Source organism: Rutidosis leptorrhynchoides, chromosome 4 (assembly GCF_046630445.1).
Source record: "Rutidosis leptorrhynchoides isolate AG116_Rl617_1_P2 chromosome 4, CSIRO_AGI_Rlap_v1, whole genome shotgun sequence".
Taxonomy (NCBI): domain Eukaryota; kingdom Viridiplantae; phylum Streptophyta; class Magnoliopsida; order Asterales; family Asteraceae; genus Rutidosis; species Rutidosis leptorrhynchoides.
In genome coordinates, this window is record NC_092336.1 from 231,767,253 (window position 1) to 231,911,431 (window position 144,179).

At 33.4% G+C, this 144,179-nt stretch overlaps 1 protein-coding gene and 1 pseudogene across 1 annotated transcript; one reads left to right on the forward strand and one right to left on the reverse strand.

The window, feature by feature from the left end:
* The first annotated feature begins 13,527 nt into the window (after positions 1-13,527).
* Positions 13,528-79,754, forward strand: LOC139843376 (2-alkenal reductase (NADP(+)-dependent)-like; annotated as a pseudogene).
* Positions 79,755-81,050: 1,296 nt separating this feature from the next.
* Positions 81,051-97,827, reverse strand: LOC139841469 (uncharacterized). Its single transcript, XM_071831686.1, has 4 exons — positions 96,883-97,827; positions 89,694-90,752; positions 81,712-82,596; positions 81,051-81,553 (listed from the first exon to the last, which is right to left on the reverse strand). The coding sequence occupies exons 1-4, from the start codon at positions 97,825-97,827 to the stop codon at positions 81,248-81,250; spliced, it is 3,195 nt and encodes a 1,064-aa protein (XP_071687787.1). The 3' UTR covers positions 81,051-81,247.
* Positions 97,828-144,179: the final 46,352 nt, after the last annotated feature.

The following is a 144,179-nucleotide window of genomic DNA, read 5'->3' on the forward strand; positions in this document are numbered from 1 at the left end:
ACTTACAAACCCGTTTCCTCCTCATAATCCAATTCAATTTATTATGTATCATCGGCCCAGCTATAAAAACGGCCCAACAGCAGATTTAACTGATTTCGGCCCAATAAAAGAGACGGGAACACGGCCCACTAACATGATTAAGTAGTCGTTCAATGAATTTGTGAGTGTGAGGTTTGTCTAGTAACAGAAACACATGCATCATCATATCAATTATGATAATCATCATCGAATTACATGTATCTTCTTCAATTTCATAAGTAATCATACGGCCCAATCAGGCATACCAGTCCAATCAGAAGATAAACGGCCTCGTCCAAGCATCCATCATCTCCTTTATTTCCTTCGTGACTGATTGGGTAGTATAGGAATTCAGCAAATAAATTTAGAATATAATAACTCCACTAGTGGATGCTTCTCTTTTATCTCTTTTTATATATATAGATATACTCGTAATACATGTGACCATATACATGATGACCATAGTTCTAATGAGTACCATATGGGTCATCAAAATATATAGATCAAGTTAGTTCATAATATTTATTTGTCTTTTCAAAACAGAAAAGAAATTATGGCAGGAGCAGTAATAAAGGTGACGAGTTCGAACAGAAAGGAAGATAAGAAAAGAAAAGGTGGTGGCTAGTAGTTTTATTGGGTGGGTCTCATTTATTATTGATGTGTGAGCATATGGTTTGATTCTACAATAGTAGGAAGCATAACAGCAGCTTATCAGTTTAACTAAAGGGTGTTCGAGTTAAAACAGAAAGAAAATTTCAAGAAGTGAGTATTGGTAATGATGGTGATTCGATGGTGATGGTTTAAATGGGTCTTGTGGATTCTTGGCTTGTACTAGGACAGGAGCAGCAACACAGATGCAGTAACAGCTGCAATTCATGATGGGAACAACGAAAAAAAAAAATTTAAAGTACCGCAGTTGGATTGTGGGTTAGTTTGTTAAGGGTTTAATGGTTTGGAAAATGGCGGTTTTAAAGTGGGTTTGAAGTGGGTTTTCGAGTGTGTGCCAAATTAAAAGCAGGGATAAATTTTCGTACAGTATATTACATCATCCATATATCGCCATCCATTCCATATGATCATATTCATAATGTAATTTACCAAAAAAGATAATGAACGTCAACTTTTGTGACCCATTATTGATCGGCCATGAAGTGTTACATTGTCAACTTAATTGATTATTAAAATGCCATTTAGTTTGAACATAACAGCTGGCACATAAAAAGGCAAAGTCCAATTCACCTTTTGAAATGTTTGAAATCTATAAAAGATATCTTGGTTTGTTTGCAAGTGGAGTTGTAGGATCCAAGAAAAATATATACACGTCCCTATCCTAGTTTTTTCATCATCATGGTACCTATTTTATGATCATTATCATCTTGTGTCATTATTATCACCATGGTGTCGAATAGGAAGAAACAGAAATAGATGGTGGTTTGATGGAAATCGTAAACATGGTTGAAGGTTGGTTGTAGGATGGTTGTGATGGTAGTTTGCTGTGGTAGTGACGATTGGGTGGTTTGAAGGAGATGACCAAATTAATACTCGAAATATAAGTTTCGTTGCCAAGTTCAAAGAATTGTAATTACTATAAAGTTTTGATGAAATGGTGAGATGTTTGTGTCGATATCAAAAGAATAAGATATGAAGTGGTGTCTTTTCTAATCTCTTTTTAGTACTTATATATAATAATAATAACAACAATTTATATTAATATACTAGTAATCATAAGAATATTATTAATGAATATGATGATAATAACTACAGAATTTATAACAACAATATTAATAAAAATAATAATACTAATTATAGTAATATAATACTAATATTAATAATAAATAATAATAATATTAATATTGAAAATCATACTATGACAATTTTATATATATCTATTTCATTTTTATATGTTGTATATTGAAAAGAATGTTGTTAATAATACTGATTTTAATATTAATATTACTATTGCTAATAATATTGAAAGTAATGATAATCATATTCTATCTTGTATCTAGATTTAATATATTACAATTTATTATTATTTTCCAATTATTCAATATATTGAATCTTTAGACTTTGCTTATCGTGTCAAAATACAATATCGTATCGAGAGTTTGGTTTAAAATTAGTCAAAATTTTCCGGGTCGTGACAATAATAATAATAATAATAATAATAATAATAATAATAATAATAATAATAATAATAATAATAATAATAATAATAATAATAATAATAATCATAATAATAATAATAATAATAATAATAATCATAATAATAATAATAATCATAATAATAATAATACATATATTAGTAATAATAGTAGTATTAATAATTATAATACTTGTAATAATAACAATAACAATAATTAATAATGATAATCGTAATAATAACCCTAAGATTCATCATACTTAATAATAATACTAACAATAATAATTATAATACCAATAATAACAATAATAAAAATAATATTAACAACAATAATAATAATAATAGTAATAATAATAATAATAATAATAATTTTTAAAAATTGAAAACTACCTCAAAAGATCTTCTAAATAGAAAATGACCCGAACCGGGCTCGAACCCGAGACCTCTCACTCACCCGTTAACACCCTTAACCAATGCTCCGTTTCTGTTTTTCTGAATTAAACTCGATGTTCATTGTATTTATTGTATTTCTGTTTCAATTTCACTTTCTTCTTCAGGAAACCCAATCGACCAAGAATTCAAATACCACAACAACATATTGAATTGATTTTAGAACTATCAGACTAAATAAAACATTTTTTATTCGTTGTTTTTAATTACCAGAACCAAGTTGAACCAAAATAAAAATAGAACCGCGACATAGCCCGTTAAATAACTCGAACATTGATTTTCAATTTTAGATTGTTTCAGAATATATTTAGAACGTAAATTAATTAGTAAATCGTTTATATAACCTTCAGGAGTCGACAAATGAACCTGAATTAAAACAGTTAACTCGAATTCATTCAATAAACAATTATTTGACTTTTTCAAATTAAACTTTGACCTTAAAATTAAAACCCAATTTAAAGAATTAAAAGTTCAAAGTTTGCAGAAAGATTGTTTATAGGATTCCTAACACAACTGTATTAATAGATTTTGAAATTTTAATCGATTTCAAGCTGTTGTTAATCACAGTCAAGAACACTATGAACTTCAAATCGAATTTTAAATTTAAGACAGTTTTAGATTGAAATTACAAAAAGAAATTGATAGTAAATGGTACCTAGAAGCTTTTTGAATCATCAATTGTTCCATAAACCTCGAAACAAAATTGAATTTCTCAATGAACAAATCCTTTGACTTTTAAAACCGGAACTTTGACTCGAAAATTCGTGATCGATAGAAAGAATTGGAATGTGAAATTTTGCAGATAGTTTCACTAGAGAATTCCTAACAAAACCGCATTTATAGATTTTGAAATATGATTCGAATTTGAGTTTTGACTAAAAAGTTCAAGAACAGAGGTACACGGTTCAGTTCTTTTGATTTTATGTTCCCATTACCGGAATGCAGTAGTAGATTATATAAAGGGTGAGTACACGATGGATACAGTAACAAGAATTGATTGCTGGTTGTCTGTAGTGATTATTGATATCGAATTGTTACAAGATTAGACAGGAAAATCGAATCACGACCAAGTATATAAAGCAGATGGGATAAAAACAATATCTGTTTCCTGTCATTGTACTTAAAATTAATTAATATTAAGAATTAATAATAATAATACTAATTAATAATAATAATAAGTAACAATAATAATAATGAAAATGATAATAATATTATTATTAATGATAATAATAATAGTAATACTAATTATAATAATATTAATATTAATAATGATAATAATAATATTAGTAATAATATTATGACAAATTAAATGTATCACTTTTCATATCTATATAATATATATTGAAATTAATAATATAACTTATACTGATATTAATATTAATATTAATATTAATATTAATATAATAATGAAAGTAATAATAATATTAGTATAGCAATTATTTTTAAACATGTAATTAAATTTAATATATTGTTATTACATATTATTAATCATGTAATATTTAATATATATATAATATATATAATAACATATATTGAACATTTAATAATTATACATTTATATATATTACAATAATATTATTTATGTATAGAATTCATATATATATATATATATATATATATATATATATATATATATATATATAATCATTTTAATAGTAACTTAATTATTCTATTTATTATTTTACGTTTTTAATTCTAATTGATTAAAGGGTATTTTATTAATTCAAAATATTATATATACACTTACATTTATATTTGTATATATACATATATTTACATATTTATTTACATGCAACTGTTCGTGAATCGTCTGTAATAGTCAAAGGTCAAATGAATCCATATAATAGTTCAAAAATTTGGTGACTCTTCTTTATAGATTTTGCTTATCGTGTCGAAACCATATAAAGATTAAGTTTAAATTCGTTCGGAATTTTCGGGTCGTCACAGTACCCACCCGTTAAAGAAATTTCGTCCCCGAAATTTGATCGAGATCGTCATGGCTAACAGTAATAATTTTTTCATGACGCATACGAGTTAGAAATTAGAGTTTTATCATTATTGATTAATATAGATAAAATGAATCGATTATGTGAAGCATACGAGTGAAGCTGTCAAAAAAAGAGTGAAATGAGGAAATAACGTTTCGTCATATCTTTTTACTTAGATATGGTTGATTTTCAGAATTCAAGGGATTTAGTGAAAATTTTCGTAATAAGGTTTGATTCTTTGGTAATTAAGGAAATTAGAATCTTCTTTGGTTAAATACGATGATCTGTTTCAATTGTTCTATCTGATATTCCATTATAAATTCACCCTCTTCATTTCCTTTATATTTTGGAGTTCCATCCTTTTGTTTTCTCTTCCCGACTTTAAGTCAAGCGAATAATGGTACAGAATTCATAGGTATGAAGTTTCGAATGAACATGATTAACGTTCTAAGAGAGAAATTGTAATAGCGCGATCTTGATTGGTTAAATTACCAGAATTCAAGAGAAAAGATAGAATTATCGAAGGAATATGTTCTTGATATGTTTATAGATTAGATTGAATCTAAGAGTCGTGTAACATGGTACATGATGATGTTATAGTCTGTGAATCATCTTGTTTCACTAGAAACTCAGCATGACTTACTGTAATATAATCACGTTGATCAAGTGTCATTATATTATACTAACTCATGCTTCAGTTCCCAACACTAAACCAGTTTCATTTCTGATGTAACACTGATATCGCGAAGAGATAAATGATTTCAGATAAGAATAGTTTTGAAAATATCTTCAGAACTATCGAGGATATTTATAATGAAAGATTCGATGATATCTTAGAATTCCTAATATCGATGGATGATGATGAAGATTTGTCCGTAAAAGTGTAGAATCGGGAGCAAGGTATTCATTAATGACTTCAGCAGATACTAAATCATTTGGATTCTTTGAAGGCAGGTTTAGTCTTTGTGATTTGTCTACAGCCTCCTTCATAGTTTCGTACAATTCACTTTTCGGTACTAAATTTTCTATTGAGCGTTTCCAACACTCCATTCTTTATCATCATACTTTTGACTGTTAAGGTCGTTTATAGTTTTTGCTGCTTCATCAGAAATTTTCAAAATTTGGAGTATTGATTCGTAGACTGGGTGCTTCTCAAAATTTCAGAATGGAAGATCATAATTCTAAGAGGTAAATGTTATACATATAATTGTTGATGTAGTCATGCTGCGAGTTTTCAAAGTACTGATTGTTGATTCCCGGTAATTGGTATGGCAGTTCTCGTTACAAGATGCGGATGAGTATATGATAGGGTTTTAATGAACAAATATAATGGTTTTTCGGAGAGATTTAAGTCAAAGGTCAATGAAGTTGCTGGTATGTTTACTGCTAATGTGGTAGAATATAAAAGGTTCCCCGGTAACAATAAAAGAGCACGCATATAAATATCAAGGTTATAATAAGGTTGTTTCGAATGAAAAGTCGAAGTTCACTTGCTGGAGCTATGATAAAACTGGCTATCTCGAACAGGAGTTGCAAAGTTATTTTCGGTAATAATAACGCTAAAGGAATTAGCACAGCTACGTGTTAAACGTTTACTTAGGTTCCGGCAGTTTTTCAGGTGCATAACTATATGCATAAATCTTTCCTTCCGTAGATGAAGTGCGGTTGGTGCATCCTATCGATTGAGGTGTTTTTAAGAATCATGAAAGGTTTGAACGCAGTTCGTAATCGTCAAGATATAAATGAGGTTTAAGGTGAAATCAAGTGGCAAACTTGAAGAAATGTTGAGTTTCATATGTTATAATCAATATTTTAATTCATTTTAATTGTCCAATATTAGTAGTCCACAAATAGCAGTCCATAGTTAGTAGTTCAATAACTCATATATAATTTAATATATAATATTCGAATTAATTAATACATATCGTGACCCATTGTATACACATCTTAGACTCGATCACAACTCAAAGTATATATATAATTTTAGAATCAACCTCAACCCTGTATAGCTAACTTGAGCATTACCGCATATAGAGTGTCTATGGTTACTCCAATTAATATATATAGATGACGTCGATATGATATGTCAAAACATTGTATACGTGTCCCGATTTATCCAACGATATTTAAAGTGCGTAAAATAAATAACATAAATTAAATGATGATAAATAAAATTGCGAGAATTAAAATTGCGATAAATAAAATGTAATAAGGAATTAACAGTTAGCTAGGAACAGTTAGCTAGGATTTTGTTAGCGTGGATTCTTAACAAAATTTCTCATAGTTAATTTGTTTGTTTCTAACAAATTTTATTTTTGTCCAATCTTTTCTTCATTATGTCACTTGTTGGATTCTGATAAGTCAAAATCCAAATATGAAATTGAACGAAAATGGTTATTCTACGGTGAACGGATACGTATATATGTGGATGTAAGTAGGATAGTAAATGACTGTTGAATCAGATTGAAAGAATGTACAGTGTAACTTATTAATGTGAAACTAAATATTCCTCGGGTATTACCTACCTGTTAAAATATTTTCACTATTAACAGTTTGTACAAAAGAACTTTTAATTACAATCTTTATGAAAATATATATACATATATATTTTATTCATATGTAATCATGGATTTAATGATTCAATATAATATTAATCTCATTTGATTTTCTATTAGAACTAGAATACATAATCTCTAAAACATTAGAGATTACATAATCGCCATGTAGAACGAAGATAAATGATGTAGAACGATATGTAGAACGAAAATTATGCTCGAGGTACAAATTGTGATGTTGAGGTGTGGGATGCGGATGTTGCTGTTGGTGGTGGTGATGGTACTATTGGTGTTGCTGATGGTGGTACTGTTGTTGCCGGTGCTGCTGCTAGTGCTTGTAACCTTTGCACCATATTCTCCAAGGCCACTACCCGAGCACGAAGCTCGTTGACTTCTTCTATTACACCGGAATGATTGTCGGTTCGGAAGATCGAATGAATAAGATCTAGAATTTGTGATAGTATATAATTGTGACGAGATACTCTGGAAATGAGAGAGAAAATGGTATTATGAACAGGTTCACTGATAAGTGCTTCAGGTTCTTCGCCAATAGGGGAATGTGGTGGATGGAAGGGATCGCCTTCTTCTTGTCTCCAATGATTAAGTAGACTACGAACCCATCCCCAATTCATCCAGAACTGATGATGGCTAATTGGTTGATCCATTCCGGTTACACTGTCTTCGGAGCTCGAGTCGAAATCCATAACGGAATAGCTCTCGGAATCTAAGGAATTTGAACTGGTTACGAGTTCCCTCTTGTACAGTTAAATAAAGGGTTTTTGATATGAAATGATTTTCGAATATCGAATGATATTCTAGTTACATAGAATACCTATCTGTAGTACAGAAGATCCCGTAAATTACGGAGGAAATTAAGGAAACGTGTCAAACAAGATCTAATGTGATGGGATATGAATTTGTCTGTACATCATCTATGCAATAATTGCAATAAGACATGTCGAGACTGAAAATGATAGGTAGATATTTTTCGATAAAGAATGATAAGCAAAAATTTTGACATGCAGACCAGGTTCAAGTCTAGACTTATTAATGTAACCTAACAACTACTAGGTCGAAGTCCAGACTCACTAATACATCCTAACAACTACTAGTTAGACACACTAATGCAAGACCTGTTTCGCTAAGACCACCGCTCTGATACCACATGAGACGACCTGTCCTAATCCATAAGGACGAATACAATAACATATGGTTACATTGCGAGGTATTTGACCTCTATATGATACATTTTACAAACATTGCATTCCTTTTTAAAAGACAAACTTTCATTTCATCGAAAGTTGATAGGCATGCATACTCTTTCATAATATATCCAAATCATAAATGGCTTAATAATAATCTTGTTGAACTCTATGACTCGAATGCAACGTCTTTTGAAATATGCCATGAATAACTCCAAGTAATATCTCTAAAATGAGCAAATGCACAGCGGAAGATTTCTTTCATACCTGAGAATAAACATGCTTAAAAGTGTCAACCAAAAGGTTGGTGAGTTCTTTAGTTTATCATAATCAATATTCATTTCCATCATTTTTATAGACCACAAGATACTCATATTTCGAAAACAATCTGTGCAGGTCTGCTCACTGCTGTAAAAATCATTCATACGAAATTAACACCTAGTAATCGACATTAAAAAAATGCATCTAGAATATCCCCCGCATACAGGCATTTCGCACGGCATGCAAAAAGCATACAAACAGGCCACTCTTTTAAATATGATGGTAGTGTACACCTCACAATCAGGTCATACCTTTTAAAGCTGGTGGTTGTGTACCAAAATCGAAGTACTAAAGCAGTTCAAATTATCTGACTGGGGCTTGTCAAGGCCCACAGATCTATCTTTAGGATTCACGTCAATTAGGGGGTCTGTTCCCTAATTCTTAGATTACCAGACTTAAAGGGGTGATATTCGGTGTACTCGTAACTCAATCGTAGAATATTTTTAAGTACTTGTGACTATTTCGTCAAACATTTATAAAAGTAGCGCATGTATTCTCAGTCCCAAAAATATATATTGTAAAAACATTTAAAAATGGAGCAAATGAAACTCGCGATACAATATTTTGTAGTAAAAATATTCATACGACGATACTGAACAATGCAAGGTTGGCCATGAATTCACGAACCTATATCATTTGTATATATATTAAAACATAAAATCGTAATCGAACAAATATATATTATTATTAGTGATATAATTTTTATATCAATAACTTATATATTTCATTATTTGATATTTTATATATTTTAATAAGTAAGATATTAATATAGTTTAATTACTTGTATTAATTATATTTTTATATAAATACCATTTGTTTGTTAAAACGGTATTTTAATAATACTAAGATAATATTTTAAATGATAACAATAATAATAATGATAGTACTAATATTAATAATAATGATAATAGTATTAATAATTCTATAAATGATAATATTAATGATAGTTTTTTTTATAATAAATCTCATAATAGTAATAATAACAGTAGTTTTTAATAAAATACATATATACATATATATACATACATATACATACATATATATATATATATATATATATATATATATATATATATATATATATATATATAATAATTTAATAGTAATGGTAATGAAAATAATAATTTTGATAATAATCCCTAATACTTAATAATAATAATGATAATTATGACAATCTTATTACTAGTGGTAATCTTAATAATAATACTTTTATTAATAATAATAATAATAATTCTATAATGATACTAATATTAATATTAATAAAAATAATAGTAACTTTTATTATTTTCATCATAATACTAATAATCCTAATAATAATAATAATAATAATAATAATAATAATAATAATAATAATAATAATAATAATAATAATAATAATAATAATAATAATAATAATAATAATAATAATCATAAATAATAATAATAATCATAATAATAATAATACATATATTAGTAATAATAGTAGTATTAATAATTATAATACTTCTAATAATAACAATAACAATAATTAATAATCATCATCATAATAATAACCCTAAGATTCATCATACTTAATAATAATACTAACAATAATGATGATACTAACAATAATAATTATAATACCAATAATAACAATAATAAAAATAATATTAACAATAATAATAATAATAATAGTAATAATAATAATAATAATTTTTAAAAATTGAAAACTACCTCAAAAGCTCTTCTAAAAAGAAAACATCCCGAAACCGGGCTTGAACCCGAGACCTCTCGCTCACCCGCTAACACCCTTAACCAATGCTCCGTTTCTGTTTTTCTGAATTAAACTCGATGTTCATTGTATTTATTGTATTTCTGTTTCAATTTCACTTTCTTCTTCTTCAGAAAACCCAATCGGCCAAGAATTCAAATACCACAACAACATATTGAATTGATTTTAGGACTATCAAACTAAACAAAACATTTTTTATTCGTTGTTTTTAATTACCAGAACCAAGATGAACCAAAATAAAAATAGAACCGTGACATAGCCCGTTAAATAACTCGAACATTGATTTTCAATTTTAGATTCTTTCAGAATATATTAACAATATAAATTAATTAGTAAATCGTTTATATAACCTTCAGGAATCGACAATTGAATCTGAATTAAAACAGTTAACTCGAATTCGTTCAATAAAAAATTATTTGACTTTTACAAATTAAACTTTGACCTTAAAATTAAAACCTAATTTAAAGAATTAAAAGTTCAAAGTTTGCAGAAAGATTGTCTATAGGATTCTTAACACAACTGTATTAATAGATTTTGAAAATTTAATCGATTTCAAGCTGTTGTTAATCACAGTCAAAAACATTATGAACTTCAAATCGAATTTTGAATTTAAGACAGTTTTAGATTGAAATTACAAAAAGAAATTGATAGTAAATTGTACCTAAGAGCTTTTTGAATCATCAATTGTTCCATAAACCTCGAAACAAAATCGAATTTCTCAATGAACAAATCCTTTGACTTTTAAAACCGAAACTTTAACTCGAAAATTCGTGATCGATAGAAAGAATTGGAGCGTGAAATTTTGCAGATAGTTTCATTAGAGGATTCCTAACAAAACCGCATTTATAGATTTTGAAATATGATTCGAATTTGAATTTTGACTAAAAAGTTCAAGAACAGAGGTACACGATTCAGTTTTTTGATTTTATGTTCCCATTAACGGAATGCAGTAGTAGATTATATAAAGGGTGAGTACACGATGGATACAGTAACAAGAATTAATTGCTGGTTGTCTGTAGTGATTATTGATATCGAACTGTAACAAGATCATACAAGAAAATCGAATCACGACCAAGTATATAAAGCAGATGGGATAAAAACAATTTCTGTTTCCTGTCATTATTCTTAAAATTAATTAATATTAAGAATTAATAATAATAATAATACTAATTAATAATAATAATAAAAATAATAATAATAATAATAATAAGTGACAATAATAATAATGAAAATGATAATAATATTATTATTAATGATAATAATAATAGTAATACTAATTATAATAATATTAATATTAATAATATTAGTAATAATATTATGAAAAATTAAATGTATCACTTTTCATATCTATATAATATATATTAAAATTAATAATATAACTAATACTGATATTAATATTAATATTAATATTAATATTAATATTAATATTAATATAATAATGAAAGTAATAATAATATTAGTATAACAATTTTTTTCGAACTTGTAATTAAATTTAATATATTGTTATTACATATTATTAATCATGTAATATTTAATATTTATATAATATATATAATAACATATATTGAACATTTAATACTTATACATTTATATACATTACAATAATATTATTTATGTACAGAATTCATATATATATATATATATATATATATATATATTATTTTACGTTTTTAATTCTAATTGATTAAAGGGTATTTTATTAATTCAAAATATTATATATACACTTACATTTATATTTGTATATATACATATATTTACATATTTATTTACACGCAACTGTTCGTAAATCGTCTGCAATAGTCAAAGGTCAAATGAATCCATATAATAGTTCAAAATTTTGGTGACTCTTCATTATAGATTTTGCTTATCGTGTCGAAACCATATAAAGATTAAGTTTAAATTTGTTCGGAAATTTTCAGGTCGTCACATCAAGTGGTATAAATATATGTAGAAAAGCATCGATTACGACCATCAAAAACAAAATTTGGGCTAAAAGTTAAAAAAAATGGCAGGGGGCAAAACCGAAGTTTCAAACTTCGGTTTAGCTGAAAAATCTGCAAAAACGAAGTTTGAAACTTCGGTTTAAGGAACAGGTGGCAATTCTTGTACACATGTCAGCCTGGTCACTGTGTATCTGCATAAAGGAACAAAACCGAAAGTTCAAACTTCGGTTTTACCAAATCCGAAGTTTGGAACTTTGGTTATACCATTTTTTTTTTTTAACAAATTTTGCTTTATTTCTATTTTTGCAACTAATACAAAAAAGAATTACTATTTTTTTTAAAAAAAATCGTTTATGAAGACATAAAATAATTTCACATTCTGTCTACAAACTCGCAGACTTAGAAATATGTTTCTTATTGTTGCAGACATGATTAAATTATTTCCCAAACATAAAAACAAACGGTGTTCATTATTCACTATTCAGACCTTTAGACCACATATCCTCAACACACATGGTTCGCAGATCTTACACCTTAATCCCTTCTCATACTTTGGAATTTTACTCCTATCAACCATCTTGTTTGAAATTCAGGCCGACTAAATACACGAGGTCTAAGCCACTCCCACATGAACTCGAACCAGGTTACCCTAAAGGGAAATATGTCTGGTCTGACGTAAAATGATTGAACCACAAATATTTCAAATATGAGATAACTGAAGTGTTGTAACACATGAACCACCCTATAATTGAGAGCTTGTCTTATATCTACTTTTGTTTTCTAATTGGGAGCTGCTCTTAAAGTATTAATAAACGCATGGTTGGTGCATAACTCGCATACCACTATTCAAATTCTACATATATAATTATAATTATTCCCTTTCAAAAATTCATTTGGGGTCAACTAAGATCTTTATTTTTCTGAATTCAGTGTCTGTAAGTCTAAGGGAGCAGTGAGCCAAACACATATCTTTAGGGGCTTTGATGCACCCGGCTCACTGTGCCTAGACGTTTAACAGATCAGATATGTAGTATTTCAGCTTATTCTCATGTACCAATTATCGTCTTACAGCCTATAGTTGGATATGGAGTAGCTAAAGTCCTTGATTCGGGCCATTCAAAATTCAAGAGTGATGACTTAGTCTGGGGAATTACATGATGGGAGGAATACAGCGTTATCACTAATCCCGAGACTTTATTCAAGATTCAACATACTGACGTGCCTCTTTCTTATTATACAGGAATCCTTGGTATGTTTCTTGTTTAGCATTATGCATGTAACATCCTATGTTATTTTACACATAAAAAGTCATGTGGGTCAACCTGATTTGTTTCCACCTTGACCTCCCACCCAACCCGCCCATTTTGCCACCTCTACCCTATATAAATTTTCTATTTTTGAATTCATTTTTAGGTATGCCTGGTATGACTGCATATGTTGGTTTCTATGAGATCTGTTCTCCACAGAAAGGAGAGTATGTGTTTGTGTCAGCGGCTTCAGGTGCAGTAGGTCAGCTCGTTGGGCAGTTTGCTAAATTAGCTGGATGTTACGTCATTGGGAGTGCTGGTACAAAAGAAAAGGTTAGCGTCTTTAAACGTTTATCATAGTTTCTAATCGTGTAATCGGTTGATGGAAATACCACTAATCATTATGTATTAACAAATTACCGGATAACTATGAGACACAGCTAATACTTTCAGGTCATAAATGTTTTTTTGATAATGTCCTAGACTTGAATATTAATGTTTTTCATTTGTTTCCATATTGTTGTTGTGTATGTGTATTTTATTACCCAAGGTTGATCTGTTGAAGACTAAATTTGGATTTGACGAGGCTTTTAACTACAAGGAAGAACAAGATTTAGATGCTGCTCTGAAAAGGTTAGCTTGAGAATTTACAAGCTTATTTATGTTAATCATAATATTAAGATCGGAGGGATAACCTTTTTTGGGGGACTTTCAATTTATGTGACCTGTTTCCATTTTTGCTACTTTTATTATTTTCTTTTACCCATTGGATCCAAAAGATGATGTTCTAAAACTATCCAAATCAAGGTTTCAAAAGACGTGAGACGGGGTCGAAACGTTCGGGTCCTAAAAAGGCCGAGACGTTCGAGACGGGGGTCGAGACAGACGTTGACCAAAGTTGACTATTAAATATATAAGTATATAAATGTATATGTGTGTACTTATTTTGAAGCCAAAAACTTTAATTAACTAATTTGTACCCATAATCGCTATCACCATTAATTTAATACAGAAAATTCAAACTAAAATACGATAAATTTGACCGATTTTACCGACTTTCTGACTTTTCCGAATTTTGACAGACTTTGACATGATTTTTTTCAACTTTGACCCGAATTTTGACCGTTGACTGTCATATTAGACGGTTTTCTTCGAGACGGGATGGACTAGTCACCAAACCGTCGCAACGGGCGTCGCAACGGCTCGAGACGGGGTGTTTTGCAACAGTGATCCAAATAGACTGATTGATAAGCAAATGGGTTGATATTTCCACCTTTAAATCAAAAGGAAATTTGTTAGTCAGATTTGTGTTGTTATGTCAGGTACTTTCCGGAAGGCATTGATATTTACTTTGAAAACGTTGGTGGGAAGATGTTGGAGGCGGCACTCTTGAATATGAGATTAAATGGTCGCATTTCAGCTTGCGGGATGATTGTTAGAGATAAGGGTTAGAAATTGATTGCCGGATTCGTTCTTGAATCGTGTATTCACTTTATCTATAAAGTATTTCGACCCTACGATTGCCTTGGTTGCACGAAATCTTTACAGGGATAAGACAAGAATGCAATCAGTGTTTTTGGCAACGAAATCACTGATCAAATTGTTAAAGAGTATGTGTGTATTTTCTGTTTGTTGATATGAAAGCAAAAACATATTCCTATATTTATAGGAAGCGAAAAGGTGCGAGTGAAAGTACGCAACCTTTCAACCAAAGGATGTAACCCTTTAACAAAAAGACGTAACTTTGCGTTCACACATAATGGAAAATTGTGGAATTTTAAACCTTTTCAATACCACAATTTCCATAACAGTATCAAGTTAACTCTTACGGGCGTGTACTCCACACTCTCCAAACCCGTTATAAGTATAACTTGAATACCTTTGCTTTCAAGTAAATCCCAATTAACTAAAATGATTGTTGATAATACTAAAATCACCAACAATTCCCCCTCCCTCCCCCCCCCCCCCCCCCATTTTAGTGTAATCCTTGATTTACTAAAATAATTAAACAAACAGAACAAACCAATGCATAAATGAAAGTGTTTCAGAAATTGAATTTTCACTTAGTATAATATTTACGAGAATTCGAGTATCAGGGTGTTTCAGAAATTGAACCCTTCCACTCATATGAAAACTATAAAATACTATACACATCAGTTTCTTACATATCCCTAAGACAATCTTGACACTATTATAAGCCATGTATCCCAATCCTTCAGTGAACGTATTGGCAGCTAAGTCCAAAGCTCCATTGAAGCGGCAAAACTTCATGTTCACATAGGTAGTTCTTTTACATCTTGCACCCGCATTTGCAATTTTTCAAAAGAACTATTAAGAAGATAAACTTCAACCTAACTCCACTTACGGGTCTAAACACATACTTTGGGTTCAGAATATTTATGTGTTTCAATCTTCAGAAAGTAAGCTTACCTCATTAAATTCAGCTCCCAGCGTTGTACTAGAAGGGAATTGGGCGTCTCACTTTAGAAGACTTAATGGATTTCAATCCCACATCATTAGCCAACTTATGCGCACTTAAGTCTCGGGCTAATTCCTTTCATCAAGTGATCCATTCAAATTTTGTTTGAACTCAACAAAATCTATAGATATCACTTCATTCGTGATCAACTCACGAAACACAATATGTCTAAGGAATAAGTGTCTAGACTTTTCCTTGTACATTTAACTACATGCCTTAGTCATAGAACATCCCATAACCACGGATCTCCATGAACTTTTAATCTTATTCATTATAACTTCAATCAATTTCCTTTTATAATCCTTTTAACCAAGGCTTTACCAATTTCTCATTATACCATAAGAAACTTGTGAGTTCTCAAATCAATTGATTGATTATTCATTACACATGTCCACTTTCAACAAGTTACCAATGTAAACCTATAATTGTTACACACTTGATAATGTATCATCATTATCCTTATGTACACAATTATTATCATTACATTGGATAGTGAGATTATTATTATAAACATACCTTAGTCAATCAACTTTTAGAATCAAGTAGTAATGAAAACAAGCTTATAATATCAATTGTAGCGACCCGACAAAATCGTCATTGACGGCGCCGTCTACTTAGGTCCCGTCACGTCGTCATAAGTCTTTAAAACAATGTTTGACCAAAGTATGTCGCATTTATTTCAGAAGTAAGGATGTTTCAAAGTTTACAAAGTAGTTCAACGACTAAACATATTACAACGTTTTAAGTACAATTGAAACATATGCGACACAATTTAAGTTAAGTCAAAAGACGCTCCATGTATGCATGTATACTCGACATCCAAGCAAGTATCAAAAAGAGTGCGGAAGCATGTAGCACATAGCATTCAAGGTCCCGAGAAAACATATAGAAAATTGTCAACGAAAACATTGGTGAAATCATAGGTTTAGCAAGTGAGTATGTAAGTTGAACCACAAGATTTATAACGTTGAAATAATAGTAAACCATTCTAAAATTTGTTATCACGAGCACCCAATTATCAAGGCTTAACTAACGTTACCCCATACACATAGTGTTAGAACCTACACTTATTCTCAAAAATATATTTCATCCTCATAACGATAGCGAACCGTCCGAATGAGGGTTTGTCAAACCCATATGGCCATACAACATAAGTTCTCGCTTACACCCGACATGTGTAACTAATGATAATCGAATTGAGACATTTTTGTTCTAACTCGTACGTAGAATGTTTGTTTTCGTACTTGTGTTCACTTGTAAAACAAAACCTGAAATGTCCCGTTCATATTGATTATAAACGTTCCATATTAATTGATTTCGTCGCGAGGTTTTGACCTCTATATGAGACGTTTTTCAAAGACTGCATTCATTTTTAAAACAACCATAACCTTTATTTTATCGATAAAGGTTTAAAAAGCATTACGTAGATTATCAAATAATGATAATCTAAAATATACCGTTTACACACGACCATTACATAATGGTTTACAATAAGAATATATTACATCAAAAATAAGTTTCTTAAATGCAGTTTTTACATAATATCATACAAGCATGGACTCCAAATCTTGTCCTTATTTTAGTATGCAACAGCGGAAGCTCTTAATAATCACCTGAGAATAAACATGCTTAAAACGTCAACAAAAATGTTGGTAAGTTATAGCTTTAACCTATATATTATCAAATCATAATAATAGACCACAAGATTTCATATTTCAATATACATCCCATACATAGAGATAAAATTCATTCATCTGGTGAACACCTGGTAACTGACATTAACAAGATGCATATAAGAATATCCCCTATCATTCCGGGAAATCCTTCGGACATGATATAAACGAATTCGAAGTACTAAAGCATCCGGTACTTTGGATGGGGTTCGTTAGGCCCAATAGATCTATCTTTAGGATTCGCGTCAATTAGTAGATCGGTTTACTAATTCTTAGGCTACCAAGCAAAATGGGTATATTCGGCTTCGATCATTCACCCATATAATGTAGTTTCATTTACTTGTGTCTATTTCGTAAAACATTTATAAAACTGCATGTATTCTCATCCCAAAATATTAGATTTTAAAAGTGGGACTATAACTCACTTTCACAGATTTTTACTTCGTCGAGAAGTAAGACTTGGCCACTGGTCGATTCACGAACCTATAACAAATATGTACATATATCAAAGTATGTTCAAAATATATTTACAACATTTTTAATACGTTTTAATATTTTAAGTTTATTAAGTCAACTGTCCTCGTTAGTAACCTACAACTAGTTGTCCACAATTTGTACAGAAATAAATCGATATATATTATCTTGAATCAATCCACGACCCAGTATATACACGTCTCAAGCTAGATCACAACTCAAAGTATATATATTTTTGGAATCAACATCAACCCTGTATGGCTAACTCCAACATTACTGCATATAGAGTGTCTATGGTTGTTCCAAATAATATATATACATGGGTCGATATGATATGTCAAAACATTTGCATACGTGTCTATGGTATCCCAAGATTACATAATATATTAGAATACATGTATAATACAATATAAGTTAGCTAGGATATGATTTTTATAGAATTGTTACAATATTTCCCGTAACTACAACAATCAAAAAATATCCAATCTTGTTTTACCCATAACTTCTTCGTTTTAAATCCGTTTTGAGTTAATCAAATTGCTATGGTTTCATATTGAACTCTATTTTATGAATCTAAACAGAAAAATTATAGGTTTATAGTCGAAAATATAAGTTACAAGTCATTTTTGTAAGAGGTAGTCATTTCGGTCGAAAGAACGACGTCTTGATGACCATTTTGAAAAACATACTTCCACTTTGAGTTTAACCATGATTTTTAGATATAGTTTCATGTTCATAAGAAAAATCATTTTACCAGAAGAAAAACTTTTAAATCAAAGTTTATCATAGTTTTTAATTAACTAACCCAAAACAGCCCGCGGTGTTACTACGACGGCGTATGCCCGGTTTTACGGTGTTTTTCGTGTTTTCAGGTTTTAAATCATTAAGTTAGCATATCATATAGATATATAACATGTGTTTAGTTAATTTTAAAAGTCAAGTTAGAAGGATTAACTTTTTTTTGCGAACGAGTTTAGAATTAACTAAACTATGTTCTAGTGATTTCAAGTTTAAACCTTCGAATAAGATAGCTTTATATGTATGAATCGAATGATGTTATGAACATCATTACTACCTCAAGTTTTGTGGATAAACCTACTAGAAAAGAGACAAATGGATCTAGCTTCAAAGGATCCTTGGATGGCTTGAAAGTTCTTGAAGCAGAATCATGACACGAAAACAAGTTCAAGTAAGATCATCACTCGAAATAAGATTGTTATAGTTATAGAAATTGAACCAAAGTTTGAATATGAGTATTACCTTGTATTAGAAAGATATCTTACTGTAAATAAGAAATATTTCTTGAGGTTGGATGTGTAACACCCGTGTTACATCCGTCCCACATCGGTTGGAGAGGGGAACGAAACATGCCTTATAAGGGTGTGGAGACCTTTCCTAGCATGACGCGTTTTGGGACCACAAGCGCAGCAGATCTCATGAGAACTCTGCAGTTAAGCATGCTCGGATGAGTGCACTACTAGGATGGGTGACCTCCTGGGAAAGTGTTCGTCGTCTTTGGTCGCCAAGAAAAATCCGTGCGCCTACGGGCAAAGCGGACAATATCATGCTACGGGGAACGTGTTACCTGGGATGTTGCAGATGGCATCAGAGCTGGTATAATTGTGTCCATGTGTGGCAGGTTAGTCGTAAAGGAGGTTCTCACAGTGTGACCTGTGGCGAAGCATTGGCTCTTACTCCTTGCAATCCCTTACGAGGGTTAGCAGTAGCCGAGAGGCAGGCCCTAAAATCAGTATCTGAGGTACACTCAATGGTCACCAGGCGGTTAGCTGGGAAGGCACTGGGTGGGACGGTAGTTGTCCCCAACTGTACTACAGATGGTATCAGAGCCAGACCCCGGACCAAACGTGTACAGCGAGGACGATGTGTCCCATTAGGGGGGAGGATTGTAACACCCGTGTTACATCCGTCCCACATCGGTTGGAGAGGGGAACGAAACATGCCTTATAAGGGTGTGGAGACCTTTCCTAGCATGATGCGTTTTGGGACCACAAGCGCAACAGATCTCATGAGAACTCTGCAGTTAAGCGTGCTCGAACGAGTGCACTACTAGGATGGGTGACCTCCTGGGAAAGTGTTCGTCGTCTTTGGTCGCCAAGAAAAATCCGTGCGCCTACGGGCAAAGCGGACAATATCATGCTACGGGGAACGTGTTACCTGGGATGTTACAGGATGATCAATTTACAAGATTGGAAGTAAGCTAGCAAACTTGGAAGTATTCTTGATTTTATGAAACTATAACTTATAGAATTTATGAAGAACACTTAGAACTTGAAGATAGAACTTGAGGGAGATCAATTAGATGAAGAAAATTGAAGAATTAAAGTGTTTGTAGGTGTTTTTGGTCGTTGGTATATGGATTAGATATAAAGGATGTGTAATTTTGTTTTCATGTAAATAAGTCATGAATGATTACTCATATTTTTGTAATTTTATGAGATATTTCATGCTAGTAGCCAAATGATGATTCCCACATGTGTTAGGTGACTCACATGGGCTGCTAAGAGCTGATCATTGGAGTGTATATACCAATAGTACATACATCTAAAAGCTGTGTATTGTACGAGTACGAATACGGGTGCATACGAGTAGAATTGTTGATGAAACTGAACGAGGATGTAATTGTAAGCATTTTTGTTAAATAGAAGTACTTTGATAAGTATCTTAAAGTCTTTCAAAAGTGTATAAATACATATTAAAACACTACATGTATATACATTTTAACTGAGTCGTTAAGTAATCGTTAGTCGTTACATGTAAGTGTTGTTTTGAAACCATTAGGTTAACGATCTTGTTAAATGTTGTTAACCCATTGTTTATTATATCAAATGAGATGTTAAATTATTATATTATCATGATATCATTATGTATTAATATATCTTAATATGATATATATATATATATATATATATATATATATATATATATATATATATATATATACATTAAATGTCGTTACAACGATAATCATTACATATATGTCTCGTTTCGAAATCATTAAGTTAGTAGTCTTGTTTTTACATATGTAGTTCATTGTTAATACACTTAATGACATGTTTACTTATCATTTATCATGATTAAACATAGTATATCAATATCTTAATATGATTCATATGTATTTAGTAAGACGTTGTTATAACGATAATCGTTATATATATATCGTTTCGAGTTTTTTAATTCAATAAACTCAATTTTATGTATATAACTCATTGTTAAAATACCTAATGAGATAATTACTTATCATAATATCATGTTAACTATATATATAATCATATATATGTCATCATATTATTTTTACAAGTTTTAACGTTCGTGAATCACCGATCAACTTGGGTGGTCAATTGTCTATATAAAACCTATTTCAATTAATCAAGTCTTAACATGTTTGATTGCTTAACATGTTGGAAACACTTAATCATGTAAATAACAATTTCATTTAATATATTTAAACATGGAAAAGTTCAGGTCACTACAAAACCTTTATGTTTTCTCATCCCAAATGTAAGTATAAAAGAGTAAAAATGGGACTATGATCTCACCTTGAGTACACGGGTAAATAGGTACTTCACAAAGTAAACGTGTGCAAGAACAAATGCTAGTCTTGACCTAAACAAATAGGTTGTATCAATATCAGTAAACTCAGTCGGTCAAAGTTGTTCAATTAGTCATATGGCTCGTTACGACTCGATTAATATAGCATGTCAGTCAAATTGTCAAGTTTCATGCAAGATATAAGTATAAACGCAAGTTAGAACAATTGCATAAGAGTTTGGTTAAGTTTGACTAAAAGTCAAACTTGGTAAAAGTCAAAGTCAAAGTCAACAGGGTCGGGTCGGATTTCTGACCATTACACATAAAAACGTAGTCATATATAAGCATGTTGGCAAAGTTTCATGTTAAACGGAGTTGCGAGTAAGCTGGAACGATATTGCAAAAATCAAAAATTGACTTTGGTCAGGGAGAATCTCGCGACCGCGAAGTGGCCTTTTTCAGCATCTGGTGACCACGAGCCCAAACTTCGCGATCGCGAAGTGCCCTTTTTCAGCAGCTGGTGGCTGCAAATTGTGATATGCACGAACCAAACTTCAAATAACCATAAATCATGAACCGTAAACATTTAGAACACGTATCTTATATCGTTGGAAAGGTAATTTAACGAGGAATACAACTAAGCACATTTAATCAAACAAAAACATCATTTAAAATAACCAAATTTCCGACGAATGATCATTTTACGCTCACCATTTAATGTTTCAAGCTCATAAATGCAAGTGACGATTTGGGAACTTAATACACACATATAATACGCCATTTCGTAGGTAATTATGTATAAAACACTACTAAACACTTATAAACAACATTGCAAAGCATTCAATGCATCAAAAGTTCATATTAAATCTATCAAAACCCTAACCAAGAATCACAAAATCAATAATCATGTTAATGTAAGGTTTTCATGTCATCCAACATACCAAATTATAATACCCTGCCAAATTACCATCTGACGGCGTGTTAATCCAGGTCCCACAGTTAACAGTTACGCCCTCTATATGAGACGTTTAAAGCAATTGCATTTAATTTTATTAAAAATTTAACTTTCAAAAGCATAAGTCAATAATCCCAAAATAGAAACACTGTTGTGATCGTAACCACAAGCCAACAGTATTTAAATAGTATAAAGGTTTTAAATGCGAAAGTAAATAATGTTCTTTAAAATCAAATGCTAACTCCACGGCCAGTCATGTAGCAAACACAGCGGAAGCCTACCTCTTAAGGACCTGAGAATAAAAACACGCAAAAACAGGTCAACAAATAATGTTGGTGAATCTACAGGTTTAAAAGTATAACAGTATCTGAAAAGCAGTTATCAGAAAAATAGTTTAATTTCCTTGACCACGAGATTTTACAAGTACAACACAAAGTCGTAAAACGTTTGCATAATATGAGCTCCTGAATACTAGCAATGACCAGAGTATAGAAGCCACTATACCTGCCTTACCTCGTAAAATGTTATACATTTGTTCAAATATATTTAATGTTCAAAGTAAATGCACCACAGTTTTTATAGTGGGTGAGGTTGTCAACCTAACGGATCCGTCCATCTAAATTGTGCTTACACCGATGGTATTAAAAGTATTCAAGCTAGAGGCTTTTTGAACAAACTCAATATGCATATATAGTACTCATGTCAATACAAAAGCATTTGAAAACGTAAGTATAACAGCGTGTATTCTCATCCCTGAAAACATGTAAAAAGCGGGACTGTAGACTCACCTTTGAATAAAGCTCGGATTGAAAAGTGGACAATTAACTTGTACGGTTTATAGCCGAGTAATGCAACCTAAGTATACGTATTTAGGTTGGTCAATATATGTATCTTAAATAAGTGTGGTTTCATAGTGTACGTTGTCTTATTGCTCGACTCGACGCGTTTAAAAGTAAAAGTCAAATATATCATGCAAGTCAAACAAAGTCAACCGAAGTCAAACCGAAAGTCAAACTTGGTCAATGTGGTCAACTAAAGTCAACATCAGTAGGTTCATGTTATATATTGGTCAACATGTCAAACCTAAGTCAAACAATACGTTTTAGGTCATGAATGATCATTTTCACAATTTCAGTTTATCGTTATGCACAAAGTTCATGAACACGTAGCATACTTAGCACATTATCTCATAGTACAAAATTCAAGTAAACATGAAAAACTCCAGATCATAAATATACTTAAAATCTATTCCAAAAAGTCCAAACAGGGACTCATACGACAATTAAAAGTCAGGAATCAGAAGGGATACATTTGGGGTTTGCCAAGTCAGTTTCTGACCGCGCACTGAATTCATTTTAGCTATAACCGGAAATAGGAACATGAAATTGATACAATACCAGTGTCCATAGTTCAAGGACAAGCCAAATTAACACATATAAAAAATCTAGCAACTTTTGTGTAGCCAATTTGTACAGTTTATTCGTGCAAGTTGAACATTCAGTTTTCAGCTCAACTCAGAATTTACATAAAGTATGGCTCTATTGTGCCCAATGCATAACATTTCAGAGATTGACATAAACTAACAATAAGTCACATATCATGTTAAGTTTTATTTTCCAGAAGCATACATGCTCATGAAATACACACAATCCACAGAGTACAAAACCGTGAGCAAGTTACAGATTCGATTCTCATTTAGTTAGTCACATTCGCACGCGATTATCCGAAGATCTAGATACAATTAGACTATGATATCCACATGAAAAGGGAAGTAATTTTTGTCTAAATTTCAAATATGCAAAGCTTTAATCACAGAAGTTAACACATTTTATCATACAAGGTTATTTTCATGCAAGTGTTGTATAAAACTACTTTTACACTAATTCATTCATAACTCGGGCTATACATAAGCAAACGACATGATATCCTAGTCTAAATTGAGTGTTTTTAAATTATATTTCCAGTGGTATAAGTTTTACATGCCAATTCGTTGTCTAACAATTACAGATTTCTGATCAAGCAACAAAAACACAACGATAATTCAAATTGACATAACTTAATCATACGGAAACGAAATCAAGCGAATCCAAAGCCTAAACTCAATAGATTTTCGCAAGGAATCTGATTATAATATAATAATTAACATTTGAAAAACTTAATTTTTCTGATCATGCAAAAACAAATTCGTTTTTAAACCCTAGCGCATCAAACAATCAAAATAACGATAACGATTAACACGTACGCGTATAGACTTGAGCAATTGACAACATAACTATGAAACTCTCATAAAAATCAGATTTTAAGAATTAGGGTTCTTGTAATTATACCTTAGATCGCTAAAAGAATTATACCAAAGCGTAGAGGAGATCGAGAATTGCAACGTTTGTTCTTGAGGTTTAATCAAAAAATTAAAATTGAGTGTGTGTGTGTGTGTGTGTGTGTGGGTGATGGTCGACGGCAGCAGTGGAGGGAGAGGGAGCCAAAAAAAGTCGACCAAAAATAAATGGGGAAGATTACACAGTTTAGGTTTATACATGCCCTTATATATTTAGCCCTAAAATCGATAAATACACTTAAGTCCCTCAACTAAACTAACATTTAACAAAATAAAGGGGAGAGGGGAGGGGGTCGGCCGAATGGCCCATGGGGATGACTCCCGGGCTCTCGTTTTGCAATTCCGTGTAATCGTGGTCCGTTTTAAGTGTCGTTTAGTCGTACCGAAGGCCCGGAACACTAACCCGATCGTTAAACGCAACCAATCGCTTAATTTGTTAAAAACCCAATAAATTAAATATTTTAAAAAGTTAATAATTAATAAAATTAATTATTAAAATAAACCCGAGCGTTTCGTTTCTCAAAAAGCTATTATCAAAATCGTATCGTTTTTATCGTATTTCATTATCCGAAATATTTATTTGAATTAATATCAACCCATATTAATTATTGTAACCCTCTGAAGATCAAGTATGCATTTATTACACATAAACACATAAAAGTTAAATAATCGCCGTTAAATAAACTAACGGAAGGTTAACGGCAGTAACGGAAAAATTAGGGTTGTTACATTACCCACCTGTTATTGAAAATTTCGTCCCGAAATTTTAGTGATCGTCTACTGAAGTAGTTTCCTCGGGAAACAATTGCGGATACTTCAGCCTCATCTGGTCTTCACACTCCCACGTGAACTCTGGTCCTCTTCTCGCGTTCCACCGAACTTTAGCGATAGGAATTCTACTTTGCTTCAACTGTTTGACCTCACGGCCCAAGATTTCAACAGGTTCCTCAATGAAATGAAGTTTGTCGTCGATACGTAGTTCCTCTAAAGGAATAATCAAATTATCATCGGCTAGGCACTTCTTTAGATTGGATACATGGAAAACGTCATGAATACCGCTGAGTGCTTGTCACAGTTCCAATCTGTAAGCTATCAGTCCAACTCTTTCAGTTATCTCAAACGGTCCAACATATCTAGGACTCAGTTTACCTCGTTTCCCAAATCGTACAACACCCTTCCAAGGTGATACCTTAAGCATAATCTTGTCACCAACTTGGAACTCTATGTCCTTCTGTCTAACATTGACGTAACTCTTTTGATGACTTCGAGGCATTCTCAGTCGTTCCTAAATCTGTAGAAATTTCTCAGTTGTCTCCTGAATAATCTCAGGGCCTGTCAATTGACTATCTCCCAATTCGCTCCAACAAATGGGAGATCTACACTTCCTTCCATACAACGCTTCGAAAGGTGCAGCTTTAATGCTCGCATGGTAGCTGTTATTGTATGAGAACTCAGCCAGTGGTAAATACTTATCCCATCCATTTCCGAAATCAATGACACACGCTCTCAACATGTCCTCAAAAGTCTGAATAGTTCGTTCGCTCTGGCCATCCGTCTGGGGTGATATGCTGTACTCATATCTAAACAGGTCCCCATTGCTTTCTGTAATGATTGCCAAAACCTGGAAGTAAATCTGCTATCGCGGTCGGATATAATAGATATAGGCACTCCATGCCTAGAGATTACTTCCTTAATGTAGATCTGAGCCAACTTCTCCATTTTATCAGTTTCCCCTTATCGGTAAGAAGTGTGCAGACTTAGTGAGACGATCCATGATAACCCAAATAGTATCGTGACCTCCCGCCGTTCTTGGCAGTTTCGTGATGAAGTCCATTGTAATACCTTCCCACTTCCACTTGGGAATCTCTGGTTGAGTTAATAATCCTGATGGCTTATGATGCTCAGCCTTGACTTTAGTGCAAGTCAAGCACTTCCTGACATAGGTAGCAATGTCAGCTTTCAAATTTGGCCACCAATAAAACGCCTTCAAATCTTGGTACATTTTATCTGATCCCGGATGAATTGAGTATCTCAACTTGTGTGCTTCCTCCAACACTAGTTCTCTCAATCCACCAAACTTTGGTACCCAAATTCGGTTAGCAAAGTACCGTGTTCCGTCCTCTTTGATGTCAAATTTCTTATTCATTCCTCTGAGAAATTCAACATCGACATTTTCTTGTTTCATGGCTTCTTGTTGTGCATCGCGAATTTGTGATGTGATATTTGTACGGACAACTATGTTAAGTGCTTTAACCCTAAGAGGCCTCTCTCGCTCCTTTCTGTTTAGGGCATCCGCCACAACATTCGCCTTACCCGGATGGTATTGAAGTTCGCAGTTATAATCATTAAGTAGTTCCATCCAATGTCGTTGTCTCATATTGAGCTGTTTCTGACCGAATATGTGTTGTAAACTCTTATGGTCAGTGAAGATAGTGAACTTAGTTCCGAACAGGTAGTGTCTCCACATTTTAAGTACAAAGACAACAGCTCCTAACTCAAGGTCGTGCGTAGTGTAGTTCTGCTCGTGAATCTCTAACTAACGTGATCCATAAGTAATAACCGTGTTTCATTGCATGAGCACGCAACCCATTTCTTGACGTGAGGCATCATAATAAACAACAAAATCTTCACTTCCCTTGGGTAGAGACAATACTGGTGCAGTTGTTAACTTCTCCTTCAACAGCTGAAATGCAGTCTCTTGCGGTTCTGACCATTCAAACTTCTTGCCCTTATGAGTTAACGCGGTTAATGGTCGGGCGATCTTAGAGAATCCTTCAATGAATCTCCTGTAGTAACCAGCTAGACCCAAAAATTGCCTAATCTGCGTTGATGTCTTTGGAGTTTCCCAATTCTTAACCGACTCAATCTTTGCTGGATCGACCTGTATTCCATTGGCCCCTACAACATGGCCAAGAAATTGTACTTCTGGTAACCAAAAGTCACACTCAGAGAACTTTGCATACAACTGCTCTTCTCTAAGCATAGTCAATATCGAACGTAGATGCTGCTCGTGATCTTCTCTATTCTTGGAGTGCACCAATATATCATCAATAAACACAATGACGAATTTATCTAGGTATGGCTTACACACACGGTTCATGAGGTCCATGAACACTGCCAGTACGTTCGTCAAACCAAACAACATCACTGTAAACTCATAATGTCCATAACGTGTTCTAAACGCTGTCTTCGGGACATCAGCTTCTTTGACTCTCAATTGGTGATACCCGGATCTCAAAACAATCTTCGAATAACAACTGGATCCCTGAAGTTGATCAAATAAGTCATCAACCCTCGGTAGTGGATACCGATTCTTGATTGTCAACTTGTTCAATTCTCTGTAGTCGATACACAATCTCATCGACCCATCCTTCTTCTTAATAAACAGGACCGGAGCTCCCCAAGGTGAAGAACTCGGTCGAATAAACCCTTTGTCTAACAACTCTTACAATTGACTAGACAACTCTTGAAGATCTGAGGGTGCGAGTCTGTATGGTGCGTGAGCCATCGGTGCTGCTCCTGGCACTAAGTCTATCTGAAACTCAATTTCTCGGTGCGGTGGGAGACCGGGTAATTCCTTCGGAAAAACTTCAAGAAATTCCTTAACTATAGGAACGTCTTCGGGTCTCCTTTCTTCTGGTCCAATTTGGCTTACATGAACCAAGAACGCGATACATCCCTTTCTCACATACTTCTGGACTTTCAAGCAGTTAATGAGATGTAATTGTGAACCATTCTTTTCACCATAAATCATCATAGGTTCACCGTCAGCAATAGGAATACGAATAGCCTTTTGGTCACAGACCACCTCGGCTTTGTTATCAGCTAACCAGTCCATTCCAACCACGAGGTCAAAACTTCCCAGTTTAATAGGTATCACATCAATGTTAAAAGGCTTACCCTCTAACATCAAGGTACAATCATGATAAATCTTATCAGCTCTCATCAAGTTACCATTTCCTAGTTCTATGGAATACACGTTATCTAAGGAAGAAACAGGATTCTTAACATTGTGACAAATATCCTTAGATATAAAACTTCTATCGGCGCCAGTATCAAACAAAACATAAATATTAAGATAGATGGGCTAAAAACGTACCTTTAACTGAGTTAATGCCATTGCATGTCCCACCGGGGTGATGGGTGGTTGCAGTTCCCTGAGTGGATCCATCTTTCCTCTTTCTCGAGCAGTCCTTCGTGTAATGGCCTGCTTCGCCACACATAAAACACCTATTCTTATTGGTGATAACCTTACAATCTAGGGCCAGGTGACCCTTCTTTTGACACTTGATGCAAACCAGCATTTTGCATCCCCTACGGTGGTGCCTTCCACATTTTCCGCACAATGGTAGTTTTCCCTTATAATTCGTGTTGGATGAAGATCCTTTCTTGAAGTTACGGGGCATCTCTTGCTTCTTACCTCGGTTCGGTGCGAGACTTCCAACATAATTCTCACATCGTTTCCTTTTCCCATTAACTTCATTTCCTATAATAGGCATCTCTTTTCCTTCTAACCGGCTAACTTGCTTCATCCTGTTAATCGCCATGTTGATGACTCAGAATATTGTCTTTGGTTGATGGGAAAGGACAAAACCAAACACTTCCATCGGTAATCCCGACATGTACCTCTCGATTTCTCTTTCCGCTAATGGGACCAAATGTGGGAAAATCAATGATAGCTCCCAGAATCGGTTAGTGTAACTAGCAATGTCAGTTCCAATGATCCTTAAGTTCAGAAGTTCATTTTGCTACCTTATCCGCTCTAGTCTGGGACAGTATTTCTCAATCGTGCAATCAAAACCTACAGCTATAAGAGCTTCCGTCACACGTTGGTTAACGAGTTCTTCAACTTGAGCCTCGAGCATTTCTGAAGTAAACATGGTCTCCTTATACACTAACGATACATCGAAGTAAGATCAATGAAAAACAGAGTTATTAAAAATATACTAGCAACGAGTGTTGAAGACTAGTAAATAATAGTACGAAAAGATTCGCTAGTAGTGAGAAGTAGTGTAAGTAGTGATAGTAGTGATAGTAGTGTTAGTAGTAACACTAGTGGTAGTAGTAGTGGTACTAGTGTTATGTAGTGATAGTAGTGGTAGTAGCACTAAGTAGTAACATTAATGGCAATAGTAGTAGTGTAACGTAACATAAGTATTACTATCATACAAAGTCACTAAATATAGAATAGTACCGCATGCAATAGATAATAATAGTTACTGATAGCATAAACCACCATTATTATAAATAAAATCCATAAGTGATAAACCAATATCCAAAATTAGTAACCCAATCAATAAACATAATGTACTAATAGCCCTGTTTATAACACCCGGTAAGCCTTATATAATCAATTAAAGAAAGTATGGCGGATAAAAAAAAGGAAAAGAAGCTCATGGTCAACGACCCTTCACTTCCTCTTCTGTCAGGTACGGGAGGCAGGTCCATCATTCCTCGGCCTATTACGTTCCGCCTCCAACGCAGCAACCCTGGCAGTCAAGGCTGCTATCAATCTCGCCATCTCAATGAACCTCGCTTCAGCCTCGTACGTATAAGTATTTATACCTGTGACCCTTTTGTCCAACCTATCAAGATCATCGAGGTGCGCATATTTCATAGCAATATCGCTCAAAGTGTTAACACGATCAACAATATCCCTGTTACGGTTAGTATGAACCAAATCCAATGCATAAAGGTTCACATGATGGTTAGGTATCTGATGCGGAGCAGGTGCTGGTGCTGGGGCAGGAGCATTCACCTCAGTCACACTGGAGTCGCTGTCACTGTTTCCTGAATCCTGTGACATCTAACTCATAATACAAGAACACATACGAAACAGATTAGTCAAGTAAATAACGTTATTCACAAAGTACTCATGTAATGACTAAGTCCCAGTCGTAGTCTAGACTCATCAAGGTGTCCTAATGACCAAATCAGACACACTAATGCAAGTCCTAGTTTCACTACGAACTGTTAGCTCTGATACCAACTATAGCACCCCGCCAACTTACCATCTGACGGCGTGTTAATCCAGGTCCCACAGTTAACAGTTACACCCTCTATATGAGACATTTAAAGCAATCGCATTTAATTTTATTAAAAAATTAACTTTCAAAAGCATAAGTCAATAATCCCAAAATAGAAACACTGTTGTGATCGTAACCACAAGCCAACAGTATTTAAACAGTGTAAAAGTTTTAAATGCGAAAGTAAATAATGTTCTTTAAAATCAAATGCTGACTCCACGGCCAGTCATGTAGCAAACACAGCGGAAGCCAACCTCTTAAGGACCTGAGAATAAAAACACGCAAAAACAGGTCAACAAATAATGTTGGTGAATCTACAGGTTTAAAAGTATAACAGTATCTGAAAAGCAGTTATCAAAAAAATAGTTTAATTTCCTTGACCACGAGATTTTACAAGTACAACATAAAGTCGTAAAACGTTTGCATAATATGAGCACCTGAATACTAGCAATGACCCGAGTATAGAAGCCACTATACTCGCCTTACCTCATAAAATGTTATACACTTGTTCAAATGTATTTAATGTTCAAAGTAAATGCACCATAGTTTTTATAGTGGGTGAGGTTGTCAACCTAACGTATCCGTCCATCTAAATTGTGCTTACACCGATGGTATTAAAAGTATTCAAGCTAGAGGCTTTTTGAACAAACTCAATATTCATATATAGTACTCATGTCAATACAAAAGCATTTGAAAATGTAAGTATAACAGCGTGTATTCTCATCCTTGAAAACATGTAAAAAGCAGGACTGTAGACTCACCTTTGAATAAAGCTCGGATTGAAAAGTGGACAATTAACTTGTACGGTTTATAGCCGAGTAATGCAACCTAAGTATACGTATTTAGGTTGGTCAATATATGTATCTTAAATAAGTGTGGTTTCATAGTGTACGTTGTCTTATTGCTCGACTCGGCGCGTTTCAAAGTAAAAGTCAACTATATCATGCAAGTCAAACAAAGTCAACCGACATCAAACCGAAAGTCAAACTTGGTCAATGTGGTCAACTAAAGTCAAAATCAGTAGGTTCATATTAAATATTGGTCAACATGTCAAACCTAAGTCAAACAATACGTTTTAGGTCATGAATGATCATTTTCACAATTTCAGTTTATCGTTATGCACAAAGTTCATGAACACGTAGCATACTTAGCACATTCTCTCATAGTAAAAAATTCAAGTAAACATGACAAACTACAGATCATAAATACACTTAAAATAGATTCTAAAAAATCCGGCCAGGGACTCATACGACAATTAAAAGTCAGGAATCAGAAGGGATACATTTGGGGTTTGTCAAGTCAGTTTCTGACCGCGCACTGATTTCATTTTGGCTATAACCGGAGTTAGGAACATGCAATTGATACAAGACCAGTGACCATAGTTCAAGGATAAGTCAATGTAACACATATAAAAAATCTAGAAACTTTTGTTTAGCCAATTTGTACAGTTTATTCGTGATAGTTGAACATTCAGTTTTCATCTCAACTCAGAATTTACATAAAGTATGGCTCTATTGTGCCTAATGCATAAGGTTTCAGAGATTGACATAAACTAACAATAAGTCCAATATCATGTTAAGTTTCATTTTACAGAATCATACATGCTCATGAAATACACACAATCCACAGAGTACAAAACCGGAAGAAAGTTACAGATTCGATTCTCATTTAGTTAGTCACATTCGCACGAGATTATCCGAAGATCTAGATACAATTAGCCTATGATATCCACATGAAAAGTGAAGTACCTTTTGTCTACATTTCAAATATGCAAAGCTTTAATCACAGAAGTTAATACATTTTATCATACCAGGTTATTTTCATGCAAGTGCTGTATAAAACTACTTTTACACTAATTCAAGCATAACTCGGGCTATACATAAGCAAACGACATGATATCCTAGTCTAAATTGAGTGTTTTTAAATTGTATTTCTAGTGGTATAAGTTTCACATGCCAATTAAAAAATTAAAATTGAGTGTGTGTGTGTGTGTGTGTGTGTGTGTGTGTGTGGGTGATGGTTGACTGCAGCAGAGGAGGGAGAGGGAGCCAAAAAAAGTCGACCAAAAATAAATGGGGAAGATTACACAGTTTAGGTTTATACATGCCCTTATATATTTAGCCCTAAAATCGATAAATACACTTAAGTCCCTCAACTAAACCCACATTTAACAAAATAGAGGGGAGAGGGGAGGGGGTCGGCCGAATGGCCCATGGGGATGACTCTCGGGCTCTCGTTTTGCAATTTCGTGTAATCGTGGTCTGTTTTAAGTGTCGTTTAGTCGTACCGAAGGCCCGAAACGCTAACCCGATCGTTAAACACAACCAATCGCTTAATTTATTAAAAACTCAATAAATTAAATATTTTAAAAAGTTAATAATTAATAAAATTAATTATTAAAATAAACCCGAACGTTTCGTTGCTCAAAAAGCTATTATCAAAATCGTATCGTTTTTATCGTATTTCATTATCCGAAATATTTATTTGAATTAATATCAACCCATATTAATTATTGTAACCCTCTGAGGATCAAGTATGCATTTATTACACATAAACACATAAAAGTTAAATAATCGTCGTTAAATAAACTAACGGAAGGTTAACGGCAGTAACGGAAAATCAGGGTTGTTACACAAATCGAAGCTTATGAAGTTAGTAACACAATTAACACATGAACTTTAACATCTAACAACATTTCATTAACCAAAATCAAGGATTAAACTAACCCATTTTTCATATTCAAGCTAGTTACATCAAAATGACAAGAACAAGCAAATAATTCACATAATCATGTTAGACTTGAGCCATAGACACTAATTAACACACTTTTAAGTTTTAAAGATCAAGAACAAGAAATTTAGTGTTTTTATAAAGTTACCCAAACGAGATGAAGTTGGTATAGAATCGAAGAGGAAGTTGCAAGGATTCCAAATATGTAATTTGTTTTGAAGAACGCTTGCTAGATCGGATTTGGATGATGAATTTGTGTTTGAGGGTTTGAGAGCATAAAGGTGGATGTAGTGAAAAGTGGTGGATGAAATGAATGGAGGAGGGAGGAGTTTGACTAGTTGACCTAGTCATCTCTTTGGTCTCTTGGCAAGTTTAGTCCCTCAAGTTTAAAAGCGGGTGCGTGAATTACCTAAACGAAATTTTTTAAAAACGCGTCTTAACGGGTGATGTTATAATTAAATAACGGACTTTAAATTAAGTAGACAGAAAGTAAACGGAAAAAGGCGGGTCATTACATTACCTACTCCTTAAAAGAAATTTCGTCCCGAAATTTAAGTAGATGTAGTGGTCGTTGTTTCTTCCTCGGGATCTTGCGTTTCCAACTGTACGAATAAGTGAGGATACTTACTTTGCATTTGATCTTGTCTTTCCCAAGTAAACTCGGGTCCCCTTTTTGCATTCCAACGAACTTTGACAATCAGGATTTTGCTTTGTTTTAGCGTTTTGACGGAGTGGTCCACAATTTCAACAGGTTCTTCCACAAAATGAAGTTTGTCATCTATAGTAAGCCCCTTCGAGAGGGATGACGAGTTCGGGTTATGCAAAACACTTCTTCAAATTTGATATATGGAAAGTAGGATGAACGAAGCTCAGTTGAGGCGGAAGATCTAAACGATAAGCAACGGTTCCAACACGCTCCAAGATTTCGAAAGGACCAATATACAGCGGATTTAGCTTCCCGCGTTTCCCAAAATGGATTACACCTTTCCAAGGTGCGACTTTTAACATTACGCAGTCATCGATTTGGAATTCGAGGTCGTTGCGTCTAATGTTAGTATAGCTCTTTTGACGACTACGGGCCGTCCTGAGCCTATCTCGGATTTGAACGACCTTCTCGGTCGTTTCGTGAATGAGTTCGGGTCTGGTGATTTGTGTGTCGCCTACTTTAGCCCTACAAAGAGGTGAATGACATTTGCGACCATATAAGACTTCGAAAGGTGCGGCGTTGATACTCGCGTGATAACTATTGTTGTAAGAGAATTCGGCGAGAGGCAAGTGCTTGTCCCAAGCTTTTTCAAAATCGATAACGCAAGCTCGTAACATATCTTCCAAAGTTTGAATTATGCGTTCGCTCTGTCCATCGGTTTGTGGACGATATGCGGTGCTCATGTCTAATCGTGTTCCTAACGCTTCTTGTAAGGTACGCCAAAATCTAGAAACAAAACGGCCATCTCGGTCAGAAATTATCGATAAAGGTACACCGTGACGGGCTACGATCTCTTTAATGTAAAGTTGTGTAAGTTTTTTCATTTTGTCGGTTTCCTTCATAGCTAGGAAGTGGGTGGATTTGGTGAGACGGTCTACCATAACCTAAATGGTATCATAACTGCTGATGTGCGTAGAGGTGTATACGAAATAGTTATATATTTACTACGAAATACTATTAAATACGATACAATTTTACACAAGTTATTTATTTATTTATAGAGTGGATATACCTAAACCTTGCTACAACACTTATAGGCAGTGTACCTAATCATACAGTAGTGTAGTTTTTAGTAAGTCTGGTTCGTCCACAGGGAACTAGTCAAGTTTAACGCTATATTTTTAAAATTATATTTGTATAAATATAAATATATATATATATATATATATATATATATATATATATATATATATATATATATATATATATATATATATATATAAGTAATATTATTATTATAAAAGGGGTTTTTACCGTTTAATGACCGGTTTGTCGATTTTATGTCTTAAGTCGCAGTTAAAACCTAATGTAAAATATTAAAAATAAATATAACTTAATTTAAAGCGTAAAGCAAATGACGATAATTAAAGTGCGATAAATAAAATTGCGATAATTAAAAAGTACGATAAATAAAATGACAGTAAATAAAAGTGCGATAAAATATGAAATAAAAGAATCATGCTTATTTAAACTTCCGTAATCATGATGTTCGACGTGTTGATTTTAATTTATTACCATGGGTTAATTGTCCTTTGTCCTGGAATGTTCGATATGTCCATACGGTTTTGTCCATAATAGTCCATCAGTCATAAATATAAAGTGCAAGAGTCTTCGCCAAATTATCCTTATACCCGAAGTCAAATATTCCAACTAATTGGGGATTCGAACTGTAACAAGGTCTTAATACTTTGTTTAATGAATACACCAGGTTATCGACTGCGTGTAATCCAGGGTTTTACTACTTTGTTAACAATTACATCAATTACCCTTATTGGTATTTATAGATATCCCGCCCACCGTATCCGATTAAGCGTATGTGGTTATTTATAGATACGTCAAATTAGAAGTCTATATATTAAATTAACGAGGTATCATTTAGTTAATATAAAGCCCATTAATAGCCCATAGTCTAATTTCCACAAGTGTCGTTCTTTTGTCCAAACCCCAATTATGGTACAAAGCCCAATAACCCCGTCTTTAATATTTAGCCCAACATCACGATTACTTCGGTTTAAATAAGCATAATAATAGCTTAGCTACGAGACATAACCTTATTATTAAACTTTAATATTAAAATTATAATTAAAATTAAAATATAAATATCTTTGAGAGTAAGAGAGATTGAAATATTATGTAAAAATTCGGCCAGAATTCGTTGTATTTAAAGAATGTGGCATGCTACAGTAACTCATGCGGTCGCATGAGTTTTGTGCCTTCTGGCCATGCGATCGCATGGCCGTCATTTCCTGGTCACATACTTTTTGGCTCCTAGCTTGTCGACATATTTATTTAATATATATAATATATATATATATATAATTTTATATAATTATATATATATATATTATATTATATTCATGTTCATAGTTGATTTGTAATTTTAGCTCCGTTGCGTCGCGCGTTGAGAGTTGACTCCGGTCCCGGTTCCGGATTTTCGAACGTCCTTGCGTACAATTTAATATCTTGTACTTTGCGTTTTGCGTCTTGTACTCTTGCAATTTTGAGACGTTTCTCATCAATAAATTGAACCACTTTGATTGCACTTTGTACTTTTTAGATTTTTGGTCATTTGCGTCTTCAATTCATCGAATCTGTCTTTTGTCTTCACCTTTTATTATTTAAACGAATATCACTTGTAAATAGAACAATTGCAACCAAAATGTGATGATCGCTCCAAATCCATATGGACGAACACGTCATTCATCGATTTCATTGCGAGGTATTTGACCTCTATATGATACGTTTTGTAAACATTGCATTCTTTTGAAAAGGCACACCATAAATGAATATATAAATCAAAGGTTTTCGATATCTGATGATTTCTACATATAGACAATCACCGTAAATAATAGTTTACAATAGTACATAGCTTGTCTAACATATAAGCAAACAGCGGAAGACTTCTAGGAAACCTGAGAATAAACATGCTTAAAAGTGTCAAAACAAAGGTTGGTGAGTTCATAGTTTTAGTGTTTCGCATAATCTGTATATAAAAGTGGATCACAAGATTTCAGTTGTTTCATCCAAAATGTTTATCAAAAGATTCTACAAGATTGAGCACCCTGGTAACTAAACTTAACATATATATAATTTGTACCCTTTGTATAATCATCTTAATAATACACGCAAACCAACGTGTATGCTTCTCAAATAACATACTTCCGTTAAAAGGCAAGCGCTCTAGCTCGGACGGGGATATCAAGCCCTATGGATCCATATATAACTACTCGCGACAACCAGTTATTATAACCGGCAGTTACTAGTTACCAAAGCTAAGGGATTTTTGGTTCAAACTCGGTGTAGAATTTAGTGTGTACTTGTATCCATTGCGTTTAAAATAAAGTGCATGTATTCTCAGCCCAAAAATATATATTGCAAAAGCAATTAAAAAGGGAGCAAATGAAACTCACCTTAGCAGCACATAAAGTTGTTCACCAAAACGTGTCCGAAACTCAGAATATCAAATAACTGTAGATCTCAACCTAGAGAACATATGTTGGTCAATAAATGTCTATCAAGCTAGGTCTGGTCATAGTGTATCACAATCCTAATGCTCGAGATCGACATACAAAAGTTATCCAAAGTCGTTTCAAAAAGTCAATTTTGACAATAGTTCAACAAAACGAGACATACCTTATATAAGGATTCATTTACTCGGTTGGTAATATTCAAAAATCCAATTTATCAATCTTACAAACAAGTTGTTTTAAATATTAATTGCAGATTCAAAAGCAATTCCAATTAACGTCAATCATAATTCAGTTGATCGTATCTTTTAATCCGGTCATCGAAACTATTCGATATCTAAATGAAAAGTTATTGATTTTTCGCCAGCTTTCCAAAAACATGTATATCATACACCTTTTACCAGTAATATTTGTATTTAATTCATGAATCATTATAAACTATTTAGCGGCGAAATTTAACATACATGCATGTATAAATATATATACTCGAGCACTAGACATGGATACACAATTAATATATAAAAGATAAAATATAAATGCTTACGTATTAATATTGAGATTCAATATTGTAGGAAAGTACGTAGACGCAACAGAGATGATAAATACTAGGTTTGACTTGTGAACAGTTCCCATGAATATTTCCCATAACCTCCATAGTTATAACCCATAGTTTCCTTAGCTCTATCCCGCTCGAAACCCATTTTGAAAGTGACACGCTCATGACCTCGTCGTAGTATTTTAAGTATAATACTAATTAATAATACTAATAATAATAAGATTAATAATAATATTAATCTTAATAATAATAATAATAATAATAATAATAATAATAATATAAATAAAATAAATAAATACTTAAGGAGTAATATTATGAAAAGTGTAAGAAAACAGAACCGAAATCGAGCAATTTATAGGACTTGGCCTGAAAAAGTACCCCATGCGAGTGCATGGGATTTTAGTGCAAATCTCATGCACTTGCGTGAGCTCATGCACTTGCATGGATTTTATGCCTATTTCCCATGCGATCGCATAGCCGTCAGATCCAGCTCACATATTTTTTGTTTTCTTGTTTGTCGACATAATTAAATATAATATATATAATATATACAATTTAAATAATTAATTATATATTATATTAAATTCATATGCATAGTTGACTCATGCGTTGTCACTCGACTTATGTCCCGGTTCCGATTTCTCGAACGCATTTTCGTACTCTTAGAAAACTCGCAATTTACGTTTTGTGACTCGTACCTTTGTCAAATATAACCTTAAATTATCCATAAACTATACCACTCAAAGTTTATCTTAATCTTTCGAGTGTTTTGGTCATTTACTTCTATAAATCATTGTCTCGTTATTTATTAATATAATAATATTTATCAAATGTTTCATAACCAAGTTAATATCTATTCTCAATATTTATAAACACGTTTTAAAATACATATCGCAAGTTATTCATATAATTAATTCTTAACAATTAATATTCTAATTTTTGTATGTGTCCAAATTACGTTATTTAAACAAACACTTTATCATTTATTCTGAATACCGTTAAAAAGGAATAATTTCTCAAATCAGTGTGGTCCTCACAACAGAGACCCGTAACAATATCATAATCATTAAGAGACTTAATAAATATCTTTTAATTCAATCGTTTGGCATTATCTTTTAACTTCGTGGTTAAATATATCAATCAGATAATCAAACCAATAAGTTTAATGCACAGTATCGTATACTCAACACTTTGTTACGTTTTCAAGTTATAGTATATGTATCTATTTACATAAAATTGTTCGCGAATCGTTGAGAACAATCGAAAGGTAATTGAATAGTTCAAAAATTTTGAGATTCAACTTTACAGACTTTGCTTATCGTGTCGGAAACGTTAAAGATTAAGTTTAAATTTGGTCAGAAATTTCCGGGTCATCACAGTACCTACCCGTTAAAGAAATTTCTTCCCAAAATTTGAGTGAGGTCGTCATGACTAACAATAAAAATGTTTTCATGCCGTATATGTGTTGATAAATAGAGTTTTATCACCGTTAAATAATATGGATAAAACGATCCAATTACTCAAAGCGTATGAGGGAAGTTATCGTAATAAAGTGAAATGAAAGAATAGAGATTCGTCTTAGCTTTTGACGTAGTTACGATTGATTTCCGGAATTTAAGGAATAGAAAATCTTCATAATATAAATAAGATTGATTCTTTGGAATTTGCGGAAATTAGGATTTTCTTTGATTAAATGCGTAATCCGCCTTGATTGTTATGTCTGATATTTCGCTATAAATTGACCTCTTCCGTTTCATTTATTTTCACCACTCCTCTAATCTTCTTTCTTATTTCATACATCCCAATAGATTGTGAAAATGCTTAATCCAGTTCTGATTCTTGATATTTTCCTGGCTATCGTATCCTTCATTCTTCTTTTTCATCTGCCACCAGTGGAAGTTATTTTCTTCTACTATTACCTTGGGGTTATAGTGTTTTTCATTCTCTCGTGTCTTTATATTGCTATACGCATTGATATACACGGTTTGTAATTTGGGGGATGTTTTCGGGCTTTATATTCTCCATTATATTTCGGAGCTTCATGCTTTCGTTTTCTCTTCCCGACCTTAAGTCAAGCGGATAATGGTCCAGAATTCGTAGGTATGAAGTTTCAGATGAACATAACTAATGTTCTAAGAAAGAAATGGTAATAGTACAATCTGACTTGTCAAATTACCAGAATACCTCGAAAAGACCGAATCATTAAGAAAATATTTTCTTGATATTTTTAAAGATTATATAGAATGAAAGAGTTATGTAACATGGTTCATGATGAGGGTATGATCTGTGAACCTTTATCACGTTCCATTAGAAACTCAGCATGACTTACTGTAATATAATCACGTTGATCAAGTGTCATTATATTATACTAACTCATGTTTCAGTTCCCAACACTACTTCAAACACATTCATATTTTAAACTCGAAGGTTTCAGAATTTAGAAACTAAAATAGTTTCTTTTATGATTTTACACAGATAGCGCGAATAAGTAAATGATTTCGGATAACAATAGTTGTGAAGATATCTTCAGAAACATCGAAGATATTTATAATGAAGGATATAATGATATCTTAGAATATTTAAGATCAGAGGATGATGAAGAATATTGTCCTAGAGTAAGGAACAAGGTATTTGCTAAGGATTTCAGCAGACACTGAATCATTTGTATTCTTTGAAGGTAGATTTCATCTTTGTGATTTGTCCACAGCCTCCTTCATGGTCTGCTCAATCCGTTTTCCAGTTCCAAACCTTCTCTTTTTCTCAGCTTTACCACCATACTATTCTTTATCATCAAACTATTGACTGTTAAGGTCGTTTACAGTTTTTACTGCTTCATCAGCATTGTTCCAATTTCAGAGAACTATTTCATAGTTTGGGATGTTTTTCAGAAACTTCACATTCGAAGTATGTAAGTCTAGAAGATAGATGTTATATATATATATATATATATATATATATATATATATATATATATATATATATATATATATATATATATATATATATATATATATATATATATATATATATATATAACTGTTGTCATAGAAAATGCTACGAGATTCAAAATACTGATTGCTAATTCCCGGTGGTTGGTATGGAAATTATTGTTACAAGATGTGGATGAGTACATGATAGGGTTTCAATGAGTATAAGGATTTTTTGAAAGATCAAGGATAAATGAAGTTGTTGATAAATTTACTGCTAATATGGTGGAACATGAAAGGTTCCCCAGTAACAAAAACGTATATGTCAAGGTTATAATAAGGCTAATCTGAAAAGTCGAGGTGGACTGGTTGAAAGTATAGTAAAACTGAATACTTTGAAAAAAAAATTGCAAGATTATTTTTGGTAAAAAAAATAACGCTAAAGGATCTTGCACAGTTTTGAAGTCAAAGTATAGTTTTGAAAGATGTAGAGATCTAAGAATGACGTCACTTGTTAAATTTTGACTTGGATTCTGTTCCGTCAATATCAGAATATGTAATTGAATTTGTATGGAAACGATTGTATATCGCTGTGAGCATAGTTAATAATTTTTGAATCAAAGTCGAAGAATGTACAGTGTAACATATTAATTGTGAACTTATATACTTCCCGAGTATTACCTACCCGTTAAAGATTTCACAAGTAATATTTTTGTATAAAAGAATTTTCATTACAATCTTTATGAAAATATATGTATGTATATTTTTTTTTTTCAGATGTAATACAGATTTAATGAGTTAATATCATATTAAGCTCATTTGATTTTCGGCTTGACTTAGAAATGATTAATCTTTAAAATATTAAAGATTACATAATCTTTGCGGAGTATTTCGCTAATGAAATCAATACTTCATTATTTATTCTTATTGATATTCCTTGGTGAAGGGTGTGGTGCTCGTGGAAAATTTGTGTGAACCTTACAAGGCACAGATGATATTTTCTGGAAAGTTTTGAGTACATTGAAAATAAAAATGTAAAATTAATTATGTAATTGAATAATACACCTGGTTTATTATGAAATGAAATTCATTGAGTTGAAACAGAGATTGTAGTTAACAATGGTTAAGTTGTTAAGGAAGGATGTACATCATTGCATATTAGTAATATGAACTAACCGAGTAGTACCTACCAATTAAGATTCACACGTAATAGCTTAGTACGAAAATATTTATTTTGATTTCAAAATTCATATATATTAAATATACATAAAATTTCTTCAGGGGAAATGAGTTAATACTTCATCGGTTATTGTTGCTAGTATTTCTTGGTAACTACTGTGCGTACGACGTTGATGCTCGTGGAACAGATTGTGAAGTTGAGGTTTGCGATGCGGATGTTGTTGGTGGTAGTAATGGTACTGTTGGTGTTGTTGTCGGTGGTACTGTTAATGTCGGTGATGCTGCTGGTGCTTGTAACCTTTGCACCATATTCTCCAAAGCCACTACCCGAGCACGAAGCTCGTTGACTTCTTCTACTACACTGGGATGATTGGCGGTTCGGACGAGCGGATGAATAACATCCAGAATTTGAGATAGTATATTATCATGACGAGATACACTGGAAATGAGAGAAAAATGGTGTCTCGAACAGGTTCGCCGGTAAGTGCTTCAGGTTCTTTGCCAAGAGGGCAATGTGATGGATGGAAGGGATCGCCTTCTTCTTGTCTCCAATAATTAAGTAGGCTACGAATCTATCCCCAATTCATCCAGAATAGATGATGGCTAATTGGTTGATCCATTCCGGTTACACTGTCTTCAGAATTTAGGTGAATATCCATATCAGAATAGCAGTCAGAGTTTAAGGAATTTAAACTAGATACGGGATCCATCTTGTATAATTAGGGAGATGATTTTTGATATGAATTAGATTATAGAATTTAGTTTGGTATTCTTCAATACATAATTACATATGTATATATAATACCAAAATTCCGTAAATCACGGAGAAATTTTTGGAAGATGTCAGGAAAAGTTTACAGTAACAGATACGCTAAGATATGAATTTTTGTCTATACACTATTTATGCAATCAACGCAATAAGACGCGTTTAGACTTAAGATGATAGACAGGTAATTTCCGACAAGAAATGATAAGCAAAACTTTTGACATGCAGCTACGGTCGAAGTCCAGACTTACGAATGCATCCTAACAACTATCAGTTAGATACACTAATGCAAGACCTGGTTCACTAGGACCAACGCTCTGATACCAACTGTGACGATCGCTCCAAATCCATATGGACGAACACGTCATTCATCGATTTCATTGCGAGGTACTTGACCTCTATATGATACGTTTTGTAAACATTGCATTTTTTTGAAAAGGCACATCATAAATGAATATTTAAATCAAAGGTTTTCAACATCTGATGATTTCTACATATAGACAATCACCGTAAATAATAGTTCACAATAGTACTTCCGTTGACAATGCAGTCAAAATAAGATACATGGTGATAATTTGGTGAATGCAACGTTTCCTTGAAAAATATGCCATGTAAGACTCCATGCACATAGCTTGTCTAACATATAAACAAATAGCGGAAGACTTCTAGGAAACCTGAGAATAAACATGCTTAAAAGTGTCAACACAAAGGTTGGTGAGTTCATAGTTTTAGTGTTTCGCATAATCTGTATATAAAAGTGGATCACAAGATTTCAGTTGTTTCATCCAAAATGTTTATCAAAAGATTCTACAAGATCGAGCACCCTGGTAACTAAACTTAACGTATATATAATTTGTACCCTTTGTATAATCATCTTAATAATACACGCAAACCAACATGTACGCTTCTCAAATAGCATATGTCCGTTAAAAGGCTAGCGCTCTAGCTCGGACGGGGATATCAAGCCCTATGGATCCATATATAACTACTCGCGCCCACCAGTTATTATAACCGGCAGTTACTAGTTACCAAAGCTAAGGGATTTTCGGTTCAAACTCGGTGTAGAATTTAGTGTGTACTTGTATCCATTGCATTTAAAATAAAGTACATGTATTCTCAGCCCAAAAATATATATTGCAAAAGCAATTAAAAAGGGAGCAAATGAAACTCACCTTAGCAGCACATAAAGTTGTTCACCAAAACGTGACCGAAACTCGGAATATCAAATAACCGTAGATCTCAACCTAGAGAACATATGTTGGTCAATAAATGTCTATCAAGCTAGGTCTGGTCATAGTGTATCACAATCCTAATGCTCGAGATCGACATATAAAAGTTATCCAAAGTCGTTTCAAAAAGTCAATTTTGACAATAGTTTAACAAAACGAGACATACCTTATATAAGGATTCATTTACTCGGTTGGTAATATTCAAAAATCTAATTTATCAATCTTACAAACAAGTTGTTTTAAATATTAATTGCAGATTCAAAAGCAATTCCAATTAACGTCAATCATAATTCAGTTGATCGTATCTTTTAATCCGGTCATCGAAACTATTCGATATCTAAATGAAAAGTTATTGATTTTTCGCCAGCTTTCCAAAAACATGTATATCATATACCTTTTACCAGTAATATATGTATTTAATTCGTGAATCATTATAAACTGTTTAGTGACGAAATTTAGCATACATGCATGTATAAATATATATACTCGAGCACTAGACATGGATAGACAATTAATATATAAAAGATAAAATATAAATGCTTACGTATTAATATTGAGATTCAATATTGTAGGAAAGTACGTAGACGCAACAGAGATGATAAATACTAGGTTTGACTTGTGAACAGTACCCATGAATATTACCCATAACCTCCATAGTTATAACCCATAGTTTCCTTAGCTCTATCCCGCTCGAAACCCATTTTGAAAGTGACACACTCATGACCTCGTCGTAGTATTTTATGTATAATACTAATTAATAATACTAATAATAATAAGATTAATAATAATATTAATCTTAATAATAATAATAATAATAATAATAATAATAATAATAATAATAATAATAATAATAATAATATAAATAAAATAAATAAATACTTACGGAGTAATATTATGAAAAGTGTAAGAAAACAGAACCGAAATCGAGCAATTTATAGGACTTGGCCTGAAAAAGTACCCCATGCGAGTGCATGGGATTTTAGTGCAAATCTCATGCACTTGCATGAGCTCATGCACTTGCATGGATTTTATGCCTATTTCCCATGCGATCGCATGGCCGTCAGATCCAGCTCACATATTTTTTGTTTTCTGGTTTGTCGACATAATTAAATATAATATATATAATATATATAATTTAAATAATTAATTATATATTATATTAAATTCATGTGCATAGTTGACTTGTAATTTTCGTTCCGATGACTCGTGCGTTGTCCCTCGACTTATGTCCCGGTTCCGGTTTCTCGAACGCATTTTCGTACGCTTAGAAAACTCGCAATTTACGTTTTGTGACTCGTACCTTTGTCAAATATAACCTTAAATTATCCATAAACTATACCACTCAAAGTTTATCTTAATCTTTCGAGTGTTTTAGTCATTTACTTCTATAAATCATTGTCTCGTTATTTATTAATATAATAATATTTATCAAACGTTTCATAACCAAGGTAATATCTATTCTCAATATTTATAAACACCTTTTAAAATACATATCGCAAGTTATTCATATAATTAATTCTTAACAATTAATATTCTAATTTTTGTATGTGTCCAAATTACGTTATTTAAACAAACACTTTATCATTTATTCTGAGTACCGTTAAAAAGGAATAATTTTTCAAATCAGTGTGGTCCTCACAACAGAGACCCGTAACAATATCATAATCATTAAGAGACTTAATAAATATCTTTTAATTCAATCGTTTGGCATTATCTTTTAAATCCGTAGTTAAATATATCAATCAGGTAATCAAACCAATAAGTTTAATGCACAGTATCGTATACTCAACACTTTGTTACGTTTTCAAGTTATAGTATATGTATCTATTTACATAAAATTGTTCGCGAATCGTTGAGAACAATCGAAAGGTAATTGAATAGTTCAAAAATTTTGAGATTCAACTTTACAGACTTTGCTTATCGTGTCGGAAACGTTAAAGATTAAGTTTAAATTTGGTCAGAAATTTTTGGGTCATCACACAAAAGCTTGTCTTTCTTGAGGGATAATGCTATAAAATATATGTTCATTTTTAGCATTATCAAATATTCCCACACTTGAGCGTTGCTTGTCCTCAAGCAATATAGTCTTGAAATAAAAACATACTTGAATCACTTCTTTTTTCTTCACACTTTGTACATCAGTGATTTTAATACAGCGGTATGAACAATGATAATAACGTTGTGGTTTACAGTCCCACATGACTATGAAAATTTAGATCCTTTAGGAAATTGGATCTTTATGAAAACATTTGATCTTTTTAAAATTCAATCTAGCTTTTACCCTAGATAAGTTTTCCGGAATAACCCTTCACCGGTGTTTGCGAAATTGTTTTTGTGGGTTTTGTGGGTTTCAGATTTAAAAATTTTAGCTCAAAACTTATGGTTTTGTGTTACCCATTTGCTAACCTTGTATTAGGAAAGCAACACGTCCAGTATACTTGCCCCGTATATTACCTTTTGGTAAACTACCATCCGGTTGTAAAGGAAAGCGTTGAACAAGCAACTGTTGAGGCAATGTCCCGTGACATACTTTTGATTATGGTCTATATCGTGTCGGATGCAATTACTATCCTTTGTAGGAGCAATAGTAAAGATCACCCTATAGTTTTTCGGTCTGGCATAAGGTCCTGTCTTTGACCATGCTACGCAACCACCGTTCTTACGGTTGACACCCGATTTGGTTCAGGTGACTTAATGAATTCCAGGTGAATTCCTAGGATTTTACGTTCAATGGTAATGAACGCATTAAAAATGGGTTTTCAGAAAACAAATCGGTTTGTAATTTTGATCAAAATATTTTCTCGTTCAAGCACGAGTTTAGATATCATCGAATTCCATGAGTTTGTAATTCTCAATCTTTAAGGTCAATCCCAAGGATTGAGTAATATCAGTCTTAAAAGCTGATTTTTGATCTTTAAGAAGATTATCCTTTCTGGGGATCTGATTCATTAGTCTTATAACTAATTTGCACGGTACCCCCCATTGTACGAGATAGATCCTCTCATGGTTAGGATAAGTCTGACCACTTGGCGACCCTGTTTGATGCTGAGGTCCGTGGATTTCCAGCTGATTTTCGAGAAAACTTTTCAAGGTTTTTCGTAGACTTTACAACTGGTCTGGACGACAACTTCCTGACCTAAATCAAGAAGCGCGTGTCTTTTTCTCTCGGAAGACTTTACTTCCTTATAGATTCTATTTATATTACAATAAACTAGGTAAAACTGATTAATATCGTCCAAAACAAAAGTATCTTTAATTATTTGTACAAAAATATCTGATATATGTTCTAAATAACTTGGTAAATTTTTCCCACACTTGGCTTTTATTTTCCTTTCTTTGCCTTTTTATTTTCCTCTATTCCATTTTAAATGAATTCTAACATTTTGGGTTGTTTCTCAATTTATGTCCTTTCCGAGGTAACAATAATTTCGGTGTTAACATCTAGTTTTATCGTTCATAAATATGTATAAACATGATTTTGAGTTCATTTAGTTGAAAATTTTGAAAATTTTTACTAGAATTGGGTAGTCAGTATATAAGACTAGGGTTGTTCTTTATTATCAGAGAGCACTAGATTCTAATACAACTACTGCGTTACTAGTATTTTTAATGGTAACCAAGTGTTTAAATTTAAAATTTTAAAAATCTGAAAGAATTTAACCCCTTCCCACACTTAAGATCTTGCAATGTCCTCATTTGCAAGAAATCAGTATTAATTTAAATTATTGAGGGTGATTAGCGTAGAAAAATGATTAAATTTTACCAAAGTTTCCAAACATATTGGCGTTTGTTTGTTGAATGATAAATGGTGCACATCGTTTGTTCATTCCGTCTTGTTGTTACATCACATTTGTTTTTCGTTTTGTCGTCAAAATTAGTAGCTTTTGCTGAATTTAATGCCAGTCTTTGAAAGTGCGTTGTTTTACCCTGTTTTGTACATAAGATAAACTACAAACATACATAATATTTTTATTATTATTTTTTTTTTTAAATCTTTATTTATTAAAATAATTTAAATGAATAATTTTTTAAAATTTTGTTTCCTTTTACTTTAGGTAGTTTCGGTATGTTTACCTAGTCCGTCCCTCGACAAAATTTAAAATTTGTCGTTTTAAAGCGTTTGTTTTAAAAGCAAAGATTTTTGGGTTTTTAAATGTTTTTGGCATACTTTAAATCAATAAGATTAAAAATAATGATAACAAAATTTCTCGTCCCACCCTCGGGTAAAGCAATTACGATTCAACGACCTAGTCTTCAACTCACGACGAATTTTAAATATCAAATTTTTAACTTAATGAAATAAAGTAATTTTTTTTTTTTTTAAATTCACACCAAACTTAAATTTAAAATGCATAAAATTAAAAATTCATATTAATATTATTAATATTTTTATACATTAATTTTACAAACTTTATATTGAAAATATTAATTTTTTTTAAATTACTTAAAACTTAAATATATTGATTTTAAAAATTTACATTAATAATTTAATATTTATATATTAATTTTAAAAACAATGTAAAAATTAAAATTAAAAATCTTTTTGGTCTTTTATCCCACTTTAATTAATCAAGTATTATCAAAAATATACGCCCCTCTTTTCGGTAAAGTAATTTCGGTTCCATAACCTAGTTTTACTCCTGACAAATTTTTGAAATATTTTGAATTGATTGATTAAAGATATTAATACCTTAAGAATAAACGGTAAATTTCGCAGTGATGTAATAAATTTTTGTATGATATCAATAATTTCGGTTTCGCATAACTAATTTTATTGAAAACCAATTTAATACTTTATAGCGAACGATTCAGCATTTATTATCAAAAGGTTAAAAGCAATAAAAAAATAAAAACTGTACATACTTACCTATGAGAAAGAATTCTCAGAGACCAGCTTTAGCCGACTCATAGTGTGACGATCCGGAGATTTCTGACCAAATTTAAACTTAAATCTTTATATGACTTCGACATGATAAGCAAAGTCTGTTAAACTGAATCTTAAAAACTTTGAACTGTGTTCATGTATACATTTGACCTTTGACTAATCCTCGACGATTCACGAACAGTTGTGTGTAAAATACATAAATATGAAATTTGATACAATTGTTTTGTTATATTGTTATTATTATTATCTTATTCAATACTATTATTATTATAGTTATTATTATTAGAAATTGATACAATCTATTATTATCAGTAATAATAAAAATTATTATAATGATTATTGTATCATTATTATTTATTATTAATAATGTAATTATTATTAATTAGTATTAATTAATATTATTAAGAATGTAAATATTAATTATTAGAAATTAAATACATAAACTATATAAAAGAAAAAGATACGTAATTGGTTGCAATCCAAATCAAACTGTAATGTAGCTGTTTCCTTGTCACTAATCTTATAATAGGAATCAAATACAAACAGATACATCTAAATTTGGTTATCAATCGACTTCCCTTTTATTTATTTATTTATTTATTTTTTCTTTTACTTTCTGAACAATGAACTGTCGACTGTCCTTTATTGCGAATAATTGATTCCATTCAGTGTGAATTAGTTCATATAACCTGTTATCGTTAACTATAACCCAGACATTACAATCACATGCCTTAATTGATCGAATAAAACAGAAAATATTATGAAAAACAGTCGACTGTCCCTGTTTCATCTTCATTCGTCAATTTGATCGATTCTTAAACAGATTTCAAAATTTGTTAATGAAGTATTGTTAGAAAGATTTCGTTTAAACTAACTGCAAGGTTGCAGGTTCCAATTTTCCATAACAAGTCCAAATTTCTAAAGTCAAAGATCATATGAAAAAGTCAACAGATTATTCTTCTTTCGAATTCGTAAGTTATATGTTGTTCTGTATTCAATTGAGGGTTTAAACAGTTTCTAAAAAGAATTATAAACCATTTTCATGTAGAGAGTTTAGTCTAAAACGGTCTAGATTTTAAAATCGGGATATGGGTTTCGTATTGGTGTTCTTCGAAGTTTTAACTGCTGCTGCTACATTTTTTTTTCTTTACTTTCCTGGTAATTCCAAACACCAAATAAAATCATTACGTTTTGTTATTAAATCCCAAAATCCAATTTGATGTTATGATTAAAAGTACCACTGGTTGTTTTGTTATGATACTGAAGAAGATGAAATGGGAAACAGTTGATAACGGGTTTAATAGATTTAGAATCAGAAATAAATTAGAAAAGTGAGACAGTTCAGTTGGTTTGATGGCGTGTCGGGTATACGAGAGGTCGTGAGATCGAGTCCGGGGCAGTCAGTTCTTTTTTGGAATTCATTTCAAATAAGGTAGTTTTTTTTTCTAATTTTAATATTACTAATATTATTGTTATTATTATTATTGTTATTATTATTAAATACTAATTATTATTAGGATTATTATTATTATTGTTACCATGAATATTGTTATGGTTATTGACTATTATTATTTGTATCATCATTATTAAGTATTAGTATTATCGTTATCATTATTATTAGAATTATTATGATTATTAATATTATGAATGTTAGAACTATGATTATTATTACTAAAATTAAAATTATATGTATAAGTATTAAAGACATTATTATCATTAATATTTTTTTCTATCATTTTAGTATTATTATTATTATTATTATCATTATTGATTAAGTATTATGGTATTATTCAAAATTACCAATATTATTATTCTTAACTTAGTTATTAAAAGTTAGTATCACTAATATAGTTTATGAAAATATCACTACTAATATTATTATTAAGTAGTAGTATTCTTTAAAGAGTATTATTATAAATTATTAGTATTTTTGTAAATATTAACATTATTATCATTTTTAGAACCATTATTAGTAACATAAGTATATTAATAATATTACTATCACTATTTTTATAACTTCTAGTATTAACTTAGTATAAATAGAATTGCGGTGTTGATAAACAAATATATATATATAAATAAAAAAGTATTTAATACATATAACATCACGAAATTTATATTTTTGTATACAAAATGAATATAATATATATATATATATATATATATATATATATATTATAACTAATAAATTTATATATATAATTGTTCGATTATGACTATGTATATTAATAAATATACAAATGTTATAGGTTCGTGAATCCGTGGCCAATCCTGCATTATTCAGTTGTTTAATGTCATTATATGTATTTTTACTACAAAATACATTAGGTGAGTTTCATTACTCCCTTTTTAAATGCTTTCGTAATATATATTTTTGGGACTGAGAATACATGCAAATGTTTTATTAATTGTTTTACAATAATTATATGCGTGAGTTTCATTTGCTCCCTTTTTAAATGCTTTTGCAATATATATTTTTGGGACTGAGAATGCATGCGCTTTTATAAATGTTTTACGAAATAGACACAAGTAATCAAAACTACATTATATGGTTGAATGATCGAAATCGAATATGCCCCTTTTTATTAAGTCTGGTAATCTAAGAATTAGGGAACAGACACCCTAATTGACGCGAACTCTAAAGATAGATCTATCGGGCCCAACAAGCCCCATCCAAAGTACCGGATGCTTTAGTACTTCAAAATTTATACCATGTCCGAAGGAGGATCCCGGAATGATGGGGATATTCTTATATGTATATTGTGAATGTCGGTTACCAGGTGTTCAATCCATATGAATGATATTTTTGTCTCTATGCATGGGACGTATGTTTATGAGAAATTGAAATATGAAATCTTGTGGTCTATTAAATTATTGAAATGATTGATATGATAAACTAATGAACTTACCAACCTTTTGGTTGACACTTTAAAGCATGTTTATTCTCAGGTATGAAAGAAGTCTTCCGCTGTGAAATTGCTCATTTAAAAGATATTACTTGGAGTCATTCATGACATATTTCAAAGACGTTGCATTCGAGTCATCGAGTTCATCAAGATTATTATTTAGTCAATTATAGTTGAATATATTATGAAATGATTTACATGTCATCAATTTTCGATATAAAGCAAGTTTGTCTTTTAAAAACGAATGCAATGTTGTAAAATGTATCATATAGAGGTCAAGTACCTCGCGATGTAACCAACTATTGTGAATCGTTTGTAATCAATATGGACTTTGTCCGGATGAATTAGGATGGGTCCTTTCAGTTGGTATCAGAGCGGTGGTCTTAGCGAATCAGGTCTTGCATTAGTATGTCTAACTGATAGTTGTTAGGATGCATTAGTGAGTCTGGACTTCGACCGTGTCTGCATGTCAAAAGTTTTGCTTATCACTTCTAGTCGAAAATCATCTGCTTATCATCCTTAGGAAATTACCTGCTTATCATTCCTAGTCTAGACACATCTTACTGCAATGATTGCATGAATAGTGTATAGACAAAATTCATATCTTAGCGTATCTGCTAATTCATATCTTAGCATATCTGTTACTGTAGACTTTGCCTGACAGCTTCCGTAGATTCCTCCATAATTTATGGGATTTTAGTATTATATATGCATATGTAAATTATGTATTGCAGGGTACTAATCTACATCCTATAATCTATTTCTTATTGAAAATCCTTCATCTGATCGTACGAGATGAATCCCACAACCTGTTCGAGTCCCTCAGATTTCGATAGCTATTCCGATAGTTATTCCGACAACTATTTCGACATGGAGTTTCATCTAAGCTCTGAAAGCAGTGTCACCAGAATGAATCAACCAATTCATTTGATGGGTTCGTAGCCTACTTAATCATTGGAGACAAGAAGAAGGCTATCCTTTCCATCCACCACATTGCCCTCTTGGCGAAGAACCTGAAGCACTTACCGGCGAACTTGTTCGAGACACCATTTTCTCTCTCATTTCCTGAATATCTCACCACGATTATATTCTATCTAAAATTCTAAACCTTATTCATCCGCTCGTTCCGACCAACAATCATCCTAGAGTAATGGAAGAAGTCAACGAGCTTCGCTTTCGAGTAATCAATTTGGAAAATATGGTGCAAAACATACCAGCTTCGGCAACATCACCGGCACCAATAGTACCATCAGTAACAGCACCCATACCATTAACAATCCATGCCTCAACATCTCATTCTGTACCTCGAGTATAATCATCATTCTAAGTATCGTTCTACATCAATTATTTTCATTCTTCATGGAGATTATGTAATCTCTAGTGTTTTAGAGATTATATATTCTTATTCTAACGGTAAATCAAATGGGTTTAATATCATATTAACTCATTAAATCTATGATTACATCTGAAGAAAATATATATGTTTATATAATTTCATAAAGATTGTAAATTAAAAATTCTTTCGTACAAACTGTTAATGGTGAAAATATTTTAACGGGTAGGTAATACCCGAGGAATATTTAGATTTCACATTAATAAGTTACACTGTACATTCTTCGAATCTGATTCAACGGTCAAATACTATCCTACTTACATCCACAGATATACGTATCCGTTCACAACAGAATAACCATTTTCATTCAATTTCATATTTGGATTTTGACTTATTAGAATCCAACAAGTGGCATAATGAAGAAAACATTTGACAAAATAAAATTTGTTAGAAACAAACAATTAACTATGAGAAATTTTGTTAAGAATCCACGCTAACAAAATCATAGCTAACTGTTCCTAGATAACTGTTAATTCCGTATTACCTTTTATTTATCGCAATTTTATTTATCGTCATTTAATTTCTGTTATTTATTTTACGCACTTTAAATATCGGGACACGTATACAAGGTTTTGACATATCATATCGACGCATCTATATATATTATTTGGAATAACCATAGACACTCTATATGCAGTAATGATCGAGTTCTCTATACAGGGTTGAGGTTTATTCTACAATAATATATATACTTTGAGTTGTGATTGAGTCTGAGACATGTACACGGGTCATATACGTATTAATTAATTCGAATGTTATATATTAAATTATATATGAATTATTGAATTACTAACTGTGGACTACCAATATTGGACAATTAAAATGAATTAAAATTTTGATTATAACATATGAAACTAAACAATTCTTCAAGTTTTCCACTTGATTACATCTTAAACCTCATTTGTATCTTGACGATTATAATCTACGTTCAAACCTTTCATGATTCTTGAAAACACCTCAATCGAAAGGATGAACCAACCGCACTTCATCTACAGAAGAAAAGATTGATGCATATAGTTATGCACCTGAAAACTCTCGGAACCTGAGTAAACATTTAACACATAGCTGTGCTAATTCCTTTAGTGTTGTTATTACCCAAAATAACTTTGCAGTTCTTTTTCAAAATAGCCAATTTTGTCACAGCTCCAGCAAGACAACTTCGACTTTTTATTCAAAACAGCCTTATTATAACCTTAATATATATGCGTGCTCATTTATTATTACCAGAGAACCTTTTATATTCCACCATATTGCCATCAGCGTTTAATCATCTAAAAACACAATTCTCTTGAAACCACCACGGATTGATAACCGATGATTCAGATATGGTAGCATTAAATGCAGAGGAAACAGAAAAATTGTAGATGGTCTAAATGGCCAAGAGTTTGATGATAAAAAAAATGGAGTATTGGGAACGCTCGATAGAAAATTTGGTACTGAAAAACGAATTGAGCTAACCATGAAGGAGACCAAGGACAAATACAAGGACCAAACCCTATATTCAAAGAATCCAGGTAATTCTAGATCCGATGAAATCTTTAGAGAATATCTTGCTCCGAAGTCATGTTAAAATCTTGTGAAAAAAATCTTTCTTCATCAACCATCGAACTTAGAAATTCCAAAATATCATCATCAATATCTTCGATATTTCTGAGGATATTTTCATAAATATTCTCGTCCGAAATTATATACCTCCTTGTGCTTCCTGTGTATCATTATATTGGAAACATTCAATAGAAAATTTAGTACCAAAAAGCAGATTATGCGAAACTAGGAAGAAAGCCGTGGACAAATCACAAAGAATAAGTTTGACTTTAAAGAATCCAAATGATTCAATGTCTGCTAAAGTCTTTAGTGAATATCTTGATCCTTACTCTAAACCCTTGCAGATAATAGTTTCTATCATTCTCTGATCTTAGATATTCTGAGATATTATCGTATCTTTCATTATAAATATCCTCCATATTTCTGGAGATATTTTTATAACTATTCTTATCTGAAATCATTAATCTCTTCGTGCTATCAGTGTTACATCATATAGAAACTGTTAGTTTCTATATTCTGTAAACTTTAGAGCTTAAAATATGAATGTTATTGAAGTAATGTTGGAAACTGTTGCATGAGTTAGTATAATATAATGACACTTGATCAACGTGATTATATTACAGTAAGTCATGCTGAGTTTCTAATGGGACGTGATGATTCACAGATCATAACGTCATCATGTGCCATGTCACATAACTCTTTCATTCTACTTAACTCCTGAACAAATCAAGAAAATGTATTCTTGATGGTTCTATCTTCCGTGTTGTTGATAAATTTGAAAATCAAATCGTGCTATCACGTTCCTTCCTGCTTAGAACATTATAATCATTTGAAACTCCATATCTACAAATTCTGGACTATTTTTCGCTTGACTTAAAGTCGGGAAGAGAAAATAAAAGCATAGAACTTTGAAATATAAGGGAGAATATAAAGCCTGATAACAACACATAAATTACAAACCGTGTATATCAATGTTTATCGCAACATAAAGACACGGGAGAATTAAAAATATTATAATCCCAAGGGCGAAGTAGAAGAAGGCAGATTCCTCTGGTGGAAGTTGAAAAAGGAGAATGATTGTTGCGATAGTAGGAATGAGGACAAGGATCAGAACTGAATTAAGCATTTTCAGAATCTTTTGGATGTATGAAACAAGAAGGAAAGTATAGGAATGGTGCGAATAATACAATGGAAAAAGTTTAATTTATAATGGGAATATCAGACAGAGTGATCGAGGCAGATCACCGTATTTAATTATAAGAGCTCTTAATTTCCTTATTCGCTGAAGAAATCAAATCTTTTAGATTTCTAAGATTTTCTATAAATCCCTTGAATTCTGGAATTCAGCCCTCTACGTCAAAAGTTAAGACGCACCTTATTTTCTAAATTCAACCACTTATACGTCGAAAATTATGACGAACTTTATTTTCTTCAATTCACTCTTTTATGATAGCTTCATTCGTACTCTTCGAATAATCGAATTGTTTTATCCATATTACTCAATGATGATAAAACTATATTTATCAACTCATAGTCGTCATGAAAACATTTTTATTGTTAGCCATGACAACCCCACTCAAATTTCGCGATGAAATTTCTTTAACGGGTAGGTACTGTGACGACCCGGAGATTTCTGACCAAATTTAAACTTAAATCTTTATATGACTTCGACATGATAAGCAAAGTCTGTTAAACTGAATCTCAAAAACTTTGAACTGTGTTCATGTATACATTTGACCTTTGACTAATCCTCGACGATTCACGAACAGTTGTGTGTAAAATACATAAATATGAAATTTGATACAATTGTTTTGTTATATTGTTATTATTATTAGTATCTTATTCAATACTATTATTATTATAGTTATTATTATTAGAAATTGATACAATCTATTATTATCAGTAATAATAAAAATTATTATAATGATTATTGTATCATTATTATTTATTATTAATAATGTAATTATTATTAATTAGTATTAATTAATATTATTAAGAATGTAAATATTAATTATTAGAAATTAAATACATAAACTATATAAAAGAAAAAGATACGTAATTGGTTGCAATCCAAATCAAACTGTAATGTAGCTATTTCCTTGTCACTAGTCTTATAATAGGAATCGAATACAAACAGATACATCCAAATTCGGTTATCAATCGACTTCCCTTTTATTTATTTATTTTTTTTTCTTTTACTTTCTGAACAATGAACTGTCGAATGTCCTTTATTGCGAATAATTGATTCCATTCAGTGTGAATTAGTTCATATAACCTGTTATCGTCAACTATAACCCAGACATTACAATCACATGCCTTAATTGATCGAATAAAACAGAAAATATTATGAAAAACAGTCGACTGTCCCTGTTTCATCTTCATTCGTCAATTTGATCGATTCTTAAACAGATTTCAAAATTTGTTAATGAAGTATTGTTAGAAAGATTTCGTTTAAACTAACTGCAAGGTTGCAGGTTCTAATTTTCCATAACAAGTCCAAATTTCTAAAGTCAAAGATCATATGAAAAAGTCAACAGATTATTCTTCTTTCGAATTCGTAAGTTATATGCTGTTCTGTATTCAATTGAGGGTTCAAACAGTTTCTAAAAAGAATTATAAACCATTTTCATGTAGAGAGTTTAGTCTAAAATGGTCTAGATTTTAAAATCGGGATATGGGTTTCGTATTGGTGTTCTTCGAAGTTTTAACTGCTGCTGCTGCTACATTTTTTTTTCTTTACTTTCCTGGTAATTCCAAACACCAAATAAAATCATTACGTTTTGTTATTAAATCCCAAAATCCAATTTGATGTTATGATTAAAAGTACCACTGGGAAACAGTTGATAACGGGTTTAATAGATTTAGAATCAGAAATAAATCAGAAAAGTGAGACAGTTTATTTGGTTTGATGGTGTGTCGGGTATACGAGAGGTCATGAGATCGAGTCCGGGGGCAGTCAGTTCTTTTTTGGAATCCATTTCAAATAAGGTAGTTTTTTTTCTTCTAATTTTAATATTACTAATATTATTGTTATTATCATTATTGTTATTATTATTAAATACTAATTATTATTAGGATTATTATTATTATTGTTACCATGAATATTGTTATGGTTATTGACTATTATTATTTGTATCATCATTATTAAGTATTAGTATTATCGTTATCATTATTATTAGAATTATTATGATTATTAATATTATGAATGTTAGAACTATGATTATTATTACTAAAATTAAAATTATATGTATAAGTATTAAAGACATTATTATCATTAATATTTTTTTTCTATCATTTTAGTATTATTATTATTATTATTATTATCATTATTGATTAAGTATTATGGTATTATTCAAAATTACCAATATTATTATTCTTAACTTAGTTATTAAAAGTTAGTATCACTAATATAGTTTATGAAAATATCACTACTAATATTATTATTAAGTAGTAGTATTCTTTAAAGAGTATTATTATAAATTATTAGTATTTTTGTAAATATTAACATTATTATCATTTTTAGAACCATTATTAGTAACATAAGTATACTAATAATATTACTATCACTATTTTTATAACTTCTAGTATTAACTTAGTATAAATAGAATTGCGGTGTTGATAAACAAATATATATATATATATATAAATAAAAAAGTATTTAATACATATAACATCACGAAATTTATATTTTTGTATACAAAATGAATATAAAATATATATATATATATATATATATATATATATATATATATATATATATATATATATATATATATATATATATATATTATAACTACTAAATTTATATATATAATTGTTCGATTACGACTATGTATATTAATAAATATACAAATGTTATAGGTTCGTGAATCCGTGGCCAACCCTGCATTGTTCAGTTGTTTAATGTCGTTATATGTATTTTTACTACAAAATACATTAGGTGAGTTTCATTACTCCCTTTTTAAATGCTTTCGTAATATATATTTTTGGGACTGAGAATACATGCAAATGTTTTATTAATTGTTTTACAATAATTATATGCGTGAGTTTCATTTGCTCCCTTTTTAAATGCTTTTACAATATATATTTTTGGGACTGAGAATGCATGCGCTTTTATAAATGTTTTACGAAATAGACACAAGTAATCGAAACTACATTATATGGTTGAATGATCGAAATCGAATATGCCCCTTTTTATTAAGTCTGGTAATCTAAGAATTAGGGAACAGACACCCTAATTGACGCGAACTCTAAAGATAGATCTATCGGGCCCAACAAGCCCCATCCAAAGTACCGGATGCTTTATTACTTCGAAATTTATATCATGTCCGAAGGAGGATCCCGGAATGATGGGGATATTCTTATATGTATATTGTGAATGTCGGTTACCAGGTGTTCAATCCATATGAATGATATTTTTGTCTCTATGCATGGGACGTATGTTTATGAGAAATTAAAATATGAAATCTTGTGGTCTATTAAATTATTGAAATGATTGATATGATAAACTAATGAACTCACCAACCTTTTGGTTGACACTTTAAAGCATGTTTATTCTCAGGTATGAAAGAAGTCTTCCGCTGTGAAATTGCTCATTTAAAAGATATTACTTGGAGTCATTCATGACATATTTCAAAGACGTTGCATTCGAGTCATCGAGTTCGTCAAGATTATTATTTAGTCAATTATAGTTGAATATATTATGAAATGATTTACATGTCATCAATTTTTGATATAAAGCAAGTTTGTCTTTTAAAAACGAATGCAATGTTGTAAAATGTATCATATAGAGGTCAAGTACACCGCGATGTAACCAACTATTGTTAATCGTTTGTAATCAATATGGACTTTGTCCGGATGGATTAGGACGAGTCCTTTCACATAGGAGAGTCGTGTGATTTGATTTTCCATAGCTACGTAAGCGTAACCTCAATTCTTCAATATCTTTTCTTCTAAACATATAAACGGTCCTTCTCTGCATGGAGTAACAAATTCGGTATTTGAATATGTTTGATTGTTTGAACATTTACCTTCGTGTGATCATTTTCTGCATTTATAACATCTTTCAAGGTGTCGTGCTCTTCTTTTTGTTGCGGATTTTGATTTTCCTTTACCAAAATGTGTCTTATGATGATCTTTTCTGAGTTCTTTCCTCACTTCGTCACATCTGCCTCTTATTACTGACACCTGGTCACTTGGGAGTGTGTCATTATTATGTTTAGTAATCAAAGTATGTAGCATTAGACCATGGTTCAGATCAAAGGAATTCTTCATCTCGTAAAACCTAAAAAAATAAAAATTCAGAATGGAGGGAGAAGACTAGTTCTTTAGGGTCTGCTAGGGAAAGACCATTCGGATTCCATTTTTGGAAACTACATGAAAACAGAATATCTAACTCTAACAGAAACATAGATTATCCTTAAACGACTTGATTCTCCCCACACTTAGTTAGCTGTGGTGTCGAAATTGTGATTAACTTCGTTTTCAATTGGACTATCAACAACTTGTATATCTCTGACTTTTGCTTCAAGCCAATTGTTGACTTCCTCTGTAACTTTCACAAACTCAACTAACATTGCCTTTTCTTTAGGCGACAAATTGGATACTAATCGGTTACATAACTTAAAGTTCCCCTTAATCCTAGCATCTTGAATCCGTTTATAAAGTTTCTTAGTTGAACTGTTGAAAACGGGTTCATCTAAATTCGTATCAACAACGAGGTTCTTTGTTATCAGGTCATCATTGGTTGTTGCTTCATCTTCCTCATACTTAGGCATTTTTATTGGTTCAACAGTTTTGGTTGGTGGAGATCTAAACTTTCGGTTCACAAAGGTAATCGATTTGTCACCATCCCTTAGTGTCATTCTACCTTCTCTTACATCAATGAACGCCTCGGTGGTTGCTAAAAATGGGCGACCTAAAATTATAGGAATATTAAGGTCTTCCTCCATATTAATAACTATGAAGTTTGCAACAAAGGTCAAACTTCCTGCTTTAACAAGTAAATTGTTTGCTATTCCAACCGGGTGTTTAATGGTTTGATCAAATAATTGAACACCTATTCTGGTTGGTCTTAATTTACCCACACCTAATCTTTTGTATAAGGAAAGAGGCATAATATTTGCACTTGCTCCTAGATCTGCGAGTCCATTATACATAGCACCATCGTTAAGCAAGCAAGAAATGATAAATTCACCTGGGTCTCCTACTTTAGTAAGTAGAGTTGGTTTGTTAACCTTTTCCAAGTGATCTTTTCTTGGTTCTTTCACTTCTACTTGAACTTCTTGTTCACATTTTTCTTCGTTTCTTAGAATTGGAGGTTTGTATAAGAATTCATCTTTATCACTCCAATTTGAAGCTTCCCCGTCTTCCAATTTTGGTTTTTCATATGTTGTTGATAACATATTTATGTTTTCATTCTGAGGGTTTTCTTGGGTGGTGAAATTATGATTGACTTCATTGTCGACTTCCATCGGACCATGTATGTAATGTTTAACTCTGTGACCATTAACTTTAAATTCAATACCATTTGAATTTATTAACTCTATTGTTTCATATGGGAAAACTCTTTTGACTATGAATGGTCCAGACCATCTTGATTTCAATTTTCCAGGAAATAGCTTGAATCGTGAATTGAAAAGAAGAACTCTGTCTCCTTCTTTAAATTCTTTTGAACTTCTGATTCTTTTATCACGCCATTTCTCCGTTCTTTCTTTATAGATTAATGAATTTTCATATGCTTCATGTCTTAATTCTTCTAATTCGTTTAGTTGACTTAACCGTAAACGTCCGGCTTCATGCAAATCAAGATTACGTGTCTTCAAAGCCCAAAATGCTTTATGCTCAATTTCTACTGGAAGGTGACATGTTTTTCCGTAAACGAGTCTGAAAGATGTGGTGCCAATTGGATTTTTGTAGGCTGTTCTAAAAGCCCAGAGTGCATCCTCCAATTTCATGGACCATTCCTTCGGATTTGATCCTACGGTTTTCTCTAGAATACGTTTTAAAGCTCGGTTGGTATTTTCAACTTGTCCACTTGTTTGTGGATGATAAGCGATTGAGATTTTATGAGTTACTCCATATCTTTTGAGAATTTTCTCAAGTTGATTATTACAAAAATGAGTACCCCGATCACTTATTAAAGCTTACGGTGTTCCGAACCTAGCAAAAAGACATTTTAAAAAGTTGACTACAACTCGTGCATCGTTAGTCGGGAGAGCTTGTGCTTCCGCCCATTTAGATACATAATCAATGGCAACGAGAATGTATAGATTATTATGAGATTTTGGAAATGGACCCATAAGCCAATACCCCAAACATTAAATACTTCACATACTTGAATGACATTTTGTGGCATTTCATCACGTTGACTTATTTTTCCGGCCCTTTGACAAGCATCACAGGATTTGCAAAGAAGGTGTGCGTCTTTGAAAATTGTAGGCCAATAGAATCCAGCATCGTAGACTTTTCTTGCTGTAAGCTGAGGCCCATAATGCCCTCCTGTTGGTCCTGTGTGACAATGGTTTAAGATTTGACTAGCTTTATCCCCGAATATGCATCGGCGTATTATTCCATCGGGATAACTTTTAAACAAATGTGGATCTTCCCAGAAATAGTGTTTTATATCACTAAAGAATTTCTTTCGTTTTTGGTACGAAAACCCTTTTTCAAGGAATCCACATACTAAGTAGTTTGCATACAGATTATTTAATCCAACCCATTTGCGCGGCGCACACCCTTTCGCGCGGCGTGCTTTACTACACAAAAATAGTTGCACGTCAGTTTTTCCAAGACATGGGTTCTCTTTCATATTTTCTTGGCATTGAAGTTACCTACTACAAAACCAATTTACTTTTGTCTCAGAGGAAATATATTTTGGAGCTTATTGAAAAAGGTGGTCTATCAGAGTCTAAGCCAGTTACCACACCGATAACTACAGATTCTAATTTAGCTCTCGGCGATAGTCCTCAATTTGAAAATCCCATTCAATATCGTCAGATGGTGGGTGCTTTACAATATGTCACTCTTACTCTAGATATTACGTTTGCAGTCAACAAAGTCTGCCAGTTTATGCACTCACCGACAGAAAATCATTGATGTGCAGTTAAAAGAATTCTTTGTTATCTTCAAGGGACTATTAACTATGGGCTTCTTCTTCAACGTGAATCTAAATTATGTTTACATGCCTACTCTGATGCTCATTCACCTTTCCTCAACGCATTTTCAGATGCAGATTGGGCTGGCAGTCCAGATGACCATCGATCCACCGGGGGATATGCTATATATCTCGGTTCAAACTTGATATCATGGTGTGCTTGTCTGCAAAACATGGAATTTTATTATAATCGATCTTCAAAAGATATTCATCAGGAAAGTTATCTTGTATGGCTGATTCATTTAGAACTTCTAATTCGGGATTTTCAAGACGAGAAAGATGATCAGCAGCGATATTTTATGCTCCCTTTTTGTCTCGGATTTCAATATCGAACTCTTGTAAGAGTAAGATCCAACGGATTAATCGTGGTTTAGCATCTTGTTTCGAAAATAGATATCTAAGAGCAGAATGGTCGGTATAGACCACCGTTTTAGCTAGAACGAGATATGAACGAAATTTGTCAAAATCAAAGACAATAGCAAGGAGTTCTTTTTCAGTAGTTGTGTAATTTGTTTGTGCTCCTTGTAATGTCTTACTAGCGTAATAAATAGGTTGAAATCGTTTTTCAATCCTTTGTCCTAAAACGGGCCCCATTGCAAAATCACTTGCATCGCACATGAATTCAAATGGTAGATTCCAATTTGGAGTTATCATGATCGGCGCATTAGTGAGTTTTTCTTTAAGAATATTAAAAGATTTGATGCATTCATCCGAAAAGATGAATGGAGCATCCTTTTCTAGGAGTTTATTCATAGGAGTGGCAATTTTAGAAAAATCTTTTATGAAACGTCGGTAAAAACCGGCATGCCCTAGAAAACTCCTAACTCCTCTAACATTGGTGGGATGTGAAAGTTTAGCAATTACATCTACTTTAGCTCTATCCACTTCAATTCCTTCCTTTGAAATTTTGTGTCCAAGAACGATGCCTTCTTTAACCATGAAATGGCATTTCTCCCAATTAAGAACTAGATTTGATTGTTCGCATCTAATAAGCATTCGTTCAAGATTAAATAGACATTTTTCAAAAGTATAACCGAAGACTGAAAAGTCATCCATGAAAACTTCCATGCATTCTTCTATCATGTCATGAAAAATCACCATCATGCACCTTTGAAAGGTTGCAGGGGCGTTGCAAAGTCCAAATGGCATGCGTTTGTAAGCAAAAGTACCATAAGGGCACGTGAATGTGGTTTTTTCTTGGTCCTCGGGTGCTATTGGAATTTGAAAATATTCGGAAAAACCGTCAAGAAAACAATAGTAACTATTTCCGGCTAACCTTTCTAACATTTGATCAATAAAAGGCAAGGGAAAGTGATCTTTTCTAGTGGCGTCATTTAATTTTCTATAATCAATACAAACACGCCATCCTGTTACAGTCCTAGTAAGAATAAGCTCATTTTTTTCATTTGTGATGACAGTCATGCCACCCTTCTTAGGTACACATTGAACTGGGCTTACCCATGGACTATCAGAGATTGGATAATTTAAACCTGCATCTAGCAGTTTAATAATTTCTTTCTTAACAACATCTTGCATATTAGGATTTAGTCTTCTTTGGCGTTGCACATACGTTTTATGACCTTCTTCCATAAGGATTTTATGTGTGCAATACGAAGGACTTATGCCTTTAATGTCATGAATCTTCCATGCAATAGCTGGTTTATGAGCATTTAGCACAGAAATGAGTTGAGATTTTTCATTTTCAGTAAGAGAAGACGATATTATTACAGGTAATTCAGATTCACCATGTAAATAAGCGTATTCCAAATGGTTTGGAAGTGGCTTTAACTCTAATGTCGGTGGTTCTTCTATCGATGATTTGTATCGATATCTGTCTTCCTCTTTTAGCATTTGAATTTCTTCTGTTGTTGGTTCATAATCATTAACCATGAGTGTGGCTAACATTTTAGCTTCATCAATTGGTTAAGTTCCTTCTCCTAAAGAACATTCTCCTGTTCCTTGTAATTCTGGAAATTCTTCTAACAATTCTGCATGTGAATCTATAGTTTGAATATAATAACATGTATCATCTGCAGATTGCGGTTGTTGCATGGCTCTATCAACAGAAAAGGTAAAACTCTCGTCCTCTATAATTAGGGTCAGTTTCTTACCAAACACGTCTATTATTGCTTTAGTCGTGTTTAAGAATGGTCTTTCTAATATGAGAGGAACTCGAGAATCTTCTTCCATATCCAGAATAACAAAATCTACTGGAAATACTAAAGTACCAACTTTAACTAGCATGTTCTCCATTATCCCTCTAGGATATTTTACTGATCGATCGGCTAGTTGTATACTTATTCGTGTTAGTTTCAATTCTCCAAGGTCTAGTTTAGCGTATAGTGAATACGGCATTAGATTTATACTAGCACCTAAGTCTGCCAATGCTTCTATTAAACTAAGACTACCCAGAAAACATGGAATTGTAAAACTTCCTGGATCAGAGAGTTTTTCTGGTATCTTATTCAACAATACTGCAGAACAATTAGCATTCATAGTAACAGCCGAGAGTTCTTCCATTTTCTTTCGATTTGTGATTAGATCTTTCAGAAATTTAGCATATCTAGGCATTCTTGAAATCACATTAATGAAAGGAAGATTTACATTTATTTGTTTAAACATATCCAAGAATTTGGATTGCTCGGCTTCAAGTCTTTCTTTTCTCATTTTACTCGGGTAAGGAAGTGGTGGTTGGTATGGTTTAACATAAGGCTTTGCCTTAACTGTGTTATCTTCATTAACCTTTTCAACTACCGATTCTGTTTCCTTATCTTGCTCAGGTTGTGGTGCCTGTGGAGTGGGAATAGCTTCATCAGAAATTACAGGCATTTCAGGTGGTTTAAGCGTAATACCACTTCTTGTGGTAATGGCTTTAGCTGTTTCATTCCGGGGGTTAGCATTTGTATCACTAGGTAGACTCCCCGATTTTCTTTCACCTATCAACCTTGCTAGGTTGCTTACTTCTTGTTCCAGATTTTGGATAGAAGCTTGTTGATTTCTAAATACTCATTTTGTTCATTGGTTTATTTCTGAGATGTGAAAAACTGCGTTTGAGATTCAACTAGCTTTGACATCATGTCTTCTAGATTTGGCTTTTTATCATCGGTTTGTGGTGGTTTATTGTAAGTATTGTTGGATACTTGTTGATTGCTAGGACCTTGTTGGTTATTGTATGGAACATTTCGGTTATAATTCTGGTTTTAATTGTAGATTGGTCTTGGCGGTTGATAATTATTCTGATAATTATTTCCAGGCCTTTAGTTCATGTATGAAACATTCTCTCTTTGTTCCATTGTTTATTCAATACTGAGACAATCTTTTGTCAAATGTGGTCCTCCACACTGCTTACAACTAATTCGTATTGAGTGAATATCTTTAGTCATCTTTTCCATTCGTCTCTCAACAGCATCTATCTTTGCGGAAATGGAATCAAAGTCATGGCTAGAATCGGCTCTAGCAGCTTTAGATGATCTAACGATATCTTTTTCTTGATGCCACTCATGTGAGTGGGAAGCAGTGTTATCAATAATTTTGTAAGCTTCAGTTGCAGTTTTCTTCATAATGGAACCACCAGCTGCTATATCGATGTCTTTTCTTGTAGTAATGTCGCATCCTTGATAGAATATTTGTACTATTTGATAAGTATCTAAACCATGTTGCGGACAGCCTCTCAACAACTTTCCAAATCTTGTCCACGTCTCATATAGAGTTTCGTTTGGCTTCTGTGTGAACGTAACAATTTCTCCTTGAAGTCTTACGGCTTTAGATGCCGGAAAGAATTGTTTAAGAAATTTTTCAACTAAGACATTCCATGTATCAATCGCCCCTTCAGGTAACGATTCTAACCAATCTTTGGCTTCTCCCTTTAAAGTCCAGGGAAATAACATGAGATATATCTGTTCATCCTCCACTTCTCTTATTTTGAATAAAGTACAGATCCTATTAAAGGTTCGAAGATGTTCGTTTGGATCTTCCTTCGGCGCACCACTAAATTGGCATTGATTAGTTACGATGTGTAGGATTTGTCCTTTGATTTCATAATCTGGCGCATTAATGTCTGGTTGAGTAATTGCGTGACCTTGGCCAGTGCGTTTAGCTCTCATTCGGTCTTCCATACTTAGAGGTTCCAGATTTTCCATGATTGAATTTGTTGAATCTGAATCACTAAAGGATTCTGACTTAATGGTTTCTTCCTCGACAATTTCTGGATGAGTGATTTGTGGTTCAGGAGGAATGATTAGTGGTTCAGGATCTCTGAATTGTCCCTGAATATCCTCCGAATTCTCAATTGTAAGGTCGGGTTCAAAAAATGGATTATCGAAAATTTGAATTGGAGTACTTGGTCGACTAGATGACGATTCTAAAGAAAAATCAACGGCGACAATATTAGCTAGATGTCTTGATCGAGTTACAGGTGGTGAACATATAAAAGGTGGTGAACGTTTTGCTCGGTGCATTCACTGAATATCCTATTAGTTATAAAAGATAAAAATTATATAAGTTATCAAATTAATAGACTTTTCTGATTTTACCCTCGTTTCGAATAGCCAATAGATGCAGAAGGTAGCCAGGACCCTTTAAATCGGAAGCCCACAACTCGCCACTAACAAATCCAACTATTACTACGAACCAGAAAATTTTGGATGTCTATGAATTTAACCACTTAAAATAATTTTTCGTTTTAAAATTTTAGAGATGAAATAGAAAATTCTATGTCCTAAAAACTAGATCGTCGAGAAATAAGAAAGAAAAAGAGCGCGTCAAAAAACGTCGAAAAATAAAAATAAGAAAATAAGCGTCAAAAAATAATAAAAAGAAAGTAAAGCGTCGAAACTTAAAAGTCTAAAAACTAAATATAAAAACTTATGTCTAAAGGTATTAAAGCTTAAAAGGAATTCTATATCCAAAACGGCAATAACTTAAAAAGTACTAAAATCTTAAATACTAAAACAATAAGTGACGTAGTAAAATTCTAAGGCGCCTAAATTTTAATCTAAAGAAAAAAGCACTTAAGGGATTTTACGGCAAAACCTAAAAATCTAGAAATAAAAGTAAACTACGGCAAATACTAAATTTAAAACTAAGTACGAACGAAAAATATACAATTACGAATTAAACTAATTAAAAAAATATAAAAATAAAAATAAAACTAAAGTTATAAAAATACAATTTTTATAAAAAAAAATTATTTTTATCTTATTTATTTTATAAAAGTACAATTTTTATATAATTGATAAAACTACATAAAACTTTAAAAATACAAAATAAAATAAACTAAACTTAATTATTAAATGACTAAACCCTAATTAGGGTTTTTTAATAATAATAATTAATAATACTCCCTAAACCATACCAGCTAATGATCGGACCTATCAGAGGATACCATGCGGTCACATGAGTTTTCTACACTCGAGCCATGCGATCGCATGGCTTGCAGTTTCAGTTTAAATGTAGGTCAAAAAATGCAGACTCAGTTTCTATTTTTTTCTTTCTTTTTTTACTTTAATTTTCTGTTTTTAAATTAAATAAAATATTTATATAAATTAAATAAAAACTTATATTTTTACAAACTAAAATAGAAATAGAAATATTTTATAATTTTATATATTGTGAACAACTCTTAAAAATATATATATATTGTTTTTCTTTTTATATTTTTGTATTTTTAATATTTTAAACGTATTTTAACAAAAAGAAATTAAAACTTAATAAAAATCTTTTTTTTTCTATATAGCGTTTCGCTTTCGGCGTTGTTTTTCCCCGACAGCGGCGCCAAAAATACTTAATGTGCGTAGAGTTGTATATGAAATAGTTATATATTTACTACGAAATACTATTAAATACGATACAATTTTACACAAGTTATTTATTTATTTATAGAGTGGATATACCTAAACCTTGCTACAACACTTATAGGCAGTGTACCTAATCGTACAGTAGTATAGTTTTTAGTAAGTCCTGTTCGTCCACAGGGAACTAGCCAAGTTTAACGCTATATTTTTAAAACTATATTTGTATAAATATATATATATATATATATATATATATATATATATGTATATATATAATATTATTATTATAAAAGGGAGTTTTTACCGTTTAATGACCGGTTTGTCGATTTTATGTCTTAAGTCGCAGTTAAAACCTAATGTAAAATATTAAAAATAAATATAACTTAATTTAAAGCGTAAAGTAAATGACGATAATTAAAGTACGATAAATAAAATTGCGATAATTAAAAAGTACGATAAATAAAATGACAGTAAATAAATGTGCGATAAAATATGAAATAAAAAAATTATGCTTATTTAAACTTCCGTAATCATGATGTTCGACATGTTAATTTTAATTTATTACCATGGGTTAATTGTCCTTTGTCCTGGAATGTTCGATATGTCCATACGGTTTTGTCCATAATAGTCCATCAGTCATAAATATAAAGTGCGAGAGTCATCGTCAAATTATCCTTATACCCGAAGTCAAATATTCCAACTAATTGGGGATTCGAACTGTAACAAAGTCTTGATACTTTGTTTAATGAATACACCAGGTTATCGACTGCGTATAATCCAGGGTTTTACTACTTTGTTAACAATTACACCAATTACCCTTGAATGTAATCCACCCCTGTTTCAACGAGTCCATTGACTATTAATCCATCCCCGTGTCCGGTAAAATGAACAATTATTGGTATTTATAGATATCCCGCCCACCGTATCCGATTAAGCGTATGTGGTTATTTATAGATACGTCAAATTATAAGGCTATATATTAAATTTACGAGGTATCATTTAGTTAATATAAAGCCCATTAATAGCCCATAGTCTAATTTCCACAAGTGTCGTTCTTTTGTCCAAACCCCAATTATGGTACAAAGCCCAATAACTCCGTCTTTAATATTTAGCCCAACATCACGATTACTTCGGTTTAAATAAGCATAATAATAACTTAGCTACGAGACATTAATTTAAAAAGGTTGAACATAACTTACAATGATTAATAATAGCGTAGCGTTACACGGACAGAATTTTGACTTACACACTTACAACATTCGCCACTATAACCTTATTATTAAACTTTAATATTAAAATTATAATTAAAATTAAAATGTAAATATCTTTGAGAGTAAGAGAGATTGAAATATTATGTAAAAATTCGGCCAGAATTCGTTGTATTTAAAGAATGTGGCATGCTACAGTAACTCATGCGGTCGCATGAGTTTTGTGCCTTCTGGCCATGTGATCGCATGGCCGTCATTTCCTGGTCACATACTTTTTGGCTCCTAGCTTGTCGACATATTTATTTAATATATATAATATATATATAATTTTATATAATTATATATATATTATATTATATTCATGTGCATAGCTGATTTGTAATTTTAGCTCCGTTGCGTCGCGCGTTGAGAGTTGACTCCGGTCCCGGTTCCGGATTTTCGAACTTCCTTGCGTACAATTTAATATCTTGTACTTTGTGTTTTGCGTCTTGTACTCTTGTAATTTTGAGATGTTTCTCATCAATAAATTGAACCACTGTGATTGCACTTTGTACTTTTTAGCTTTTTGGTCGTTTGCATCTTCAATTCGTCGAATCTGTCTTTTGTCTTCACCTTTTATTATTTAAAAGAATATCACTTGTAAATAGAACAATTGCAACCAAAAGCTTGTCTTTCTTGAGGGATAATGCTATGAAATATATGTTCGTTTTTAGCATAATCAACCGCCCACCATTTTGGTAGTTTGGTGATAAAGTCCATCGTTATTCTTTCCCACTTTCGTTGTGGGATTTCGGGTTGTTGAAGTAATCCGGATGGTTTTTGATGTCTGGCTTTGACTTTGGAGCAACTTAGGCACTTTCCCACATAAGTAGCAACGTCCCTTTTAATGTTCGACCACCAATATTGTTTTTTAAGATCGTGGTACATCTTGCCAGCCCCTGGATGAATCGAATACCTTGACTTATCGGAGTCCGGTCTCCTTAACTTCGAATCGTGAGGCGAGAACGTTCAAGCGTTCGAGAGAGATGTTTTCATCCTTGAGAGCCTCATCCTGGGCTACACGAATTTGATTATTGAGATTGGGGTGGATGGTGATGTTTAAAGCTCGGACACGAAGAGGCACCATTCTTTCCTTTCGACTAAGGCATCAGCTACATTTGCCTTCCCGGGATGGTAACGAAGCTCACAATCGTAATCATTCAAAGTTTCAATCCACCGTCATTGTCTCATGTTTAGTTGCTTTTGATCGAAGATGTGTTGGAGGCTTTTGTGGTCGATGAAGATGGTACTTTTGGTCCCATAAAGATAGTGTCTCCACATTTTTAGTGCAAAGACAACGACTCTGAGTTCGAGATCATGTGTCGTGTAGTTCTGTTCATGGATTTTCAATTGTTGGGAAGCATAAGCAATAACCTTCTTTCGTTGCATCAATACGCACCCAAAACCATGTTTCGAGGCATCGCAATATACAACAAAATCATCATTGCCTTCGGGAAGTGACAAGATAGGGGCGGTGTTTAACTTTTTCTTCAAGATTTGAAACGCGAATTCTTGCTCGGTTGACCAAATGAATTTCCTTCCCTTGTGAGTTAACGCGGTTAGAGGACGTGCAACCAAAGAGAAATTTTTGATGAACCTACGATAATACCCGGCGTGGCTTAAGAATTGTCGAATGTGAGTAGGAGTAGTAGGGGTTTCCCATTTGCTAATGGCTTCAATTTTTGTGGGATCGACCTTAATACCTTGGTCGCTTACATCATGACCAAGAAATTGAACTTCCTTCAACCAAAATTCACACTTGGAGAATTTGGCATAGAGTCGTTCTTGTCGCAAGAGTTCAAGCACGAGTCGAAGGTGTTGTTTGTGTTCTTCTTTGATTTTAGAGTAGACCAAGATATCATCGATGAATACAATAACGAACTTGTCGAGATACGTTGCACACGCAGTTCATAAGATCCATGAACACCGTCGGTGCATTAGTTAGACCAAATGGCATGACAAGGAATTGGTAACTACCATAGCAAGTCCGGAAAGCGGTTTTGGAGACAACTTCCCCCTTAACCCTTAGCTGATGATAACCCGAGCGAAGATCGATTTTTGAATATACACAAGATCCTTGTAGTTGATCAAAGAGGTCGTCGATGCGTGGAAGAGGATATCGGTTCTTAACCGTCAATTTGTTTAATTCACGATAGTCGATGCACATCCGTAGGGATCCATCTTTCTTTTTAACGAATAAAATGGGTGCGCCCCATGGTGAATGGCTAGGTTGGATAAAACCACGGTCAAGTAGTTCTTGAATTTGACTTTGCAATTCTTGCATTTCGGAGGGAGCAAGTATATACGGTGCACGTGCTGGTGCGGCTTCCGGAATAAGATCGATTTGGAATTCTACCAGTCGATGAGGTGGAAGACCCAGCAATTCTTCTGGAAATACATCGGAAAATTCACTAACAATTGGCACATCATCGATATGATTCTCATCGGTCTCGACTTTCTTAACGTGGGCTAGAATCTCGAAACAACCTTTACGAAGGTATTTTTCAACTTTGAGGCACGAGACGAGGTTGAGTCCGGTGCAACTCTTATCGCCATAGACAATCAAGGGTTCACCATTCTCGATAGGAATTTGAATCGTTTTAAGATCACAAAGGATGTGAGATTTCATTTTGGCTAACCAATCCATACCAATTATTACATCAAAACTCCCTAATTCTATAGGTATCAAGTCAATTTCAAACTCTTTACCCATTAAGTTTAACGTACACCCCCGATAAAATTTGTCGGCACTCAATAGTTTCCCGTTGGCCACTTCAATGGTATAAGTAGTATCTAGTGGGAGTGGTGGAGTGCTAAAATAATGAGTCAAAGTCTTGAATACAAAACTCTTATCGGCACCCGAATCGAATAAGCAAGAGGCGTAAGAATTGTTGAGAAGAAACGTACCCGTGACTAGTTCATTGTCATCTCAGGCTTCCTCGGTGTTAATGTTGAAAGCTCGGCCGCGTGCATTGGGGTTAGCTTTCTTCTTTGGGCATGCATTTCTAAAATGACCTTGTTGGCCACATCCGTAACAAGTGACCGTCTTTGGTGCATCGGGCCCCTTTCGAGCGACGGGGGCGGCGCTTCTACAATCGTTGGCCATATGACCACTTCCTTGGCACCGGTGGCAAATTAGCTTGCCACATTCACCAAAGGGATGCTTGTGGCATTTGTTGCAAAAAAGGTTTAGCTCCGGCATAACTTTTCTTGCCATCGGAGGTGAAAGGCTTTTTGGTGAAGTTGTTGTTGTTGTAGTTGCTTGATTGAGTAGCTTCCCATTTTCTTTTGTTTCCACCCGACTTATCCTCAGCTTTAGGTGCCGGCACTTCAATTTCGTCCATCATTTCTATCAATTGGCGGGCCATCTTTAAAGCTTCTTGTAGCTTGGCGGGTTTGGATAACATTACCCCGTGTTTGATGCTCTTAGGAAGGCCATCCATGTAAAGTTCAACTCGTAGAGGCTCGGGATTTACAAGGTTTGGACACATTAGAGCTTGCTCGGCAAACCGTTGATTATAAGCGTTGAGGTCGTTTCAGACCGCTTTCAAACTTCTTAGCTCGCTTTCAAGCCTTTGGGTCTCTTCGCGCGGAAAGTATTCGGTGATCATCTTTTCTTTTAAATCGGACCAAGAGAGAGCTTGAGCTTCATCGGTACCCACCGATTGTACATACGTATTCCACCATGTGAGAGCGATACCGGCGAAAGTGTAAGTGGAAAACTTGACCTTATCTTGGTCCCGGAAACCGCTTATGCTAAAAACGGCTTCCGTTTGCTCAAACCATCGAGTAAGAGCCACCGGTCCTCCGGTCCCATCGAAAGTATGAGGTTTGCACCCCATGAAAGCTTTGTAGGAGCATCCCTCGTTTGAGTTTCCGGCTCCATGATTGTTGTTGTTGTTGTGGTTGTTGTTATTGTTGTTGGAGGAGTGACCGGCCATGGCCGCATCTACGGCGGTGGCTATCATTCGTTGAAGAGCTTGTTCGGGAGTTTCATTGCGTGGAACTCGGCGAGGAGGCATTGTTTCTTCAAGACACAAGAATATCATTGATTAGTATTCTAAATAATACTAATCGTGATATGAAATAAAGATAGAGAGAAAATTTTCCTTGACCCGCCTTAAATTCTTTATGTCATAATGTCGGAACGTCCATATGAGTCACCGTAATATAATCCCGGCAAATATACTACCCTAATTCATATGTGCATTCGACATTTCCTCATAAGGTCAAGATGACGTGTCAATCAAATTAAACAACGTGAGATTAAGATGAAGTAAGAGTTAGATAAGAATAGAAGAGTTCAAGTATAAATGCACAAGTAGTCAAGCAAGTCCTACTTCAAGTCTATATGCCGGTTGTAGTCTAGACTCACTAATGTACCCTATGACTCGGGGTTGACACCAATGAACTCTAAATCCCTACAACTAACGCTCTGATACCATCTGTAGCGACCCGAAAAAATCGTCATTGACGGTGCCGTCTACTTAGGTCCCGTTACGTGGTCATAAGTCTTTAAAACAACGTTTGACCAAAGTATGTCGCATTCATTTCAAAAGTAAGGATGTTTCAAGGTTTACAAAGTAGTTCAACGACTAAACATGTTACAGCATTTTAAGTACAATTGAAACCTATGCGACACAATTTAAGTTAAGTCAAAAGACGCTCCATGTATGCATGTATACTCGACATCCAAGCAAGTATCAAAAAGAGTGCGGAAGCATGTAGCACATAGCGTCCTGAGAAAACATATAGAAAACTGTCAACGAAAACGTTGGTGAAATCATAGGTTTAGTAAGTGAGTATGTAAGTTGAACAACAAGATTTATAACGTTGAAATAATAGTAAACCATTCTAAAATTTGTTATCACGAGCACCCAATTATCAAGGCTTAACTAACGTTATCCCATACAGATAGTGTTAGAACCTATACTTATTCTCGAAAATATATTTCATCCGCATAACGGTAGTGAACCGTCCGAATGAGGGTTTTTCAAACCCATATGGCCATACAACATAAGTTTTCGCTTACACCCGGCAAGTGTAACTAATGATAATCGAATTGAGGCATTTTTGTTCTAACTCATACGTAGAATGTTTGTTTTCGTACTTGTGTTCACTTGTAAAACGAAACCTTTATGTTTTCTGATCCCAAATGTAAGTATAAAAGAGTAAAAGTGGGACTATGATCTCACCTTGAGTGCACGGGTAAATAGGTACTTCACAAAGTAAACGTGTGCAAGAACAAATGCTAGTCTTGACCTAAACAAATAGGTTATATCAATATCGGTAAACACGGTCAGTCAAAGTTGTTCAATTAGTCCTATGGCTCGTTACGACTTGATTAATATAGCATGTCAGTCAAATTGTCAAGTTTCATGCAAGATATAAGTATAAACGCAAGTTAGAACGATTGCATAAGAGTTTGGTTAAGTTTGACTAAAAGTCAAACTTGGTAAAAGTCAAAGTCAACAGGGTCGGGTCGGGTTTCCGACCATTACACATAAAAACGTAGTCATATATAAGCATGTTGGCAAAATTTCATGTTAAACGGAGTTACGAGTAAGCGGGAACGAAATTGTAAAAAATCAAAAATTGACTTTGGTCAGCGAAAATCTTGCGACAGCGAGCCCAAACCTCACAACCGCGAAGTGGCCTTTTTCAGCATCTGGTGACCGCGAGCCCAAACTTCGAGATCACGAAGTACCTTTTTTCAGCAGCTGGTGGCTGCAAATTGTGATATGCACGAACCAAACTTCAAATAACCATAAATCATGAATCGTAAACATTTAGAACACGTATCTTATATCGTTGGAAAGGTAATTTAACAAAGAATACAACTAAACACATTTAATCAAACAAAAACATCATTTACAATAACCGAATTCCCGACGAATGATCATTTAACGCTCACCATTCAATGTTTCAAGCTCATAAATGCAAGTGATGATTCGGGAACTTAATACACACATATAATATGCCGTTTTGTAGGTAATTATGCATACAACACTACTAAACACTTACAAACAACATTGCAAAGCATTCAATGCATCAAAAGTTCATATTAAATCTATCAAACTCTAACCAAGAATCACAAAATCAATAATCATGTTAATGTAAGGTTTTCATGTCATCCAACATACCAAATCGAAGCTTATGAAGTTAGTAACACAATTAACACATGAACTTTAACATATAACAACATTTCATTAACCAAAATCAAGGATTAAACTAACCCATTTTTCATATTCAAGCTAGTTACATCAAAATGACAAGAACAAGCAAATAATTCACATAATCATGTTAGACTTGAGCCATAGACACTAATTAACACACTTTTAAGTTTTAAAGATCAAGAACAAGAAATTTAGTGTTTTTAGAAAGTTACCTAAACGAGATGAAGTTGGTATGGAATCGAAGAGGAATTTGCAAGGATTTCAAATATGTAATTTGTTTTGAAGAACGCTTGCTAGATCGGATTTGGATGATGAATTTGTGTTTGAGGGTTTGAGAGCATAAAGGTGGAAGTAGTGAAAAGTGGTGGATGAAATGAATGGAGGGGGGAGGAGTTTGACTAGTTGACCTAGTCATCTCTTTGGTCTCTTGGCAAGTTTAGTCCCTCAAGTTTAAAAGCGGATGCGTGAATTACCTAAACGAAATATTTTAAAAACGCGTCTTAACGGGTGATGTTATAATTAAATAACGGACTTTAAATTAAGAAGACGGAAAGTAAACGGAAAAAGGCTGGTCATTACATCAATAATCCCAACATCAACCTTTTGATCCAAGATACCTCATCTACACCAAGTGTAAAATTCAACCAGTATTGATGCATCATTTTTCTTGATCAAAGGAAACTCAATACATTCGTAATATGCTTTAAGGATTCTTATTGTGAAATAAACCATAATCCATGGTTGCTTTACAAGTATTATAAATACTTAAACCACATCACAATATATTATTCCAGACCTTGCTTGATCTTTTCAACACCATGCTATATAACATACATCAAACCACCAATTTCCAAAGCAAACCAGTGTTTGAAATAAATAAGCAACGTTTAATCCTCATTTCATATTAAAACATATTTGTTTCACTAACTAATACCGTCTTGATAGGCCATCAAGTAGTTTGTGAATCACCAATGAATAATGACTTTATAATCATTTTATTTGATGCTACAAAACACCCACTTCACAAGCATATATACAAACACATGGGAAATATATACATGCGCATATATGCATATGATAATAATCAACCGTTGTAATATTATTTTTTTTTCTTCAAAGGTTATGATTTCGATTAAACCATTGTGATCCTACCAACACCCGGTGTGAATATCAATGGAAGTAACCGAATTACAACGATTATGTTTAACGTACACTAATTGGATTACTTCCAAATCAATTTTATATTGTAATCCACAATTGTTAAACAACGAGAACAGAAAATGGCATGGAGTGTACACGTGAAGTTGCAGAATAATTTAATTTCCTTTTATTTATGCAACCCACTTTACAATCTTACATGCATACATGTATCCACATGTAAATATATATGATATTATTTGTACACACATGTAAAATATTCCACATACATGTATCCATCAAAGATATCCTGAAAATCGATCAGTCCAATAATCAAACCGTTTGACGATTCAGTAAAACAATGTCACAACCGATTATTGAATTTGCCGGTTACTTGATTTTGTTAACTCTCACAAAACATTAACCAATTTAATGCCGACAAAACTTATCATGGTTGTTGACGGACAAAACTTTGTGGATTAACACACAACATTCCCATGTAGACAGAAACATATGATTAACACAAAACGGTTAAAGTTACCGTCTTCAAACGATCATTTAATACATGAAATCATTAATATATTACGGAGTACTGTAATTCGTTTTCGTTTTAGAGATAGTGAAATAAATGAAACTTGCATAATCAATACAATCTTTTAATCGCATTCCATTTTAAAGATTCTCACACAAGTTTAAATTCATTTATTCATATTCTTTTTCATGCTTATCGGTTCAAGTTGAACGAATATAACATGCATATGGTCACATGTAATTTTAATATGCATCATGATTAAAGAAAAGATAAAAATTGTGTACTTGTAGGGTATATTATTTTACCGATGCGATGCACTTTTTGAATCTTCATCCACCAACTAGTTTCCTTCAAAAACAAATTGCGTACTCTACGTTGATCCAACCTTGAATGCCTTCATAATCAAATTCTCATATCACTTTCATAAAATTATTCCGTGAATATTATTCAACAACATATCCCTTGTCTTTTTCACGGTTCATCCAAGATTAATTCATACGAAAAATACTTTATAGATTTGTTAGAGATAAGGGTTAGAAATTGACTGCCGGATTCGTTCTTGAATCGTGTATTCACTTTCTCTATAAAGTATTTCGACCCTACGATTGCCTTGGTTGCATGAAATCTTTACAGGGATAAGACAAGAACGCAATCAGTGTTTTTGGCAACGAAATCACTGATCAAATTGTCAGAGAGTATGTGTGTGTTTTCTGTTTGTTGATATGAAAGCAAAAACATATTCCTATATTTATAGGAAGTGAAAATGTGAGAGTGAAAGTACGCAACCTTTCAACCAAAAGATGTAACCCTTCAACGAAAAGACGTAACTTTTCGTTCACACCTAATGGAAAATGGTGGAATTTTAAAGCTTTTCAATACCACAATTTCCATAACAGTATCAAGTGAACTCTTACGGCCGTGTACTCCACACTCTCCAAACCCGTTATAAGTATAACTTGAATACCTTTGCTTTCAAGTAAATCCCAATTAACTAAAATGATTGTTGATAACACTAAAATCACCAACAATGATCTCACAGTATAATGAGCAAGGGGAAGGAGTGTGTAACCTTTTTCATATAATAACAAAACGTTTGCGCATTCAAGGGTTTATCGTTAGCGACTACTATCACCTGTATCCAAAGTATATGGAAATGATTATACCCCTTATAAAGCAAGGGACTATAAGTTACATAGAAGACGTTGCAGAGGGACTCGAGAGTGTACCTGCAGCTTTGGTTGGGTTGTTTTCCGGCAAAAATGTAGGGAAACAAGTGGTGGTTGTGGCTCGCGAATGAGGATTGACAAAAATGCTTATATCTTTAAGGTTTTGTGTATGCGTATGTCAAATGGAGTTAAGCTTAATAATGAAGTGTCGTTAATGTTTTGTGACATGTGGTTTAATAAAGCTGATAGTAAATTGGTAGAGCAATAACGGGCTTAGGATTTGCATTTTGACTTTCATTGATGTCAGCATAAAATTCTTCATCTTATATTAAAACTTTCTTGTTTCAAACTTTTTTGAAGTGATACACTTGTAAACCATTTGTGTAACTTACTTTACCTAATAACTTGAACATGGACCGGTTGAAGTTGTTGAAAGAATGACCGTTTCTTGAGATATGTTACATTTGAAATAACATATATATTTGGATACTGAAGATGACATATGATACCATGATAGTCTACGCAACCAAAGTTTTGCACATAAATAACCAAAGACCTTTGACCTTAACAAGATACATAAGGATCCCCGTCATAGTCTCGCAACTAGACAACAAATTTAAATAACACTCTAGCTAGAAGGCTATCTAAAAGCGAGTCAAGCACAAAAAGAAAAAAGAAATAACAAACATGACCAAAACAAACAAGAACATACAATCTAAACTAAGAACAAACCCCCTACAATAAATAAAACAGGGACACAACAACATCTCTCTTTTTTTTTTTCGGCTAAGAAAAGTTATACTGTAACATCAATTAATAACCAAAGACCACGGTTTATTCTATTGGAACAAATCAGTTTCATTATTATATTTGAAGCAAAACGTTTACAACACTTAAGGTTTGTTTATATAAGGAAGTAGAGGAATATTCATTTGAGTCCATAAATTAAGTTGAGATTCAAGGGACCAATGAGGGCGCGACATGTGTCGCAAAAATCAAATGTGATTGGAAAAAAAAAAATTCAAAAAAATTTTTTCAAAAAAAAAAATTTTTTAATTTTTTTTCGAAATTTTTTTTTTAAAATTTTTTTTAAAAATTTTTTTAAAATTTTTTTTTTTACAATCACGTGTGATTTATCTGCACAATCACATGTGATTGAATTGTACAATCACATGTGATTGGATTTGCCATGCATAATCACATGTGATTGGGTTTACAATCACATGTGATTGACATGCATAATCACATATGATTTAAAAAAAAAAAATTTCGAAAAAAAATTCCAAAAAAAATTTCGAAAAAAAAATTTCGAAAAAAAAATTTCAAAAAAAAAATTTTCGAAATTTTTTTTTCAATCACATGTGATTTTCGCGCAACATGTCACGTTCTCATTGGTCCCTTTGTTTTCAAGCAAATTTATGGATGCAAGTGATTACAACTCTAAGGAAGTAACAAAAAAAGTATCAAATCTTATCCAAATTTCGCTAGGTGATCATCGATAGCCCTAAGCTAGGCAAGCACGTCATGACCAATGATTTGCTAGGGACTCTAATTACAAGCAGTATACATAATCAAAAGATATCCCTATGAACTTATATGTCCGTTTAAATAATCGATATTGAAATTGAAATTTAAAACAATCAAGCTAATGGATGCTTCCCATGTAAGAGCTTTCATTTGTTACATTGTAGTCGCTTAACTTCTGAAGCACGTCTTTTAGTTTCAAACTGGTGGATCCGGTCAACATATTGTCTACAAATAGGTTGTAAGATTTAGGTAATGATAACAACAAAAGTAGAGCCAAATCCTCGTTTGTCATTATCTCATTTATATTATTTGACAACTTCAAAACCAACCGATTAAAGGTGACAATATGGTCACTCAGATTACCTCCTTCTATAAGTTTCAGCAAGTACAAATCCTTTTTGACAACCAATCTATCTTTCAACACCTGAAAGTTTGTAATCAAATACATTACGTGAAGATTTGTAAGGACTTTTATATGTTTATCTAGTTATAGGAAGCTCTAGTTTTATTTACAATTTATAGTTTTCATTTAAATCATTAAATTTTAAAAAACTGTGAAATTGTGAAATCATGATATCTTACTTGGATATCCAATGCTTTCTTGAGTTGCATGTATACTTCATCCGCTTTTGGTCGTTTTTCTCGCTCTTCATGCAAGCATTGATAGGCAATCATTACAAATGTAGCTAGTGATTTCGCTTCAATTTGTTCCTTAATACCCTCAAACACAATATCATCCACCAAGAAGTCTTGAAATTGCTTAGATTCTCTTAAATCCTTTATACATGCAAGTGTCCCGCACAACATCTCAAATAAAACCACACCAAAGGAATAAATATCAGATTCCATGGTTAAAAAACCAGTCTTCTCATAGACGGGATCACAATACACGGGATCAGAAAAATCGGGCGACCCAGCAACATCATTAATGACATATTCCATCTTTTGATTTTTAGGAGTTATTAAGGAAAACTCAAAACAACTGATTTTTGGAGTCCACTTTTCATTTAGTATGATATTAGCACTTTTAATGTCTCTGTGTACAACCGATTGTTGTCTTGCAAAACCTTTATAAAGAAACTTCAACCCATTTGCTATGCCTATGCATATTTCAAGTCTTTTTGTCCATGTAAGACTAACATCATTCACATGGCTATCAAGAGTATTTACGTTATATGCATTTTCATAAACGATAATTTGTTCATAGATATCCTTACAATAACCAACAATGTCGATAATATTCTCGTGTTTATACCCGAGTAGGATTTCAAGCTCCCTTAAAAAATTATGTTCTTCGGAAGACCTAGTGACCTTTAAAATGACCGTCTTAAGTCCACTATCATATGGGACTTCTCCTCGGTATAACTTCCCAGATCCTTCTGTCCGAATGAAATTTTTCTCACTAAAGTTTTTAGTGCCCAATTTTATGTGCTCAAGTGAAAATTTGATGATGTCACTCCGCTTTTCCTGTGAATCACGTGATACTTGATAACATGATAATTTACTATGCTGTTATAATATTGCAATGTAACGAATTCCAAAAAAAAAAAAAAAAAAAATAGCTTTTCTTTTAGCCCTTTAATTAAGTATTAACTTAGCTCTGCATGTAAACTTGGATTGACTTGGTGTTTTAACTACATTATCACGTTGATGCTTGAAAGTTGTATTGACATATTTTTTTTTTTTTTTTGAAAAGCAAAAAGAATATTATTAATATTACTCGAATTATAGTATTACAAGTCCCTATATGCTACTATTCATTGCTATAGACAATCGAAACAGTCGGAATAGTGGAATGAGATAAAAACTAAATTGGAGAATCTGGAGTGACGTATACTAGCTAACACTATGAGGGAACGAACTTGAGTATTCAAGCGGGGGAGGAGGGCGCAACCGTGCCGATCAAGCGGCGACAAAGTTGACACACAACCAACCCATTTAATCTACCCCACATAGGCTAACTAGAATAACGAACACTACCTGATTAAAACTATCTACATTTTAACCGACACCCGTGCGAGATGAGGGAGATGATACATAGAATGACGGGTTGAGAAGCCATTGGTGCCACTCGATTGGTATTTTTTTTTTTTGAACGGTTTGAAATCCAACTAAAACTTTGGGTTTGTATTTCAGAAATTATTGCTGCGGGATTCCATATTTTTCCGGAAAAGATCTTCAGGTTTCTGTGTTTCCATATAATGTAACACGTGATCCATTTAGTAGCTTGCCAAAGGGACGAACCGGTTGAGTTATATGTGAAGCCTTGATCGGTGATGGTGGCTTCGTTGATGTTAGATATAAATGCGCTGTTTTGATTCCACCAGTCGAGAATTTGTGACCAAATTGGAGACACTTTTTGACAATTTACCAATGTATGTTCAGTGGTTTCGATATGATGCTCGCATAAGGGACATAAGATCGTATCGAGGTCAATTCCTTTTTTATCAAGTTCACTTCTAACAGGGATTTTTTGCTGGGTCACCCTCCATAGGAAGATGAAGACCTTTTGTGGAACGTATTTGTTGCGAGTTATTGACAGGTTTCTTGAATTTGCACCAAATTTCAGAGTATTGATCAGATTTGACATTGTTGATGTAGTGAAGATTCCGGATGCGTCGAGGGAGAATTTCCATGAGTCAGGGCAATCTGAAATATTTACAGAAGTTATAAGATTATTAAGTTCCGTGAGTTCATCCAATGCGCGGCCACTAGGAGGTCTGGACCAGTCCCAGTTTCCAGTCGAAGTGGAATTACTACGCAGTATTCTTTCAGCTACGGTTGCTTCTTTTTGGGATTCCAACATGAATAATCTATGGAATGATGTTTTTAAGTTCTCAGTTCCGATCCATATATCATTCCAAAAACTGATTGAAGTGCCATTCCCGATGCGCTTTGAAATTGAGGAAGTGAAGGATGTGCCTACGTTGTCCGCAGTTTTTCCGGCTTTGATAATTTCTTTCCAAATGGTTCGACCTGAAATGTTCCTGCACAAGATGTTAGTATCCAACCCTCCCCCCCCCCCCCGGTCCATAAATGCTTTTGATTATTTTTACCCATAATGCGTTGTTTTCATTTTTAAAGCGCCACCACCACTTACAAAGTAGTGATATGTTTTTAGCAAAAAGGGATCCCACGTTTAAGCCCCCGCATTCGTAAGGTAAGATTATTTGGTCCCATTTAATCCAATTAATTTTATTATCATTTGAAGAACCTCCCCAGAAAAATTTCCGCCTTTTAGATTCGAGAACCTTAAGGATAGCGGATGGTGCGTGGAATAAGGAGAAGTAGTATAAAGGGATACTGCTTAGAATAGATTTGATTATCGTAAGACGGCCTCCGAATGAAATGGATTTGGCAGCCCAATCCGTTAGTCTTTTATCGAATTTTTCAACGATTGGTTGCCAAGACGAAGAGTGTGAAGTGGGGACTCCGATAGGGAGTCCGAGGTAAGTAAAAGGGGTAGATCCAGCAGAACAGTTAATGTACTGAGCCATTTGCTCGGTTTCGATCAAAGAGGTACCGATACCGTAGAGCTTGCTTTTGCGGAAATTAACTTTGAGCCCCGAAATATTTTCAAAGCACTTAAGGAGTTTGGAGATGTGTTTTGCGTTTCGTTTAGACCACTCACCGAAGAAGATTGTATCGTCTGCATACTGAAGGTGTGTGATAGTGAGATTATCATGTCCGATTTTTAACCCTTGCAAATGACCATTGGCTAATGCTCTTTTGACAAGTATGTTAAGACCTTCAGCAACAATGATGAATAGGAACGGCGATATGGGATCACCTTGTCGGATTCCCCTTTCGGGAGAGAATTCTTTGGTGGGAGACCCGTTAATTAAGACCGATATAGACGATGAGGAAAGACATGCCCGGATGAAACCAATCCATTTTAAACCAAAACCCATAGATTGCATGGTTTTAAATAGAAAGTCCCATTCAATGCAATCGAATGCTTTTTCAAAATCAACTTTAAAGATTAGGCCTTTTTGTTTTTTACGTTTTAATTCATCTATTATTTCGTTTGCAATTAGGACACTATCAAGGATGTTGCGGCCTTTGAGGAAAGCAGTTTGTTCAGATCCTATGACTTTATGGATGACCTTTGCAAGGCGATTGGAGAGTATTTTGGTGAGGATTTTATAATAGCTACCTATTAGACATATTGGTCGATATTCATTTAGTTCAATTGGATTAGATTTTTTCGGAATTAAGGTGAAGAAGGAAGCATTACAACCTCTGGAGATTTCCGCGTTTGTCCAGAACCAATCTAAACAATTAATTAGGTCGTTTTTTATCAGTTCCCAATGTTTTTTGAAGAATTTCATGTTGAAGCCATCCGGGCCGGGAGCTTTGGAACTATCACAGTTACCTATGGCTTCCCATATTTCTGTTTCATTAAATTTAGCTTCTAATAGTTGATTGTCTAAAGAGGTGATGTAATCGAGATGTGGTACATTGTCGAAGGGGCATTCGTCACGAAGATGTTTGGAAAGGAAGACGTTTTTAAAGTAAGAATATGCTTCTTGTTTTATTAGATTAGGATCTTCAGACCATGTTCCATTGATTGACAGGCCGTGGATGTTGTTTTTACTTGTTCTTTTTTTAATATAATTGTGAAAATATTTTGAATTTTCATCACCTTCAAGCGCCCATTTGATTCTGGATTTTTGTTTAAGCATGTTTATTTTCTTTTTTTCTTTGACAGTTTGCTGCATTTTTTCATCGATCCATTTTTGTTTTTCCGATTCAGATAATGGTCTGGTTTCGGCAGTTTGTTCCCAATTATTACATTCAGATATATGATCTCGGATTTGTGAGTCAATGTTATCAAGTTGAATACTATGTTTTTTGAGCTCCATTTTTACGTTTTTTAATTTATTACGGAAGATGCAGTCTGGCCTATTACCAGTAGTCGGAATCGACCAGGCTCTTTCAATGACAATGTCGGCATCTTTAAGGTCGAGCCATGTGTCAAAAACACGTATTGGTTTAGGGCCTGAATCGAGGAGGTTATTTCTTAGAATGATAGGACAGTGATCGGAAAGATCACGATCAAGAGTTTTGGAGGATGTATTGGGCCAGATGGTGAAAATGCCATCAGAGACAAGGAATCGGTCAAGTTTACTGAATTTCATTGTTTTCTCACATATCCTTGTGAATCTTTTTCCACCTAATGGAAGATCAATTAATCCGGAGTTATTTATGAAATTATTAAAATTATCTGCCCAATGTTGATTGCAATCTGTATTCATGCGTTCTGTTTTGTTTCTTACTTCATTAAAGTCACCAAAGACAATGTGTGGAATGTTAAGAGAGTTAATGAGAGATGAGAGTTCGTTCCAGAGTCTTAGTTTTTTTGAGGAAGAATGAGGACCATATACATTAATGAAAGCAATTTCAGAATCATGCCCTGCCCATGTTCCGCGTATTGCTAAGAAGAATTCGCCCTCAATCGCATAATTGAACGAAAAGATATTAGTATCCCAAATAGTTAAGATACCACCGGAAGCACCAACCGAGTCCTTTTGGACGAATTTAAAATCAGAATTACCCCAGAAAGATTCAATGGTGTTATCACCTGTTTGTCCGCATTTGGTTTCTTGTAGACCTAAAATCGTTGGTTTTTCTTTATTGCAGATACGTTTTAGCCAACTTATTTTACCCGTTTGTCCAATACCCCGAATATTTAAAGAAATTGTACACATGAGAAAAAGACTTACAAATATCGATGTGAAGGAGGATGGATTCATTGGAGGTTGCGTCGAATCCCGATGCATTTCCCGAATTCAAACGTGTCTAAACTTTTGCTGGAGGTGGAGCCTGATTTATTATTCTTTTTGTTACGCGTCGTGTCTATGTGAGCTCCCTTCGAGTAGCCGGATGTGTTACTTCCACCATTAGACGAGGATTTATTACGTTTAGCTAGATGTGAAATTCTGAGTTTTTGCCCACTTCTTGCTAGGTGTTTCATATAAAGCATATTGGATCTAGGTCGTTTTATGTCCGGTTTTTGTAGGGTGTTTTTTGGGTTAGGAATAGGCTTGGCAGTGGTATTGGATAATTTCCTCTTTTTTGATATTGCAATATCCGGAAATAGTAGAGGTTCAAGGTTAAAAGGGTCGGAATTTGTTTGTTGCGTGGCGTTTGGGGCGGGCATAAAGGTTAAAGGTGATTTGGTATGAGAGTTTAAGGGTGAGTCATGAGTGGGGTCGGTTGGATTTTGAGTAGTGTGGGGGTCAGCTAAGTGCTCAGTATGTTCGAGTGTGTCACTATTGAGTGAGTTTACTGTTTCATTTATATCATTCTGTATGGAATCATTGGGTATATCGTTACCCGTAATATCCTTAGAGGGTATTGGGCTAGTAACCGAGACCGCGTGTACTTGGGCTTCATGAATTTTTGAGTCCATGGTAGTTGGGCTGATGCAGACTGTTTCGGGGGTATCAGGTACTTGGGCTTCAGGAATTTTTGAGTCCATGTTAGTTGGGCTGAAGCAGGCTGTTTCGGGGGTATCTGGTAATTTTGTTGTTTTGGGGCTGGTGTCGGCTATATCAGATATAGGGGTATGGGTAACAGAAGGTGTAGGCTTTGTGGTGTTTAGTTTCGATGGGTTTGAGGAGGTGGTGTAAGGTATATTGGAGTTGAAATCAGGGATGGGTGGTGGTTCGTTTGAGTCATTATCGGTTGGAGGTTGAGGTGGCTGGCGAGATTGGTTATGAGCTATGTTTTCAAAATGAAGGGTATTCATACGTTTTGAGGAGTTGGTAGATGTTTGATTAGCCGGAGAACTATCACTTTGTGGGTGCGTGAATCCAATATTTTTGGCGTAGGTGTTCTTTTCATCAATTCCTTCAACCCGGTTTTCGCAATCTAAATGTGACTCTTCGTCTGAGATATGTCCATCCGAGAGGCTATCGGCTTCCCAATTTGACGAGTCATCAATATCACCGTATGGATTAAACATAGAAAAGTTTTGAACCTCAATGATATATGCTTTAGTCTGATTAATGTCACCGGGATTGATAATAGCTTGTCCATTTATTGGTGAGAAGTTGTTTGTTTTGACAATTACCGAACCGTGAGATAAATCTTGATTGTTCTCATTTGTTATTGAGCAATTAAACGTTTCAATTACTTCACCCCAATTTTTGGCAATGTCAATGAAGGTGGATTCTAGCCAACAAGTAATGGGAACCCCAAATATGTTAATATAAGCGAGTCTACCGGAGGATTTATATATTTCAGGGTCCCATGGATTAATATCCTCTAGCCAATTCCATAGTGGGTGATCCGAGTTGTTAATCAAATCAAGGGCCGGGTTGGATTCCTCAAATATAAGCATTAGATCATGCCCGCCTAGATATTTGATAGTAAACCCACTAAGGATTTCACTTTCACATATCTCGCTAAAATATTCCAAGTATTCAAGGTCTTTGACCTTTGCAATTACCGCTTGACCAAGTATTTGAATAAGTTCATCATTAGAGTTTACCTTAATCGAAGGGATGCTTTCGTTCGAGGCCGGCTTGTTGAGGATCACATCTTTGAATTTTCTGTCATCCACATGAGAAGTAAAGGCTGACTTGACATTGTTTCTTGTACCAGAATTCGATTTGTTGGGATGTGCATCAGGTTTCTTTCTTTCAGAATCATGAGCCAAGTAAACTTTGAGAAGATTATCACCTGCAACTATAAGACTAAGCCTTCTTGCGAGAGATTCTTTGTGATATGGAGGGACATCTAAGAACCGAACAAAACCAAACTTTCTTCCATTTTTCAGTGTCTTCTTAGGTATATAGACTTCATGAATATTACCATATCTTTTGAATATGTCCCAGAAGTCTATGGAGCACCAATTGTCAGGAAAGTTATGGAAGAGGTAAGAAGTTATTCTTGACTTATCAATTGGGATCGGGTTTGGGTTTGTATTAGATTTAACCGAATCAGAGCTAGGGTTCCCGAACCGTTTGACAAGATTAATGGCAGATTCACGATATTTAAAATTGTTATAGATTTGATTATAAGATGAATTCAACTTTGACGAAAACTGAGAGGTTTTTGTTTTAGGGTTCGCCTGCTGAGATGGGTATCGACTAGGGTTTGGGTTGTTAGGAGGAGAATGCTTGCTATGATCAACTTTAACCCAAACACCTTCATTGATAGGCTTATAATTGATGTGATGATTACCAGTAGTGAAGGCAGAGTTTGGACGGTTTATGTTAACACGAGATTTAGGAGTTAGGGGTGAAACCGGTATGTGAGACATGGTGAATAAGAATCAAATGGAAATATTACGAAAAACAGAAACAAAGAGCTTGAAAACAGATCGATTACCAGATTAACAAATTAGGGTTGCCGTAGAGAAGATGAACAGTTGAGAGAGGAGAGAGCGTCATAGATCCAGATCCCACTTTTCCAAAAAAAAATGTACTGTTTTTAATTGTAATCATCATGTTAATCGCTCAGTATTTTCGGTTATCAATTGTATTGACATATTGTTTAGAGGTCATGCATAGAAAGAAAATAACAGTTGAAATGGATTTAAAGCATCGACTTACTTGAAGCTTTAATGCAATTTCAAGTTCCTTAGTGACGTCAATAAGTTTTGGACGATCGTCTTGAGTTTCTGCTAAACATTGAAATGCGATTTTCGAAAATACGTCCAGAGACTTTTGGTTAGGTCCTATCTTTAGACCAAAACAGTGTTCGTCGGCTTCTTCCATTACTTCTGGATCTACTATTTCCATTAGCGTTCCCTCAGAGAAGTGTCTTCTTGCTACAACTGCAAGTCCTTTATTATTTTCGTCGGTGTAAATTTTTTTATAGGCCAATGTCCCGGAGAACATTTCAAATAACACAACTCCAAAAGAGTATATGTCTGATTCCTTTTTTAATTTACCCGTCCTTGAATATTCAGGATCCAAGTACACCTCAGTTCCTACAATTCTATCTGTCACGATAGTGCTCCTCAATTGATTTGCACAGAAGAATTTGGAGAGCCCAAAGTCACCTATCTTGGCATCCCAATTCTTTCCCAATAATATGTTGGCACTTTTGATATCACGATGTATTATCCTTTCTTTGTCACTCACATTTGCATGAAGATAATCCAACCCATGTGCAATATCAAGGCATATTTTAATCCGATTAACCCAGTTTAGATAAGTTTCTTTCAGTATACTTCCCAAATAATCATCAAGGGAACCATTTGTGATAAACTCATATACAAGAATCAACTCGTGATCTTCATCACAATAGCCTATAAGTGACACTATGTTGGGATGGTTACATCTATGAAGCATTTCAATTTCTAGCATGAACCCGTGTCTACCATGCCCATTTTCATCATTTATGATATGTTTTATAGCTACAGGGTGGCATTTCTTAGAAATTTCCTTTTTAGTTTTCCCTTCTATTCCCAAAAAGAACTTGGAAAAACGGTTGCGTTTCTTAGGAATCTCCTTTTGATTCTTCCCTTCTATTTCCAAAAAGAAGGCATCATAAATGTTGAGTTCCGCTTTATACACCTTACCATATCTGCCAGATCCAATAAGGTACTTTGCAGCAAAATTCTCCGTGGCTAACTTTACATCCTCAAGTCCAATCTTGATTATTTTCTGTTTCATTAACAAAAATAATATGAGCCCCGCAGCTTTCATTTTAGAAAGAAAAATTCTATGTGCCTACCAAAATAAGTTCATGTGTTGGGCCTGGCCAGTTTGATGGAACTAAATAATTGGTTAAAATTACATCTTTTTGTTGAAGGTGTGTAAAATATGATTAAAGGAACAAGGTTTGACTTGGTAAACAAGTCGTAGGCATTTTGTTGCTTTATTTAGTTCTTCTAGCAGGTTGAAACATTGGAACAAAAAAGGAAACAAAATAAAATTAGCTTGAAGATTAAGTTAAGTTTGAAAGTCAAGTTTGAAAGACAAGTTTACTTAAGAAACAAGAAGCTGATTTTTTATGGAATCTTTCTTGTACTTGAAGGCTAACTTAACTTGTGCAACAAAGTTTTAGGTTTGATGTTTCCCCTAGCCTCATTGTAATGTGTGCACAAAATTAATAGAAAAAAATCTATGGTTTGCTGTGGACTAAACCTTCTTCGTGCTTGAATTTAGGATATAACCGCATGATAAATTTGTCTCGTTTATCCTAATTTTATCGTTTATGCTTGTTATTATCCATTTTTACGTGGTCCTTGAAGAACCCAAAAGAGAATCAAATAAGGTCGTAACACTTGCGAAAGATAAAGCACATGAAGAGTTATATAGGAAACTAGACTCCAAAGAGGGAGCAAACGATATTTACAGGATATCCAAAGCTAGAGAGCGAAGAAGAAGGGATACAGATAACATCAAATATATCAAAAATGAAATGGGTCATAGTTTAGTGAGAGAATACGATATTAGGAAGAGATGGGAAAAACATTTCTCATCTCTTTTCGGTAGGGGAGGACCCGAGCGGAACGGTGAACTACACGAGGTACCCTATTATCACAACAACTATTTTTGCACGAGGATCAACCAGGAGGAAGTTAGATCGACTCTATGAAAGATGTGGCGAAACAAAGCAGTAGGACCAGACCAAATTCCTATGGAGGCATGGCGGTGCCTAGGCAGCTTTGGGGTTAGATGGTTGACAAACCTTTTCAACGCGACTTTTAGAAGCACAAAGATGTCAATGGAATGGAGACTCAGTGAGGTTATTCCCATCTACAAGAATAAGGGGGACGCTCAGATATGCAGCAATTATAGAGATATAAAGTTACTCATTCATACAATGAAGCTTTGGGAGAGAGTGATTGAGACTAGGTTACGTCGTGAAACAAAGGTTTCAGAGAACTAATTCAGATTCATACCAGGACGCTCGTCGATGGAGGCGATCCACATTATTAGAACCCTTATGGAGAAGTATATGGAAAAACAAAAGAACTTACACATGGCGTAGACTTGGAAAAAGCCTATAACAGTGTCCAGCGTGAGTTGATTTAAAAGACCCTTAATGTTAGGGGAGTCCCAAGTAGGTATATAAGAACTAATAGAGATATGTACGAATGAGAAAAGACTCGTGTACAAACGATGGTGGGAAACACTTAGTTTTCCCGATAGAAGTAGGATTACATCAGGGATCTGCCTTTAGCCCATATCTTTTCGCTTTGATCCTGCACGAGCTGTCCCAAAGGATATGGGAGAGCATCTTATGGTTCCTAATATTCCCCGATGATATTGTATTAGTTTTGGAGTCCCGGGATGAGCTAAACAGAAGGTTGAAGCAATGGAGGATCGCCTTAGTACATAATGGACTACGGATTAGCAGACATAAATCGGAGTACCTTATATACGAATTCGAGACGGTCGAAGAAGAACACAACGATATAGTGAATTTTCAAATTGGAGACCAAATCTTACCACCACATGATTCTTTTAGATACTTAGGCTCGATGCTTCACAAATCGGGAAAGATGGAGGAGGATGTGACTCACCGTATACGAGTAGGATGGTTGAAGTTGAGAGCAGCGAAAGGGGTTTTGTACGAAAAGAAAGTACTCTTTAAATTGAAGGGAAAATTCTTCAAGGTGGCAATCAGACCAGCCATGTTGTACGGATCTGAGTATTGGCCAATGGAAAAAGCCCAAGAGGGGGGTAATGGAGGTGACAAAAAAAGAGAATGCTTAGGTGGACGTGTGGTAAGACCATGCAAGATATGATACCAAATGGTGTTTTTAGAGAAAACTTAAAGTTAAGAACATCACCTACAAGTTGAGGGAATGACGACTTAGATGGTTTGAGCATGTTTGAGGCGCCCACCCACAGCTCCAGTTAGGAGATTTGAGGCCCTCATTGTTGGCGGCATAAGGCGAAGGGGAGACCTAGACGTAAATTGGAGGATAGATTGACGCTTGACATGAAGAAGCATCTTTTGATCAAGTATATGACTTCTGATAGGAATTTGTGGAGGAGTAAGATTAGAATAATTGAGTAAGTTATTATTACATTGTTAGTTTTTTTTTTTTTTTGGGTAAGATCTATATATTTTCATTTTGTTTACCGGTCTATTCTATTTTTAATGTGTAGTATATATCTAGCCTACTGTTATATATATATATATATATATATATATATATATATATATATATATATATATATATATATATATATATATATATATATATATATTATAGGTAAACTTAATTGCTTTCCTTTTACTTTGCACTTAATTTTGGATATATATTGCGGTCACGTCGATATTATAGTTTTACACGTTTTTTAATTTTTATTTTTTTCTATGTGTTATGCTTTATGTAGCTTGCTGTATTCATGTTATATATATATATATATATATATATATATATATATATATATATATATATATATATATATATATATATACACGCTTATATAGTTATTGTTATAGTTAAGTTATATGTGGTCTGCTTGTTCTTGCATGCGGTTGTAGGTCCTAGGTAGATATATATTCCAGGTCGCGCTGGATTAATGTCGTGAGTTGGGTAGGTAGACTTATATAGGAGTATAAGGGCCTGTTTACTTATAACTTAATGGACTTATTTGGTTGAAAAGATTATTCGGTAAGAAATCTTAGGTGTTTACTTTCACCTTAATTATTAATTTTAACTAGCCAAGGGGATGTCTGGGACACCACAAAAACCCATGTACTCCCCATACAGCCACTCATGTTCCCACCTTTACCCTTTTATCTTCTTTCCATCTTTTTTTTTTCTATCCTTTTTTCATCTTTTGTTCGTGTTAATCATAAAAGAATGAGTACTCCGACTTGAATAAGAAAACTGGAATTTGAAGATGAAAGTACACCGATGACCGAAATCGACGGGTGTTTTCCGATGATGGATGTGTCACCAGCGGTTACCGAAAAACGTGACAAATCTCAGTTAGAAAAGAAAATGAAGAATAAAGTGAAGAAATTGGAGATGAAAACCGTGATAAAGGTGTTCATTCGCTTTTTGAACAGCTAAGGACTAAGGTCCTGGGTTTTAACTATCACTAAAATCCCTTATTTTTTACATGTATCATTATCATCTACTGGTATAATCTTCTTCACCATATTAATCTTAAAGAATACGCAACAGTCCACATTGAATACACAACAGTCGATTTGTGATTTGGTGGATCTTTGGCTCTGTTTTGATGTTTTGAAAACTGATTTGTGATTCTTGTTTTTGCGATTCTTGCTGTGAAAATTGAAATTGATCTTGTTTTTCTTCACATGGTTCCGTATAAAAATGGAAATAGATTGATTCTTGGAAGAGCTTCATTGTTTATACGGAGTAATTATTATGGAATATGGACACATTTATTTATGCTGATTAAAAGATAGTACCAAATTGTGATGTTATTACATTTGTAGTCATTTTTATAGCATTTAAAAATTAAATTAATGCTCCAATTATTTTGTGTGAGGGTATAATAGTCCTTTTTATCATTCAGACGATTTATTCAACACAAAAAGTAAACATGATCATTCATTCACTGATTAATGGATATGGTCATTCTATATACATTCTGCCATCTTTATCCATATGTGACTTAATGAGATAACAAGTAAACAAGCCCTAAGGCCCTTAGCCCTTTTGTAGATAAATGTTTCTTTAGGTATAGTTATAGTGAGTGGTATGGGCTTTGCTTTTTGATGTGGGTAGCTATAGACTAGTCTTGTGTCTTTGTATGCCTATTTAAAATTATATGTCCGTGTGCACTATTTTTTGTATGCTATATGTCTTAATGCTGTGCATTACTGTTATACGTGTTCTCACTTTATTTTCGCATCCTCCTTGGCGCGCACAGCTCGTTCAGGTATGTTTCATTTGCCCATTCTTCGGTTTTTTAGCATTCATATTATTTCTATTCCTTTTCGGGTCCTTTGGAAGCAATCTCTCGGCTCTCGAGTAGAAGGAGGGACAACCTTTTCTAGCCGCGGGTTCTATAGCCGCGGGTGGATTAGTGACTTCCTTCTAGTATGGGGTACGAGGAATGATTGTCTACACCTCACCTCCCCCATACCCTACAGTTATGGGATTGGGTATTGTTGTTGTTGTTGTTGTTATGTGGTCCTGGAACTTGAGCTTTCGAAAGGGTGTCGGGAACTCGGTGGGAGTTTGATAACCGAAGAAAGTATCAGGCTAAAGGGAGTTTAACGACTAGTGAGAGTTATGGAGACTATTATGTGACGTAGGTCTCCAGTCTTTACAAGATTAGTGCGTATAACACTAGGGTACTTGGATGCTGCAAGTATACCCTCGAATGGCAAGGATATTTGCTACTGACCGGTAGTAGAAACCATATTCTTCTTGGGTAACTGCAATTTATTTATTACTCGTACAGTGGAAGCGTGCTTAGGAATGAGAATATGTGTTCGTAAAATTCATAGCTATGAGGTAGGTCAGTGTACTAGTGTAGAAGTGGGAAAAGTCCAAATGTGTAGATTTCAAGGTTATGATTGCGTTCTCACTAGAGCCTTGATGAATAGTCTACAAAGACGTCTATAAGGGTTTTCTGATTGCTGAGAAGGAAAATCAAAGATATACGGAGATTTTGTACGAGTGATCGTTGACATGGGTTTCACAGGATTAGACATGTCTAGAGCGATCGATGAGTCTATGTTGTCTCATGGAAGAATCCTGTAATTGAAGTTTCGCATACTTCAATTGATCTTCTTGTGTAAGAAGATGGTGGTGCAAGAAAACGAGAGGACCCAGGTTAGTAACTGGAGATTGGGTTGAAGCTTAGAGGTTTTGGTGTCGAAAGACTTCCTTCCAAGCGGGCAAGCGCGATGTGATTCGGATATTTGATTTCGGCGGTATCAAAAGTCATAGCAGAGAGGAGATCGGGAGTTGCTATGGGTGTTCGAACAACATTAAAGTTGAGGCGGTTATTGGTTACTAGTTCCGACAAGTAGTGTTAAAGACCCTGTATCGAAAGTCTGTTCTTCCAGCAATGTTTAGTTTGCGGTTCCCATGTTTTTGATAGGCGGTATAATGGTGGTTTGACGCTCTTGGTTGGAATGGAGATTAATGTTCGGGTTTGTTCAAAATCTTCAAGTGGGAGATTGTTGAGTAGTGAAAAGTTTAATCAAAGTCTGCAAGTGATGTTGAAGCTGTGAAAAATTTGATCAAAGGAACAAGGTTTGACTTGGTAAACAAGTCGTAAGGGATTTTGTTGCCTTATTTAGTTCTTTTATTAGGTTGAAGCATTGAAAAAATAAGTATAAAATAAAATTAGCTTGAAGATTAAGTTAAGCTTGGGAGACAAGGAACAAGGAGCTTATTTTATATGGAATGATTCTTGTATTTGAAGGCTAATGTTTTAGGTTTGATGCTTCCCCTATAAAGTGTAACTCGTAGCCTCATTGTAATGTGTGCAAAAAATTAATAGAAAAACATCGAAGATTTGCGTACGTGGAATAAACCGTTCTCCGTGTTTAAAGTTAGGATAGAACGACGTTAAATCTTTGTGTCATTTATCCTTATTTTATAGTTTATGCTAGTTATTATGGGTTTGTTGTTTGTGAATGTTGTGATTAAAGATACCACAATCACATATTCTAGTTAGGAACTACCGAATTCAACCTTTTTTCTTTCAAATGTTTATCTAATCTATTTTCTCTCAAATTCTTATCCATTCTTCCTATCCATACTCTGAATCAGGATTTACCCATCTAGTAACACAGAATGATGGAAAAACAACATATAAGTAAAAAGGATGTCCTTACCGGATTTTCATGTTTCATTTGAAAATATAAAGCTTTCTCAAGTTGTGCGACAACATCAGCCATATTTGGGCGGTGTACACGTTCATTATTCAAGCATTGATTTAGCGTTTCTGACAAAATAATGGATGCTTCCGAATTCATTTTTTTGCTTATTCTATCATCAATGTCTCTATGGTGGATTCTAGAAACTTGAGGAGTATATATCCAGCCAAATAACCTTGTGTACTGCCGACAAAACACGTCTATCAAAACCACACCGAAAGAATACACATCACTCTCCTGTGTCGTAGTTTTGGTCAATTTAGACACTGGGTCAGTGTACAAGGCAAATTTATCATCTGGAAAACGTGAAGGGGGGATCAAAACAAAACCAACAACTTTGGCCTCCAAATCTCTATCTAAAAGAATCTTATGGCTGCTGAAATAAGAATGTACAGCCTTTTGATCATGGATGTGACTCAAGGCACGGGCAGCACCCAAACACATTTTCAATCTTTGTGAACATGTCAGGTTTTTATAGACGGACTCTAAACTATCCGAGCTGTAACTGTAAGGAGATGAGATATCTACGATTTTTGCAAGACTTGCTTTAATTTCACACTCACTAACTAAGTAACTAGCTATGTACTTTCTGTAACAAAACCCAACAAAAGTGGCAATATTTTTATGCCTAACACGGGAAAGCATTGAGACCACTTTCAAGAACTCATCTTCTGGCATATATTTAATTTCTTCTACAATAACATTAATCTTTTTGCCAAACCGAAATAGTTGCCCTCTGTAGACAGAAATATATGAATAATGACCTACCTCATCAGCTATAATTCCTCTCTTTTCACTCTGAAATCTTTCGATAACATTTCTTTGGTCAAAGTCGTTGGTAGCACATTCGATATGATGATAAGGGATTCGTAAGTAATCAAATTCTTTGAATAAAGACAACATGATCCAGATATGTTTGCTTTTAGTAATTGAAGGAAAGGATACACGGAGGGAGTTAGTAGTTGAAGTTGGGGTGCCGTTAAAAAAAAAAAAAAAAAAAAAGTTGAAGTTGGGGTTGGGTTGGGGTTGATGGTGGTGGTGGGGTGGTGGTCAAAATCTTTAACAACTATGTGGTGTGATAATTAAGTTAGATGCATTTTTAAAATAATATAAGTAGCTTGTTGTCACGGACTTATCTCGATAAGCTCACGTGCGGCACTTAATCTCTACTAAGTCAGCCTTACTCGGACCTTATAACGATTCAAGTAACCAAAAGAGAAAATATTATAGAACAAGTGGAATTGAAGAAAATACTTATATTGCTTGAGAATGCTTTACAAGAGAGAATGTTTGAGATTTGAGGTGTGGTGTGCCAAATGAGACCACCCCTATTTATACTACTCCTAACACAAAATGGATGGCTAAGATTAATCTAAATCAATGGTTAGGATCTAAGTACTAGAAACTTCAAGTATATACATGGAGATAGATATTTCCATGAACATTCCATACCATTCCATGGAAGAACTCATGAGAAAGTTCTAGGGAGCTTCCATGATGTTCTTGGGCCTTCCATGAGGTTCTTGGGTTAAAACTCTTAATTGGGTCATAATCTTAGTGGGTTGGGCCACAAACTTGTTGGGTTGTGACATTCTCCCCCACCTAAGCTCGCGACGTCCTCGTCGTGTGATCCTCGTGATACTTCTTGATTTTGTCTATGAACTGCCACAATAAGTCTTCGGCTTCCCAGCTTGCTTCACTATCGGGCAAGTTACGCCACTTAACTAGGTATTCTCTATATCTCGGTACACCTCGCCTCCGTACCGTTCGATGCAACAAGATATCTTCCACTTCACGATCGAACGAAGTCGCAACTGCCATTGGTGCTCGTTTGGAAACTCCTCGTTCTGGGTCTTCCTCGTCCCCATGATAAGGTTTTAGAAAACTTACGTGGAAGACTGGATGAATCTTTAACTTGGGCGGTAGTTGAACTCGATAAGATACGTTCCCAACACGTCCAATTACCGGGAATGGGCCTTCATATCTCCGGATCAATCCTTTGTGCACCTTCCTAAATGTTTTGAATTGTTGAGGTAAAAGCTTCACCATCACTTGGTCCCCAACTTTGAACTCAACATGTCGTCTTTTCTCATCCGCCCATTTCTTCATTTTCTTGGCCGCCTTATCTAGTGATGCCCGCGCCAAGTCGGCTTGTTCATGCCACTCCTTCATCGTTCTATAAGCGGCTGGGCTGCTTCCATCATATGAAGCGGCCAAAGCATTCGGGGTCAAAGGTTGGCGTCCTGTCACCAACTCAAAAGGACTCTTCCCCGTGGACTCACTCCTTTGCATGTTATAAGAGAACTGAGCAATATCAAGAAGCTTAGCCCAATCATGTTGATTTGCACTTACATAGTGTCGAAGATAGAGCTCCAATAGTGCATTCACCCTTTCTGTCTGTCCATCCGTTTGGGGATGAAAACTCGTGGAGAAATTCAAGTCTGTCCCCATGATCTTGAACAACTCCGTCCAAAAACGCCCCGTGAACCTCGGATCTCGATCACTTACTATCACATGCGGTATCCCCCAATACTTCACCACATTCTTGAAAAATAGTTTTGCGGTTTCATCCGCGGTAACTTCGGATGATGCGGCTATGAAGGTACCATACTTAGAAAATCGGTCTACCACGACTATAATACTCCCACACCCTTCCGACTTGGGTAAGCAAGTAATGTAGTCCATGGAAACACTCTCCCATGGTCCTTTTGGTGTAGGTAGCGGCTGTAATAGTCCTCCTGGTTGGCGTTGCTCTATCTTGTCTTGTTGGCATATTAGGCATGTCCGCACGTACGTCTCTACGTCGTCTTCCATCCTTGGCCAATAATAAGTGCCTTCTACTAATGCCAGCGTCCTCTTGATACCTGGATGACCAGCCCACTTTGAATCATGACACTCCTTCAAGATTGTCCGTCTAAGATCACCCCACTTAGGCACATATAACAGGTCTCCTTTGGTGAATAATAGATCACCTTTGAGCCAAAACCTTCGCGTTTTCCCATCTCGAGCCAATCCAACAAGGTTTTTGGCTATAGGATCATGCTCTAATCCCTCATTTATACGATCTTGAAGAAAGAATTGTGGTTTTGTGATCGCTGCAAACTCCGCCTTATGACTTAGGGCATCAGCTACCACATTGGCTTTCCCAGGCTTATACTCCAACACATAGTCAAATTCGGCTAAGAAGTCTTGCCAACGAGCTTGTTTGGGACTCAACTTCTTTTGGGTTTGAAAATAACTCATTGCCACATTATCCGTCTTGATCACGAACCTTGATCCCAAAAGATAATGCCTCCATGTCCTCAAACAATGAATAATCGCTGTCATCTCTTTCTCTTGCACAGTGTACTTCCTTTCCGCCTCGTTAAGTTTTCGACTTTCGAACGCGATTGGGTGACCTTCTTGCATTAGAACTCCTCCAATAGCAAAGTCCGATGCGTCTGTGTGTAACTCGAACGGAATGGTCACATCTGGAAGTCTCAACACCGGTTCTTCCATGACAGCTCCTTTTAACTCCTCGAATGCTGCTTGACATTTCTCATCCCACAACCAAGCTTTATTCTTCTTTAACAATTCTGTCAATGGAGCCGCCTTCGCCGAGTATCCCTTGATAAAACGACGATAGTAGTTTACTAAACCAAGGAAAGATCGTAAATCAGTCACCTTCGTTGGTGCCTCCCACTCTTGAATTGCCTTGACCTTAGCCCCATCCATGAGTAACTTCTCATTTTTAATTCTATGTCCAAGAAAATCCACCTCCTCTAATCCGAATGAACATTTCTCTAGCTTCACATACAACTCGTTGTCCCTTAGTACTTGAAATACTTGCTTCAAGTACCTCACATGATCTTCCATGGTGTCGCTATACACGACTATGTCATCCAAGTACACCACGACAAACTTGTCGAGGAACGGGTGGAATAATTTGTTCATCAAAGTACAAAATGTGGCAGGGGCATTGGTTAAACCAAAGGGCATGACTAGAAATTCATAAGCGCCATACCTCGTCACGCATGTGGTCTTAGCCTCATCTCCTTCGGCAATTCGGACTTGATAATATCCCGATCTCAAGTCTAACTTGGAGAAGTATCTCGCCTTCCCAAGTTGATCGAACAAATCAGCAATAAGTGGGATTGGGTATTTGTTCTTGATAGTTACCTTGTTGAGTGCCCGGTAATCTATACACATCCGCAAGGACCCATCCTTCTTTCTTTGAAATAGCACCGGAGCACCATACGGGGATTTTGACGGTCGGATGTATCCCGCATCCAGCAACTCCTTAAGTTGTCTTCGCAACTCCTCCAACTCGGGTGGTGGCATTCGGTATAGGGCTTTGGAAGGTGGTTTTGATCCCGGCTCCAACTCGATCACATGGTCAACCTCCCTCCTAGGTGGTAACTTCTTTGGTAACTCCTTGGGCATGACATCCTTGAACTCATCAAGGACTTTCTCAATTTCCTTGGGTACCTCTAGTTTTCCCTTATCTTCGATCGTCTCTTGCTTTGCTACCGCTAAATAGCATGTCTCATTCTTGTTGTACCCCTTCTTGAATTGCATGGCCGAAAGTGACTTGGATGCACTCTTGCTTCCACGTTCGGTTGACACCATACAAGTCTTCTCACCATTCAAGATACACAGTGAGTTAGCGAACGGTATAGGAAAACCGCGTACCTTATCTAGGAACTCCATCCCAAGTACTAACTTGAAGTCGTCTATAGGCACGACCGATAGATCAATCGTTCCTTCCCATTCTCCAATCTTCACTTGCACATCTTTAGCCACTCCACTAATCGGTTTAGCATTCGCGTTCACCGTCTTCATCATTCCGCCCTCCTTTATCTCTTTAATCCCCAATCTCTTAGCTTCCTCGGTGGAGACAAAGTTATGAGTAGCTCCCGTATCTACCAAAGCTCGTACCCGGTTTCCTCGAACATAAACTTCCACGAATTGGAGTCCTTTAGCCATTACTTTGGGTACCTCCACCTTGGCCTTGATAGCGTTGAGTATTTGCATCGATCCCATGCACACATCCTCATCCTGACAACCCGCCTTTTGAGTTTCCATAGCATGAAGGCTAGCTTTCTTCGGACAATCTCTGGCTCTATGCGGTCCATCGCATATGAAACATCCATCATTCTTGTAAGAAGTTTTTATGCTCTTGTTATTCCCGGTTGGTGGCTTACGTGTATTATCATTCCTTGATTGGGCGGGCTTATCTCCCCCACCTTTCTCATGGCTCACCTTCTTATCTTTTGACTTGAACGAATCTTTCCTATTAGCATGGTCGACTAGTGCCTCCGCTTGAGCAATTGCGGTGGCAAGGTCTTGGACTCCTCGTCTCTCCAACTCCGTTTTAGCCCAAGGTTGCAAACCATCGAGAAAATAGAAGAGAAGAATATCATCGGGAATATCTGGGACCTCCAGGCTAAGGTTCGTGAATTCTTTAATATACTCCCGAATCGTCCCGGAATGATGTAATTTACGTAGACGACTCATCGCATCCTTTTGAGCATTCTTGGGGTAGAATTGATTCTTAAGTTCAGTAAGGAAATCATCCCAAGTATCAATAGTAACCGTACCTTTCTCGATATCTCCATATCGACGACGCCACCATAATGCTGCGGTATCCTTCAGGTAACGAGTTGCCGTCTTGATCTTCATTGCATCATCCACTATGTTGACTCCCTCCAAGTATTGTTCCATCTCCCATATAAAATCATCAACCGCTCGGGCTTCCCGCTTCCCCACGAACGGTGACGGCTTGGGAACATCCACCTTCAGAGCATTGCATCCAGTGTTGCCACCCCCACTAGCCATGAATCTCAAACAAGAGTTCATGTTGGTTTGTAAATCCACGAGGCGTTGGTGAATAGTGGAGACCTCCCCCTCCATTTCGCCTCGCAACTTCGTAATCTCACCCATGAGCATACCCCTTAAGTCATGGATCTCACGTCGCATGTCAACGTCTAGCACGTTGATTGCACTCTTGCAATCATCTTTCAATTCGTCAAAGTCCCCGTCCAAACCATCCAAACGTTGGTGGACGTCTTCGACCTTTGCTTTCACGTCGTCCATGGATGTCTCTACATCCATGATCCTCTTGTCCAAGTTTGCGACAAAGTCTTTGGACGTACCTCGGTTCTTCTTGGCTCCTTGGCGAGTCTCTACCCGACCACGAGTCTCATCACCCATCACACCACTTGTTGCGCTCACATTCTTCTCGGTCTCGGTTGCCATCTCCTTGAATCGACCTTGCTCTTGATACCAAATGTCACGGACTTATCTCGATAAGCTCACGTGCGGCACTTAGTCTCTACTAAGTCAGCCTTACTCGGACCTTATAACGATTCAAGTAACCAAAAGAGAAAATATTATAGAACAAGTGGAATTGAAGAAAATACTTATATTGCTTGAGAATGCTTTACAAGAGAGAATGTTTGAGATTTGAGGTGTGGTGTGCCAAATGAGACCATCCCTATTTATACTACTCCTAACACAAAATGGATGGCTAAGATTAATCTAAATCAATGGTTAGGATCTAAGTACTAGAAACTTCAAGTATATACATGGAGATAGATATTTCCATGAACATTCCATACCATTCCATGGAAGAACTCATGGGAAAGTTCTAGGGAGCTTCCATGATGTTCTTGGGCCTTCCATGAGGTTCTTGGGTTAAAACTCTTAATTGGGTCATAATCTTAGTGGGTTGGGCCACAAACTTGTTGGGTTGTGACATTGTGATAGAATTATCTATTATATATATTAAAAATACTACGTTTGCCTTCCGTGGAATCTTATATGGAGCCTACTCTTTTTTTTTTTTTTTTTTTTAATGTGGGAGACTTATACCAATAATTCAATAAAAGTCAGATATACCGATCAATGACGATAAGAGGACTTGCCGGTGTAATTCAGTGTCAATTTCAGTGTCTTTTAGTGTCTTGCTGTTAAGTGTGAACGTTGACTAGTATGACACTAATAAACTGAAAATTGATGATAAAGTAGGAAAGTTGTTTAGTGTCTAGAAAAAATTTATTATTTATTATATTTAGTTATTTATTTATAGTTAATTTATAGACTTAATTACGCCAAACGTCCTTAAAGTTTACTATTAATTTCACTCTAAGCCCTAAAGTTATTTTTTTTAATGCTAATCCTTAATATTTTGATTTGGTTTCATTTAGATAAATATTCAAATGAAACCAAACTTTAAGTTGAGATCCAAGGGACCAATTAAATTGCGATACGTGGCGCGATAATCACATGTGATTGAAAAAAAATTAAAAAAATTTTAAAAAAAATTTTAAATTTTTTTTTTTCGATTTTTTTTTTTTTCGATTTTTTTTTCAATCACATGTGATTGAATTTGACATGCAGTAAATCACACGTGATTCTGCATGCCAATCACATGTGATTGTAAAACTCAATCACATGTGATTCTGAATGTCAAATCCAATCACATATGATTGGAAAAAAATTATTTAGTAAAATGACGAATTTCAGTAAATGTGTGCTAATACCTTTAAACACCAAATTTTTGATCAAAACTTGATCAAATCACCGAATTAAAGTCTGAAATTTTGATGATATGATCACGAAACGCTAACAAACTTAATCAAATCATCGAATTAAAGTCTGTTTCCTGTTGAAATTTTTTTTTGAAAAACAAATTTTCAACTTTTTTTTTCAATCACATGTGATTGGATTTGACATGCAGAATCACATGTAATTATGTTTTACAATCACATGTGATTGGGTTTGACAATCACATGTGATTGGATTTGACATGCTAAATTTTTGAAAAAAAAAAAAATTAATTTCGAAATTTTTTTTTAATTTCGAAAAAAAATTCAAAAAATGTTTTCAAAAATTTTTAAAATTTTTTTTTTAATTTTTTTTTCAATCACATGTGATTGTCGCGCCACATGTCGCACTCTGATTGGTCCGTTGAATTTCAAGCAAATTATTGGATTCAAGTGATTACAACTCTTCATATGAAATCAAATTAAAACATTAAGGATTGGCATGAAAAAAAATAACTTTAAGGTCTAAAGTGAAATTAATAGTAAACTTTAAGGACGATTGGCGTAAGATAAAATTTCATTCCTCGTCCCTGAACTTTACATCAAATTTGACTCTTCGTCCTTTTTCTTGTTTTTGTGCAATCCTCATCCCTAATATATCACAATTCTACATCTCTCGTCCTCCCGTCTAGATTCTGTCAATTTTGACCGTTAACTCCATCACGTGCGAAACATGTGAGGTATTTTAGTCATTGTATCATTTTCTTCTTTTTACTTTTTTTTCTCCATTTTGACTTCTCCCTCATTCAACTTAAAACATAAACCCTAATTACTTAATTGAATGAAAATAACATCACCATTTCTTTTTGCAAATCTATCCTACACCCTACTTTTAAAAAAAGCCAACAAGTATTATTATTAATTTCTTCACCCTTCTTCTAGTTAAGCAGCTTCATCAATTCCTTTTGTTACTCAAGAAACCTACCATTTCATCAATTTCTTCATCAAGTACTCAAGCATGTTCAATTTATATCAAAGCAAACACTTCAATGAAGCTCGATTCCAAAAGTCCCCTACAGAATCATGTTCATGAAGCTCGATTTTATCTTTGTAGCTGAAAAAGAAACTCATCAATCTCATCAGTCTGTATAACGCAATTAATTTAGGGTTTTGTTAGGACACGTTTAATTATTTCTGATTGTATCACCAATTTTGAGCTTTAATTTATGATACAGGCACAACGAGTGATTGGATCAGAAATTTTTGGGTGTGGGACTGCTATTGTTGAGGGGGAAGATTTCATCAGTGAAAATATCACATTTGAGAATTCTTCTCCTGAGATTTTTTAATTTAGATTAATTTAATTTAATTAAATTAAATTGAAGTGGATTAAGCAACTTAAAACTGAGTATTGAGAGTGGTGTAACTTTTTCAATTAAGGTTCTGGAGAGGCGGTAGCTATCAGAGTAACGGTGGATCGACGGATCAATGTGCTTTTTATAATTGTAGGTTTCTTGGTTGGCAGATAAAAATTGTGTTTTGTACTAATTAATGGCGTCGAGTGTGATTATATGTAGTTGTTAAAGATGATTGCCATTTAATTGTATTATAGGGTTTTTTAATTTGGGAATTATGAACCTGAGATGATGAGGATGAGAGTGAAAAGATAAGTTAAATAATAAAGAAAAGAAATAAAACAAAAAGACCAAAGTACCCTCACATGCTTTGCACATGACTGAACAAACGGCTGAATTTGACAGAATCTAGACGGGAGGACGAGGGATGTAGATTTTTGATACATTAGGGACGATGAATGCACAAAAAAAAGAAAAATGACATGGAGTCAAATTTGAGGTAAAGTTCAGGGACGAGGAATGAAATTTTGTCTTGGCGTAATTAAGTCTAATTTATATGTATATTTGTTCATTTTATTGTTAATTCATATTAAAAATAACACACTTAAAATAATACTCCCTCCGTCCTAATTTAATTGTTTCTATATAAAAACAATACACAGTTTAAGAAAATGTTATAAAAGTACATGTACTTTTTGTTTACTTTTCAGTTTTGTCCTTATTTTTTCTTTCCTTTTTAATCTTATCTACGTATATTAAAGACATAATGGAACTTAATTTTATTATTCTTTTAAATTTATAAGTGGCCAATTAATTTGGGACATCTTAAAATAAAATATTGGATAATAAATTAAAGACGGGTGGTGTGCAAATTTAAACTATGAGTACATACATTCCTAAAAAAATACAATTACATGATTTCCTAAATACAAATAATTATATTATTCTATTTTATCTTTACTTCCCCTATAATTTCATACCATTTTTTTTTTTACGAATAATCAAGATTTTCAAATTTTTGTGTGTCGTTGCTGAAATACAAAACTTATGTGTAGAGCGAATGTACTTCTTCTTCAAGTAACACATACAATGTGTTTAACTCAAAGCCATCAACGTTTATATCATTAAACGATTTTATCAAGCCTTTCGCGTTCATATTTTTTTTGAAGTCAAATTCACCCCAAAAATAATCACCGATTGCTATGATATCATGGTTGGAAGGAGTCATTTTTTTGTTTAGAAGCTAAGGAAATTTGTAGAAAGTGTAAGACGATAATAAGGCCCGAGTCCGTATGTGGGCTTAAGGTCCATTAGGGTTTTGATATGTACTCTTATAACGCTTTGATAATGAATAATAATTCACGGGTTTCTATCATTCAATATGGTATCAAGAGCGGGTTGATCCCGAGACCTAGTCGGCCGCCTCGAGTTGCTGCTCTTTACCGTCCGTCAAATTTATCATCCCTTTAATCTCTTTCGTTCTTTTCTTCTGAAAACGTTGGTGTCCAAACAATACTTTTCTTTTATTTCATTTTCTCGATCTATCCCTCACCTTAAAAAAAGTTATAATGAATTGTGTCGTCACTTATATCAATCAAGTTGTCGAAAGAAAAAAATAGAAGCGACCAATCAGTTGATGTTACCAATGATAATATTTTTATTATTTGTTTTTCAGTTCGCAAAATGGAAATCACCCCATCGACCTTTTTTTCGTTTGCAAATCAATCTTGCCGTCACCTATCCTCACTCCTTAATTGAAGCACATCTCTTTTCTTTATTTTATTTTTCATTTGTAACACACAACCTTCAGTCATAACATCAGTGTCGTTTTCTTTTATCTTTCTAATTTATTTTTGTATCATTCATGAAAACAATCGGCGTGGGCTGAGCCGCCTAGCATGACTAGGTTTCAAATCCCGACAAAAAAAGGAATATATATAAAAAAAATCTCTTTTGCAGCGTTGAATATGATTGTTATCGTTGACAAAAGTTCTATGCCCAAGTCCTGCTCAATCTTTAGGCAAAGCAAGCTGCGACGTAAAATAAAAGAAAAACCGCTAACGAAAAAGGTATACGTAGTAAAGCAATATGAAACCACATCCGTGAATATATGTCTATTCGGTGCATCAAACAAGAGAAAAAAGAGTTATTGTTATTTATTTATTTTTACTTAGCGTTACCTTTCAGTCCGAGTTTTTGCGATTTCGCCGCTCGGCCTGCGGGAGAGTGTTATACGATAATAAGGCCTGAGTCCGTATGTGGACTTGATTTACCATTAGGGTTTTGATATGTACACTATATATATATATATATATATATATATATATATATATATATATATATATAGATAACGCTTTGATAATTGATTATGCATATATTTTCCATAGGGTCAATATGCATGTTCAATACATAAAAGAGGGGGGGTTTAAGGATCTTAGAACAAGGCTCTCCGGTCCGGCTACCGTGAATAACCCTGGCCGACATGATGATGTCAGCGGGGTGGCCAAGTGATTAAGTCCACCTTCGATAACAGTCGTTGATCAGAGGGCCCCTAGCAAGATTGTAGGTGCTAGCTAATAAGAAACTAACCTGTAAACCTTGAGAAGATGAACGATGATAGCCTGTTACGTAAGACGTGTAGTAGGTGATGGTTATGTAATGTGATCGTCGTTAGAATGATAATTAGGGTTTGTATATATATGCGAACCCTAATTCTAGAACCATCCAAGATAATGGTAATCTCTTCCATAACAAACTCCCCCGAATCACGGATATAATAATGGAAAAGATATTTACTTGATAACCAAGTAACCGCTGTACCGGGAACAAAGGCATTCGATACGAATCCGCATGCCGCATACCACATACAAGTACGCGCATACGCATGCTAGCGAGTGTCCGCATACATATACATTGCGCATGCTGGTTGCGGTGTGACGACCCGGGAATTTTCGACCAAATTTAAACTTAATCTTATTATGGTTTCGACACGATAAGTAAAGTCTGTAATGTTGCGTCTCGAAAACTTTGTAATAGTTTACATGAATGCATTTGTCCTTTGACCACTCTCGACGGTTCACGAACAATTGCGTGTGAATAAACATGTAAATAGATATATAGATATATAAATATATATATAAATATAAATATAAGTATATATATAATAAATTGAGATAATAGGAAACAATTTAATCATTTAAATCGAATATGTAAAATAATAATATAAACAATAAGGTTATGATTAAAATAAATCTAGATGAAATATATGATTTATTATATTTGGTAGTATAAATAATAATATTATTGTTCTTATTTTTTTTTTTATTTGTGTTATTAATGTTATTAATATTAATATTCTTATTATTATAAATGTTAATAATATTATTATCATTAATACATTTATAACTATTAACAATATTTAAATTTAATTTATGTAAACAAATATATATATTTACAATTATATACAAAATACATAAATACACAAATACCTATACTGTAGTTTATTCAGTTGTACATATACTCGGGTAAATATTTAATTGCGTATGCTGTTTCACTTCACAATCAACTTTATTCGATTTATATCCTCATGTCTGGTCGATCATGTATCTGAATAATTCGGTCGTACAACTCAAGTGGGAAAAAAACCAACTACCTGTGCAATATTTATATTCTTTTTATTAAATTCCTGTCTCAATTTTGTAAGCTATTGAAATCCATTATCAATATAAACAAATGATGAGCACACACACATACAACTAAAACACAACTAAAACAAATAAGTTCACGGATTGTAATAAGATTTCTATGTTCCTTTTTGACTTCACCATAAAGCAATTGAAAAGTTATTCAACAATTAACACCCACTTGTTACTATTTTAAATTGATGATTAACATTCCTTATATACATATACATATTTATATACATAATTACACTAACACAAACACCTGTGTTTATTGTTGAGCCCGAACCATCACCACTCAATCTTCTTGTTTTCCTCCTTCTACAACACCTCCCGGCCATTATCTCCATCCTAATCCACTACACTGCCACCAATCAAACCATTTCTCTAATCTGTTTCCTCTTCAACTAACCACCCTTACAAACACCACAATGACCATTAAAGTATGCTGCTGCTGTGGGATTCTATCATCAAACCCCCCAACAATCACCACCCAAAACGCCTCAACTCGACATCACTACCATCATGAACAACCACAACACCACTTGATCGGCCACGTGATCAAACCCATCCGTTGTTGCTATTTCGATATAACAACCTGCAACCAACCTTCATTAAATTCTGCTCTAATCAAAAAGAAAGATGAAGTTAAATGAAGTGATGATGATAATTGAAATGCTACAACGATGATAATCGTAGTAATAAAATTATGATAATTACCATAACAAGATAATGGGGACTAAAGAAGATGAGGATAAATTACAGTGAATAATCATAATGATATGAAGAAAGCGATGCTACTGACCTAGTCTGTTTGTTCGGTTTATTGTCCAAATCACCCCTTTTCTTATTCAACTTATCATAGCCCAATCACCGCCACTACAACTGCAACACTCGAAACCCACCTCACCACAGACCACCATCATGATCATCGTTCCTTGTTGCCAACGTCTGCAGATTAATAAATGGTATATTATTCATACTTAATACTCCGTACAAGTGAAATTCATTAAATTATTAGGTGATAACTGAATAATAAGCTTAATTACTTCAAGATCATTATATTAGATCTTTTAAAATAACTGACCAATTGATTATAAATAACAATCACGAATCTGTACATTAACCTTAAGAACTAAATCAATTAACACACTAGTAAGCATTCAAGTTCATTATAACAGATGCAATCAACACGAATCCTAACTAGCAAATTCAACATCAAATCTTAAAAATTATCAACAAAGTATTTTCACAAATAGGAGTAATTAAACAGAAAACAATAGAACATTTACCCTTATGATTCTTAAAACAGAAGAGCAAGCAACTGTCAAATTTAAACAAATTAAATTTATGTCAAGATGTTTATATTTTCATACGATATCAAATAACAAACTTATACATATACTCAGTCATAATTATCAGTTACATCTATCTGATTATGGTTAATTACAGCTAGGGTTACACAATCATACGAACTCAAGTGAAATTGAAATTGAAATCGAAGTTCGAATTATTGTAATTGTACCTTTAAAAATCGGATGTTTGATTGATGATACGGAGTGAGGATAATGATGATGATGATTGTCGGCCGATTGATCGATGATGATACCTCTCTGCATCCTTGCTTCTGATATCTCGATCTATTATAGGAGACAAACAAAACGCGTGATCCCCTTTTATTAGGTATAGATAAGTATAATTATTATTATTATTATTATTATTATTATTATTATTATTATTATTATTATTATTATTATTATTATTATTATTATTATTATTATTATTATTATCATTATTATTATTATTATACACATATTAATGAAAATAGAAAATATGAAAAATATATTATGAAAATGTTGCAAGTAGTTATTATTAATATATTATATTTATAATTTATATAAATATTAATAATCATAAAACCAATTTTTTTTACTTATATAAGCTTAAATATATACTAATAAGTATTAAACATATTTAATTAAATTTTTTTTAAAAATATTAAAGATATATGGATATTGCTAAAAACTTAATATGATACGTTTTGTTTAATTATGATTAAGTCTAATTCAATTCTTAATAATATATAAATAATTAAACATATCAATATTAATTATTGAATAAAATATTTTAATAAGAAATTAACATTTAATAATTTACTATGATAGTAAATATGAATGATTAAAATTGATAATATAAATCTATTTAATTACTAACAGAACATATAAAATTATTAAAATATTAAAACGAATATGAAAGTAAAAATATATATATAGCAGTTAAAACATATATAGTATTAAAAAGAATATTATATAAATAAATTAAAAGTTGTTTTATTTCTATTACAAGTGCATTATATTATTTAATATATACTTGATATAGGTTCGTGAATCCGAGGCCAACCCTACACTTGTTCAATATGGTCGTATGTATTTTTACTACAAAATACATTAGGTGAGTTTCATTGCCCCTTTTACTCTTTACATTTTTGGGCTGAGAATACATGCAAATGCTTTATTAACTGTTTTACAATAATTATATGCGTGAGTTTCATTTGCTCCATTTTACTCTTTACATTTTTGGGACTGAGAATACATGCGCTGTTTTTACAACTGCTTTATTAAATGCTTTTGAAATATATTTTGAACTGTGAATACATGAAATGCATTTTATAAATGTTTGACGAGATAGACACAAGCAAAACCTTCCTCGAATGAATTATTATGCAGACAGAAGTTCTGCGGATTATTATTGAATTATGTGGACATGATAATTGCCACTATTGAATTATGTGGACATGATAATTGCCACCATTGAATTATGTGGACATGATAATTGCCACCAATTGATATGAATGTTATGTATCGAGAGAACGATTTTTATACACAGGTTATGTGTATGTTATTTTTGTACACGAGATATGTGTACGGTTACTAAGATTTATGAAAGATGATTTCGTACACGAGAAAAGTGTACTGTATTTAAAAGATATCGCATTTACATTACAGGTGGGTATAGGATTCGGGCCCATTTGTACCATGCCGGATTTAAATCTTGTGGTCTATCAAAATGATGAATTTTATTATTTTATGATAAACTTATGAACTCACCAACCTTTTGGTTGACACTTGAAAGCATGTTTATTCTCAGGTATGAAAGAAACATTCCGTTGTGCCTTTGCTCATTTTAAAGACAGTATTTGGAGTCGATCATCGCAATGGAACCAGTTGTTGGTGACTTCGTCCAGATGGATTAGGACGGGTCCTTTCATGCGGTATCATTATGTCCCCCCAGTTTGATGTTATATGACGCAAGACATATGATATCAAACTATTAAGCGAAAAAGAAAAAATAAGAAAACGGCTAGCATTTAATTTTCCGCGTGCATTTTGAGGTCATTAAATGCCTGTCACTGTCACAGAAGCCCATTTGGCATATAAGACGTAAAGTGGCAGTTGGCAGGTGAAAGGACCCGTTCATATACATTATAAACGATTCACAATAGTTGATTACATTGCGGGGTATTTGACCTATATATGATATATTTTACAAACATTGCATTCGTTTTTAAAAGACAATCTTTCTTTACATCAAAAATTGACAGGCATGCATACCATTTCATAATATCCACTATCCAACTATAAATTGATTTAATAATAATCTTTGATGAACTCAATGACTCGAATGCAACGTTCTTCGAAATATGCTATGAAAGACTCCAAGTAATATCTTTAAAATGAGCAAATGCACATCGGAAGATTTCTTTAACACCTGAGAATAAACATGCTTTAAAGTGTCAACCAAAAGGTTGGTGAGCTCATTAGTTTATCATAATCATTTATTTCCATCATTTTAATAGACCACAAGAATTTCATTTCCAGTTCTCATAAATATACGTCCCATGCATAGAGACAAAAAATAATCATTCATATGGTGAACACCTGGTAACCGACATTAACTAGATACATATAAGAATATCCCCTATCATTCCGGGATCCTCCTTCGGACATGATATAATTTCGAAGTACTAAAGCATCCGGTACTTTGGATGGGGTTTGTTAGGCCCAATAGATCTATCTTTAGGATTCGCGTCAATTAGGGTGTCTGTTCCCTAATTCTTAGATTACCAGACTTAATAAAAAGGGGCATATTAGATTTCGATAATTCAACCATATAATGTAGTTTCGATTACTTGTGTCTATTTCGAAAAACATTTATAAAAATTGCGCATGTATTCTCAGCCCAAAAATATAAAGGGTAAAAAGGCAAATGAAACTCACCATACTGTATTTCGTAGTAAAAATACATATAACGTCATTGAACAAGTGCAAGGTTGGCCTCGGATTCACGAACCTAAATTAATTATATATATTTATGTGTTGGTCAATATTTGTCTAACAAATTAGGTCAAGTCATAGTGTACCACAATCCTAATGCTCGAGACTAATATGCAAAAGTCAACAAAAGTAAATTTGACTCAAAATAATTTCCAAAAATTTATACATGATTAATATATAGTTTAAATATCGTCGTTTTATATTTTTAAATATTTTTAAAAGATTTATTAGAGTAAATAATATAATTTATTTATTAATAAATAAAATTTTATATTATATTTATATAATAAAATATACTTTTATATATATTAAGTAATAAAATTTATAGGGTTCATTTAATATTATAAAGATAATATGATACGTATTATTAAAGTAAGTTATTACACGTAATAAAATATGGTTGTATCAAATATTTATTTGATAAAATAATATCTATAATGATAGTAAGTAAAAGTTGTATTATTTTGTAATAATAATTATTATTATAAAAATATCATTATTTATAATTACTAAGATGACATTATGATAAAACGATAATTCTAATTATGATAACTTTAATATTTACGATAATTTTTAATATTATCTTTAAAATAATAATTCTATTTAAAATAATAATAATAATGATATTTTATAGTAACAATGACATTTCTATTAAAATGATAATTTTTGTTAAAATGATAGTTTTAATACTAACGATAATTTTAATAATAATAGTAATGATAAAAATAATAAGAACGATAATTTTATCTAAATCAATATCTTATAATATTTTAATTTCATCATGATACTCTTACCCATTATATCCTAATCGTTTCGTTTAATAGCTTTTAATCGTCTTTTATATCGTGTTCGTAATAATGATAATAATAGTAATCAAAATAATTAGGTGTTACAAATATTTGTTTTAATTACACTAATATTAATAATGATAGTTACTATAACATTATTAACGATAATACTAATAATTATCTTAATGATAATATAGTAATAATAATAATAATAATAACAATAACCATTTTTAAATAATGATATATATATTAATAATGATAATAATAATAATAATACCAATAATAATAATAATAATAATAATAATAATAATAATAATAATAATAATAATAATAATAATAATAATAATAATAATAATAATAATAATAATAATAATAATAATAATAATAATAATTGGATAATAATAATAATACTAATTATAACTTTAACGATAATAACGATAGTAATAATAAAAAAAATAACAATTTTTAATGATAAATCCTTTTATTAATAAAGATAATAATAATAATAATAATAAGAAAAAACTAGAACGACGATAATAACGACGATAATAATAATCATTTTTAATAATAATACAAAAATTCGATGGACTATAACTTCAAATCTGTTCATCGAAATCATTCGATATCTAAATGAAAAGTTCTTAATTTTTCGCTAGCTTTCCAACGACATGCATATCTTATACCTTATCTCAGTCGCATATATAACTAATTCAGGATTCAACATAACCTAACTAAAGGCAATATCAAAAGTACAAACATGCATAATCCTATATACTCGAGCACTAGTCAGGGATACACTATTAGTATGTAAAAGTTAAATTATGAGTACTCACGTATCAATATTGAGATTCAATATTACAGGAAAGGTACGTAGACGCAACGGAGATGATAAACACTATATTGACCTCACGAGCATACCCATGAACCATACCAATCACCTCCATAGCTATAACCCATAATTTCCTTAATCCAATCCCACTTGAAAAACAATTTCGAAATCACTCGGACAGCACTCTGACGTAATATTTTATGTATACTAATAATATCTTGAAATAATACGGAGTAAATATATATATGTAAATCGATTGAGAGAGTTTAGAGAAAAATATTTTCAAGTTTCTATGAAATAATGAAACCTATTGAATTCTATTTATAATAGATTTTTGAATTATTAAAGTGAATTATTAAAGTATGAATTATTAAAGTGAATTATTAAAGTATGAATTATTAAAGTATGAATTATTAAAGTGAATTATTAAAGTATGAATTATTAAAGTGAATTATTAAAGTATGAATTATTAAAGTGAATTATTAAAGTATAAATTATTAAAGTAAATTATTAAAGTTAAAGTAAAGTAAAAATAAAGTAAAGGTAAAGTTTAAGTATAGTAAAAGTATAAAACTATATACGTATAATACGCGTATAAATATATATAATATTAATTTAAATCGTTATATATATTTAATAAAATAAAATATAAATATCGTTATCTTTATCATACTGGTTAAGTAATGAGTTGTCAAAAGTGGTTCTAGATATTTATAAAAGTTATATACATTTTAATAATAAAGTTCTTTTTAAACTGAAAACGTTTTTGTACGTTTGAAACTAAATCAAATAAATATAATAATTTTGTTTTCCAAAACCAAATATATTTTTAAGAATCATTTTGTTTAAAGGTTAAAATAATGGAAATCGTTATATCATAAAATGTTTTAAAAAAGTAGAATCATATATATTCATAATAGGTTTCAAGTTTTTAAGTTACAGTTTGTTGGTGAAGCATGGGATAAAGTTCAAAGGTTAAATAAACGTATGAAATCATCTTAATGAAAAATGTCGAGTTACTTAACTTGTCGATATCCAACATCTAAGTTATTTACACTTCACGTTCTTACTTATAAATCACTTTACCATTTTCCGAATGTTGTCAAAAAGAATAGATTTCTTAAATCACAGTGGACCTCATAACATAGACCCGTAATCATATCATAATGTATCTGATAAATTAACAATTTGATATTATCTTCTAATTCCATCGATAAACATATTGAAACAAATACGATCATGTAAAGTATTATACGTTTAATACTTTATTAATATTCTCAAGTTATAATATATATATACATATATATACATATTTATATATATATAACGGTTCGTGAATCGTCTGAATTTGGTCGAGGTTATAATGAATGTATGAACACAATTTAAAATTCTTGAGATTTAACTTAACAAACTTTGCTTATCGTGTCGGAATAATATAAAGATAAAGTTTAAATTTGATTGGAAATTTCTGGGTTGTCACAGTACCTACCCGTTAAAGAAATTTCGTCCCGAAATTTGAGTGGAAAGGCCGTGAATGATAATAAGTATGTTTTCATGATGCATACAGGCTGAAAATTAGAGTTTTATCATCAGCGAATAATTTGGATAAACAATCCATTTATATGAAGAGTACGAATGAAGCTAACATAGAAGAGTGAAATGAGTAAGTGTAGATTCATCTTTTCATTTGACGTAGATATGATTGATTTCCAGATTTCAAGGGATTTGAAGAAAATCTTTGTAATAAGATTTGATTCTCCGGTAACAAAAGGAATTAGGATCCGCTTTAAATGCGATCGTCCATTTTAATTGTTCTGTCGGAGATTTTCTTATAAATTCACCTCCTTCCCTTTCTTACAACTCACACCTTCTGTTGATGCATTTTATGCAAGTCCCTAGACATCTACCCACGTCCATTGCAGGTACAACAGTTTACAGGCCACCATGATCGTTCGTTATTATCCTATTTGTGTTTGTATGTGGTTACAGCAACTGCAGGAACGAGATGTGGATGTTTGACTATGTTAGACTTAGTCAGACGTCTGAGTGAAGCCTCACTCGTATGGCTGACAGGCTCATACGCACGGTTGATGCTGAGCTAAGTCACAATTACAATCTAAATGAGAAGACACGAGTGAGTGATCACTCGTACGGCTGATGAAGCCAACTCGTATGTGTGATGGATGAATCGTATGGGTGAGTCAATAGCAGGGGTATATAAAGTCTTATGTTCTTCATTTTTAGGTTAAGCCTCTCATTTGTTACACACACTCAGATCTGGTGAGCTCCTCCGATTCTCTCTCAACTCAAATCACCCAGGTGGTGAATAATAGCTCTAGGTGTTGATCTAATCACACTTGATTTAGTTGTGGTATGACTAAATTAATCACAAAAAGCTTAACCTATTCACTAGAGGGTTTGATTCACTTATTCCGTCATTGTGTGAGTTAAATCTGTTGATTTCTAAGTTCCTAGTCATGTTTCATCACCTTCTATTCTTTCCCCGTCAACTCATATTTTAAAGTATTCATCAATATGCTCCATCCAGTTCTGATTCTCGATATACTTATAACTTTCATATCGGTCATTCTTCTTTTTCATCTACCGCCGGAAGAATCTATTTACTTCTACTATACTCTTGGGTTTATAGTGTTTCTAGTTCTCCCGTGTCTTTATATTGCTATATGCATCGATATATATGGTTTATAATTTTTGGTTTGTCGTTGGGCTTTATATCTTCCCTAATATTTCAAAGTCTCTGTTTCTATCTTCTATAATCATTGTCATCCACAGTTAATGCTCTCTTTTATTTGCTGCAATTTATACCCCAAATTCTATTTCGGAGTTTTATCCTTTCGTTTCTTCTTCTTGCGATTAAGCACCGCTTGTAATGGTCCAGAATTCACAAATATGATTTTCGGAATGAACATTGTTAATGTTCTAGGAAGGAAATTGTGATGGCACGATCTTGACTTGTCAAATTACTAGAATACCTTGGAAAAGGCCGAATCATCAAGAAATATTTTCTTGATATTTTAGAGGTTAAATAGAATACAAGAGTCGTATAACATGGCACATGATGATGTTATGATCTGTGAATCATCACGTTCCATTTAGAAACTCAGCATGAATTACTGTAATATAATCACGTTGATCAAGTGTCATTATATTATACTAACTCATGCTTCAGTTTCCAACACTACTTCAAAAACATTCATATTTTAAACTCAAAGGTTTACAGAGTATAGGAACTAAACAGTTTCCTTTTTGATGTAATACAGATAGCGCAAAGAGATAAATGATTCCAGATAAGAATAGTTATGGAAATATCTTCAGAAATATGGAGGATATTTATAATGAAAGATACGATGATATCTTAGAATTTCTAATATCAGAGGATGATGAAGAATATTGTCTGTAAGGGTTTAGTGTCAGGAGCAAGGTATTCGTTAATGACTTCAGCAGACACTGAATCATTTGGATTCTTTGAAGGCAGGTTCAGTCTTTGTGATTTGTCCACAGCCTCCTTCATACTTTGCTCAATCCGTTTTTCAGTTCCAAAACTTCTCTATTTCTGAGCTTTGTTAATACACTAATCTTTATCATCAAACTTTTTACTGCTAAGGTCGTTTACAGTTTTTGTTGCTTCATCAGCATTTCGAGAACTAGTTCGCGGTTCAGAGTGTTTTTCAGAAACTTCACATTCGAAGTATGTAAGCCTTGGAAATAGACGTTATGTATAACTGTTGGCGTCACATGCTGTGAGATTTCAAAATACTGATTGCTAACTCCCAATGATTTGTATGACAATTCTCGTTACAAGAGGCAGATGAGTAAATGATGGGGTTTCGATAAATATAAAGATTCTTCGGAATGCCCAAGATCAGTGAAGTTGTTGGTAAGTTTATTGCTAATGTGGTGGAATATGAAAGGTTCTCCGGTAACAAAAGGGTAATCACATATATCAAAATTATGATAAGGCTACTCCGAATGAAAAAATCGAAGTTGTCTTGCTGGAGCTGTGATATAATTTGCTACTTTGCAAAGGAATTGCAAGGTTATTTTTGCTAATAAATGCCAAAAGATCTGACACAGATATGTGTTGAATTATGACTTTGGTTTCGAGAGCTTTTTAAGTACATAACTGTGGGTAATATGTGGTTGGATCATCATCTCGATTGCTCATTATTTGAAGTGTCTTCAGAGATTTTCGAAGGGTTTGAACATAGATTGTAATCGTTTGTATACATTTGATGTTCTAACACACTTTTGAAGTCAAAGTATAGCTTTGAAAGATGTAGGAATCTAAAAGTAATGGTACCGGTTATATCTCGAATTGAATTCTGAGATTTTAAAATCAGAATACGTAATTGGGTTTGAATGAGTGTGGTTGTTTTGATTTCTATGAAAGAATGTATATTATTGTGAAAGTAGGAAGTATAATTGATAATTTGCTTAATCTGATTCGAAGAATGTAACATATTAATTGTGAATTTATATATATCTCTCGGGTATTACCTACCCGTTAAAAAATTTTCACAATTAATATTTTGTACATAAGAATTTTATTACAGTCTTTATGAAAATATATATGTATATATTCTCCTCAGATGTAACATAGATTTTAATGAGTTAATACTAAATTAAACTCATTCGATTTACGGTTGGAACTAGAATTGAATAATTCCTTGAAGGTTTAGAGGTTACATAAGTATTTCTTCAATAATATTGAAATTATGAATCAATACTTCGTTATTTGTTGAGATGTGATGTTGGTTTTCGTTAAATTCTTGTGAACTTCGCAAAGTACGAATGATGTTATCTGAAAAGTTTCGGTTACATCAATGATGAAGTGTAAAATCAAATATATACTTGATTTATTAGGAATTGGAATTTGTTGAATTGAGACAGAGATTGTAGTTAACGATGGTTAAGTCGCGGGTGAGGGACGTACATTATTGCATATTTGTAATATGAATTAACTGAGTAGTTAAGATTCACACACAATAGCTTAGCACGGAAAGATTTGTTTTTCATTTCAAAAAATATATATATATATAAAATATATATATAATTTCTTCAGAGGGAATGAGTTAATTCTTCATAACTTGTTGATACAATATACACGTTATTGTTTCGTAATGATGTCCACAGTGATTCTTGAACTGACGGAGTTTGTGATGTTATAGGTGTTGTTGATTCTGATGTTGACTGTACTGACGATGCTGGTGACGTTGACGGTACTGTTGATGCTGTTGGTAAAACAAGTTTAACTTGTTAATCACACACCATTTTTGTCAGGGTTTCTACTCTTCTTTCTATCATTTTGGTTCGCTTAACTGATTTATGGTTAGGGCTAGATTAGATAATCTCTAAGACTTTAGAGATTATATAATCGCCGCGGAATGTTTATCCAATGAAGTTATGAATTAATACTTCGTCAGTTATTGTTGTTGGTACTCCTTGGTATCTATGGTGCGTATGACGTTGATGCTCGAGGGACAGATTGTGAAGTTGAGGTTTACAACACGGTTGTGGTTGGAGGTGGTAATGGTACTGTTGGCGTTGATGATGGTGGTACTGGTTATGCTGCTGGTGCTGCTGCTGGTGTTTGTAATCTCTGCACCATATTCTCCAAAGCCACTACCCGAGCGCGAAGTTCGTTGACTTCTTCTATTATTCCAGGATGATTGTCGGTCGGAACGAGCGGATAAATAAAATCTAGAATTTGATGTAGTATATAATCGTGACGAGATACCCTGGAAATGAGAGAGAAAATGGTGTCTCGAACAGGTTCGCCGGTAAGTGCTTCAGGTTCTTCGCCAAGAGGGCAATGTGGTGGATGGAAAGGATCACCTTCTTCTTGTTTCCAATGATTGAGGAGGCTACGAACCCATCCCCAATTCATCCAGAATAGGTGATGACTGATTGGTTGATCCATTCCGGTCACACTGCTTTCGGAGCTTGAGTGAGATTCCATTTCGGAATCCGAGTGACTTGAACTGATGACAAATTCCATTTCGTACGATTGGATAAAGGATTTTTGATATAAAAATGATTTTTCGGCTATCGGGTGGTATTCTATTTACATAGGATATCTATATATAGAGATTAAAAGATTTCATAGATTACGGAGGAATTTGCGGGGTATGTCAGGTAAAGTTTAAAGTAACAGATACGATAAGATATGATTTAGCAGATACGCTAAGATATGAAGTTTGTCTATACACTACTCATGCAATTAATGTAGCAAGACGTGTCTAGACTAATAATGATAAGCAGGTAATTTCCTATGGATGATAAGCAGATGATTTCCGACTAAAAATGATAAGCAAAACTTTTGACATGCAGACACGGTCGAAGTCCAGACTCACTAATGCATCCTAACGACTTATCAGTTAGACACACTAATGCAGACCTGGTTCGCTAAGACCACCGCTCTGATACCAACTGAAAGGACCCGTTCATATACATTATAAACGATTCACAATAGTTGATTACATTGCGAGGTATTTGACCTATATATGATATATTTTACAAACATTGCATTCGTTTTTAAAAGACAATCTTTCTTTACATCAAAAATTGACAGGCATGCATACCATTTCATAATATCCACTATCCAACTATAAATTGATTTAATAATAATCTTTGATGAACTCAATGACTCGAATGCAACGTTCTTCGAAATATGCTATGAAAGACTCCAAGTAATATCTTTAAAATGAGCAAATGCACATCGGAAGATTTCTTTAACACCTGAGAATAAACATGCTTTAAAGTATCAACCAAAAGGTTGGTGAGCTCATTAGTTTATCATAATCATTTATTTCCATCATTTTAATAGACCACAAGAATTTCATTTCCAGTTCTCATAAATATACGTCCCATGCATAGAGACAAAAAATAATCATTCATATGGTGAACACCTGGTAACCGACATTAACTAGATACATATAAGAATATCCCCTATCATTCCGGGATCCTCCTTCGGACATGATATAATTTCGAAGTACTAAAGCATCCGGTACTTTGGATGGGGTTTGTTAGGCCCAATAGATCTATCTTTAGGATTCGCGTCAATTAGGGTGTCTGTTCCCTAATTCTTAGATTACCAGACTTAATAAAAAGGGGCATATTAGATTTCGATAATTCAACCATATAATGTAGTTTCGATTACTTGTGTCTATTTCGAAAAACATTTATAAAAATTGCGCATGTATTCTCAGCCCAAAAATATAAAGGGTAAAAAGGCAAATGAAACTCACCATACTGTATTTCGTAGTAAAAATACATATAACGTCATTGAACAAGTGCAAGGTTGGCCTCGGATTCACGAATCTAAATTAATTATATATATTTATGTGTTGGTCAATATTTGTCTAACAAATTAGGTCAAGTCATAGTGTACCACAATCCTAATGCTCGAGACTAATATGCAAAAGTCAACAAAAGTAAATTTGACTCAAAATAATTTCCAAAAATTTATACATGATTAATATATAGTTTAAATATCGTCGTTTTATATTTTTAAATATTTTTAAAAGATTTATTAGAGTAAATAATATAATTTATTTATTAATAAATAAAATTTTATATTATATTTATATAATAAAATATACTTTTATATATATTAAGTAATAAAATTTATAGGGTTCATTTAATATTATAAAGATAATATGATACGTATTATTAAAGTAAGTTATTACACGTAGTAAAATATGGTTGTATCAAATATTTATTTGATAAAATAATATCTATAATGATAGTAAGTAAAAGTTGTATTATTTTGTAATAATAATTATTATTATAAAAATATCAATATTTATAATTACTAAGATGACATTATGATAAAACGATAATTCTAATTATGATAGCTTTAATATTTACGATAATTTTTAATATTATCTTTAAAATAATAATTCTATTTAAAATAATAATAATAATGATATTTTATAGTAACAATGACATTTCTATTAAAATGATAATTTTTGTTAAAATGATAGTTTTAATACTAACGATTATTTTAATAATAATAGTAATGATAAAAATAATAAGAACGATAATTTTATCTAAATCAATATCTTATAATATTTTAATTTCATCATGATACTCTTACCCATTATATCCTAATCGTTTCGTTTAATAGCTTTTAATCGTCTTTTATATCGTGTTCGTAATAATGATAATAATAGTAATCAAAATAATTAGGTGTTACAAATATTTGTTTTAATTACACTAATATTAATAATGATAGTTACTATAACATTATTAACGATAATACTAATAATTATCTTAATGATAATATAGTAATAATAATAATAACAATAACAATAACCATTTTTAAATAATGATATATATATTAATAATGATAATAATAATAATAATACCTATAATAATAATAATAATAATAATAATAATAATAATAATAATAATAATAATAATAATAATAATAATAATAATAATAATAATAATTGGATAATAATAATAATACTAATTATAACTTTAACGATAATAACGATAGTAATAATAAAAAAAATAACAATTTTTAATGATAAATCCTTTTATTAATAAAGATAATAATAATAATAATAATAATAAGAAAAAACTAGAACGACGATAATAACGACGATAATAATAATCATTTTTAATAATAATACAAAAATTCGATGGACTATAACTTCAAATCCGTTCATCGAAATCATTCGATATCTAAATGAAAAGTTCTTAATTTTTCGCTAGCTTTCCAACGACATGCATATCTTATACCTTATCTCAGTCGCATATATAACTAATTCAGGATTCAACATAACCTAACTAAAGGCAATATCAAAAGTACAAACATGCATAATCCTATATACTCGAGCACTAGTCAGGGATACACTATTAGTATGTAAAAGTTAAATTATGAGTACTCACGTATCAATATTGAGATTCAATATTGCAGGAAAGGTACGTAGACGCAACGGAGATGATAAACACTATATTGACCTCACGAGCATACCCATGAACCATACCAATCACCTCCATAGCTATAACCCATAATTTCCTTAATCCAATCCCACTTGAAAAACAATTTCGAAATCACTCGGACAGCACTCTGACGTAATATTTTATGTATACTAATAATATCTTGAAATAATACGGAGTAAATATATATATGTAAATCGATTGAGAGAGTTTAGAGAAAAATATTTTCAAGTTTCTATGAAATAATGAAACCTATTGAATTCTATTTATAATAGATTTTTGAATTATTAAAGTGAATTATTAAAGTATGAATTATTAAAGTGAATTATTAAAGTATGAATTATTAAAGTGAATTATTAAAGTATGAACTATTAAAGTGAATTATTAAAGTATGAATTATTAAAGTGAATTATTAAAGTATAAATTATTAAAGTGAATTATTAAAGTTAAAGTAAAGTAAAAATAAAGTAAAGGTAAAGTTTAAGTATAGTAAAAGTATAAAACTATATACGTATAATACGCGTATAAATATATATAATATTAATTTAAATCGTTATATATATTTAATAAAATAAAATATAAATATCGTTATCTTTATCATACTGGTTAAGTAATGAGTTGTCAAAAGTGGTTCTAGATATTTATAAAAGTTATATACATTTTAATAATAAAGTTCTTTTTAAACTGAAAACGTTTTTGTACGTTTGAAACTAAATCAAATAAATATAATAATTTTGTTTTCTAAAACCAAATATATTTTTAAGAATCATTTTGTTTAAAGGTTAAAATAATGGAAATCGTTATATCATAAAATGTTTTAAAAAAGTAGAATCATATATATTCATAATAGGTTTCAAGTTTTTAAATTACAGTTTGTTGGTGAAGCATGGGATAAAGTTCAAAGGTTAAATAAACGTATGAAATCATCTTAATGAAAAATGTCGAGTTACTTAACTTGTCGATATCCAACATCTAAGTTATTTACACTTCACGTTCTTACTTATAAATCACTTTACCATTTTCTGAATGTTGTCAAAAAGAATAGATTTCTTAAATCACAGTAGACCTCATAACATAGACCCGTAATCATATCATAATGTATCTGATAAATTAACAATTTGATATTATCTTCTAATTCCATCGATAAACATATTGAAACAAATACGATCATGTAAAGTATTATACGTTTAATACTTTATTAATATTCTCAAGTTATAATATATATATACATATATATACATATTTATATATATATAACGGTTCGTGAATCGTCTGAATTTGGTCGAGGTTATAATGAATGTATGAACACAATTTAAAATTCTTGAGATTTAACTTAACAAACTTTGCTTATCGTGTCGGAATAATATAAAGATAAAGTTTAAATTTGATTGGAAATTTCTGGGTTGTCACAGCAGGCGCGTGTGAGCCACGCGCTCCACGTTAGGCATATCAAATTGACATCTACGAGCATGCAGAAAATTTCAACCGTCGATTGCGTTACACGTGTACAGCCACGATGGAACCATTTCACCCCATGACTCCCAATCTTCACAATAAATAGGCATGATTCACCCTCATTTCTGTTTTTCTGCCACAAGCCTCTCCGATACGTTGCCAATTTTCATTCCGATCAAAATTCAAACATTCCGGCCAACTTCAAAAGGTTAGTTGTTCTTCGATTACTTATAGAAAATGACTAAGGCTAACGAGACTTATGTAGATAGTGTAGTATCGATTATAGAGAAGAAACATATTGATTCCTTAGTTAAACAATACCCACCGACCACCGCTAGCACAGTATAATCCGGTGCCACCCCTGTCTAATCAACGTGCCCACGAACCGCCGGAGAAGAAGGTAGTCATATATGAGCATGCATTTAAGCATGGAAATTTTAGGGTTCCCCCCTCCGACTTCTTTCTAGGCGTTTTAGATCATTTCTGCGTAGGATTAGGGCAACTACACCCTTACGCTATAGGGAAGATAGTACTGTTTGAGATGTGGTGCGTTGCACTCAACAAGGTACCCTTGGTTAAGGTATTCTGCCATCTATACCGCTTAGCCAATCACCACAAATCATGGTTCACATTCTTCGTCCGTCAAAACTTCACCAAAACCCCAAAATCGAATGCGGGTCACTGGAAAGAAACATTCTTTTTCATTGACCAATCTATTGTTGGTGCCAACTTTCCGCAAACGCTTATCTGGTGCGAAAATGTGGCTAAGGACGTGAACAAAACCCCCGTCCTTGATGATGAGGAAACAAAGCTGTTATATAACGACCCTCATTTTTCCATTCTATACTTTTCCTTATTAAGTGCCCAACTATATAACTAAACTTAATAATTAAACTTTAATCGATAATTGTTAAGCGTTAAAAATATTAATAATTAACTTTGTACATTTATTGACAAGTTAATAAAAATAATGAGCTTATTAACTTTCGTGAACAAATAAATAACTTTAAGACTTGTTTACTTAAAATAATTAAACTTGGATAATTGAGGATTAATTAAGCTAATCTAAAGTATAAGGTTTAAAGTGAAAAATCCTAAAACTCCTCCTTGTTTAACCTAGCTGAAATTTAAAAAAAAATAATAATTGAATTGCCTAAAATATCCCTCTAAAAATGGGCTCCCATGAACAACCCTAACCCCCTCTTCAAGCTAACTTGTTCCCTAAGTAATTCTAACCCTAACCCTAATTCTAGAATTTTCCTAACACTCCTATAAATAGAGGCCTAACCTAAACCTTTTCATTGTACCAAATCATAACCAAATCTCTCTCCCAAAAATCTCTCCTCTCCCTCTTATTCTCGGCTCAAAGCCGAAACCATCACCACCATCACCATCGAAATCCACCACCACCTTCAAGGGATTTCCAAGTGATCTTCAAGCGTTCTTCGTGTTCTTCAAGAATCTTCGAGGTGTTCTTCGAATCTTCAAGGCTTTGATCTTCAATCTTCATTGTGTTCTTCTTTTCTTTGTTAATCATCTTTGAATCTTCAAAGGTATAACATAAACCCTAACTTATTTACATAAACTTTAATCTTTGTTTAATTCATATTCATATTATATTCATGTTAATTCATAAACATATACACACTTAGATCTATATATACTAGAAAAAAAATATATGTATGTATATGTAATCGACCAAAAGAAAAAAAAGGGAAAAGGGAAGTTTGATCTTCAAAACCCTAGATAACAATTAGGAGATTTGTTTGTGTTAATTAAGGAAACAAAATAAACATACATATATACATATACATATACATATACATATACATATCGATACATATATATATACATGTAAAAAAAATATTTATATATATATATATATATATATATATATATATATATGTATATGTATATATATATGTATATATATATGTATATATATATATATATATATATATACATATATATATATATATACATATATATATACATATACACGAGTTACATACATATATATATATATATATACATATATATATATATATATATATACATATACACGAGTTACATATATATATATATATATACATATACACGAGTTACATACATATATATATATATATATACATATATATATACATATATATATATATATATATATATATATATATACATATATATATATATATATATATATATATATATATATACTAAACCCTAATTACACCTAAACTATAGTACTTTAATTAAAACCCTAATTATTAAAACCCTAATTCATTAAACCTAACATATATATATATATATATATATATATATATATATATATATATATATATATATATATATATATATACTAAACCCTAATTACACCTAAACTATAGTACTTTAATTAAAACCCTAATTATTAAAACCCTAATTCATTAAACCTAACCCTAATTTATAAACCCTAGGACATTAATTAAACCCTAGACATTTATTACTAAACCCTAATTATTAAATACTACTTTAATTATTAAACCCTAGTTAATTAATGAAACCCTAATATTACTTATACTATTACCTAACATTTATATAGTATAGTATTATTAAAGTATAAGATTATAATAGTCATTCACAATGGCGTGAAGTTACTTAAACATCGACGTTGCCAAAGGCCTAAGGTGTTCATCGGTACCACTATGGGACGCTTGTGGATTACGAATGCCAAACTTAGATTTTGGTCAAGAAATCCTGGGCCAACCGGTATCAATAGTTCATCTTGGTGACTCGGCGGTGGCTTAGATGTTTGCGTACGGTCCACAATATCAACCCGACTATAGTAATCATACACTTAGTTACTTACACACTTAATAGGTGGTAGACTTATTAAGCACAACTCACTAGTGTTCAACACTAACTTATTAAAAATAGAAACTTTCTAACAAGTGGAAACTTTCTAAAAATAGAAACTTACTAGGAATGAAAACTTAGTAAAACAAACTATACTTGCACACTTAAACTTAAACATGGGCAAAACACTTACTACTCTTAAATGTCAATAGGTTGACTTTTCTGCTCACTCATCCAACTTTCTATTTCGAGGAATAACTAGCTCTCTCTACTTACTAAGGTGAATTCATATCCCCACTCTTTATTGCTAGCAAACTTACTTACTTATATTTGGGGTGAGACACATGCTGTTTGTTTTTACATTTTACAATTTAGACACAAGTGCCAACTGTTAAAATTATGATATACCCGGCTATGTTCGACTAAGTCCCTACAGTGATATTTTTAATTTCTCGTTGAATGCATGCTTAATTATTGAGGGTAGGCCTATCGGGAGTAACGTCCCCGATACATTTGACCAAGTCATTGTATTACTTAATAATGAAATTAAACCGACAAGTATAAACTACAACTTGTCTTTGGGGCAAACTTGAACGTTTAGTCTACATATCACGCATTGGCATAACTTTTTGATCCTGCGAGATCAACTTTACAAACTAAATCTTGTGGTCTAAAACAACGGTCAAACTTATTTGTTAAACCTATGAACTTCACTCAACCTTTTTGGTTGACACTTTAGCATGTTTTGTCTCTGGCGCTGACTGATCAAGCTTATTTACTTACTGCTTATGTTATGCTACTTGGACATAGGATCAAGAGATATCGCATTTACTACTTTTGCATTTGAACATTTACTTTATTCCTTTGTAATGACATTTCATTTTCCGCTGCGTACTCAATAAAGTTTGATTTATCATTTAGTATTGTTCTCATTTATTATTATATGTTGGTTTGTATGATATTAAGTCACATTTCGCCCAGGCCCTAACTAGGGGTGTGAGAGATTGGTATCAGAGCATAACCAGGCTGTTATAGAGAACCAGGATTGCATTTTTATGTATGCCTTACTTGTTAGCTAGGGTGCCTTAGCAATCTAGGAAACTATAACCTTTCCTGACATAGACTTAAAGCACTTAGGATTGCCCTATAATCTTAACACTTATGCTTTACTAAACTTGACTTAAAGATTCTAATCAAAGTCTCTTTCCTAATGATAGGATGTCAAGCTCAAGCATTAATAAACCAACTCTCTTCAAGCCAACCAAAGAAGATACTAAAGGGTCTTCCACTGAAAGACTAGTCCAAAGTCCACCTTATGGCTTTGGTGGTCCTCGTTCACCAAACTATAGTCCGGATACTCTACCTGCTTCTCCTGATTTTCACCCAACTCGAGGATCAGAAAGCGAAGGAGAAAGCTCTGCTAATTCTGCTGACTCTGGCTCTTTTCACTCATTGGTACATACACCAATGAGTACTCCCGAATGGGATGCACTTTAAGACCTCCCTAACTACGACAGTGACTTCTCAAATTATGAGCCTGAAGAAGAGCCTATTGAAGAATCGTCTGAAAAATCAACTCTAAAGAGAAAGCAACCCGAACCAGCTACCAGTCCATTATTTTGCAATAACATGGAGCACGTAGAGGTGAAGTGTGGTATCATCAAACTTCAGAGTAGTTGTGAGAAGAATAGGGAGTATAGTAGACGCCATGTTGCTCGGATAGAAGTACGTCTAAACAACCTAGAAAAAGAAAACAAAATCTTGAAGGAAATCATCAAAGAGTTCTTCGATTCTCAAACCGAAAGGCTAGAAAAACTTGTGAAGGATAACATGGACAAAGTAATGAAGCAGATTGAGGACGAGAAGAAGAAATATGAAGACTACTTCAATCTTAATATTTCTTAGTTATTTTTCCATTTTCCATCTATGTAAAGGCTATGCCTTAAACTATTTTCTATTTCCGAATCGTGTATTAAAAGGCTTATTTAACACCTCGTTCCTTAATAATATAAAGTGTTTTATTTATATCATGTGATATCAATACTTTATCTTCTTCATAATTGTAATTGCTCAAACCTATAACTTGTTAACTTATCCGACTTATGTTCACATCTATGTAGCAAAATAATGGTTCGTCCAGCTGCACCTACTGTTAACAATATTGTATTGACTACCGAGCAATTCCAACAGTTACTCACTGCCACATAAGGCAACACTCAAGCGAATAATGTTAATTCTCAACCGAAACCTTGTTCATACAAGGACTTTACAAACTGTCATCCTCCCGCATTCAAGGAAAATGAAGAAGCTGTCGAACTAGTTCGTTGGTTCGAGAAGATGGAGTCCATTTTCCGTATTTGCAACTGTGGTGATAACGATCGAGTAAAGTATGTCACTAGCTCATTGGGTGGCAATGCTTTAACTTGGTGGTCTGCTCATGCCAAGTCCGTAGGAATTGATAATGCTAATGCAATTCCATGGGACGAACTCAAAAGCATGATGATTAATAAATTCTGTCCTCAAAATCAAGTTCAGAAACTTGAAGCTGAGTTCTGGGAACTCAAGGTGAAGGGAACTGATATTGAAAACTACACCAACCGTTTTCTTGAACTTTCCACTCTATGTCCTGAGATGTTTCCTACCGAAGCTAGAAGAATTGAACGATATATTGAAGGTCTCCCGGAGGATGTTCAGGGGAATGTTATTGCTGTCGAGAAGGTTACTCTTGATGCTGTGATTCTCATAGCACAAAATTTGATGTTGGCCAAGAGAAGGAGAGCCTCGGCCATTAAGCCTGTTGAGACCAAGGGTAATGATGGTAAGAGAAAGTTTGAGCCATCTCAAGGTTCGACTCAAAATGCTAGTAAGAAACCTACGGATAGTACAAGGACGAATTATAAGGGTACATATCCTTTCTGTATTCGTTGTGAGAAGCATCACCCGGGGCGGTGCACTGCTACATGTTCGTTGTGTAAGAAAGTGGGATACGTTGCTAAGACGTGTAAGACTCCTCCAAAGGATAAGGCTATTGTTCCTGCCAAATCTCCTCCTACATGTTATACTTGTGGAGAAAAGGGACACATTAGCCCAAATTTCCCTAAGAAGAAGGATAATCCCGCTACTGGAGCTAATACTACTGATGCAAAGGTTCGTGCATTTGTTATCACTGCTGCTGAAGCCCGAGAGGAAGATGAGGTCATCACGGGTACATATCTTGTCAATAATTGTTATGCAACTATTTTATTCGATACTGGTGCCGACAGAAGTTATATGTCTAGTGATTTTGTACCCTATTTATAGAAAAGCCTCAACCCTTAGAGACTAAATGATTAGTAGAAGTAGCTAATGGAAAGATCATGCAAGTCGATAAAATCTATAAAAACTGTAACCTAATCTTAGCCGATAAAGAATTTAAGATAGACCTTTTGCCGGTCGAGCTCGGAAGTTTTGATGTTGTAGTTGGAATGGATTGGTTACGTCCATTACATGCTGCCATCATGTGTTACGATAAAACTGTTCATGTTCCATTGGAAAATGGAGAGACTCTTATCATCCAAGGTGAAAAGAGTAGTTCCAATCTCAACATTATCTCCTGTATCAAAACTCGCAAATACCTTATGAAAGGTTATCCAGCTATTCTAGCCCACGTTAAGATGATCGAATCAAAAGAGAAGGATATTGAAGATGTACCAGTGGTTAAAGAATTTCCCGATTTGTTTCCCGAAGATCTTTCTGGTCTTCCACCTCCTCGACAAGTTGAATTTCAAATTGATTTAACTCCCGGTGCTGCTCCTATTGCTAAAGCTCCATACCGATTAGCACCTTCCGAAATGAAAGAATTATCTAACCAGCTCCAACAACTATTGGATAAAGGTTTTATTCGTCTAAGCTCGTCCCCATGGGGAGCTCCTATTCTGTTTGTTAAGAAGAAGGATGGTACGTTAAGGATGTGCATTGATTATCATGAACTTAACAGGATTACTATCAAGAACCGTTATCTGTTGCCACGTATTGATGATCTATTTGACCAACTTCAAGGGTCAAGAGTTTATTCAAAGATTGATTTAAGGTCCGGTTATCACCAACTTAGATTCACGGAATCCGATGTTCCTAAGACTGTTTTCCGTACTCATTATGGGCACTATGAATTTTGTGTCATGCCTTTTGGTTTGACTAATGCTCCTGCTGTGTTTATAGATCTTATGAACCGTGTTTGCAAACCTTATCTTAACAAATTTGTCATTGTGTTCGTTGACGACATCTTGATCTACTCTAAGAGTGAGGAAGAACATGAGCAACATTTGCGAATGATTCTTGAACTCTTACGAAAGGAACAACTTTATGCTAAATTTTCTAAGTGCAAGTTTTGGCTCAAAACCGTACAATTCCTTGGACATGTTGATAGAAACCGAATAAATGTCGATCCAGCAAAGATTACTGCTATTCAGAACTGGGAGATACCAAAGACTGCGAAGCATATTTGTCAATTTTTGGGACTTGCCGGTTACTATCGAAGGTTCATAAAAGATTTCTCCCTACTTGCTAAACCTCTTATGAAGCTAACTCAAAAAGGGAAGAAATTTGAGTGGTCCGAAGAACAGGAATCTGCTTTCAAGATTCCGAAGCAGAAATTAACCACAGCCCCGATTCTATCCTTACCCGAAGGTACTGACGACTTTGTTGTTTACTGTGATGCCTCAAAGCAAGGCTTTGGTTGTGTTTTAATGCAACGAGAAAAGGTTATTGCCTACGCATCTAGACAGTTGAAGAAACATGAAGAGAACTATACCACCCATGACCTTGAGTTAGGTGCCGTGGTATTTGCATTAAAGATATGGAGACATTATCTATATGGTACTCACTTTATGGTGTACACTGACCATAAATGTCTTCGACACATCTTTGATCAAAAACAGTTGAATTTGAGGCAAAGTCGATGGCTCGAGACATTGAATGATTATCACTGTGAGCTGAAATATCATCCTGGCAAGGCGAATGTAGTTGCCGATGCCCTTAGTCAAAAATACGATGTTAAACATGTTCGTGCTCTAAACCTGAAGATCAAATCGAACCTTATATCACGAATCTGTGAAGCTCAATTGGAAGCTATTAAACCGACACTTATCGAAGGTGAAGGACCTATAGTTTTTGAGAACCAACTCCAAGTGAAAGCTAATGGTACACGGTACTTTGGCAACAGAATTTGGGTTCCTCGCTTCGGTAATCTCCGTGAACTAGTCTTGGATGAAGCACATAAGACTAGATATTCTATTCATCCCGGTTCCAGTAAGATGTATCACGATGTGAAGCAATTCTACTGGTGGCCTAACATGAAAGCCGACATTGCTACTTATGTTAGTAAGTGTCTCACTTGTTTGAAAGTTAAGGTTGAACATCAAAAGCCTTCTGGTCTGTTGACACAACCCGATATTCCGCAGTGGAAGTGGGAGTGCATCACTATGGACTTCGTTACTAAGTTACCAAAGACTTTGAACGGTAACGATACTATTTGGGTCGTAGTCGATCGTCTTACTAAATCTGCGCATTTTATACCGATCAAGGAAACCGAAAAGATGGAGAGATTATCACAGCTTTATATTAAATAAATCGTCTCGCGTCATAGTGTTCCTATTTCGATTAATTCTGATCGCGACAGTCGATTCGTTTCCAGATTCTGGAAAAATTTACAATCTACTCTTGGAACTCAACTCGACATGAGTACAGCTTATCATCCGCAAACTGATAGCCAAAGTGAGCGAACTATCCAAACTATGGAATATATGCTACGTACTTGTGCAATCAATTTCGGCAAAGGATGGGATAGACATCTGCCTTTGGTTGAATTTTCTTACAACAACAGTTATCATTCGAGTATTAAAGTTGCACCTTTTGAAGCTTTATACAGACGGAAATGTAGATCTCCTTTGTGTTGGGACGAACTTGAGGACAGACATTTAACTGGTCCTGAAATTATTCACGAAACTACCGAAAAGATCGTTCAAATTAAGCAACGTTTAGAAACTGCCCGTAGCCGACAAAAGAGCTATGCCGATAAGAAACGAAAAGACATCGAATACCAAGTTGGAGATAAAGTCATGTAGAAAGTATCCCCTTGGAAAGGTGTTGTCCGCTTCGGTAAACGAAGTAAACTCAGTCCACGATATGTTGGACCATTCAAAGTCACTCAAAGAGTCGGTCCCGTGGCATACCAATTAGAACTACCAACTAAACTTAGCCAAGTACATGATGTGTTTCATGTCTCAAATCTTAAATGGTGTCTTGCTGATGACACACTTGTTATTCCTTTGGATGATGTCCGCATTGAGGAGCAAATGCACTTCATTGAAGAACCTATAGAAATCATGGAAGGAGAGGTCAAACAAACGTGTAAAAGCAACATACCTATCGTTAAAGTCCATTGGAATTCACGTAGAGGCCCCGAATATACCTGAGAATGCAAAGACCACATGAAACAGAAATATCCCCATCTCTTCTCAACTGCTGATGCAAACGAGGAATCTACTTAAAACTTCGGGATGAAGTTTTCAATAACGGGGAGGTACTATAACGACCCTCATTTTTCCATTCTATAATTTTCCTTATTAAGTGCCCAACTATATAACTAAACTTAATAATTGAACTTTAATCGATAATTGTTAAGAGTTAAGAATTATAAAAATATTAATAATTAACTTTGTACATTTATTGACAAGTTAATAAAAATAATGAGCTTATTAACTTTCGTGAACAAATAAATAACTTTATGACTTGTGTACTTAAAATAACTAAACTTGGATAATTGAGGATTAATTAAGCTAATCTAAAGTATAAGGTTTAAAGTAAAAAATCCTAAAACTCCTCCTTGTTTAACCTAGCCAAAATAAAAAAAAAAGTGAATTACCTAAAATACCCCTCTAAAAATCGGCTCCCATGAACAACCCTAACCCCCTCTTCAAGCTAACTTGTTCCCTAAGTAATTCTAACCCTAACCCTAATTCTAGAATTTTCCTAACACTCCTATAAATAGAGGCCTAACCTAAACCTTTTCATTGTACCAAATCACAACCAAATCTCTCTCCCAAAAATCTCTCCTCTCCCTCTTATTTTCGGCTCAAAGCCGAAACCATCACCACCATCACCATCGAAATCCACCACCACCTTCAAGGGATTTCCAAGTAATCTTCAAGCGTTCTTCGTGTTCTTCAAGAATCTTCGAGGTGTTCTTCGAATCTTCAAGGCTTTGATCTTCAGTCTTCATCGTGTTCTTCTTTTCTTTGTTTATCATCTTCGAATCTTCAAAGGTATAACATGTAACATCCCGCCTTTTTCCGTTCACTTTCCGTTATTTATTTTAAAGTCCGTTATATAATCATAACATCCCTCGTTAATACGCGTTTTAAAAATATTTCGTTTAGGTAATTCACGCACCCGCTTTAAAACTTGAGGGACCAAGGTTGCCAAATGACCAAAGTTTTGACTAGGTCAAAGTGGTCAACACCCACCTCCTCCATTTATTATCCTTTCCTTTTTCTTTTTTCTTAATACTTTCATCTTTTTCTCTCAAACTCCAATTCAAAGATTCATCATCTATTCAAAATCTAGCAAGCATCAATTCAAAAAAATTACATATTTAGAATCCTTGCATCTTCCTCTTCGAATCCATACCGATTACATCTCATTTGGGTAACTTTCTAAAAACACTAGATTTTGTGTTCTTGATGTTTTTAACTTAAGAAAGTGTTAATTAGTATCTATGGCTCAAGTCTAACATGAATATGTGATTTATATGTTCGATCTTGTTATTTTAAGTAACTAGCATGAGCTTGAAATTTAGTGTGTTTGATTTGGAGATTTGATTGCTTAAATATTGTTAGATGTTAAGAGTGCATGTATTAAATGTGTTCCTAGCATCACTAGCTTCAATTTGGTATGTAGGTTGGCATGGATTAGCTTCTTAAACATAATTGTCAAATTTGTGATTTTGAGTTAGGGTTTGATAGAAGTAAAATGAATTTTTGATGCATTGAATGTTATGAAATGTTGTTAGTAAGTGTTTAGTTGCAATGTATGTTTAATTACCTTCAAAACGGCGTATCGTATGTGTAAATTGGATTCCCGAATCATGAAATGCATTTTATGAACTTGAAACTTTGATAATGAACTTTTAGTGATCAATCGACGAGGTTTTCATTGTTTTTAATGATGGATTTTATTGATGATATGTGTTTAGTTATATTCCTCGTTAAATTACCTTTCCAACGATATAAGATACGTGTTTTGAATGTTTACGGTTCATAAGTTACGATCGTTTGAAGTTTGGTTCGAGACTTGTTATTTTCAGCAAAATCTACCTGAATCAGGTAGCGATGCGGCGCATCACTATAGTGATGCGGCACATCGCCTGCATGCTGTCCAAAATTTTCCGTTTTGCTTCGTTTAATCCTAACTATGCTACGCACCTCCGATTGACATGAAATTTGGCCAACATGCTCATATATGATTATATAACTTAGAAAAATAGTCGGATACCCGACCCGACCCCGTTGACTTTGACTTTGACCAAGTTTGACATTTAGTTAAACTTAACCAAACACTTTTACAATCGTTCTAACGTGCTTTTATACTTGATCCTTGCATGAAACTTGACAACTTGATTCACATGCTATATAATCGAGTCGTAATGAGCCATAGGACTAATTGAACAACTTTGACCAACTTCATGCTTTATCGTTATTGATACAACCTATTGTTTAGGTCGAGACTAGCATTCATTCTTACACACGTTAACTTTGTGAAGTATAATTATTCTAGTGCACTCAAGGTGAGATCATAGTCCCACTTTTACTCTTTTAAACTTACATTTGGGATGAGAAAACATAAACGTTTCATTTTACAAAGTGATCACAAGTACGAAAACAAACATTCTACATACGAGTTAGAACAAATTCCTCAATTCGATTATCATTAGTTACACTTGCCGGGTGTAAACGAGAACTTATGTTGTATGGCCATATGGGTTTGACAAACCCTCATTCGAATAGTTCGCTACCGTCTACGGATGAAATATATTTTCGAGGAATAGTGTATGTTCTAACACTATTGTGATGGGGTTCTATGGATGGAAAGTTAAGCCTTGATAATTGGGTGCTCGTGATAACAAATTTTAGAATGGTTTACTATTATTTCAATGTTATAAATCTTGTGGTTCATTTGTACTTACTCACTTACTTACTTAAACCTATGATTTCACCAACGTTTTCGTTGACAGATTTCTATGTTTTCTCAGGACCTTGAACGTTTTGTGATACATGCTTCCGCTCACTCTTTTTAATACTTGCTTGGATGTCGAGTATATATGCATACATGGAGCATCTTTTGACTTACTTTTAAATTGTGTCGCTAAAACAACCCGTCAAAGTACACTTGACGACCATCGTTATCTTGGTCCCACAGCTTGATCATAACTCTATATAAATTCGATAAATAACCTTGCATTCTTTATTTAAAAATAATTTCCTATAAAGGAAACCTATCAAAATGTGTAAGTTTAAAAAAAAACCTACATTATTACTTAACCAAAAGTTGACCAAAACAAGTCAACAACATCCACTATTAAATGTATCAAAATAGAATGCAAGTTAATGTTTAACAAAAGCTGCCATCATAAATATGCAGACACTCGCTATGCACAGCGGAAGCAATCAGTCATGAAGCTGAGAATAAAACATGTGAGTAACTGTCAACAAAAATATTGAGTGAATTATAGGTTTAATATTGCAAACAATAGTTAATTTAAACCATAAAAATTTATGTTTGAAAACATAAAAACTCCTTTTTGGATCACAAAATTATATGCTAGAAAACATATAAAAAAATTATTCTATTTTTCGTGAGCCACCTGGTAACCACTTAACCATTTATTTACCTTTGCCAAACACAATAAATAATATACACCGAACAAGTGTATCTTCAACTAAATACGAAGTACTAAACATTCTGATTATAAATTGCTAGCGCGACTAGCTCAAAATGGGGTTGTCAAACCCGATAGATCTATCCATAGGATTCACGTTCACAGTAGAAACCAGTGATTACAATTACCAGATTAGGGAATATTTTTGTTCGACTCACAATGAATAATTTAAACCAACTTCCACTTGTGTCCAATACGTAAAAATAAAATGCATGTATTCTCATCCCAAAAGATTTAAAATGGAAAAATGGGACTATAACTCACCTTAAAGCAAATGAAGTAGTAACACAGAAAACGTGAACTGCACGAAATAAAGTGATCAAGAATGATCACAACGCCGACCTATAAATAAAGCAGGTCGATATAAATAACTAACTTAGGTCAAGTCTTAGTATGATAGCTATAGTACTTGTTGCAAATAGACATAGAACAACACTCAGTATGCTTCGGTTTGATCAGAACAGCGTAAGGACACGTACTTTCTATTTTTAGAAAGTTTCTATTTTTAGCAGGTTTCTATTTTTGGAAAGTTTCTATTTTAGGAAAGTTTCTATTTTAGAAAATTTTCCATTTTAGGAAAGTTTCTATTTTTAGAAAGTTTCTATTTTAGGAAATTTTCTATTTTAGGAAAGTTTCTATTTTTAGAAAGTTTCTATTTTTAGAAAGTTTATAAGTTAGGAAAGTTTCCTTAATTAGAAAGTCAACAAAAGTCAACTGAAAGTTAAAGTCAACCGAAAGTCAACTCAAAAGTCAACCTTGATCAAACATAGTCAACATTGAATTTTAAAGTATAAGTTATATAAATAATATAAGTTATAATGTTCTTTAAAGTCATATATGCATAATCATGTCATATCATAAGTTTAATTAAATTAAATTATTAAAGTTAACATAAGTTTATATGATATAATTAATATAACATAAGTATTTAATTAATTAATTAAATATAAATCATCTCGTAGGTATTATTAATTAACAATGAATTATTAATCATAATATAAGTATCTTAAATTAATTATGAAATGTTACACATATCATAAGCATTTTAATATAACTATTAAACCATAAGTATTTAATAATAAAATTGTATTATAATTAAATAATAACTAAGTCTTATAATAAATAAATAAATAATTAACCTTTATTATAAGTCTTGATATAATAATCTCATAACATAAGTTTATACTTATCATAAGTATTCCATTAATAAATGTATTATTAATCATAAGTTTAATTATAAGAATAATTAAATCATAATGTAATTATTAAATGATATAATAAATATATATCACAAGTATTAATTAAAAATAATTGCTTTTATATCATAAGTAATTTAATTAATTATAATGAAAATCATTATTTTATATAACCTAAGTTAAAATTTATAACCATAAGTTTCATTAATAATCGTCGGGTCATAACTTGAGCCTCGGGTGTCGGTTTTTGACGAATCTTATGTATATCCTCATCCAAAAAACCATCCCGACACCTTATAACACTCAAGAACACCCTAAAATTAGTTCATGGGGTCGTGATGATCAGCCATGAACCAAACCATTCGTTAATCCGTTTCAAAACAAGTTTTAATCATTCCGGGTGATCCGTGGCTCGAATATTGATGACCCGAACATGAAAGTTCATTCAATCATCAACCCTAACACAATGGAGCACCCTAAAATCTCAGATTATGACCCCAAAGTCGGACCACAACCTGATTTCAAAAGTTATCAATTTCAATCTTTACAAAACCTTAAATCAAGCGTAGATTTTGATCCGTAACTCGAAACAAGACGAATCCAAAGCCTAAAATTATGTACTAAATGAGAAGAACACATTGAGATACTTAAATTAATCAAAAACATTAGCCAAAGTTACTGATTTAATCGATATAGCTGCTGTCCCAATTTTGATCAACAGAAAACATACGAAATCGAGCATTTCTAAGCAAACTAACAACATCACAAACAAATACAAGTACTATAACATTAACATACATGTAAAATCAGTAAAAATAAATTAAAATTGAAAATCTAGGGTTTGTGTTCATACCCAAATCAAAAATTAAGAAGATGGGTGTTAAAGATCGCGAAATGGAGAACCCGAATAAGCAATCAACCTTGAGAAATGATGATCAATTGTATGATGATTGTTTTTGGCTGAATTTTGGTGATGGAGGCTGCTAGGGTCGGCCTAGATGAGAGGAGGAGGAAGGGAGAGAAAACTAGGTTAGAAAAATATGAGAAAATGATGAAATGAAACCTAATTTCCAAGTGTATGTGTCATGGAAATGGGCCATGCGTGTATTTTAGGCCATAATAGCCTAAGTGGGCCCTAATTAAAATTATTTTATTAGTATTTGGACTTACATGTGGCCCGAATGATCAAACGGAACCCGAATCGAGAAAAAACTGCTACGCGATTAAAATACGGAAAGAACACGTATCCGCGAAAAATAAAATATAGAAATATTTTATAACTACATATGATATAGAAATATCATAGATAAAATAATTCGGATTTGAAAATCACGAAATTCTAATCGTTGGTTTGAAAACCGAAAAGATTCGCCGGATAGAAATCCACGACATGTAGAAACGCACGTTTTAAAATACGAATACAAATATTCATATAACACATAATAATTAATATATTATTACAAAAATAAAAATATAGGTCACAGAAATGAAGTGGCACGAATAACAATTAACAGTCATTAAATAATTAACGGTAAAAGATAATGAAAAAAGTAGGGTCGTTACAGTACCTTCCCGTTACGGAAATTCGTCCCGAAATTTAAGCAGATGCAGGGGTTGACTCAGCATCTGAGAACAAATGCGGGTACTTCTGCTTCATCTGATCTTCACGATCCCAAGTGAACTCGGGTCCGCGTCTAGCGTTTCATCTAACTCGAACGATAGAAATCTTACTTTGCTTGAGTGTCTTAACCTCTCGATCCATAATCTCGACAGGTTTCCAAATAAAAATGGAGTTGTTTATCAACATGAAGTTCATCAAGAAGAATGGTTTCATTGGCCTCGGCCAACACTTCTTCAAATTTGATACATGAAAATGTTATGAAAAGCATTAAGCTCTTGTGGCAATTTCAAACGATAAGCCACGGGTCCAAATCTTTCGATAATCTCAAACGGTCCAACAAGTCGAGGATTCAACTTTCCTCTCTTACCAAATCGTTCCACACCCTTCCAGAGTGATACCTTCAACATGACAAGATCACCGACCTAAAATTCAATATCGTTCCTTCTCTTATAGGCATAGCTCTTTTGCCTACTTCTGGCGGTTCTCAATCTTTCTTTAATCTGTAGGATCTTCTCGGTAGTCTCATGAATAACTTCTGGACATTTGAGTTGAGCATACCCAACCTCATTCCAATAAACATGAGACCTACACTTCTTACCATACAGAGCTTTAAACGGTGCGGCTTTAATACTTGCATGATAACTGTTATTATAAGAAAATTCAGCTAGAGGCAAATATCTATCCCACCCATTACCAAAATCAATAACACACGCTCGTAACATGTCTTTTAACGTTTGAATGGTCCTTTCACTCTGACCATCCGTCTGAGGATGATAAGCGGTGCTCATATCCAACTAAGTTCCCAAAGCTTCCTGTAAGGATTGCCAAAACCTCGATATAAATCGACTGTCTCGGTCTGAAATAATAGATACAGGAACACCATGTCTGGGAGCAATCTCCTTCAAATACAAACGAGTAAGTTTCTCCGTCGAGTTCGTTTCCCTAATAGGCAAGAAATGAGCTGACTTTGTGAGTCGGTCAACAATCACCCAAATGGTGTCATAACCACCCATAACCCTCGGTAACTTTGTAATAAAATCCATCATAATACCTTCCTATTTCCATTCGGGCATCTCAGGTTGCACCAAAAGTCCTGAAGGTTTCCGATGTTCATCTTTAACCTTAGCACAGATCAAACACTTAGCCACATATGTAGTCACATCAGCCTTCAAATTAAGCCACCAATACAGCTCCTTAAGATCATGATACAACTTTCCTGAACCAGGGTGAAGAGAGTACCTAGACTTGTGAGCCTCCTCTAGAATAAGTTGTCGCAGAGCACCAAACTTCAGAACCCAAAGGCGTCCCGCAAAATACCGAGTACCATCGGTTCATGCCTCTAACTTTTTACTCAAGCCTCGGACCTTCCCGTTGAAAATTCTCCTCTTTCATGGCTTCTTATTGAGCTGCAAGAATCTGCCTTGCGAGGTTGGTTCGAATGGTCATATTTAAGGCCCTAAACCTATGAGGTTCAGTCCTCTCTTTATGACTTAACGTATCAGCCACAACATTGGCCTTCCCCGGATGATACAGAAGTTCACAATCATAATCATGCAACGTCTCAACCCATCTACGCTACCTCAAATTTAAGTGTTTCTGATCAAGGATATGTTGAAGACTTTTGTGATCAGTGTACTCTGTACTTTTGGCCCCATACCGATAATGTCTCCAAATCTTAAGCGCAACCACAACAGCTCCCAAATCTAAATCATGGGTTGTATAATTCTGTTCATGGATCTTTAACTGACGTGACGCGTACGCAATAACTTTCTTTCGCTGCATCAAAACACAGCCAAAGCCCTGACGCGATGCATCACAATAAACAACAAAATCATCATTACCTCCCTCAGGTAGTGATAATTTGGAGCGGTAGTCAACTTCTTCTTTAGAGTTTGAAAAGCAGTCTCTTGTTCATCCTTCCACTCATACTTCTTCCCCTTATGCGTTAAAACAGTCAGAGGTTTTGCTACTCGTGAAAAATCTTGAATGAACCTTCTATAATAGCCTGCCAAACCTAGGAACTGACGAATCTGAGTAGGAGTTTTCGGAATTTCCCACTTCTCAAACGCCTCATTCTTAGCAGGATCAACTTGAATTCCCTTCTTACCAACAATGTGTCCAAGGAATTGAACTTCTTTCAACCAAAACGCGCAATTAGAGAACTTAGCGTACAGCTCTTCCTTCCTCAACAAATCAAGGACTGACTTTAAATGTTCTTCGTATTCTTGATCACTCTTGGAATAGATAAGAATATTACCGATGAGAACGATAACAAACTTGTCTAGATAAGGTCTACACACATGATTCATGAGGTCCATGAACACAGCAGGTGCATTAGTCAATCCGGACGGCATAACAAGAAATTCGCAGTGACCATAACGGGTACGGAAAGCGGTTTTCGGAACATCAGATTCTTTAACACGCAGTTGATGATAACCGGAATGAAGATCAATCTTAGAATAAACGGACGAACCTTGAAGTTGATCGAACAGATCATCGATTCTAGGAAGAGGGTAACGGTTTTTAACTGTAAGCTTGTTCAAATCACAATAATCGATACACAAACGAAACAAACCATCCTTCTTCTTAACAAACAGGAAGGAGCTCCCCAGGGGGGCGAACTGGGATGAATGAAATATAGTTGCAACAATGAAGGAAGAAATATATGGAGTAGTCACATCGGTGGCATAGATATT

Bases quoted from the DNA above. Each gene is read 5' to 3' on its own strand.
- LOC139841469 (XM_071831686.1), bottom strand. From the start codon at position 97,827: ATGTTGTCTTTATTCAAAGAATTTGATTACTTACGAATCCCTTATCAT. The intron at 90,753-96,882 runs GTAAGGACATCC...TTAATGAAACAG, and splicing joins AAATGAAACATGAAAATCCG to AAAATAATCAAGATTGGACT. The intron at 82,597-89,693 runs GTAAGTCGATGC...CGTGATTCACAG, and splicing joins AAATTGCATTAAAGCTTCAA to GAAAAGCGGAGTGACATCAT.